This window comes from Patella vulgata, chromosome 4, assembly GCF_932274485.2.
Source record: "Patella vulgata chromosome 4, xgPatVulg1.2, whole genome shotgun sequence".
Lineage (NCBI taxonomy): Eukaryota > Metazoa > Mollusca > Gastropoda > Patellidae > Patella > Patella vulgata.
Window position 1 is genome coordinate 80395595 of NC_065882.2, and position 142365 is coordinate 80537959.

General features: G+C 37.0%; 3 protein-coding genes across 5 annotated transcripts; 2 read left to right on the forward strand and 1 right to left on the reverse strand.

Annotated features, from left to right (window-relative positions):
- Positions 1-11045: 11045 nt before the first annotated feature.
- Positions 11046-65917, forward strand: LOC126818114 (anoctamin-8). Of its 3 annotated transcripts, none has more exons than XM_056100142.1 (15): positions 11046-11218; positions 43598-43844; positions 45212-45447; positions 47014-47130; positions 48699-48823; positions 51023-51151; positions 52875-53036; positions 54538-54826; positions 55307-55362; positions 55757-55831; positions 56803-57123; positions 57786-57983; positions 58774-58905; positions 59332-59442; positions 60586-65917. In XM_056100142.1, exons 1-15 carry the CDS (start codon positions 11161-11163, stop codon positions 61651-61653), a joined length of 3324 nt encoding a protein of 1107 aa, XP_055956117.1. In that variant the 5' UTR covers positions 11046-11160; the 3' UTR covers positions 61654-65917. The 3 variants fall into 3 exon arrangements, with proteins under 3 accessions (XP_055956117.1, XP_055956116.1, XP_055956118.1); XM_056100141.1 differs by lacking the exon at positions 11046-11218 and adding an exon at positions 34044-34240; XM_056100143.1 differs by lacking the exons at positions 11046-11218; positions 51023-51151 and adding an exon at positions 34044-34240.
- Positions 65918-67458: 1541 nt separating this feature from the next.
- On the reverse strand, positions 67459-73207 carry LOC126817121 (DNA-directed RNA polymerase III subunit RPC7-like). The gene is made up of 5 exons (XM_050543941.2): positions 72998-73207; positions 71735-71930; positions 70617-70744; positions 69790-69933; positions 67459-68359 (listed from the first exon to the last, which is right to left on the reverse strand). Exons 1-5 carry the CDS (start codon positions 73112-73114, stop codon positions 68273-68275), a joined length of 672 nt encoding a protein of 223 aa, XP_050399898.1. The 5' UTR covers positions 73115-73207; the 3' UTR covers positions 67459-68272.
- Positions 73208-73384: 177 nt separating this feature from the next.
- On the forward strand, positions 73385-92423 carry LOC126817101 (ATP-dependent Clp protease ATP-binding subunit clpX-like, mitochondrial). Its single transcript, XM_050543914.2, has 12 exons — positions 73385-73482; positions 75698-75793; positions 79294-79545; positions 80002-80129; positions 81487-81679; positions 82313-82486; positions 84056-84220; positions 85634-85722; positions 86275-86439; positions 87022-87321; positions 88206-88298; positions 89134-92423. Exons 2-12 carry the CDS (start codon positions 75736-75738, stop codon positions 89290-89292), a joined length of 1776 nt encoding a protein of 591 aa, XP_050399871.1. The 5' UTR covers positions 73385-73482; positions 75698-75735; the 3' UTR covers positions 89293-92423.
- The last annotated feature ends 49942 nt before the right edge of the window (positions 92424-142365 follow it).

Genomic DNA, 142365 nt, shown 5'->3' on the forward strand with positions numbered 1-142365 from the left:
GGCCGTCTGGTATATTCGGGCTTTCATTTGGTATTGTCTTAAGTTTTTTTTTCTTTGGTGTATTCTTGTTTTGTTTTTTGATTGGATTTGGGGAATTCAAACTTCCTGGTTGTTTTAATATTACTTCCTTGTTTTATGGCCGAAACGGTCTTCCATAGAAGAAATAATTTTGGCGGGAATTGTGTATATGACGTTATAGCGCCGATGCAAGCCTACGAGAAAGGTTGTAACACTTTGTTTCTTAGACTTAGTAGCAGCAATTATTTTGTAGACATTTGTAAGTATTTTAAATAACTGTATTCACAAAGTTGTAATATGTATTATATTAAATTTGATGTTATTGCTTATTTTTAAATTATCTAGATCTACAGAATTACTCGGAATAAAATGTAGATTTCAGATTCTTTGAATCGATCGTGTGGAGAGTGTCCATCAACTGAACTCTTTGACCTATGATGAATAACACTATAGTTTGGTACTACTAGTGTCAATATCGGTTACTTAGACCCAAGACTTGATTTTGCATTAATTTAACCATTTAATTTGAAACAGAAATTGTACAATCCTGATTAAAGTAGCTAAGTCGTTGATATTGAAAACAAATTATTTGTCAATTTAAATCAGCATTGATGCTATGAACTTACACCAACTTACTGGAAAAGATGGGCTCCTGCTATCCGATATTTAACTAAAGACAAAATAAACATTTTACCATTGGTACAAGAATTTTGTACCATAATGCATCTCAGTTCCATTTGTAACATGGGACTCGAAGAACGAGGCTAGTCATATTCGACAACTTGGACAAGTCATGTCAAACGGTGACGCCATATTCGTATTTGGAGAGCATGTGCAATAAATACTATCGGTGTAGATTGGAATAACTAGACACTAGAGATTCCTATTCCATTGAGACTTCTGGTTTTCTGCCCTATTTCGCCAAACATAATGATTTGAAATTACAGTAAAAACGGAAACGATTGAATGTAAATCAGTTTATATACATTCTTATTACATTATTATATGCGCTGCGACCCATTTGTGTCAATTTCTAGGTCTTATATATTAGCAATTTATCTTATTTAAAGCATGGGCAATATCGAGTTTATTATTATTTATTTATTTGAAACTTATATAATAACCAGTGCTGTAGGCCTACTAATATTTTGGAGAAATAGGCCTACTGATATTTTGGAGAAATAGGCCTATGTTGCTAAGATATTAAGCAATTTCACATGTTGTCATTGTAAAACTAAATTTTTCTTTTTTTATATTTGTTTCCCTTTGAAAATATTACTTGAGCTCCTCGGAGTCGAAGTTCCATAGTCTGTTACCCCCCCCCCCCACCCAAGGCTTACAAATGTACAAAGCTTCTGATCTAATAACAAAAATCAGCTAGGCCTATATGTCTTGTTCTACAGAGAGAGTTGATCAGATATCAATGGCATCTAGGGTTACCATACGTCCCGGTTTTACCGGCACAGTCCCGGTTTTTGGGGTCCTTTTTGTCGTCCCGTACCGAGGCCTCTCACGTGCCTAAATGTCCCGGTTTTCAAATCGGGTGTTTTTCAATTGAAAATAATAACACATGAACTAGTGATTATTAATGTATAAAAACAGCGTTTGCTACAAACACTCTTACTTCAGCACGACAGCACACCACCTGATCTAAATATAGTTCAGTACACAATACATTCGGCATTCCTCGGTTTTCGTAGGAATAACCGAGGTGTGGCGAATGTGCATAATACAGGCCTAAAACTGGAATTACAATGCGATTGTTTTTATTATTTCAAATTGTACGATTGTCAAATTGTTGACGTCTATATCAAAGAAAACTTACCATAGGAGCACTGTCCACCTGCCAATCAGTGTTAATTTGAATACTGGTTACAAATTCAAGAACACATTGCTTGTGAAATATGTGTAGTTTTCAATGAGATCTTCAAAAAAATGTACATTCCAAGAAAACAACAAAAAACATACAAAAACAGGTATGGATATCATGGCAAAATTACGGACGGGCTCCTACAAATATTACTAACATGTGACAATCAAAATAATGCCCATCAATAATTAACCCATTCAACAACATATATTTTTAGTGTAACCACCGTCACAAAACGGTTGAAAACGCATCTCCCGGCTTCTAGAAATGAAAACATTTCTGGGGGGGGCATGCCCCCAAACCCCCCAAGGAACCTTGCGCCTCCGGCGCTCAGTGTATCGCACTGAGGGCGCTCATTTTGTCGCGCCCTGTGGGCGCTCGGTGCCAAATTTAGCTTTAGTCTGCTCAGAATAATATATGTCCCCGTTTCTTCAATGATTAATCTGGTAACCCTAATGGCATCCTATTGGGATATATCTTAAATAGGTCATTGAGTGCACTGCGTCTTTGTTTCCAAGGGATTGGACCTAGGTCCAACAGTTTCAAGACAATAAATAGTTAGTTTTTATTCAGTAGGTGATGGAGTGCAATGCTTGTGAGGTGCACTGATCTGTGGGTAACCCACTAGAAACATCTCCGCTGATTGGTTAATCAAATGTCTGACTTCATAGGGTCAAAAGACGCTTGTATGACCTCTAACGCAACCTTCCACTACAACCGGTCAGATCTTCATGTAGTAGAGGCCATCGAAAGTATCAAAAACGAAACAAAATATAGATCTGTACTTTAATCAGATTGTGAAAGTCTGAAATAAAAACGGTTAACATGACCGTTCGGGGGTACAATGGGTAAGACGCTGGCTCACTAGCCTGGAGGTCAGGTGTTCGATCCCTGAATTGGCTGAGAAAGTTCATCCAGATTTTCCGACGTGGTTTTCCCTTGTCGGTGATGCAGGACGGAAGGCTTGACAAGCAAAGCTGTCTAGTCGTGTTCGATCCCTGAATTGGCGGAGAAAGTTCATCCAGATTTTTCGACGTGGTTTCCCCTTGTCAGTGATGCAGGACGGAGGGCCTGACAAGGACAGCTGTCTAGTCGTTCAGATGGAACAAAAAACTGAGGGCCCAAGTACACATTGGCGTGCACGTGCACGTAAAAGATCCCTTGGCAGTTGGAATTCGATATGAGAGTAGGCTCTAGCGCCGCTTCCCGAGCAAAATTTCTCTCATGAATAGCACACTGTAGGGCGTATGCCGGTCTTCATTAGCCCAGGTTAGGAGCAGAACAGTAGGACGTTAAACCCCCTTTCATTTTATAACACCTGGTAATCTAGATTCATGGTGTGGGCTACGGGGTAAACTTCGTTTATCTGTATTTTCATACCTTTTATATTTATCTGGGGTTTTGGGGTTTTTTTGCAGTTCAAGATGGCGGATAAACTACGTAAACCTCACTGTAGTAAATGTAGAAATCACGGTGTTCTCAGTCCCTTAAAGGGTCATAAACGGAGATGTACCGTCCAGAAGTGTACATGCGCGAAGTGTGAACTGGTTGACATTAGACGAGATATATCTAAACGACAAATTGCCCTCAGAAGACTTCAGACGGAAGATGAACAGTATGGTGCTCCAGAGACGACAATAATAAATTCAGAAGATCATTCAAATGGTAAATAACATTAAATCTGGTTTAACATCCTACTTTACTGCTCTTACTGGGCTAATAAAGTAGAGGATACACCATGCAGTGTGCTATGTGGGGAAATTTGGGCTTGACAGCGGCTCTTAAGTCTAGAGCCTACTCTTTTACTCTTCTTCAATTTCCAATTGTCAGAGCAAAAGAGCAATGGAGTGTAACGTCCACTCGACGTAAAACTAGGTCATTTCGGGACTAACATGGTTCAATTTCATTTCAAAAATTCTCTTGCAGGTAGGGATCTTTAGCAGTGGGATGAAACCGGAGGACCTGGAGAAACCCACGAGGGTGGACAGGCAATCCCTACTTCTTGTCACATAAAACCTTATGATACAACGCGCATGCACTAACCACTTGAACACCCACCCCCCCTGTGCGATCTTTAACAGGGTACTACCCAAGTTTTTTATTCCATTCGAACAACTAGACACATTTCCTTGCCATGCCCTCTTTCCTGATACCTCCTTTTTAGTGTGCCAGAGTCTTAATCACTGATCGACTGTGACTATCACAATGTTTCAGAGGTAGAAACTGGGACTCGGGCTTAATACTAAAGTCAGGGACTTGGGACTCGACTTGGGTTTGAAGTGCGATGACATGGGACTCAACTCTTACTTGAGACCCTGTTCACACCTCTGCAATGTATTAGATGACACCATACATAATATTGTGTTGTTTATAAAGAGAGAGAAATGGAGTTTAACGTCAACTCGACACAAACTAGGTCATTTCGGGACTAACATATGGTTTAATTTAATTTCAATAATTCGCTTGCGCGTAGGGGTCTTTAGCTGTGGCAGGAAATCAGAGGAACTGGAGAAAACGCACAAGGTTGGACATGCGACCCTACTCCTTGTCACGTACAACCGGGGAATCGAAACCATGCCAGTTAACTCAATGACAGACCTTATGAGACGATGCACATGTGCTAAAGCAGTGGACACGTTAACCGAATCATTCAGCCGAATCAATCAGCGCCGAATTTTATTTGGTCGAATGGGTGGACACACTAGCCGTAAGCTTCGCCCGATTCACCAGTCGATTGCATCGGCTTTCATATCACATGATTAAACATGCCGGTGTCTATGTCTTCAAACAATCATGTTGGGTGGTAATTGGGTAATGAATACTACATTCTGTCGAATGCTTCGGTGAAGTGGACACACTAGGCGAATATATCAAACATGTTTGATTCGGGCGAATCATTCGACAGAATGACAATGGACACTAGGCAAATTTCGACGCCGATTGATTCGGCTATTGTGTCCACCACTTAACCATTCGACCTTCCAAAACCCCTGTGTTGTTTATAATTTCAGGTACAAGTAAACCTGTCTACCGACCAGCAGACGTGGCTTGTGTCCGATCAGCTACCAGTGCTCCGCCCGTTAATCACTACAACTACAACTACCAGGGGGCACCTGCTCCATATTATAACTACAGACCATGGTATGAAGCCCAGGTACAGACAGCATATTGTCAACCGAACTTCGCAAACAATAACGCAAATCACCAATACATGAATAACACACCACACCCCAATTTTTTGAATAGAAATGGAATGGTGGAAATTAAACCCCAATTTGTTAACAACAATATAAGTTGTTAATCTAATTTTGAAATTTATTATCTTTATTTGATTGTGTATGTGAAATTAGTTAATACATTGAACCTTAGATAATAAAATTCGTGAATTATTCTACTTTGTTTATCAAATTTATTACTTAAATTTTATTGTCTTTATTATTGTGTCAAAAAGTGATTAATTTAATTTTTATTGATTATCATGATTTTTTTTTGTTATTCGCTTAAGAGCCTTCTTTTTTTTTTTAATGTGTTTTTCTACTGCATTTTTCCAAATTATTAAATTATTAGAATGATAATATATTTTGTTTTATCAAGTGTAGAAATTTATTATTTAAAGTTTGTGAGTTAATTATTTTAATTCAATTTTGTAAAGGTATATTGTCTTTCAGATCTATGAGCATAATGGGGTCATTCCGTAATAATAATAATAATGATACAGTCTATAATTCTCTTACTTAAAGGGGAAGACCAACGATTTACAACAAGGTTTCAATAAAACTTAAAATATATATTCTTATATAATCCTCTCTGTCAAACAAGCAAAAATGTTTTTATAAGCGAGAAATTAATTTTTATTAAAACCGGGAGTGCCGTAGTTGGTTCAACATGCATTACGATGTCACGTAATTTTGTAGGAATATTATTGACATAAATTTGAATACTGTACGTGAATTACACGTGAAAAATAACGAGGTGCACCTATTTTTTATTACATATGAATTTTAATATTTTGTTGATGCATGATTCTTAATTGTGGTTTGAAAACGCCTGCTTAAATAGCGACAAGAGTTATGCGCCTTTATTTTCTGGAAAAAATGTCCAACAAGAAAAACTTTGAAATCCCATAACTGGTCTTCCCCTTTAAGTTTTCACAACTCTTCAGTCTCCACTATAATACCTATTGGGGCCATTGCAGGATTAAACCAGCATATTTTCCACTTAAAGATGCATTATGTAAGATTCAAATCAAGAGCAGACAACTCTTCTAGCTATAATATTTCAAAAATAGATAATGAAGATGAATATATTGAATATTTCATTCTAATTACTTTATTCTGAGCAAAGTTATTTGAAGTTTTGTCAAGAAAACCAGTCTCAATTCTCAGTGCTGCAGTAGTAAACAAATTCTCAGTTTACCATTTTATCTTTAACCGAATAAATAGTGCATATGTTCTAATCCAATTAATATCACAGCCATCCGATGTTCTAGAGAGTTGATTATGGGCTTGTCATGTGAATAATTGTCCATATAATAATTGATATAACATTTGAATAAAGATCTGCTTTTACATAATGCATCTTTAAAATAATGTATACCGACTAGTAACTATATTACAGTAAACTTCACATAAGTCTGATCTAAGTGGACTGACCAATTTATCCGAGTTAAGCAAAGATCCGAGTTAGGCGAAGACTGAAATTCAATCTTAGCTCGATTAGAAATAAACTGCAAGAGACGAATAATAATTGATTTAAAGGCACATTTCAAGCTTTTGTTCGTATGTGCGAGTAGATAACTAAGTTCCTTTTTGGTGTGAGTAGATAAGTTCCGTTTTGTCGCCATCTTTGAAAAATGTCCTAAATCGTCCTGGAAAGTGTTTCGTAAAGCAGACTGAAAGTTTCGAATTTTCCGGGAAAATTCTATTATTGCGTCGCGTCAAATAGGCTAATTTGAGTGAAAATGATAGAGGGAAGTATTTCGGGGCTTTTTGCATGGAATATCTAACCACGTTTTAGACCATCAGGATGAAATGACAGTGAAATTCTGAACATACTGGCAATTCGACTTAGGCGAAGGAAAAAAGCCGGAATTAGATTAAATAGACCAAACATTTTGATCCGAGTTGAGCAAAGATCTGACTTAGGAAATCCGACTTGCACTCAGAAATTTAATAAGAAAAATTTGCAAGATCAAAGGGTCCAAAGCGAAGATCCGACTTATACAAATCTGACTTACGCAAGATTTACTGTAATTATTATGCATCAATAAATGCAATAGATTTAACTCTTACATAATGCATCATTAAAATAATGTACACCAACAAGTCCATAATATATAATGATATAGTTACTTGTTGGTGTACATTATTTTAATGATGCATTATGTAAGAGTTAAATCTATAGCATTTATTGATGCATAATTATAAGTTATATGCATAATATATAGAGGATATTTGTCGTTTTAGAGTGAATAACATATTTTATTTCATCGAGAAGCAAGAAAACTTATATTTTCACGAATGCGTAGCATGAGTGAAAATATAAACGTTTTCTTGCTTAGAGATGAAATAAAATATGTTATTCACGACAAAACGACAAATGTTCTATTTATTTTATGATTTTACAATCATTTTAGGTAAAAACAACATGGACTACTTTGTCCGCTTGAGGCCAGTGGAATAACACTTTTATTTCACTGATAAAACGCGGTATTCCACTACTGATCATAAAATAAATAATGATATAGTTACTTGTTGGTGTACATTATTTTAATGGACTTGTTGGTGTACATTATTTTAATGGACTTGTTGGTGTACATTATTTTAATGATGCATTATGTAAGAGTTAAATCTATTGCATTTATTGATGCATAATTATAAGTTATCCGTTTATTTTTTTATAATAGGCGTTTCAATAAATTAGCCTTTTAAGGTCTTTTATGGTGTCCTGTTTTACAGTTTCTCTTTCAGTCTTTCTCCTGTTGTTTGAAAGCTGGTCTGTTGAAAAAAAAAATTCAAGACACATCTTAAGGGGAGCTTATGTCGACCTTGCAACTGAAAGCAACAGGTGTTTTGGCAACTGAAAGCGACTGAATGCAACTGAAAAAAGTCGACCTGAGTGCCTCTTACAACTCAAAGCAATTAGTTGCAGTCAGTTGTGCATGTTCAACTTTCTGCAACTAGCGGCACGTGTTCAGTGTGATCGCTATCAGTTCCGAGCTGACATAAGCGCTCCTAATTCAGTTGCTCCCAGTTGTCCTCAGTTGCTGATATGATCGACATAAGCACACTTGCAACTGACTACAACTAGTTGCTTTGGGTTGCAAAGTCAATATAAGCCCCGCTTTATTTTAAAGCTTTGGTCTTTTCTTTTTTTTTAGTTTCCAGTAGATTTAGTTTTATATTTTTCAAGTTAAGTGATTTTAAGGTTGTTTTTAATCTTGTGCCCAGATATGAATTTTTAGATAAAGGAGGAGCCACAGTGGCTAAGTTGGTAACACGGTAGCTTGTTTTTTCGTCCCATTCGAACGGTGAGACAGTTATACTTTCTCAGGAGAATATACTATTACCTGTAGATATGAGTAATACTCATCAATGCCTGTGTATACGGAATATACTTATTAATCAATACTAATTCTCATTTTAAGATAGCTTTTATATTTTTGTATGTACATAATTCCTGTTACCTGAGATTTTATTATTGACCAGTTGTTTAATTATTTAGTCTTTTTCGAGTCATTAACGTTTTAATGCATTGTTTTCTAGTCTTTGTCATTGAACGTATTTAAAACATTGTTTTCTAGTCATTACCATTGAAAGTTTCAAACAGATTGTTTTTTAGTCATTACCATTGAACGTTTTAAAACATTGTTTTCTAGTCATTGCCATTAAACCTTTTTTCTAGTCATTACCATTGAAGGTATTAAAAAATTGTTTTGTAGTCTCTACTCATAGCCATTGAACATTTTGAAACATTGTTTTCTGGTCATTGCCATTGAACGTTTTAAAACATTGTTTTCTGGTCATTGAACATTTTAAAACATTGTTTTCTGTCCTTTGCCTTTGAACTTTTTAAAACATTGTTTTCTAGTCATTGTCGTTGAACGTTTTAAGACTTTGTTTTCTATTCATTGCCATTGAACATTTTTTAAACACTAATTTCTAGTCATTGTCATTGAATGTTTTAAAACATTGTTTTCTAGTCATTGCCATTAAACATTTAAACAGATTGTTAAAAGTTTGGACCAGACAATAAAAGATGGGTAATAAGTTAATCCTCTGAACATCTGTATAAAAATCATGGTTTTGATTATCAGTATTTTGGTAATTAAATTGTAAAAAATATATTTTTCTGTAAACTGCAATTATGTTTGATGATTTGACAATAAAATTATATTTTGTGAAGTAGAAGTTTTTCTGTTGTATTAAACAAAACAAAGAACATAGGGGGCCATGGTGGCTCAGAAGAGCTGCTTCTCTAAACAGGTCCCAGGTTCGATCCTGGTTATAGATTATAGTGGTCACTGCTTCATGTACAGGTGCAAGTTCTGTTGCTGAAAAGGGTTTTATTTGGTGTGACAGTAGACGAAAAGGGTTTTATTTAGTGTGACAGTAGAGGAAAGGGTTTTATTGGGTGTGACAGTACAGGAAAAGGGTTTTATTGGGTGTAACAGTACAGGAAAAGGGTTTTATTGGGTGTGACAGTACAGGAAAAGGGTTTTATTGGGTGTGACAGTACAGGAAAAGAGTTTTATTGGGTGTGACAGTACAGGAAAAGAGTTTTATTGGGTGTGATAGTACCTAAGAAAAGGGTTTTATTGGGTGAAACAAGTGGTTGAGAGACATTTTTTTTGTGACAGGTAGTGGAAAGAGGTTTTACTGGGTGAGACAAGTGATTGAAAGGGGGTTTTATTGTGACAAGTGGTCGGAAAGTTTTTTTACTTAAGAGAAATGGTGGAAATTTAGGGCTTTTATTGGGTGGGACAAGTTGTGAAAGGGGTTTTACTGGGTGAGACAAGTGATGAAAGGGGTTTTACTGGGTGAGACAAGGTTTTACTGGGTGAGACAAGTGATGAAAGGGGTTTTACTGGGTGAGACAAGTGATAAAAGGGGTTTTACTGGGTGATGAAAGGAGTTTTACTAGGCGAGACAAGTGGTTGAAAGAGGTTTCATTGGGTGAGACAAATAATGGAATGAGTTATTGGGTTTGACAAATTGAAATTAAGTAGATGAAACCCTGGACCTTATGTAATACATGAACTGGTAACGGCTTAATGTCCTTACCAGCGATAATTGTCATGTGGGTCTTGAGACATGTCACTCACGCCTAAATGATAGTAAATGGAAGTTATTAACCAGTTATGTCACTTAGCAGCGTCTGTGGTTGCCATTTGCCAAACAAAAGATTTTTTGGGGACCAGTTTTGGGCTAATTCATGCAGGAGACACAATGGAACCAATGAAAAATAAAGTGATTTTAGGTAGTTAACGAAACTGCATAATATCGCAAAGTCTGCCAACTCGACCACTGCTATTAATCTGTAGCGTTCTGGGCTCAGACTAGTAATTATTTCCCCTTATTTCATGATGGTAGTGCTAGTATAAATAGACAGTTTTCCCTTAATTTTTTTCTCCCCTCTTCCTGCATTTTTGGGGTGACTTTTTGGTCTAGAATTGGAGAAAAGGTATCAAATTTGCACTTTCATAGCAGTTTTGGGTAAGACTGATGATATTACAGCGGAGGGGTGTAAAGTGTCTTTCTGCAGAGCAATCATTGTGTCGGAAGTGAGATTTTCACCCCAGTCAACATTAAATCCCTGTAGTAAAAAATCTAAACCGTCAACCCCCTACAAAATTATGATGACGAGATTGCCAAATGTGGTCCCCATTGTGCCTATAATGATTGGAACCAGCGGAATGTTGAGCAAAAAGCTACAGCCTGTGATGTTACAGCCATTTAACATTAAGTCAATGAGTAAATAATTGCTAGTCTGAATCCTTCTACTCTCGTGGATTAATTGTAGTTACCTCCCCTGTACAGGAAAAACAGCAACCTCGGGAGATCGAGGTATTTATAGCTCTGTCATTGCCCGAGAGCTGGAAATGTTTATATTTTGAGATCACGTGACATCGATCCATGTGTTAAAATGGCGGCATAAACAACCGCAAAACATAAACGATGTTCAGAAATTTTGTTAATGTGAGCAAATTGGACTGAAATATACCTGTCAATTAATTGCCGGAAAGAAAGAACCTATCAGGCTTTTGTTCGAAAATGAAAAGTGAAGACAATATCCAAAACCAGCCAAGTAGAGGCTTCAGAAGTAGGATTCGTAAGTGCCTTTGTTTTGTTTATATTTTATTTATTGTGGTGATGACATATGGTTTTAGACTGTCAGTTGTCGAGTCTGTGTCACTGGCATCACTGACCTTTCAATTTCACATAGAAGATTTTATGTTCAACTGACTAAACAAATATAGATTGTGTATCGCTTAATAAAAATCCAAAACAAATTTTAGACCTGATGACAAGAGGGGTAGCACAGCAGCACAATTATTGTCAATTGACTGTCCATAGGCATAAATGTCCCACAGGCCAATTTTCTTTTGGGGATGCTGTATCATGTTTACCCCAAAATATGGCACCAGCACCCAAAAAAATGAACCTAGACTTAGGCCTATATATCTTTGGCAGAAAGTGCTGGATCAACAATCAGTGATATTCACTAAGAACTAAAATGCTAAATCATCTTACATTCTCTTACCTAATTAATAATTATCGTATACACACCATTCTACTGAAAATAAAGAAGTAATACCACACCAATCTGAATCAAAATCGGTCTGTGTACAAAATAATAAGCTGGCTGTGACAGAGGAATTTTGGTTGATGGGGCATACATCATCGGATCAGATTAGAAGAGCAAAAAATGAATAACGTACAGTTCATAATAAAATTCCAAAATGGTCAAAACAATAAAATAACTGTAGTACGTAAAATCTAAAAGAAATAACGGCAAGGGGAGCTGAACAGAAAGAATTTTCTGGAACTGCAGTTTGAGTTTGAAAACTAGACACCCTGAATCAAAATCAGAATTGTGTTATTTTCTGAACTCTGACCTCTGGTTTGTAATTGCATTACTCCAATCAATAGTCAGTAAAAGTATCAGATTCTGGACACTTCATTTTTCTGGTTGGAATAAATTCCATATTTTTCCTGTTATATCCAATAAAATTTATTTTTTCATCAAAAGTTTAAGTAATGGTTGAATTGGGTGTCTTTGGATAGATTTTGGACTGGATTTGGGTAAATCGTGCTACTGTGACATATTAGTTAATTAGTTATGTTGTTTCCCTTAAATTGCCCGAGAAAGTTCACCCAGATTTTCCGGCGTTTTTCCCCCTTGTCAGTGATGCAGGACGGAGGGCCTGACAAGGAAAGCTGTCTAGTCCTTCGGATGAGACGAAAAACTGAGATCCTGTGTACACTTTGGTGTGCACGTAAAAGATCCCTTGACAATTGGAATTCGATATAAGAGTAGGGCGTAGTGCCGCTGTCCGGGCAAAAGTTCCCTCATAGCACACTGTATGGCGTATGCCCGTCTTCATTAGCCCAGTTCGGAGCAAAACAGTAGGACCTTAAACCCCATTTCATTTCATTAAGTTATAGGGATTTATCTCCACTGACATTATTAAAACTGCTGATACATGTAAGTTCCAACAAGTTTTCATTTCTTGTAACTCTCTACATAAACTCTCGGACGATTAACTTTTGCAGGTTATATTTTCCAAATAACTGGGTTAAATACTTGTACGTACCAAGACAGTTGTTCTTTGTTTTTACTGGTATGGTATGGTAGTCATCTTTCAGTATATTTGGAAACGTCCTTCTTCGTACAACATGTTGACAGCAAATGTATATTGGCTTACAATATTCACAAATATTACCATACAAAATAAATTCATCTGTTAAATCTATACACATACTATCTACGCTCACTAATTGTGCCATGGTATAATTTGAGATTTTATTAACAATAACTTCAAATGTTTGGTTAAAATTTGACATAAGTGTGACAGTACTATTTACATATATTACCTCATAGTTACACCATAGATTTATTGGCCCACGTATCGGTGAGACCTTTGGGTAGTTACATCACGTTGATTACAAGTAATGGCACAATGATGATCAAGTCAGTTTATACGACTGTTCAAGTTCAAGATAAAGTTATCATTCGATTGACTTTAGATTGATATGCAGGGTTTAAAGTCTTAAGATTGATTTTCAATGAATTTTGATAACTTGAACAGCTAAATCCACGATACTAAATGTTTTGTATACTAAACATTAGCATAGGTCAGAACTTTATAAAACCAAACAAATTCTAATGATTTTCTGATAATTACTTAATGAGTTGTTAATCTTAATCAGATTTTAGTGTATTAAAAATGTTTCATTACCGAAAAAAGTAAAAATATGCGACAGCTCTTGTTGACTGCCCGGACGATTTAGCTGCTGTGGGTGTATGTTTCGTTGCCTGGCAACCTATCTTTAATTTGTACTGTGAGTACTAATCAACACTAATCACAGATAGATTAATATTGATAGTTGACTGGGCGTGTCTAATGGATTAGACATGAAGGGGGGTTGGGTGGCCGAATGGTTAGCATGTGCGTGCTGTATCATAAGGCCTGTCATTGAGTCAACTGGTGTGGTTTCGATTCCCCGGTTGTACATGTACGTGATAAGGATTAGGGTCGTCTGTCCAACCTCGTGGGTTTTCTCCAGTTCCTCCGGTTTACTCCCACTGCTAAAGACCCCTACACATAAGCAAATTATTTAAATAAAATTAAACCATATGTTAGTCCCGAAATGACCTAGTTTGTGTCGAGTGAAGTTAAACCCCATTTCTCTCTCTCATTAGACATGAAAAATAAAAAAATGAAATGAAATGGAGTTTAACGTCCTACTGTTTTGCTCCGAACTGGGCTAATGAAGACGGGCATACGCCATACAGTGTGCTATGAGGGAAATATTGCCCGGACAGCGGCACTACGGCCTACTCTTATATCGAATTCCAACTGTCAAGGGATCTTTTACGTGCACGCCAATGAGTACACGGGACCTCGGTTTTTCGTCCCATCCGAACGACTAGACAGCTGTCCTTGTCAGCCCCTCCGTCCTGCATCACTGACAAGGGAGAACCACGCCGGAAAATCGGGATGAACTTTCTCGGCCAATGCAGGGATCGAACGACATGAAAAATAAACAAAGCTTTGAAAACTTTACTGTTTTAAACATAAAGAGAGAGAGAGAAATGGGGTTTAACGTCCACTCGACACAAACTAGGTCATTTCGGGACTAACATATGGTTTAATTTTATTTACATAATTCGCTTGTGCGTAGGGGTCTTTAGCAGTGGGAGGAAACCGGAGGACCCGGAGAAAACCCCCGAGGTTGGACAGGCGACCCTACTCCTTGTCGCGTACAACGAAGGAATCGAAACCCCGCCAGTTGACTCAATGACAGACTTTATGATACAGTGCCGTGTGAACTTAAACATACACTATGCAAGAGCCAAATCCTCCTATTGCAGGTCTTATGTTAGGCCTGAAATGTTATATAAACTATTAATTGGACATTTATTAACAAAACAAGACCATAATCGACGCTCGATGGCATCGGATACTCGAGATTTTAACTAGATTAAAACAGTTCTCCATTTAAATATTTAACTTAAAAATTGGAAAGCGAGGCTAAGTCCCGATTATACCAGTGCCCTGGTTACCACTGTGCACACATCTTGTCAAAACTACAAACAATGATAACTTGGCTGAGAATGAAGTAATTTGAATGAAATTTTTAATATTTTCTTTTTTTATCATCTATTTTTGAATTATTATAGCAAGAATGATCAACTCTTTATTAAACTTTTAACTAATGTATCTTTAAATGTCCTCTCAGCGACAATAATCGGTCTATCTTCTCATGATGTCATATTACCTGTATATTATTGTCTTATATTTTTTTTTCTTTTATCCCCGACCATATCACTGAGATCTGACCCCAGGTTCTCAAAGCATTCTCAGACTTAAGTTGAGAATTTACACATCTTTCAATCACTGTTTATAAGAAATATCTTTGATCCAGAAACACAAAACATTGCACATAGTTTCTTATTAGGGTATTTGATACATTAAAACAACAACAGTTTTATAATGGGCTATATTTTGGTTACAATAAGGTGAGCAATTTTGAGTAAATTCTTGACTTCAACATACATTATGCAATCGCTAAATCTGCCTATTGCAGGTCTTTCTTTAGGCCTGAAATGTTTTCTAAATTATTAATTAGACATTAATTAACTGATCCAGGCCTTAATCAACTCTCGATGGCATCAGATTTCTCCGATATTAAATAGATTGGAATGGTTCAGCGATACTTTGATTTAATCAAATATGGAGGACCGAGACTTAGCTTCGATCAACCAGTACGGTGGTTGAAATTATTGCACACGTCTGTCAAACAATCAAAGGCTAATATCTTCGCTTGCAATAGAGTAATTTGAATGAAATTTTCAAATTATTCATTTTACATCATCTACTTTCGAACTATTAGAGCAAGAATAGCTAGTTCTTTATCTAAATCTTACATAATGTATCTTTAAGTCCGAGAATGCTTTGTGAACTCGGGGCCTGATTTTGCGAGCACTATATAGGGATTCCTCCACCCTTTTACTATGAAGAGATAAAACATCAGTCGTGGATTTTTCTGTCAACAGAGAAACGTTGAGCTATTTGATAATGCATTTTAATGTAAACTTCAAATGGATATTACCTATGTAAAATGTACTAAAAGTGGGAATAATTGATATATCTTCCCATCATGTTAGAGAGACATTAAACTTTTTAATGGTATTATGAAATTCAACAATGTAAACTTCAAATGTATTTCACCATAAATTTAAATGGACTCCCAAGGGAGAATAATTGATCTATCTTCCCTGAATGTCAGACAGACTTAAAGCTATTTTAATATCGTGCAGCGAATGTCTGCGTATTGTAAAGATGAAAACCAGGTAATTTTGTCTGATTGATGATATCATGTGATCTGCTCGATCCGGAATAATAAGCAGACGCAATCCACAGGCGACCATTACATCAATCACTACGGCTAAATACAACCATTTCATATCTTTTAAACGCATCCTCTACTCAATCAAATCATGATGGGAAAAAAAATAAAGAGTAATTTCCGTGAAGCTGTTCGTGGAATATAGTGTTTTATATCTGATTATGAGATGTCTGGTGTGGATAGCTCATGTTACATGTGATAGATACTGGATAAAAAAACCGTCAGAATTTCTCTACGATACAATTGATTACATGGCTACTTATGTTGCCATTGATTTTCATTTATTGTTCATGTAGATTCTGTATTACATTATGATAGATTGCAGAGAGTGTGCTAGTTGTAGGACTCAGCTCCTCCTTATGCCCTAACAGAGTGTGCTAGCTACATGACTCAAGTGCCCTAACAGAGTGTGCTAGAAACATGACTCAACTCCCTCTTTATGCCCTAACAGAATTTGCCACAAATTATGCCTTAACAGGGTGTGCTAGCTACAGGACGCAAGTGCCTCCTTATGCCTTAACAGAGTGTGCTAGCTACATGACTCAAGTGCCCCAACAAAGTGTGCTAGATACGGAACCCTAATTACCCTGAAATGAAGGGAAATTTGATGTCTTGCTATTCTGCTGCATTAACCTGGAATCTTTAACGTGTTGCCAATCATATTGACAGGACCTTTGTTTTACGTATCACCTGACTGAATGACTACATGTACATACCTTGTCAGCTTTTCAGATCCTCTTTTCAGCATCACTGGCAAGGTAAAACAAGGCTGAAACAGCCAAAGTTACTTTTAAGGCCAACACTGGGGTCAAACTAGTAATCACCTGCAGGTTATAGTGTAAGCCAGCATCTTATTTACTGTACTCACTAGATGCTGAGCCATTGCGGATGTAAAAGAAACTGAAATGAAATGTAATGTTGTTTAATGTCCTACTGCACTGCTCAGACTGGGCTAATGAAATGAAATGGGGTTTAACGTCGTACTGTTTTGCTCCTAAACTGGGCTAATGAAGACGGGCATACGCCATACAGTGTGCTGTAAGGGAAATTTTGCCCGTGCAGCGGCGCTACGGCCTACTCTTATATCGAATTCCAACTGCCAAGGGATCTTTTACGTGCACGCCAATTTGTGCATGGGACCTCAGTTTTTCGTCCCATCCAAATGACTAGACAGCTGTCCTTGTCAGGCCCTCTGTCCTGCATCACTGACAAGGGGAAACCACGCCGGAAATTTTAGATGAACTTTCTTGGCCAATGCAGGGATCGAACACCCGACCTCCAGGCTAGCGAGCCACCGTCTTACCCACTTAGCCACATGATCCCCAGGCGGGACTAATGAGAGAGAGAGAGAGAGAAATGGGGTTTAACGTCCACTCAACACAAACTAGGTCATTTCGGGACTAACATATGGTTTAATTTTATTTCAATAATTCGCTTGCGCGTAGGGGTCTTTAGCAGTGGGAGGAAACTGGAGGACCCGGAGAAAACCAACGAGGTTGGACAGGCGACACTACTCCTTATCATGTACAACCGGGGATTCGAAACCACGCCAGTCGACCCAATGACAGACTTTATGATACAGCGCGCGCACGCTAACCATTCAGCCATCCCCCCGGGACTAATGAAGACAGAGAGAAAGAAGAGAGAGAGTTTTAACGTTCGCTTGACACAAACCAGGTCATTTCGGGACTAACATATGGTTCAGTTTTATTTCAATAATTCCCTTGCGAGGAGGGTTCTTTAGCAGTGGGAGGAAACTGGAGGACCCGGAGAAAACCAATGAGGTTGGACAGGCGACACTACTCCTTATCACGTACAACCGGGGAATGGAAACCACGCCAGTTGACTCAACGACAGACCTTTAGATACAACGCACGCGCGCTTACCATTCGGCCATCCAACCCTCCTATGCTATGAGGGAAATATTGCTCGGATAGTTGCGCTACGACCTACAAGTATAATCAAATTCCAACTGCCAAGGAGTCATTTACGTGCACGCCAATGTGTACACAAGACTAAAAGAAAATGATAAGATCAGATGAAATCCGTATAATAATACTACTACAATATATTTGGCTGTATCTCAACTTAAAACTGTTAGGTACATAAACTCTAAGATTTCATAGATAAAAGAAATTAGTATGATGAGGTTTATCAATGTTGCTGGCATGTTTGAACATTTTTATCTCTAGTTGGCATCATCTACTCTTTAAAAAAAAACTTGTGAAAATTATTCAGAGACATTTATCTTAACTTGATTAATTTTACCTTGATATATACAAAATGAAATGAAATGAGGTTTAAAGTCCTACTCTTCTGCTCTGACTAGGCTAATGAAGACATACAGTCTGCTATGAGGGAAATTTTGCCCGGACAGCGGCACTACGGCCTACTCTTACATGTATATCGAATTCCAACTGTCAAGGGATCTATTACGTGCACACCAATGTGTACATGGGACCTTGGTTTTTCGTCTCATCCGAATGACTAGACAGCTGTCCTTGTCAGCCCCTCCATCCTGCACTACTGACAAGGGGGAAGCACGTCGGAAAATCTGGATGAACTTTCTCGGCCAATGTAGGGATCGAACACTGACCTTGAGGCTAGCGAGCCAGCATCTTACCCACTTAGCCACCGTGACCCCTTGATATAGAGGTCCTGTGTATACATTAGAATGCACGTAAAAGATCCCTTGGCAGTTGGAATTCGATATAAGAGTAGGCGATAGTGCCGCTGGCCCGGCAAAATTTCCCTCATAGCACACTGTATTGCATATGCCCGTCTTCATTAGCCCAGCATAGGAGCAGAACAGTAGGACTTTAAACCCCATTTCATTTCATTTCATTTAGCCTTGATATATACATTACAAGTTGTAATAACACTAATCAGTATTTCACATTTCAGGTGAGTGATCGCTCTTGCTCTTCTTGGTTCGTGCAAACTTCAAATAAATATTTATCTTTTAAGTATTATATGGCTTCATATATGCTCAAAGTAAGAAATACATGAACAGCTCTTCTAAATAATGGATTGCTCCTCTATTTTGAGTTCAGAAGAGCCTGTTGTAAATTTAGAAGAGCTTTTTATGCCTCCTCTATGATTCTCAAACATTAAGCACTGAATATTACTGGTTAGATCTGTATATTGCATGTGTTGCTTGCAATCATACCAGGTGATACATAGTATTTTATACAGCTATATACCACGACACTGAAACCGTACATAGTATCCTGTACAGCTATATACTACAACACTGAGCTTTGTTCAGGGAAATGGCTGATCAAAAACTATAACAACAACATTATTAACTAATTCAGACAAGGTTCTACAAGTTTCCTCCTACTGTTGAGGAAATAAAATTGAACCATGTGTTAATCCTGAAACGACCTAGTTTATGTCGAGTGGACATTAAACCTCATCTAACTCTCTCTCAACATTAAATGGCATAAGTATCCTTTAAATTGGATGGTCTAGAGAGTTGTATATAGCCTGTCATGTTAATAAATGTCTAAATGATAATTTTTATAATATTTGAAGCCAGAACAAAGAACTGCAATAAAGAGAGAGAGAGAGAGAGAGAAATGGGGTTTAACGTCCACTCGACACAAACTAGGTCATTTCGGGACTAACATTTGGTTTAATTTTATTTACATAATTCGCTTGTGCGTAGGGGTCTTTAGCAGTGGGAGGAAACCGGAGGACCCGGAGAAAACCCACGAGGTTGGACAGGCGAGCCTACTCCTTGCCACGTACAACCGGGGATTCGAAACCACGCCAGTCGACTCAATGACGGACTTTATGATACAGCGCGCGCACGCTAACCATTCAGCCATCCAACCCCCCGAACTGCAATAAGAAGATTTACCTTTTACATATATGTAATGCATTTTTTTTTATTTATTCTGTTTCTGGGGGATAATGTGGCTAAGTGAGTAAGACGCTGGCTTGCTAGCCAGGATGTCGGGTGTTCAATCCCTGCATTGGCCGAGAAAGTTCATCCAGATTTTTCAGCGGCGTTTCCCCTTGTCAGTGATGCAGGACGGAGGGCCTGACAAGGAAGGTTGTCTAGTCGTTCGGATGGTACGAAAAACCGAGATCCTGTGAACACATTGGCGTGCACGTAAAAGATCCCTTGACAGTTGGAATTCGATATAAGAGTAGTCCGTAGCCCGGTTTAGGAGCAGAACAGTAGGACATTAAACCCCATTTCATTTCATTTCATTTCATTTATTCAGTTTCCAAATAAACATTCAACTTTAAGATAATTTATTGGTTCAGAATTATTCCATGGTAATTTGTAGAGACGTTTGCCTCCATTCTTCAGCAGAATGATTCTCTAACTAATGGTCTCTAGGGTGAATTTACGATCTGTGCCATGTCATGATAGAGGAGAAAATAGAAAATTGGAATAATGATTTTATAGATGATGAAATACCAACTTCACTGCCAACTGATTGTCAGTGTTTGAATTCAATGACCGAGGGAGGACAATTGCCGAGCATCAGTCAGTCTCTCCCGGTGTCGACTTCGACTTGGCTGGAAGTAAACATGAAACCGTTTATACGGGTCACAATTCTATGGAATACAATTACTGAGCGACGTTTCTACTAGAGTTCTCTAGTTATTATCAATCATTGAAGAAACCGTTTGTTAGTTTTTATATGTGTGTTATCTACAGATTAAAGGATTGATTACTAGTTTTACTGCCAATATTTCTACCAGGAATTCAAATTAGAATGTGTTACCATGTCTATTGGATTAAAATTTTAAAAAAACACCCTCACGGTGGAATGAAGTTCAAATAACTGATTTGTTTTTATCTATAGATTTCAAAGCCTGAAATTTAATATTTGTGGTTGTAATGTATTCTATTGGATAAGGAACATTGTCTTTCAGTGCAATATTAATGGTTGTTACTTGTTCTGTTGGATTAGGAATACTGTCTTTTAATACAATATTTATGGTTATAATATGTTCTGGTGGATAAGGAACGTTGTCTTCGATCTGTTGGATTAGGAACCCTGTCTATGAATACAATATTTGTGGTTGTATGTTCTGTTGGATTAGGAACGTTGTCTTTCAGTACAATATTTCTATAGGTTCACTAATGGGTTGATTGGTCATTATATATTGTGTCATTGCATTAACAAATTATTATTGTATATTATAAGGGTAATGTATTACTTTAAGTACTTTAAGCATACATTATATTATACATTTATCAAAGGTCAGCTGTTCTCATTAATTAAATGTTTTGATATATATCTTTCTTTCTGACTATATCATATTGTGTTTGAAAACTAAAAGAGAATCATTTGTGGAAACGCAGCTCCGATTAAAAATACAGAAATTGTTTTACATAGAACTTGTGTTTAATTTCATATGTTCAATTACTAAATGCTGTTGAAACAGTATAATATTTGTGGTTGTTATTCGCTCTGGTGGATTACTAACGCTGTCTTTTATTACAATATTTGTGGTTGTAATATGTTCTGCTGGATTAGTAAGGCTGTCTTTTAATATTTGTGGTTGTAATTCGCTCTGATGGATTAGAAACACTGTCTTTTATTACAATTTGTGGTTGTTTATTGTTCTGTGGGATTGGGATCACTGTCTTTATGGTTGATTGTTCTATCGGATTAGGAACCTGTCTTTCAATACAATGTTTATGGATGTTGTTCATTCTGTTGGATTGGAAAACTTTCTTTCAGTATGTGTATTAAAGGGCATATCCCGATTTGAACAGAGTCTCGAAAATAAAAGTCTGAGTACGTATGAAATTTAAGCACCCAAATATAGAGATATGGTGTATTTACCTTGTCTCAAAATTTCAGCTCAAAATATTGAATCGTTTGGACGTGAAAGTCAAAAATGCTTATCAGGACACGTAACCCTTTTAAGATTTCGGGCCAATTTTTTCGTAGGGCGACCTGATAATCGTTCCCGTTTCTTTAGAGGTCTATACAGTAAATGACCCGTGTGCTGTACTTCATAACGAAGGGTAAATTTCACCTACACATTATTTTTATAAAATAAAAGTCTGGTTTTATCCAGACACGTATAATACAGTTTGGACACTGGTCTCCATTTCCGGATGAAGACTGGCGGGTTAAAGTTGTTTGAAAACGTTTGACAAATATTGAGTTAGTTGCTCGGCTCTTAGGTAGAGGATTTTAAGGGATTTTAACACAAATTTAAGCAGTTTTATTCTCCAAAATATTATCGGGATTGGCCCTTTAAATTGTTTAAGCAGAATTTAGTTACTGAATAGAACATTGGTCTATTTCTGGCAACGTTAAGTGAGGTTCTTGATAAAGTCTTTGAAACGTGGCCAGAAATAAACTGTAATTCATATAATTGTGGTTTGTGTTACAATATGTATTAATTTGATTCTGTGTGTTTTATAGAGAGAAATGGGATTTAACATCCACTCGACACAAACTATGTCATTTTGGGACTAACATATGGTTTAATTTTATTTCAATAATTCGCTTGTGCGTAGGGGTCTTTAGCAGTGGGAGGAAACTGGAGGACCCGGAGAAAACCCATGATGTTGGACAGGCAACCCTACTCCTTGTCACAAATAACTCAATGACAGGCCTTATGATACAGCGAGCACATGCTAACCATTTGGCCATCCAATCCCCCTGTGTGTTTTATAAGATATATTAGAAGTGTTAACAGGTGTTCTTGTAAAAATGTAGTGAGATGACGATGAGGGTATACCCAAATTTAAAGGAGGCAAGTCGCTAACTAAATATCATCCCCAGTCTTCGACATTGCAAACACCACTTATTGGTCAATTAAAATCAACATTGATGTTGTTATCTTACGTCAAAAGATGGGTTTCTGATATCAAATATTTAAAACAAAATGAAAATTTTAAAATTTGCACACAGAATTTTTTCAAGCCCCAATTGTAATGAAGTAACTTAATGAAGGAGGCTAAACATAATCCATAGGAAAATACTACCGGTGTAGACTGGAATAAACAGAAACGACTGAATGTAAATCAGTTTATATCCATTCATATTACATTATTATATGTGTTGTGACCAAATGGTGTCCATTTCTACATGTAGTTGCCAAAGAATAGAGATTTAGCCCCTTTAAGGCTTGCAGATAAGGGAACCTCACTTTGGCATCAGAAATTGAATAATTGTGATGTATTTTGATCTGTATATTCTCTACCTACCTTTGAGAGAGAGAGAAAGAGAGACTTTGAGAGAGAGAGAGATTTCAATAACTAATGAGCGTTGATGTTTCTAGTAGGATATCCACAGTTCCATGCATCGCACGCCAAGAACTCTTTGCAACGAACTGTTTCATTGACTAATCCCTCACATCACCCAGAACATGGCTTATATACATGTAACAACTCTTCCAGATCCTAGTGTAGTAAAGACAAGTAAAATGAAATTTTGAACTATAAAAAAAAAGAAACGAAATAGGATCTGTGTTTTAATCAGATTATTAATGTCGCGGAAACAATTTCATAAGAGTAATTTTAAAACTGTGAAATCAAGTTGTGAGAGATTGGATTTGTATCTTCTGTGGTCCCCCTGATCTTAAGTGAAGAACAAAGTGATCTTGTGTCTCTTTGTTTCATAGGGGATCACGATGGCTAAGTGGGTAAGATGCTGGCTCGCTAGCCTGGAGGTCGGGTGTTCGATCCCTACATTGATCAAGAAAGTTCATCCAGATTTTCCGGCGTGGTTCCCCCTTGTCGGTGATGCAAAATGGAGGACCTTTCAAGAACAGCTGTCTAGTCATTCGGATGGTCCGAAAAATCATTTGCATGCACGTAAAAGATCCCTTGACAGTTGGAATTCTATATAAGAGTAGGTCGTAGTGCCACTGTGCAGGAAAAATTTCCCTCATAGCACACTGTATGGCTTATGCCCGTCTTCATTAGCCCAGTTTGGTGCAGAACAGTAGGACGTTAAACTCCTATTTCATTTCTTTGCTTCATAACACAGGTATGAATAGATAAAAAGCAACCTGCTGTGATTTGATCTGTATTTATAGAAGATATCTAATTGTACCTGTAAGAGCTGCTGACTTTACTTCACCTGACTAACAGTCACACACTAACGAACCTGATATTTAATAATAATAATAATAATAATATTTGTATGGCGCAACTATTCAATCCACTAGGGAACAGACTAACTTTATGTCGAACGTGTTTTAAAAATATGAATAAAAGCACTGCAGTACTGACTGACACAACATGGATTGTGTCTGTCAAAGTCTGAAATTGTACTGGACAAAGAGGGTAGACAATATTTGAGTTAAAGAGGTAAACTATAGTTTGAATTAGTGCTTATTTTACTTTAAAAACATATTGAAGGTGAAGATTAAATGCATCCAATTGACTGGGAGGAAACACATTTAGTAGACAAATTCAGAGATGAATTTGAGAGGTAGGCTAAACTGTGGTCGGAATTTGACTAGAGTAGAATTTTTAGTTCAAAAGTTTGGAGTTGAGGTTGAATGGTTGGCTTAACTGCTATTAAAATCATTTTCACTAAATTGACTGGGTAGAAAAGTTTTAATTCCGAAACTCTTGAGTTGAGTTTGAGAGGTCGGTGTATAACTATTGTTAGAAATAATAAGTAAAGATGTGTATGGTTTAAATAAATATCTAGACTTTAATTCAAATCATGTCTACTCAGCTGACTGATAATCTCTTGTTATTGTAAATTAGTTTGTAGTTTGAGAGGAGACATTCCTGTGGTGTGATGTGATTTGATAAGGATATCCTATAAAAAATGAAATGAGACATATATTATTGTGGCAGCAGTCAGTTGGATGATATTGTGTTTGTGACTGCTAACAACATTAGTATGGTATATAGGTTTATAGTGTGATATATCCATGTATCTACAGCTTAGTGGACGCTTACGACTGATCCCCGGATCAATTCACTAGATTTGATATTTTATATTTGTTTCTTGCAATCTCCGTGTAGTTGGACTAATTTGTTTTGTTCTGTGGGTAGTGTAGTCCCCCTGCACTTTCTAGTATAGGTCTATGCTGTGTATTATCTGGTATTATCGGTTTTATGTATAGTGCAGTACTCATGCACTTTCTGGTATAGGTCTATGCTGTGTATTATTGGTTTTGTGTTTGTGTATAGTGCAGTCCTTCTGCACTTTCTAGTAGAGGTCTATAGTGTGTATTCTGTTTTGTGTGTAGTGCAGTCCTCCTGCACTTTCTGGTATAGGTCTATGCTGTGTATTATCAGTTTTGTTTTGTGTATAGTGCAGTCCTTCTGCACTTTCTAGTAGAGGTCTATAGTGTGTATTATCTGGTATTATCGGGTTTGTTCTGTTTGTAGTAATATATCATGATAGAGTTGCTGTTCAGATGTTAAAGGAAAAGATTTAGTTACATTGAAAGCAGGATATTTTAAACATCGTCAATTTCAATTGTGTCGATAATATATCTTTAAAGTGTCTGATCGTCATTTGAGGAATTTTGTAATCCCTTGAAAATAACAATATTGCGAAGGTTGAATCTCTAATGCCCCCGCCAGACCGGGTTGGTGTGTTTACTGCCCTACTGCGATCGTACGGCGACTAGAAAATGCACAAGGTCGCCGGCAAATGTGAACACAACGCAAGAAACTGTCCCAAAAATTACAAACTTGAAAAAAGTCGCGTTCTCACAGCTGTTCTGATCAGATTGCAGAACCTTCGTGTTTGATTTGAACATGCTCAAAACAAACGGTGTGACTCGTCGATCATTGGTGACCGTGGAGACCACATCACGATATTTGGTGTTTCCACCACGCTTTTACCAAGCTTATGGCAATCTTGACGCGCTCTCTGAGACCATTTTCCGTCGCCATAGCAGCACAATAAGGACGCCACACAGGTCTGATGGGGGTATAGAAGGATTATCAGTTCCACATGATCCACATTCTCAACAGACAATGTACATAAACAAGCCAGAACCACCTGTCAGGTGAAATCTTTTGATAGGCCTCTTTTTCTGTCAAATTGAATCCAAGCCTTAAATTAAAGATACATTATGTAAGATTTAGATAAAGAGCTAGCTATTCATGCTATTATAGTTCCAAAATAGATAATGTAAAATGAAGAATTTCATTCAATTTACTATATTGCGGGTGAAGATATTAGCCTTTGATATTGTGTGCAATAATTTCAACCACTGTACTGGTTGTTCCAAGCTAAGTCTTGCTCCTCCATTTTTAGCTTAAATCAAAATATGGCTGAACTGTTCTAATCTATTTAATATCGGCGCTATCGAGAGTTGATTCTGGCATGGATAAGTTAATTAATGTCTAATTAATAATTTAGTAAACACTTCAGGCCTAAAGAAAGACCTGCAATAGGCAGATTTAGATCTTGCATAATGTATGTTTAAATGTTAGATAATCTATTAAAGATAACTTACTGCGTACAAACTGGAGTATTTGATGATATGGTTGAACTAAAAACACATTCAATCAAACTAATTAATATATCAAAATTTTGCTTCAAATCCTTCTCAGAACATTATACATGTAATCTATAAAAAAGTCATGTTTGTGTCACCTGACTTGACTGTTGTGGTACCTAGCAACGTGTGCAAAGCCGGAGGAACATTCATTGCGTATAAAAGACAATGTTGTCTTTAATCGCTGTCCATCTATCATAAATACCAAAGATATTTCAGTAGGACGTTAAACCCCATTTCATTTCATTTCCAAAGCCTAATTAAATTTCTTGGATTATCCACTGCCCACGTCTTTTTCTGTTGGTTTTATCTCAGAAACTGTTGTATGTTTAAGTCTCTCACTTTTTCCTAGTCTGCCCACTATCAAGTTTATCAACATATACATCAAGATCAGGCAATCTTCGCGTGCAACCTTTGACGTCACTTGACTTCTCTTAATCGTCAGGCTGCCAAATAGTGACTCTCATTTTCGTCCTGTATGCGCTCCATGGGTTTTTTTTTTTCAAGGAATCCAGTATTTTTCTAGAAAGATTGGGTGACTCCACTTTCCATATTCTAAAATTGCCACACATGTACTTTTTATTGGAAATAGAGCCAATAAATAATTTTGTGGGAAAGTATCTTTAAGAGTACATTTAGCATGGATTCAAGTAACAATGTGTCATATGCATTTTTCGCTAAAATATCAAATTTCTCACGACTTAATCCATGCTATACTTACATGTAGATTGATTATTTAACATTTAAACATACATTATGCAAGATCTAAATCTGCCTATTGCAGGTCTTTCTTTAGGCCTAAAATGTTATCTAAATTATTAGTTAGACATTAATTAACTTGTTTCAATGGCATTTAGTAATTGAACTAGAGTATACAGGTCACAATTCTATGGAATACAATTACTGCTTTTTACTGAGCGACGTTTCGACTAGGCTTCTCTAGTCATTATCATAGCTTGATAATGACTAGAGAAGCCTAGTCGAAACGTCGCTCAGTAAAAAGCAGTAATTGTATTCCATAGAATTGTGACCTGTATATTAATTAACTTATCCAGACCATATTCAACTCTCGATGGCATCGCTAACCTACGATATTTACTGGATTATTTATGATCCCATTTGCTGCTCGACGTCCATTCATAATTTAATCATAAAATGGATAATCGAGACTTATGTTTTTTATCGTTCAGACTTTAATAATGATGATCGAGGCTAGGCCGAAATTTCAATCGCTTAATTCTCGGTTCATAGTGGATCAAATTGACTGAAATTTTCAGCAAATTGCCTTTACATTATCTAGTTTTTAACTGTTATAGTGAGAACTGCCAACTCTTTATCTTATCTCCCATAATGTATCTTTAACATTTAATTAAGAAAACAAAATCAAAATACCAGTGTTAGATAATGTTCCGACTTGGATTCAATCGGATTTAAAATAGACCTATCATTGAATTACCATGGACAACAAAATGGCATCAGGCTTATTGCATCGTGAACAGCATACATCAATAAAATTTCAATTCCACATAACTTTGTAAAGACTGAACAGCATTGAACCATTTTTGGACAGATATTTCTATAAGAGATTCATCTTTCACAATATTGTAGTTTGCAAGGGATTCCGATTGCGCTAACATTACACAATGAGAATTTCATACTAAACTTACGCTGTCCGTCTGTCTACAATTAGCTCCGCTTGAGAACAGACACTAAGCTAGTTGACCGACATTTTAATTCCTGAATCGACGCTTTTAGTCGAAAACACTAGTAGATTTCGAGAATTTGAGAAGTATATACTCTGCTTTCATTTAATATAAGGCTGACCTTAAAAATATCTTTGTTTCACCAAACCCGACCCACAATCGAGGAGAAGGGTCGGTAGGTCGGCTTTTTTTCAGATTTTTTTTTTTAAGAGCTAATTTGACAGCTTGATAATTTTCCGGGTGCAAACATTCGTCTTATTTTATTGGCAAACAAATCAATGACATCGGGATTTTTCTTGATGCACGACTCGCACACAAATTGCGACAAACTCACGTTTGAAACTCCCTCAACGATCGTGCGGGTTGTGCCTTCATTTTTCTCGAAAACGGATATTGAAAATATCGTCGTCATGTTTAAAACTACGCCCCACAGACATAGAGGCAGAATCATTTCGTGGGAATGGACGTGCTTTCGTCTGCAACCATTTTGTTGAGAAGCGACACCTATGACGCTTTCGTCTTGATCAACCAGTTTCAATAATGAATCAAACCATAGCCATAGTAAAGGGAAATAACTCTCGTGATATATTTCAGGTTGACACACAAAATAAAATAAAAAGATCGCGGAAAAGTGCAATAAAATAATTTAAGTCGGGGGTGGTTTTAGTTAGTCTGTCGCGTTAGGCGAAACAAAGATATTTTTTAGGTCAGCCTAATTGAAAAGGTTTAATTAGTCTTTTCATGTATATTAGATGTTAACCGGAGTAGGACCACATTATAAAGCAATTGTTGGATATGGCAGCCATTTAGGGCAGAGATCTATTCTGGAAGTAAAGTAGACAGTTTTCTGTGTGAGACTTTAAGCCATGAAAAATTAGATATTGTCGAACAGATTCAGGATCAAGGACTTTAAAGTGCAACAATCATTCTGAATAAAAGGTGATATCAGGTGTTCCAAAACTAGAGTGGTAGAGGTGGTATCAGATCTTCTACGAAAAACAATTATTTATACAAGGATACTAATAAAAAGGAGAAACTATGTGAACTTATCAATTCCACGAAAAGTGGTAAACAGGTGATACAAAAATCACATGTGTTACTAGATGTTCTAGAAATATTTGTAAAAAAGAAATCATGCACATTTATATGAACTGCTCAATTGTATGAGAAGTAGAACCAGATTTCAAAGAAACCATAAGGCAAAAAACACAAGAAGTGTTACCTGATGCTCAAGATATTTATATGTGAACATTTCAAATACATCTATTACATATAGGTGTTATAGAAATCTATGTGATGTACCTCAAGTGTTACCAGTAGGTGTTCTGGAAACATGTATCCATGTAGCTATATGTACATTTATCATATGTGAACTCAAGGTGTTATTGTAACCAAATGAGAAAGGACACAAGGAGTAGTACTGAATGTTCTAGAAATATCTCCTGTAATCTGGAAAAACCTAGTAAGTCTGTTGAATGCTACTTTGAGAAAGCAAGGGAAAACTGTTTTGTTTCAGGATTAAGCTACTGAATATAAAATAAATTTTCTTTTTTTTTTTTTTTTTTATGAAGATAATTTCAGTGAAGGAGAAAAACCTATAGTATAGTCCAAATATGGGTCTATCACAATTTTTACCAAAATTTGTCTGAATAGGTTTTTCCCGATTACAGAAGACATGTATAAAAGAGAAAGTATTTTATACGTTTATAAATGTGATATGGTATATAAATAGAAAAAGCGCAACAAGATGACGAGATGTGTGTAAAAGGGATAATTACATAACGTCTAAATATGGATCTAACTCAATTTACGCTAAAATCTGATTTACTAGGTTTTTCGGGAATACAGGAAACATGTTAAAGAGATAGTATTTTATACGTTTATGTGATGTGATGCGCACTGAGATAGAGGTACATGTGTAAAAGGAATATTTACATAAACTGATAATATATAAACACTCCAAATACATCAAGATAAGTGATATCAGATGTTCTATAAGAAGATGGAGACCTAGAGAGGTGATTTACTTTAAACAATGGACTTTTTACAAGCTCAAGGTACAGCTGTTATATTTGTTGATTTTATATCTTTTATTTGTTCCGATATCTTATAACATATGGTGTCTCTTCTATCATTCATACAGCAATAATAATATATACATCTCTTTCTTCCTTTACATAATGGGGGGTTGGACGGCCGAATGGTTAGCATGTGTGTGCTGTATCATAAGGCCTGTCATTGAGTCAACTGGCATGGTTTCGAATCCCTGGTTGTACGTGACAAGGAGTAGGGTCACCTGTCCAACCTCGTGGGTTTTCTCAGGGTTCTCTGGTTTCCTCCCACTGCTAAAGACCCCTACGCGCAAGCAATTATGGAAATAAAATTAAACCATATGTTACTCCCGAAATGACCTAGTTTTTGTCAAGTGAACGTTAAACCCCATCTCTCTCTCTCTCTCTCTCTCTCTCTCTCTCTCTTTTTCTTCATTTACATAGGGGGCCCAATCCACATCAATATCGTCATATATAGCAGTTTTATTTCTTCCACATGGACAGGACCAAAAATATTGATTCTTCATTTATCCTGTTGATATGAATCGTGATACAAATCGCGTCGTAGCACCTGAATCGCAATACGTATCGTATCGTGACTACAGTGACAATACCCATCACTACTAAGAGATGAAGGGTCCTACTAGGTTCCCACTACCACGATTAGTGCTACGATGGAAATCGTGGAGTAATTGTGGTGATCCAATCAGGTCTTATCATTGTATCATTGTATCATCAGTCGTAGCTGTCATGTTGATCGTATCGAAACGTATCAGCACGTACCAGATTGTGGACAATCCTATCGTAACAAATCACACGACAGTGGGAACCTACACATAGCATCATTGACAATTACCCTTGACAGTTAGAACTCGAACAAGGGTTGGCGAAAATGTCGCTATCTGGGTAAAATTACCTCGTAACACTCTGCATGGTATATATGCATTGTCACTGACTCAGCGTGGTTTCGATTCCCCGGTTATACATCATAAGGAGTAGGGTCACCTGTCCAACCTCGTGGGTTTCCTTCGGGTCCTCCGGTTTCATCCCACTGCTAAAAACTCCTATGCGCAAGCGAATTATTGAAATAAAATTGAACCATTATGTTAGTTCCAAAATGACCTAGTTTGTGTTGAGTGGACGTTAAACCCCATTTCTTTTTCTCGTTTTATTCAATCAAAATTTACCTCATAGCATTTTACATGGTGTATGCTGAAAATTAGGACATTAAACTGATTTCATTTCATTTATGATATCAAACCTAGACAATTCTTGATATCAAACCTAGTCCATTCTTGATATCAAACCTAGACCATTCTTGATATCAAACCTAGACCATTTTTGATATCAAACCTAGACAAGTTTTGATATCAAACATAGACAATTTTATCCGATCAAAATTTATGTCATCAAACAATAGACCATTTTATCTGATCAAAATTTACGTCGTAGCCCACTGCATGGTGTATGCGGAAAGGTTGAATAAGTTAAACCCATGAAGCGGTATTACTCCATATAAAATGGTTTTCAGTCCATAAAAGGAAAATGATTATTGGCCTCCTGTCTGGCTCACTGTGGCTTTAAATGCTATTTTACTATCAAAATTGTGATAAATTAGAATTAATATAACGTCGGTGAAGTGTCAAAATGGTGTATCTGAGAATTTCTAAAGATTAAGAAATAGAACCTTTTGCATTTCAATATTTCCACAAATAAAGATACAACATTTGGACACATGATATTCAGAACAGTTTTAATTGGCGTAGAGATACACAGCTTAGACAGAAATGTGCTTTTTAATTGGGAGATTTTAAAAATGCAAATAAGGGTATTTGACTAATTTCCCGAGATACACCCTTTTGACGCTTCACCGCCGATAAGTGCTATATATATACATTTACTAAACATTGCTGCTAAATAATAGTCATTAAAATGGTGATAAATTAGAATTAATATAAGTGTTATGTATATACATCTACTAAACATTACTGTGAAATAATGGTTGTTATAATGCTAAACATTAACTGAAAGTATATTTTATGATATATAAGCTTACATGTGTATATATATTGTTACAATAAAATCAATATCTATTCTGACTGTAATATCTACCGTCCTTTTTCGAGTATAAATCTTTAATATACATGTAATTTAATACGATCATAATTCGGAAAGATAGATAATTATGAAGTTTGTTTCTCGTTAAAATATTTTTATGGTTATAGTGCAGGAAGACCACACATCACATTGTCATTAATGAGCAACCTAATAGACAAACATGTGAACATCTACATAAAAGCATTTACCAATCAAATTCATTTAGCCGTATGTATACTTTCTATGACCTACACTACATGAAGATCTGACCGGTTGTACTGGAAGGGTGCGTCAGGGGTCGTGTGAGCAGCTTTTGACTCTTTGATGTTAGACATTGATTAATCAATCAGCATTGATGTTTATAGTGGTTTACCCACATCGCACGCCAAGAACCCACCATAACAGACCGTTTCATTGGCTAATCCCTCCTTTCAACCAGAACGCTGGTAATATAACAAATCTTCCAAATCCTAGTGTAGTAAAGACAAGTAAAAAACAAATTAGGATCTGTGTTTTAATCCGATTGTCCCAGAAATGCAAATACTGTATAAACTTTCATTCAATATAGAGTAACAGGGTTTGACTAACTGAACGGTGAAATTGGGTGGTTTCGTTTCCCAGAACATTGGAATTCCCAGCTTGTATGTGACAAGGACTCTAACCCCGTGGGTTTTCTCAAGTTCCTCTAGTTTCCTCCTACTGATAAAGACCCATATGTGCATGTAAATTATTGGACCATATGTTAGTCTCGAAATGACCTACTGTTAGTTAACCTTAAACCACATTTCTCTCTTTCCATATCCAGATATACCTGACCAAATATCAGGCACTGATGGATAGTACATGTACCTGATATTTTCAACTCAGTGCCGTACATGTATTAATAATATCAATAAAAAACACAAACCAGTGCTGGACAAAATGACATGCACCAGAGGTTTAGTGCCTGACAAAACCCTGAATCTGTGCCAGACATTGTCTGTGACAGGTGTCTTATTTCCAGGCTTGATTATCTTTTTAAGAAGTATATTATTAGTCAAAAGAATTATTCAAATTGTTTAATCCTAGTATAGATTATGAACATCATTCCATATTTTCCTGTCCAGCTTCATCGGTTTTCTCCGGGTCCTCCGGGTTTCCTCCCACTGCTAAAGACCCCTACACTCTACTGAATTATTGAAATAAAATTGAACCATATGTTAGTCCCAAGTGGACATTAAACCTCTTTTCTCTCTCCAGTGCCAAGGAAAAGTGACTAGTTGTTTGGATGGTACGAAAAATGTGGCCTTGTGCATACATTGTACCAACCAATAGCTGCATGTTAAAGATCCCTGTACAAATGAAAATCAAAATAATAGTAGGCTGTAACATAGCAATGCTGATGAGCAAAATTTCCTTCATCATTCGTATGCCTGTCTTCATTGGCCTGGTCGGTGCAGAAAAGTAGGACACTAGACCTCATTTCATTTTGCAAAAAAAAAAACTAAATCGTCTCAGTTGATTGTTCACAACTATAGCTCAGTATAGATTGCCGGTTTTACTGGCTAAAATCAATGGGTTTTCACCCGGGCTTCTCTCTCACAGGTGAACAGATGTTTCAAATCTATGAAAAGTTTCTCCAGTGAAATCAATATATATATATAATATATATATATGTGTGTATAAAGGTATCGCCGACAAATAATTACTGTAAACTGACTGAGTAGAGCGTGGAGTAACAATCGACAGTATTCTCATAATTTCATACATCAATTTTCGTTTTTTTGGTTGCGTGCATACGTTTCAATATGGCTATGCCTATGCATACCGAGAATAATGGTAGTGCTAGCACCCCTGTACATGCTGAGAATAATGGTCAAGCCCCTGTGGATACGACGAGCATTAAGGATAACGATAATGGTTTGTTTTGAATTTTAATTTTCTCCTATGAGATTACAAAAAGTTGTTTGGTAAATTTATACTAATATTTGTGACTGTCGCCTGTCTGTCTGTTAGGGTAAGTGGCTACACTAGGTTGGTCCCCAGGTTGAAATTTGGTGTATAGGGGTAGCTCCAACCGGGCAGTAACATGAGCCAGTTGGCGTTAGACTACCACCTCCGTTTTCGGAGTTATAATACTTTCAACCCATGCAGCGGCGGGTCATCCGCTAGTTAGTGCATAAAAAGTAGGATGTTAAACCTCATTTCAGAGATTTTATAAGATAAAAGTTTTGAATGTTATAATATATCACTACAACTTGGGTATCATTTAGTTGTGTTGTTTAAACAGGAGTTTCTGTATTTCATGTTTAATTTCATATCATTGTTGCTTCGGTTTCCTCCCACTGCTAAAGACCCCTACGCGCAAGCAAATTATTGAAATAAAATTGAACCATATGTTAGTCAAGAAATTACCTAGTATATGTCGAGTGGACGTTAAACCACCATTTCTCTCTCTCTCTTCTGCAAGTTCTTTTTATTTACTTATAAGAATTAAAAGTGGGTAAGACGCTGGCTCGCTAGCCTGGAGATCGGGTGTTCGATCCCTGCATTGGCCGAGAAAGTTCATCCAGATTTTCCGGCGTGGTTTCTCCTTGTCAGTGATGCAGGACGAAGGGCCTGGCAGGGACGGCTCTCTAGTCGTTGGGATGGGACGTGTACATATTAGCGTGCACGTAAAAGATCCCTTGGCAGTTGGAATTCGATATTAGAGTAGGCCGCTGCCTTTGCAAAATTTCCCTCATAGCACACTGTAAGGTGTATGCCCGTCTTCATTAGCCCAGTTTAGGAGCATTTCATATAAGAATTAATCTAGCTTGTATATGTCTACTAATCCTTACAGTTTATAAAGAACTGTAAGTAAGGATTTGGGATTTGTACAATTTAATCATGAAATTTCTGTTAATTACTTTTAGAGTTATTGACCTTGCTAATTTTGAAAAAAAAACTTGTTAACACCCTAGCAACAAAAGGGAGGTGGGCAGAGTGGTGTAATGCTTTAGATCTTAAGGTCTGTCATTGATTCAAGCGGTAGTAAGTGACAAGGAGTAGGATTGCCATTCCAACCTATCCGTTTCCTCCCACTGCTACGGACAAGCAAATTAATGAATAAAATTGTGCCATAAATCCCCAAAATGACATAGTTTATGTGTGTGTGTGTCTCTCTCTCTCTCACATTGAAGGTGTATTACAGGTGGATATATTTGATTGGAAGTGATATATTTGAGAGTGAAGAAGTCTAGCCATCAATTATTGTTTTAACCTGACCAACTGTTATTATAAATATACAGTCATTCAGTGCATTATTGATTTATTATTTCACCAAATAGTCAAATTCTCATTATTTTTTTATCGACAAAAAACATGACAAACCTGCTGGTGACAGTGTCTACATGTTCTGTTACCTATTGACCAGGCAGGTCTGTTTTTAATGATTCATGAAGTTCTTCCGGTAATCACTGGATACATGTAGTTCTAATAAGCACATATCATACAATCAAATTATATTTAATTACTGTCAGAACCCATAAATGACATTTCACACCATTCATCTTCGTTTCTTTGTTTCAAGTTGTGTTTTTCGCGGTTGAAAATGGGCGTAATCTAAAAGGTGTTGTGACCTTGAACGTCAAGTCATGTATAGGTCCGCATGGGTGACAAAAATTACTTACCGTACTTCTGTTGCTTGTTTTTGTTATTCAAAAACAAAATGCGCACAAGGAAAACAAACAGATTAAAAAACAAAGAATTTTGCATCGGAAGTAATAACTGATCTGGAAATAAATCCACCTTTTACTTAAATTTACCCCTCTGCATACTATTTTATGTACATAATTACAATCAATGCGATATTTTTTGTATCCAAATAAACCCCTTTATTTATTTTTGCAATAAAGTTGCCATAGAAATTGATACTGTGATTTCATCAGTGAGGCTCTTGATTTCATACATCTCAGTGAGACTCAGTGATGGAAAATTTACTGCGGATCAGTTTGACAATTACTATTCTGCTCCGATTGGGCTAATGAAGCTAAGCATTTGCTACACATTGTGCTATGAGGGAAATTTTGCCCGGGCAGCATCACTAGGGCCTTCTCTTATATCGAATTCCAATTACCAAGGGATACACGGGACCTTGGTTTTTCGTCCATTCCAAACAACTAGACAGCTGATACAGTTATAAATATTTCTAGACATAATATACTTGACAGTAATTATAATATACATAACAGTAATTAGGGAGAGGGGTTTTACATAGGCTAAGCCTGTTCCATAATCCCATTCAGATATCCTTGTTTTGAAAAAAAGCCCCCCAAAAAACCCCAATAATAACAACATGTAGACCAATCAGGTTTTTTGTGTGATCCGAACAACTAGGTCATTAGCCCAGTTGGTGCAGAAAAGTAGGATATTAAAACCCCATTTAATGTCTGTTTATATCAACCTCGAGTTTAATACAGAGTTATAAAGAGATATTGTATTCTATAGAATTATGTTCTGTATATAATTTAACACTTGATAAAATTTCATAGAATTGCTGTAATTAAAGCTAAATAAAGTATTTAAATATGAAAATTTCTTATAAAAGAACTTCTGAAGCAGAATGATATTGACATATATATATCATAAACTTTCTGAATTTTCTGAACGGATGACGGATAAATATGGTTGGGGATCCATCATAACTATTATCTAATTATAATGATACCTAAAATATTCGGGGGGTTGGATGGCTGAATGGTTAGCGGGCGCGCGCTGTATCATAAAGTCTGTCATTGAGTCGACTGGCGTGGTTTCGAATCCCCGGTTGTACGTGGCAAGGAGTAGGGTCGCCTGTCCAACCTCGTGGGTTTTCTCCGGGTCCTCCGGTTTCCTCCCACTGCTAAAGACCCCTACGCGCAAGCGAATTATGTAAATAAAATTAAACCATACGTTAGTCCCAAAATGACCTAGTTTGTGTCGAGTGGACGTTAAACCCCATTTCTCTCTCTCTCTCCCCTAAAATATTCTGTATATTTTACCTATATGAGTGCAGGGTTTGGTGTCACAATGTTGTTTTCTATGGACGCTGGCTCGCTCTAGCCTGGAGGTCGAGTGTTCGATCCCTGTATTGGCCGAGAAAGTTCATCAGGATTTTCTGGGGTGGTTTCCCCTTGTCAGTGATGTAGATTGAAGGACCTGACAAGGACAGCTGTCTAGTCGTTCAGATGGGCACGCCATACAGTGTGTCAAGAAGGGAAATTTTACCTGCGAAGGGATCTTTTACGTGCACACAGGACCTTGGTTTCTCGTCCCATCTGAATGACTAGACAACTGTACTTGTCAGGCCATCCGTCCTGCACCACTTACAAGGGGAAACCACACCAGAATATCCCAGTGAACTTTCTCGGCCTACACTGGGAGCGAACCTGCAACCTCCAGACTAGTGAGTCAGCGTCTTAGCCACCATGGCTCCCTTTCAGCCAATATGGTACAATAAATGAGAGTGCACTGTTCCATGGGTAGTAGTTCGTAGTTGTCTGTAGCATTATAGCTGACAATGACCCCAGCAAAATACTCTGTTCTCATTTGGCACCCAATTGAAACACTATTGTAGCAGAGATAGAGAGAGAGAGAGAGAGAGAGAGAGAGATAGAGAGAGACTCAACACAAACTAGGTCATTTTGAGACTAACATATGGTTCAACTTTATTTCAATAATTCGATAGCCCGTAGGGGTCTTCAGCCGTGGGAGGACACCTGAAGACCCGGAGAAAACCCACGATTTTGGACAGGCAATCTTTCTTCTTGCCACGTACAACTAGGGATTTGAAACCACGCCAGTTGACTCAATGACAGACCTTATGATACAAAGCACACACGTTAAGTAACCATTCAGCCATCTAACCCCCCACCTATTGTAGGTGACATTACTTACATGTTTTCTTGGTATACAGAACCTAATTTCTATTTAGTCTAGATAATAAAAATCACTGATAATTTCATTAAAATAATCTCCATGGGGTATTCTAGCTGTAGACTACATTCCATGCGTAACTAACATCCAGGGAGAGGATTCTGCTATTTGTGTGTATAAGATATGTGTGTTATTGAAATAAAACAGCATGGAATGTGGTTTTATGTCCCCTGATGTGGAGAAACTGCACTAGAAAATCTTGAGGGATACTGGATACATCAATTGGTGCAGAATAGTAAGACACTACTAACCCACTGTCGGATTAACAATTAGAAAGGTACCCTTAGGGCCAGCCAAAATTCCAGACCACTAAACAATAAAGTAAAAAAATTTGTAATCTAGCTACTGTAATCTTAGAGTAATTATAGTACTTTAAAAAAAAATGGTTCTGAACGCTTTTGTAATAAATTTTCTGTTGTTAACTTTAACTTTCTTCCTTTTATCAGTGAACCCAAAATACCTGGGGGTTTTCAGGGACAATAGAGCCTTAATTCAGGACTGGCTAAACCCTATTTCATTTCTCTAGAAATAAGTGTATCACTGTTTTATGAATTTGTGGTAAAGGTTATTTGAAGCTGGACTTCAAAAAAAAATTGACAAAGAGTAGGGTCGCCTGTCCAACCTCAGACGTTTTCTCCGGGTCCTCTGGTTTCCTCCCACTGCTAAAGACCCCTACGTGCATGTGAATTATTGAAATAAAATTAAACCATATGTTAGTCCCGAAATGACCTAGTTTGTGTCGAGTGGGCATTACACCCCGTTTCTCTCTCAAATTTCATTTCTCTTGTACTCATAGCCCACTGCATAGCGTATGCTCATCTTTATTAATGTGATTAGTGCAAAACAGTAGGACATTAATTAAATCCCATTGCATTCATTTCTTTTTTTTTTATTCTTATTCCATACAAATGTACATTTATCATAATTATCTCTTTCTTTACAAGCTACAATATGCACATATCAAAATATTCTATTCTTTACATATTATCAAACAGAGCAATCATATTCCATTTTCTATTAAAGATATGCATATTTCCATTTTTCCTATATATGCATTCATTTCATTTCTGTTATTAAAGAACATTTTTAGTTCCAAGGTTTTATGTCGTCTGCCTGACAAGGATAGCTATCTAGTCCTTCGGATGGGATGAAAAACAGGTCCTGTGTACACAATGGCGTGCACATAAAAGATCAGTTGGAATTTAATATACATGTTAGAGTACGTTGTAGTGCCACTGTCCGGGCAAAATTTCCATCATAGGACATTGTATGGCGTATGCCTGTCTTCATTATCCCAGTCAGAGCAGAAAAATAGGACATAAAACCCAATTTCATTTCATTTACATGTGTGTCATCTGCCAACGATTGCAAAAAAACAAAAATGTCAGGGATATTGTTTAAAGATACATTAAGTAAGGTTTAGATAAAGAGCTGGCCATTCTTGCTATAATAGTTCCAAAATAGATAATTTAAAATGAATAATTTGACAATTTCATTCAAATTAATCTATTGCGAGAGAAGATATTAGCATTTGAAGGTTTGACACGATGTGTGCAAATTGCACAGTGCAATTATTTTAACCACCGTACTAGTTGTTCGAAGCTCTCCTTTTTAACTTAAATCAAAATATGGCTGAACTGTTCTAATTTATTTAATATCAGAGAAATCTGATGCCATCGAGAGTTGATTATGGCCTGGATAAGTTAATTAATGTCTAATTGATAATTTAGAAAACATTTCAGGCCTAAAGATAGACCTGCAATAGGCAGATTTAGCTCTTGCATAATGTATGTTTACGCATCCGTTAAACACCAACTAGTAAGCAATTGCATACTGATACTGTATATAAGTTTGTGTGTACAAATACACACAGTATCAGTATAATAGATAAAGTTGACTATTAATATAAAATAGGTTTAATATCGTTGTCGGCAACAGGTGATAATATTCAGTTACTATGGTAATCAATATTTTCACATTCTTTCTGGTAAAGTCAATGTTAGAGTTTTACTAGACTTGACAGCAGACGGACGGCGACATACTACGACTATTAGTCATCAATATTTACTGTTTTCACAAAATTTGCTGTTTCCGCTACTGAAAGAGAGAGAGAGAAATGGGGTTTAAAATCCACTTGACACAAACTAGGTCATTTCGGGACTAACACATGGTTCAATTCTATTTCTATGATTCGCTTGCGTGTAGGGGTCTTTAGCAGTGGGAGGAAACCGGAGGACCCGGAGAAAACCCACGAGTTTGGACAGTTCCACACCTGAAAGATGGAATTCACTTCCAATTCAACTAGGTTTTTTTACTTTATTGTCAATCTTCAAATCTTTGCAAAATTCATTACAAAAATTGTCAAATAACTTACAGTCAGTGAACTTTTGTATATAGTTTCTGTATGCGTTATGAGTACGTTTTGTGGATTTTGCGCTATATAATTTCACATATTAGTTTTATTAATTTATAGGTGAACTCAGTGTTTTCAGGAAGCCATGATGGTTCCATGAGTAAGCTTGTTCCTGAAGCAACATCCGCATGTTTTACAACATCTAGACGTTGCTAGACTGGTCTGCAATTCCCTAACTTATAGCTCTATTATCTCCCTTTTAACACAGACATGTAACAACAGCATCCAATCAGAGGTTGTGACACAAACACACTCAAATCAAACATGGCGACCTCCACACAAGCCTTGCAGTATGCTATGAGAGAACTTTTGCACGGACATGACATACACTTATTTGGAATGGTCTAAGGCTTGCCCTTTAGATCATAAGGTCTGTCATTGAGTCAAGTGGCATGGTTTACATTCTCTGCTTGTGTGATAAGGAGTAGCGTCAACTGTCGAACCTCATGGGTTTTCTCTGTGTCCTTATGTTTCCTCTCGCTGCTAAAGACCCATATGCACTAGCAAATTTAACCCTGTCAGTCCCAAAATGAACTAGTTTGTGTCGAGTGGATGTTATGGCCTGTTTCTCTCTTCCTCTGGCGGTCACGGTGGCTAAGTGGGTAAGACACTGGCTCGCTAGCCTGGAGGTCAGGTGTTCGATCCCTGCATTGGCCGAAAAAGTTCATCCAGATTTTCTGGCATGGTTCCCCCTTGTCAGTGATGCAGGATGGAGGGCCTGACAAGGACAGCTGTCTATTCATTCGGATGAGACGAAAAACCGAGGTCGCGTGTACACATTGACGTGAACGTAAAAGATCCCTTGACAGTTGGAATTTGATATAAGAGTACGCTGTAATGCCGCTGTCCAGACAAAATCTCCTCGTAGCACACTGTATGGCATATGCCTGTCTTCATTAGCCCAGTTCGGAGCAGAACAGTAGGACGTTAAACCCCATTTCATTTCATTTCATTTCTCTCTCCCTCTCTTGTTTTGTTTTCAGATGATTTATAACATTTGTTAGATAATTACACGTTGTCTAGAGGGAGCCACTTGTCCCAGTTCAATTTGCATAAAACTACAAATGAGCTAGAATATATGACACATCATAATAACATAGCCAGCGTTAATTTCCCTGATGGTTTGTCGATATTCTACAGGAAAGATAAAACTTCATAAAATCCTAACATTACTAGAGTTATATGTCACACAAACAATAAACCAGATGGATTTATATAAGCTTCATCTGATTCCAAATATCATATTGTATTAGTATGTTACATGATTTTAACAATATGAGAGGGAGAGGGGGGGAGAGAGGGAGGGAGAGAGAGACCATATGCTAGTCTCGAAATGACCTAGTTTGTGTCGAGTGGATGTTAAACCCCATTTTTCATATCTCTCTCTTTCTCTCTACCTCTCTCTCTCTCTCTCTCTCTCTCTCTTAAAGGGAGGTAGAGAGAGACATCCACTCGAGTCAACTAGGTCCATTTCTAGACTAACATATGGTTCAATTTTATTTCAATAATTCGCTTTAACTCCACTCAACACAAACTAGGTCATTTTTTGACTAACATATGGTTCAATTTTATCTCAATAATTCGCTTGTGAATAGTGGTCTTTAGCAGTGGGATCCAGAGAAAAACCATGAGGTTGAACAGGCGACCTTACTCCTTGTCACGTGGTTTGCCCACCTCCCCATATGATGACTTTTGTTGCTAGAGTGTTCACAAGTTTTTTTTCAAATTGAGCAAGGTCAATAACTCTAAAAGTAATTAACAGAAATTTCATGATTAATTTGTACAAATCCCAAATCCTTACTTACAGTTTTTTTATGAAATGTAAGGATAAGTAGACAAAAGCAATATACAAGCTAGATTAATCATTATAAGTAAATAAAAAGAACTTTCAGAAGAGTGAGAAAAATGGGGTTTAACGTCCACTGAACACAAACTAGGTCATTTTGGGACTAACATATGGTTTAATTTTATTTCAATAATTCACTTGCATGTAGGGGGCGTTAGCAGTGGGAGGAAACAGGAGGATCCAGAGAAAAACCACGAGGTTGGACAGGCGACCCTATTCCTTGTGAATCGAAACCACGCCAGTTGACTCAATGACAGACCTTATGATGCAGCATGCACACGCTAACGATTCGGCCATCCCTGCGCTGTCTCTAAAACAATTAACAATAAAGGAGATGGATTTATATCACCTTAAATCTTGATTCCAGATATAATATTGTATTACATGTAGTATCGTTACATGATATTAGCACTATAGGAATCCCCTGCAATAGTGAAGGATGAATCTCTAATAGTAATATCAGTCCAAAAATGGTTCAATTATCTTCAGCATTTACGCAGATAATATATGGAATTAAAATTTCAATTTCAAGCTACATGTTGTTTAGTTGACTGACATTTAAGCTAGTTGACCGACATTTTCAGTCCTGAATCAACGATTTTAATCGAAAACACAAAGTGATTTATTAGGAGTATTTATTCCACTTCCATTTAAAGATGCATTACGTAAGATTTAGATAATGAGCTGACAGTTCTCGCTATAATAGTTTAAAAATAGATAATGAAAAATGAATATATTGGAAAATATATCACTGTTACACCATAATGACAGTTGAGTTCGAAAATCGGATCAAACTGCCTGATTGGCTGCTCCTCTTTCGCAGATAGTGTAAAAGTATGTACATTGTAATACCAAGGTTGTTGACCCTCTAGAGGTCACAATTTTTATCCAATTTTAATGAAGCTTTCAATACTTATGAGTATGGCCCTGTATTGTATGAAAAATCTTTCTTTTTAATTTTTTAGCTTGTTTTCTGTCCATCGCTTGCAAAATGTTGGCGTATCTGGTTTTGTTCTTCAATGTATTAACACAAATTAAGTTTATTTATCCCTTTTTTTTTCAGCATATAAAATGTTTGGGAAACGGTTTGCTAATACAAGTCGATTAATGGTTTCCAGTAAAGTCTGGCAGAGGACCATCCCAACGCAGAACTGTGATATCCTTCTAACATTTCCCGCTAAAACCGATGACTCCACGTTGATGTGGCTTCTAGCAAGATTAAAATGGCGAACACCAGAGATTGTTGTGCACGTGAGACACCATAGTAATTCAGGAATCTATGGCTTTTATATGACTGCTACTTATGAAAAGTAAGTAATTTGAATTATCTGTTTTGCCGAGGGGTTGGTTGGTCGAATGGTTAGCACATGCTGTATCATAAGGTATGTCATTTAGTCAGCTGGCGTGGTTTCGATTCCCCAGTTGTATGTGACAAGGAGTAGGATCGCCTGTCCAACCTTGTGGGTTTTCATCCGGTTTCCTCCCACTGCTAAAGACCCCTATGCGCAAACAAATTATTAAAATAAAATTCAACCATGTGTAGTCCCAAAATGACCTAGTTTGTGTCAAGTGGATGTTAAACTCCATTTCTCTCTCTCTCTAGAAATGGAAATCAACTGTTTTATTACACCATTAAACACCAGATCTCTCTCATTCAAATAGTTTTAATTTTCCTCAAAGGAAATCAAAAGATATTTTATATTGTTTTGATATTTATGACCGTTGTTGAAGACTTCAATCTCCTTTTATTCTGTTGTCAGTCTTCATAAAGAAGCAATTTTACATCAGCATCAATTGAAATATATCACTGATTCCTTCCCACGTACAAACTGTGTGATTAAAGATTCCTACCCACGTACAAACTGTGCGATTAAAGATTCCTTCCCACGTACAAACTGTGTGCAGGGCATCACACATGGGGGTGTCCGGAGGGGGGGGGGGGGGGGGCCGACCCCCCCAATTGTTTTTTGGAGGGGGTCTGAATATACTTGGAACCCCCCCCCCCCCAAAAAAAAAAATTTACATAGTAGGCCAAAACTCCTATTTATTTACAACAATTATTAGGATTAGTTAAGATTCTATCTGTATAAAACCTGTACATATCCCAATATGGTTTATACTGCTAAAATAAAACACAGAGATAATCATCCTGGGAACATGTGTGAAGTGAAAAGTACCTGTGTTCCATAAAATTGTGTCTAGTTAGCCTGTCAGTAATATTTTGTTAATTTTTTTCTGCCACTTATCAGAGTGAATCGCATGTAGGTACCCAAAAACATAACTGCCTAAACCAAATATTTATCGCCCGCTCAGCCACCAACGTAACCATAATGCTTTTGCACGCGGTGTCTTGGTAGACAGCATGGCCACATGGTGTTTGTTTATATTTTTAGGGGTTTTAAAAAATGGGTTAGGGTTAGGGGTTAGGGTTGTGGACCCCCCCCAATATATATTTCACGGCTACGCCTCTGACTGTGTGATTAAAGATTCCTTTCCACATGCATAGTGTTTTTTAAGTAATTAATGTTGTTTTTTCGGTATTTACTGATTTTTCTGTATATAAGGTTTATCAAATTTATTTCAGTATTTTTCGGTTTCGGATTTCTTCAGGGTTTTTTTTTTCGATATATAGTAAATTGAATTTTGATTAAATAGATCATCTATTTTATTTGTCCAGTTTATTAAAAGGAGCCGAAGATCTTGCAATACAGAAGCCACTGAAATCAGAATATGGCGGAGGTTTGAAGGAATTTACGTTCGAAGATCAGGAATGTTTCGCAGGTATCCAGGATGAAAAAGCTTTTTTAACTAGTCAAGAACGTCAAGCGATATTATATCACATGTTGAATAATCTCCGGGCAGAAGAAGGGGAAGAATTAGAAAAGATAAAGTTTTTAGAAGGACAACCAATTGGTAAGTGTTCGAAGGTATCCTTTGGTATGTATGCTTGAAAATTAAATCATAATAAATGTTATGCCATACCATGTCAAAACAAAGTTTTAATAAAATATATTGTGTCCAATGCTAGGCCGAGAATTCTGCCGAATCATTTTTTTTCAAATTCGAGTTGTCGAGGGATCTTTTACATGCATGCCAATGTGTTTCCTGGTGGACCTGTTTTTTGTCCAATACGAACAATTCATCACACTTTTCTAGTAAAACAGTTAAAAACATCAATTTGAACAGGAGCCACAGTGGCTCAGTGAGTAATACATGGTCTCGCTAACCTGGAGGTCCCGTGTTAAATCCCAGTGTTGGCTGAGAAAGTTACTGAAATTTTCCTATGTGCAAGACAGAGGGCCTGGCAAGGAACAACTTATGGGACAAAAATCTTGGTCCTGTGTAGTTAGAATTCGATATAACAGTAGGCTGTAGCGCCACTGTCCAGGCAAGATTTTCCTCATAACAGACTGTGTCATATGGCATATACCCGTCTTCGTTAGCCCAGTTGGAACAGAACAGAACAGTAAGACGTTAAAACCAATTTTATCTCATTTCCATTTTCAATTTGAAGAATATGACTAATTTATTGGGAATTTAGCTAAATGTATCAACATTAATTACCAAAACAAAATGATTTTTGATCTAAATTTTATTCAACCTTGTTATTTGATCAACAATATGAATCATTATGATTCACAAATAAATGGCTTGATTTAATCCGAACAAAATACATATAGCCATTTAGTAACATATGCTACATGTACATGTAGTTTACTGAGTTGTAAAGTGTTTGCAACTTTTCATTTTTGAAATTTTTCCGTCTCATTCCATCAGATTGCAAAAACTGTATTATGATTAAAACAGAATGCAGAACATACTGTCACCTGACTATTGCATAATAATAGTGTCCAATTTACAGTTATTTGATTTCCTGACCACTGTTCAATTAATCATTATACATCAATAATCAATCAGTTGGGTTTTTTATTTTTGAACAGTGATCGGGAAATTAAACGCTTGAAAATTAAATGGTCAAATGATTTTGGGTGATCTTAGACGATTTTTACTAATTTTCAAATGAAGATTTGGTATTTAACGAATGAAATTAGGGTTAAAAATACACAAGATTAAATGCTATCCAGGCTGCAGTGACAATTGAAGGCCTGGATCTTGGTTATTTGTTTATTGGTTGTTTGTGATATCATCAAACTGTAGTCCAGGACCCTGTTTCTCAAAATCTTAACTAAAGATAGAATCCAAATTTTAATATATACATGTACTTCAATTTTGATTGGCTAAGCACTAAAATCAATCTGATATTATCCAATCAAATTACTAAAATTTGGATTTTATCTTAGTTAAAATTTCATGAAACAGGCCCTAGTTTTTGTAAAACTGCCTGCTTAAATAATGATAAGAGTTATGCCCTTTAATTTTCGGTAAAAAATGTCTGACAAGAAAAATTTTGAAATCCCAACACTGGTGTCACTGTCTGTACTTTCAATCTCTCTTAAAATGATTTCCTCTCTCTTTCAGTGCCATTATTAGAATCTAAGAAGATTATTTCGCGAGTCTTCCCACTTCACTGTAGTGAGGATCTGTCATATTTAAATAAAAGCTGGGTTCAGGCTTTCTTTAAACCACAGCCATTAGGTAAGTCTTTTTTTTATCAAATGGGAACATGATTTTTTAGTGAAGATTTCTTTTTCATGGGATTTACTCAGGGTTCTTAATTCATTTTGAAACGAACCAGCCAGAATTGGCTCAAATGAGGTCCCGGTTGGAACTGGGTTATAAAATTTTAAGCTTCCATTCCCTTTAATATAACCAGACATCAACAAAAATAATTCTTGGTAATTTCATCGTTAATTCACGTACCGGCTTGAAATTCATGTCAGTAATATTCCTGAATAAATTACTGTATTCGTTTATTTTACTGATGGATATAAGTTCATACGGCAGCGTGGTATTTCTTCAAAACACAAATTGTACTTTTCCTCGATGGTCAGAAGGGTGCCAACATGTGAAGTTGATTAGACTGATGGTTCCTGCAACTTGTTGACTATACATGTATCATAAATTCTTCATGCTTGCAGGAATTATTTTAATACCATCTGATGAAGATGTTATCTAATCCTCTTGTCTATATAATTACAATACGATATGGATATCGATGTTAATTAATCCTGTTGTCTATCTATATAATTACAATATGATATGGATATCGATGTTATCTAATCCTGTCGTTTACATAATTACAATATGATATGGATATCAAAATCTGAAATCATAAACTGTGGTAGTTAGATGGGGAGATGTCTATTTAGGGAGTGGGTCACATGGTACAGTCTGATAGTTACGTAAGAGAGAGAAAGATGGGTTTAATGTCCACTCGACACAGACTAGGTCATTTCGGACTAACATATGGTTCAATTTTGTTTCAATAATTCAGTTGTACGTAGGTGTCTTTAGCAAGGGAGGAAGCTGGGCGACCCAGAGAAAACCCAGGGGGGTGGACAGTTGACCCGACTCTTTGATACTGGTAGTTACACTCCTGTATGATAATATATATTTGCATTAGTTGCTATAACACCTGAAGTGTATCTGATTTACCTGTGGATAGAAGTTTCAAATTCGCTCTGATCCTTATATCATCTTGAACCAAACCATGTGACAAGGAGTGGGTTTTCTCTGGGTCCTCTGGTTTCCTCCCACTGCTAAAGACCCCTACGCGCTAGGGAATTATTGAATTAAAATTGAACCATGTGTTCGTCGTGAAATGACCTAGTTTGTGTTGAGTGGACGTAAAACCCCATTTCTCTCTCTCTCTCTCTCTCTGAACCAAACCATAACATGTATTCTCTGTCTGTCTTTATTAGCCCGGTAGAGAAAAGTGGGACTAAAATAAAACCTGTTTACGTAATTCCTGGATGTTGAATAGTCGAATGGTTAGCGTGGGCACGTTATATCATAAGGTCTGTCAATGAGTCAGCTGGTGTGGTTTTAATTCCCTGGTTGTACATAACAAGAAGTAGGGTCCCTTGTCCGTGTCCAACCTCGTGTGTTTTCTGTGGGTCTTCCGGTTTCCTCCCATTGCTAAAGACCCCTACGTGCAAGCAAATTATCAAAATAAAATTGAACCATATGTTTTTGTCGAGTGAGGAGGTTCAACCCCATCTCTCTCTCTCTCACATAATTTCTATTTGTTATTTATATTTCAGGGCCAATCTGTGAATATTTCGGTGTAAAAATAGCCATGTATTTCGCTTATCTAGGACATTATACCATATCACTAGTTGTGCCGACCATTTTAGGAATGTTGTTATGGATCATACAAGGCAATCAGGTATGTCGTCTTTCTGTTTAGTTCTAGACATTTTACTTATCAATATTTACTTTGGCATGATTATTCACAAAGTTGTTAATATTTATGTGTACTTCGGCACAGTTGCATTTTCGAAATGTGTGCTTCAGCCTATGTTTTCTCAAATTGTATTTATCAATGTGCACTGCTGCCCAAGTTTTCTCAATTTATGTATGTTTACTGTACCCAAAGTTTTCTCAAGTTGAATTTATCAATATACAATTTAGCATTCATCAAATTTATGTTGAAATACCATTTTATGTTAAAGTACTATTTCATGCTAAAGTACCATTTCATGTTAAAGTACTTTTCATGAGGGTCAAAAATTTACAGGAAAAGAAGATATTAAAATAGTTGACAGAATTCCTGTGTTTATTCTTATCTATTCATCCACTACTTTCCTTAACTATTCCCCCTTCCCCTCACCCCTCCCCTCTCCCTCTCCCTCACCCCCCCCCCCCCCCCCCATTCCCTGCTAGACATTTTATATGCATTGATAGCCCAGGGCCAGTTTCACTAAACAGAGCAATATAAAATCATACTTAAAAAAAATTTCCGACCATATCTAATTGTTCACAGTTTAATCCATATGGACTATTTAACATTTGATTGACAAAAAAACAAAATTATATAAAAACGGTAGATAATCTACCATCTTGGATTCCATTGGATACAAAAGAGGCCTATCAAAAATATTTACTCGGCACTAATAGGTGGCACTGGTTTGTTTGTATCATCTGCAGTGGATGCTGCATTTTGTGAAATTTTTAGTTGATCATAACTTTTAAATACTGAACAGTAGTACTTCACCGTTTTTAGACTCATATTAAAGCTCACCAGAAAAGCTTCATAAATTTTTTTAAATAATGCAAGTAATTATGTCAACATATCCTTTCCATAAGAAAACACAATCCTGAATGTCAATGTTACCTGTGACAGGTAAATTTCAACGTAAGCGATTTCTGCCCTTCTCTGTGAGTGATCGTAACTTTCCACCAATAAAACATCTGTGACATTATTTTAGTCTTTCTGCTTATATTCTAGTCTATATTTCGAATACTCACGGAGAACGACGGAAATCGCTATTGTTGAAATTTACCTGTTGCAGGTAACATTGACATTCAGGTTTGTGTTATACGATATGTTGACATAATTACTTGCATTATTTAAAAAAAATCATGAAGCTTTTCCGGTGACCTTTAATTTATAAGACATTCGGTTTTTACAATGTTGTAGTTTACATGTACACAGGACTTAAAATTGTTCAAACGACCATCAGCTGCTTTAATCACAAGCTTTTCGTCGAGAAATTTGTATGATTTTTATAGTAAATGTCATTTAGCGAAATGGGTCCCAGTGTCAAAATTATCACCTTTTATTCTTCTTTTCTTTTCTTTAAATTTATAAGTTTCTTCTGCTTTTTACTTTATTTTTATATTTTGCTACATGTATATTAGAATTGAAGGTAAATTTGTATATTTGGAAATTGTAATCCAACCGGCTTAAAACACTTCTAGACAATTTAAACAGTTTGTGTCACAATATCTCATGATGTTAAACGGAGGTCATTGGCCTTGAAATAAGGCTCCTGTCACATAAATTGTCAGGTACAAATTAAGGCATCATCAGGTATGATCATTATGACATCTTGCCTTTCATCTGTGTTTTTAATGATTTTTATAATGCTTCTGACACCAAGTTGAAAATTCCAGGTACTAGGTCATCAGGTAAAACTAAAATCCGTATTTTCAGGCCCAGTAAACAAATGGGGTGTTAGTATGTGATCTTCTTTCATGATGAAATCAAAGATTCAAGGATTAGGAACGTGACAAACATTGTTTGTATCTGAGGGATAGAGGTGGGGTGCTCATGACCATAGCATCCTCATATCTGAAGTGGGTACTCATGACCCTAGCATCCTCATATCTGAAGGGGTGCTCATGACCCTAGCATCCTTATATCTGAGGGGTACTCATGACCCTAGCAACCTTATGGATGGGTACTCATGACCCTAGCCTCCTCATATCTGAAGGGGTGCTCATGATCCTAGCATCCTTATTTCTGAGGGGGTGCTCATGACCCTAGCATCCTCAAATCTGAACCTAACATTCTCATTGTCCACACTGCTCTGGCCGCCAGTTCTGCTATCATTTAGACAATTTCTGTGACAATATCTTCTAGGCGCCAGTTCTGATTTATAAAGTGAAGAGTTTAATAATTCCATGTTCGGGACTATCAGGAATTTATTCAAGTCAAGCATGTAGCGTAAACCGGACATTTTCAGAAGCAGACCATATACACGGAACAAAGGTAATAGGCTATGGTTGCGAATTAACTTTCTGAGAATGCTAAGGGACCAATTTCTCAGCTGAAAAAAATTTGAAATAATCAATGATTAACATTTAGTCAATGAGTTAGCTTTCTCAGAATGCTAAGGGGCCAATGTCTCAGCTGAGAAATTTGGCATAATCAATTTAAGGATTATATACAGAATGATTAACTATTGGGTAACTTTCACGGAATGCTAAGGGAGTATTTTCTCCGCTGAGAAAATTTGGAATAACCAATTTTGGGATTATAAATGGAATGATTAACACTTTGCGTGTACTAACCAAATAAGGCTTGAATGAAATGAATTAACATGTAGAGGTTGGTTAACATAATCTTTGTAAACAACTAGTACCACTTCTAATCTTTTGACATAGCTTACTATTTCTGCAAAAAAATTTTGGGATGAGTCTATTTATTATAAACATGGTACTTAAAACTATTTTAACAGAGGGAATATTTTCACAGCACTTGTATGCATGTTTGAAACCAGTTACATTTTTAAATTTTAAATTTCATTATTTGTATTTACTTAAAAATATTGAAAGGAATATTTTTTTAATATTTATATGCATATTTGAAACTGGTTAAAGTTTTTTAAACTTTATGGAATGATTGTTGTTGATATATTTTCCTCTGTCTTTTTTTGTATTTCTTTTGCATATCTTTAAACTTTTTCTTAGAAACCGCTTGGTTGAGTATTTCTATGTACTTTATCCCTTCCATTCTCATTTCCAGGTAGGTTGAAAAGAGAGAATCATTTTATTTTTATAACAATACCTTATTTCATTTAAATTTTAATTCAAATTATTTCTCAGATCGTCTTTTCAATAAAAACATTTAATGATTCATGGCCCAATGACAAGTAAACAAGACAAGTAAACAACATGTACGTGAATATAGACCCATGCATCAGTGGGGCGTCCCATGGCAGGGTTCTTAATCCATTTTGAAACGAACTGTCCAGAGACTAGAATTAAGCTCCCATTCCCTTTAATATAGCCAGACTTCAGGAAAAATAGTTTTTGATATTTTTTGATGTAGCATATTGTATTCTGAATAAATTAATATTAATAATTACAAAAAAAATGGGTACGTTTTCCATATTTAATTCATTTATCGGCTTCAAGCTCATGTCAATATTCCTGAATAAATCACTGTCTTCGTTTCATCGACAGATACTGGAAAAGGTATGTTCTCCAGTTTACAACTATAGAATTAACAGACTGTTAGAATGTAGAAGGCGTGTCCACTTCTGATTGTCGTTATAGAATGATATACATAGTTGTCAACAGAGGTTTATATTGTTTACAACAAATGATGAATGTCAAATAATAGAACAATAAAATTTAATGCATATTTAGTCATTGAACCTTGACATTACATGTCGATAAGATTATACGAAGCTACTTGTCTTGATTTTGTGCCTGTCTGGCAAGCAAGGCTAGTCTGACATATGAGTGCTCAATTGACCAGAGTTTAGCGCTATGACAATTTTTTATCCATTCAGGTAGCATCCACTCATTTTATGGGTTAATTGGCTGTTCACAATAAACAGGTCTTAATTCGAACTTAATTCCCAGAAAGCAGTAACAGTTCTATTAAATGTGTAAAGGCCATTGTTTTGTCATTCATTTGTTTTTTTAAATTTGTTTTTATTTATATTTATTTATTTGTTTAATTAAATTTATTTCTATTTTTACAGAGTGTTGATGATGTTACTTTTGTTATTTTCGCTGTTGTTAATGTTATGTGGGCCACGTTGTTTCTGGAACATTGGAAGCGGACAAGTTCCGAGTTGGCGTATAAATGGGGAACATTGGACAGGCAAGATGATCTATTAGAAGATCCAAGACCACTCTTTAAGGTTTGTATCACAACATGGATTCGGTGACCAAAAGGTCTAATTCACAAACCATAAAAAAATCACCAGTGAAAGATCACTAGCCCGGGACTAGTGGATTTTTACAACACTGTGGTATAACATATGCGGTTTAAGATCTTTCATTGAGACAAGGAGTATCGTCGCTTACCTAACCTCATGGGTTTTCTCTGTGTCCTCCCATTGCTAAATACCCCTGTATATTGGAATAAAATTGTACCATATGTTAGTCCCAAAATGACCTAGTTTGTATTGAGTTATTGTTCCACCCCATTTCTCACTGACTTTGTATCAGGCCTCTTAATTCAGTCATATTTGCCACTCTTGGCTGATTGACAGACACTGATTTGACCGTCTGGAAAACGTTTTATGTCATAAAATTAGAAAGGTGCTAGCTCACTAACCAGGAGATCCATGGCAACAATACTATATACCAGAAAACACCGAAAACAACAGGAAAACTACCGGAAAACACCATGTTATACTGAATATAACACCGGAAAACACACTAAATACCGGAAAATACCCTAAATAGGTAACCCAGAGCCTGGTCCTCTGTGTGCCTGGGTTAGGGTTAGTTTCTGGTTTATAGTATAGCCCTTCTCCAGGTTACCTATTTAGGGTGTTTTCCGGTGTTTAGTGTGTTTTCCGGTATTTAGTGTTTTTCCAGTATTTAGTGTTTTTCCAGTGTTTTCCGGTTTTCAGTATAACATGGTGTTTTCCGGTAGTTTTCCCGTTGTTTTTCAGTGTTTTCCGGTGTTTTGGGTATATAGTATAGCCCATCCATGGATTGATCCCAGTTTTGGTGGAGAAAGTTCCCTGGAAGTATTCTAACCTGATTTCCACTTCTCACCGGTGCAGAATAAAGGGCCTGGAACGGAACAGTGTGTAGTTGTTCAGAGGTCCTGTGTACACATGGACATGCATGTAAAAGAACTCTTGGAATTCGAAGTGTAGGCCGTAGTGCCGCAATCTGATTAAAATACAGATCTAAATTTCGTTTCGTTTTTTAATATTGCCTCGACTACATGAAGATCTGACAGGTCATACGAGCGGCTTTTGACCCTATGATATCACACATTCAATTAACCAATCAGCATTGATGTTTCTAGTGGGTTAACCACAGTTCCGTGCACCTCATGCCAAAAACATGTCGTAACAGACCATTTCATTAGCTAATCCCTCACATCATCCAGAACGCGGGTTATATAACAACTCTTCCAGATCCTAGTGTAGTAAAGACAAGTAAAATGAAATTTTGAACTATAAAAAACAAAACGAAATAGGATCTGTGTTTTAATCAGATTATTAGCGCCACTGTCCAGGCAAAATTTCCATCATAGCACAATGCATGCCGTATGCCCATCTTCATTAGCCCAGTCGGTGCAAAAAATCATTTCCCTTTAGATTAGAAAATAAACTTCGACAATATTGTAGCTTACAAGGGATTAAAAATTACTAAATGTTATCATTGTTTCTATTAAAGGGTGATCTCGTCCGGAATCCTGTAACAGATCGACTGTGTTTTGAATTTCCGTCATGGAAACGTAACCTGTTCCGTTACCTAGTAACCGTTCCTGTCATATCAACATGCCTACTTGTTGTTTTCGTTGTTATGTTGTTGATTTTTGAATTACAAGAATGGATAAATAATCTCGTTCTTTCTGGTGACATTCCTAATTTTGTTCGTATATTTCCTAAAATAATGCTGGCGTTGTCGATAGGTGTTCTGGATGATATATATAAGAAGATTGCTCATTGGTTAAATGACCAAGGTAGGTTAAATCAATGTCAGTTTGAATATTATTAAAAATTAAATTCAACAGATAACATCATGGCTATTCAGAAACCTGTAAGTTTATATGTACATGTACGTTTTGGTAGTCCGGCGTAGTTTCCCCTTGTCACTGGTGCAGGATGGAGAGGACAGCTGGCAAGGACAAATGTCTAGTCATTCAGATGGTACAGAAAACCAAGGTCCCGTGTGCATGTAAAAGATCCCTTTTAAGTTGGAATTCGATATAAGATTAGGCCGTAGTGCCACTGTCTGAGCAAAGTTTACCGAGTTCCAGTGTACACATTAGTGTGCATGTAAAATATCGATATAAGAGTAGGTCGTCGTGCCATTGTATGAGAAAAGTTTACCTTGTAGCATATGCCCATCTTCATTAGCCCAGTCAGTGCAGAACAGTAGGACGTTACATGTATTAAAACCCATTTCATTTCATTTTTAAAAATATAATTTTTATTTGTAGAGAACTACAGATTAGAACACACGTATGAAACAGCTCTTATTATTAAACTAGTATTGGTAAGTATGGCATCCTATGTTTAGGGCACGGCTTGCCCCATGGTCCTGAAGCAACGACTGCGAGTTTTACAACAGCTGGACATTGCTAGATTACTTTGCAATTCCCAAACTTATAGCTACGTTTTCTCCCTTTACTGCAGATACATGAACAGTGGCGTCTAATCAGAAGTTGTGACACTAACACATATAGCGACCTCTACTGAAACCTTGACATTGAACAAATCTTGAACTTAGCAACTCGATTATGACAGGTAGACATTTTAGCTGGAAAGCATGAGCCCCAATAATTTATTCTAACTAACCATTCATTCATGCTACCATGCATCTACTACTGATAGAAAATATATTATAATTTATACATATATAATCAATTTACCTTGTTATCTTTTTCTAGTTTCAGTTTGTGAATTCCTTCCTCTCGTTGTTTTATATTGCGTTTTATTTACAAGATATGAACAGATTACGAGATGTAAGTGTTTTTTTTATAGAATCCTTACTCTCTCCTTACTTGATATCCTGTCTAGTATCCTTACTTGATACCCTAGCTACTATGCTTACTCTATATTCTAGCTTCGATCCTTACTCTATATCCCATCTAGTATCCTTACTCTATACACTGGCTAGTATCCTTACTCTATACCCTGTCTGGTATCCTTACTCTATACCCTGTCTGGTATCCTTACTCTCTATCCTTACTCTCTATCCTGTCTAGTATCCTTACTCTATACCCTGTCTAGTATCCTTACTCTATATCCTGTCTAGTATCCTTCCTCTATACCCTGTCTTGTATCCTTACTCTATGCCCTGTCTAGTATCCTTCCTCTATACCCTGTCTAGTATCCTTACTCTATATCCTGTCTTGTATCCTTACTCTATGCCCTGTCTAGTATCCTTCCTCTATATCCCATCTAGTATCCTTACTCTATATCCTTACTCTATACACTGGCTAGTATCCTTACTCTCTATCCTGTCTAGTATCCTTACTCTATACCCTGTCTAGTATCCTTACTCTATATCCTGTCTAGTATCCTTCCTCTATACCCTGTCTTGTATCCTTACTCTATGCCCTGTCTAGTATCCTTCCTCTATACCCTGTCTTGTATCCTTACTCTATACCCTGTCTGGTATCCTAACTCTATATCCTGTCTAGTATCCTTCCTCTATACCCTGTCTAGTATCCTTCCTCTATACCCTGTCTTGTATCCTTACTCCATGCCCTTACTCTACACTGGCTAGTATCCTTACTCTACACTGGCTAGTACCCTCACTCTATATCATGTTTAGTATTCTTCCTCTATATGGTGTCTAATATCCTTCCTTTGTATTCTTAATCTATATCCTTCTTCAATATCCTGTACAGCATCCTTGCTCTAGTATCTTTACTCTATATCCTTGTATGTTGTTGCCTTAGTTTTGAAATATTATTTTAACTTCTTTCAGCAATTGGCAGCCATTTTAATTACTCGTCAAGTTATTGGCAATATCAAAGAAGTTTTGCTACCTTACCTTATATGGAAGGGTCGTCTGCTAAAATTTGGATACAAGATGGCGGGTGAGATGTCACCTGGTAGTCTTGATCAGCAAGTAAAAGAAATGACGGAACAGAAACGGGAAAAAACTCCACCCCCTCCTAGCGAGGGTACAGGAATGACGATTGGAACGGACCAGGAAGGCAAAGAGCAGACAAAGCAAGACAAAGCAGAAACGAAAAATACTGGTCCAGTTTTAACTCAAGCAGAAGTTGAAAGTGCCATGAAACCAGTAAGATTTCCAATCTGATTAACACACAGATCCTATTTCGTTTCGTTTTTTATAGTTCAAAATTTTGTTTTATTTGTCATAAGCGTATTATTGAAATAAAATTGAACCATGTTTTAGTCCCGAAATGACCTAGTTTGTTGTCGAGTGGACATTAAACCCTATTTCTCTCTCTCTCTCAACGAAAATACTTTGTATCGGCTTTGCTTGATATCACCAATTCACGAACATTCTTAATATCGACTATGCTTGATATCAAGGTCTCTCGGTGATTTTTCGCAGTTGATTAGCAGCACAAAATATGTATCACAAATTGCGTTGCGATACTGGTTGTCGGCAGCCCTGTTGATATCGCCCATTCAACGAACATACTTGATATTGGCTATGCCTAATATTGCCCATTCAACTAACGTACTTGATATCGACTATCGCCCATTCAACGAACATACATAATATCGGCTGTGCTTGATATGGCCCATTTAATTAACCTACATGATATTGGCTGTGTTTAGTATTGCCGATTTAACGAACATACATGATATTGTCTGTGTTTAGTATCGCCCATTTAACGAACATACTTGATATCGGCTATGCTGTTGTATCGTTGGATTAATAGTTAATTATTAAGAAGTTTTTTGTATGTTTTTATTTTTGATATTTTATAGTATGAAGATACCTGGGAAGATTATATGGAAATGGTTATACAGTTTGGTTATGTGACACTCTTTTCCTCAGCTTTTCCTCTCGCAGCTTTATGTGCCTTCATAAATAACATAATAGAAATACGCAGCGATGCCTTTAAATTATGTACCAATCATCAAAGACCGTTCGGTAAACGAGTTTCAACCATTGGAATATGGCAGGTAAGTAATGGCTTCTTTAATGGTATTTTAGTAATTTCTTGGTAATAACACATTTATATGAATAACAATTACTGGTTTATATACAAATACATGTGGTGTTTATTCTTGCCTAATAAAGATGAGAGTACCATCATATATCAACTAGTAATTGATACCTGTATAAATCTGTTGTGTTATTAAACATACATTATGCAAGAGATAATTCTGCCTATTGCAGGTCTTTATTTAGGCCTTAAATGTTATATAAATTATTTGTATATTATAGGATGTAATGGAATTAATGGGTGTTGTAATTATTATTGTATATTAAGGGATGTAATGGAATTAATGGGTGTTTTAATTATTATTTGTTTATTATAGGATGTAATGGAATTAATTGGTGTTATAATTATTATTTGTTTATAATAGGATGTCATGGAATTAATGGGTGTTATGATTATTATTTGTTTATAATAGGATGTCATGGAATTAATGGGTGTTATGATTATTATTTGTTTAATATAGGATGTCATGGAATTAATGGGTGTTATAATTATTTTTTGTTTATAATAGGATGTCATGGAATTAATGGTAGTTGTAATTATTATTTGTTTATTAAAGGATGTCATGGAAATAATGGGTGTTATAACTATTATTTGTTTATTAAAGGATGTCATGGAAATAATGGGTGTTATAACTATTATTTGTTATTATAGGATGTCATGGAAATAATGGGTGTTATAACTATTATTTGTTTATTATAGGATGTCATGGAAATAATGGGTGTTATAACTATTATTTGTTATTATAGGATGTCATGGAAATAATGGGTGTTATAGCTGTAATAGTGAACTGTGCTCTAGTAGGAACATCAGGTTTATTACCCAGATTAATTCCCAGTCTCTCTGTAGCGTCTACAATATTGATCATTGTTGTTGTAGAGGTAAGCAATCCTTACAGGTTATTGTTGATATAGAGGTAGACAATCCTTACAGGTTATTGTTGATATAGAGGTAGACAATCCTTACAGGTTATTGTTGTTGTAGAGGTAGGCAATCCTTACAGGTTATTGTTGTTGTAGAGGTAAGTAATGTTTACAGGTTATTGTTGTTGAAATAAAATTGAACCATGTTTGTGTTGAGTGGGTGGTGTGAGTAGAATTATGATATAATTAAAGAGAACAAATATGTTTCAGCTGTCCTGCTTGATTGAGGTATGTTGTTATTTAGACAGTGCATGAGTTACAGTCCCAAATCCCTCTCTCCACTAGATTGTCACTATTTTCGGGCTTGAGAGAATTCCATTCCAGAACGTTCAATTGAGTATCTCCTTTAAAATTTATGGACTGTTATTTTGTTGTATTTTCCAGCATCTGTTATTAATATCAAAGTTTACCCTGGCAACCGCTATACCTGATGTACCAGAATGGGTAGCAGCAGAAAAAGCTAAATGGGAGTTTAAACGAAGACTTGCTTTAAAGGTGAGTTTTTAACGAAACGGGCTAAAATATCGACTTTGATGTGCGTGGCTAAGTGTACGCAGGACCTTGGGTTTTTCATCCCATCTGAACGATTAGACACTGTTCCTTGTCAGGTCCTCCATCTGCATCACTGATGAGGGGAAAACCCAGAGGAACTTTCTCGGCCAACACCGGGAGCAAACCCGAGACCTTCACCTGATACTTGCGTTAATTTAAGCCAGACACTATCTACTTTTCTCTATCACTGATCAACACTGGTCAGGTTTGGGACTTAAAAATGTCCAAGACCTTCCGGGTGGTGCATGTGAGGCTGACCTGTAAAATGTGCCTAGTTGTCCGTCAGGTACTAACAAAAAGCCAGAGGTCAGTTCGGTGCATATCAGTGTGCCCATAAAAGGCTAAACCCCCTATGCAAAATTCTCGTCCCCAGTTTGAAATAGAATTGGACATATCTCAAAAGTATTGTGTTGAAGAGACTATGGATGCTGTTTCCCCCAAATACGTTGAACATGTCCTACGCAATTTGGCAAACGTTCGACAGGGAATATACCCAATCGGATGTCACAATATGGTGAATATTCAGAAATATTGACTGTACTGATGGTATAATTATTATTAATCGCAATAGTCGTATTTAAGTGATCAACCCTTGAACATGCTAAACATCTAGCATAATTGATCCACTACTTAATCTGCCTTGATTGACTGTCTTAATCTATGTTCTAATCCTGGCTGGGCTAATGGAGATGGGCATACGTCATACAGTGTGCTATGAGAGGAATTTTGCCCGGACAGCGGCACTATGGCCTACTCTTATATCGAATTCCAACTGCCAAGGGATCTTTTATGTGCACACCATTGTGTACACGGTCCTAGGCTTTCGTGCCATCCGAAGGATTATACGTTGTCCCTTGCCAGGCCCTCTGTTCTGTACCACTGTCAAGGGGGAACTACACCAGAAAATCGGGATGAACTTTCTCGATCCAAAGAAGGGATCGAACACCCGACCTCCAGGTTAGAGAGCCAACGTCTTACCTGCCTAGCCAACGTGGCTCCCAACTTAATCCTGAAGAGAGACATTAAACTCCATTCCCTTCCATTTTTATTTACTTGATTTTGAAAAAAGGTATATTTTTAATACAGAGATTGGAATCACAAAATACTGGTGCCTCACCAGATGTAAAAGATCGACCACCATTCCGACAACCAGTCAGTCCAACTTCTCCTGACAGTTTTACACGATCCACCCAAAATAATCGTGAGTCGCATCGGGATAATCAAGGAGTAAATGAAGCTGACAGTTTTGAAAGACAGTTGTATAATCGCAATATGATCAACGCTAATCAGAGCACTACAGTATACTCAATGGTTGCAAGACCAACAGAACGACCATCTAGACGTCTTTCAGAGACAAGTAATTCGGGTGATGGTCAACGTCGTGTCTTGGGCAGGAGATACACAGAACCTCAACGCAGTAGCTATATAGTCGAGGCTCAGCGTGATACACAGCAGCGAGAAAGATCCAGAAATACTTCACCTCTGCATTCCTACAGTTATGATGACAGACATGATCATAATCGCTACGGCCATGGTTATAATAGTCATAGTTACAGCCACAGTCAAGAACATGATTCTAAAGATACCTCGCCTGCTCAATCGACACACGGCTCAGCCCGTAGTCCAATTAAAACACAGCTACTGGAGGAATACATTGCTTCATATAATTCAGCTTTGTCTCATGACCGTTCACAAGTACCAAGTAATAAGTTTTTGGACAGTCACCTGAGAAAAAGGAATTTATCACCAATAAAGGTATCTAGTAACCCCGGTACGTGGCGATCAAATCGCTCCCCAAGTCCCAGCAGCAGACGTTCAGGTCCAAATTCCAGACCAATGAGCCCCATTATAGCCGACCCACAATTGACCCCAAATTCATCATCTCCCTCCCCTACAAGTTATAAAGTAACAGCTCCTTTTGGCACAGAGATGACATCACCTATTCTCCATCGTCGTAGGAAAGATGTTCGAAGTGAGATTCCTGTGGCACAAACAAAAGAATTAAGCAAAGATTTTGCACACACTGAAAAGAAAATGCAGTTTAGTAGTAAAAATGTTGGCGATTGTTTAAAAATAGAAAGTAGAATTCCAGTTGCAGATCATCCAAGATCTCCAACACCAGTCTCTGCACCATTCGCTTTATCTACAGACTGAAATAGAAATATCTGAAACTACTTTATCTGTTAATATTATGATGAAACGGGTCTTTTGCTTGAAATACTGTACAAGGAGCAGGTTCATTACCAGTTATTGATAGGAGGAAAACAGGTCATTGTTGAAATTCTTCAGTTTCCAACGCAGTGAATCCACTATGTTCAAATTCTCAGCCTTGAAGAGAAGTGGTTTTGGTTACCCATTAGGATCGATTATAGTATTTTCTACAAAATCTGGGTTTTCATAGTGTTGTGATAAACAGTTATGTGATCATTATAAGGGAGTAATCACTAAATCAGATTCATTGGTGATCATTTCAGAAGACCAAATTTCAAAACTGTGCCTGAACATATTATGGGGAAAGTTTTGTAAAGGGACTTCATCTTAATACATTTATCTGTTGGATATTTTTCTGTTTCTGCTCAACTGCATCATAAAGATGTTTATACCCTGCCAGTTTAAAAGAAATCATCTTAAATACATCCTGCCTACTTGTATTTGTTCAAAATTGATATTTATACATTATTGTATTACACATGTCCGTAAATATGGATGGACAATTCATAATATGGATGGACGATGGACAATTCATAATATTGAACAGGGATCATAGGGATGACCAAATCGTGTGAAGCCAGGGATATTCATTCATAAAAGTCTATCTAATTTGTATATAATATTTCGTTTAACCTATTAATAGTATTACAAATTGGAGAAGGTCCATTTTATATTTGTGAATTTTCTGCTGGTTTTATTTTGTGGCAAAGGTATTTTTAATAGCTGAATTTTTACAATACACATCTTTACTAATTTGTGTTGTATTTTAGTATATGAATATATAATCTTTGCTGAAAAATTCTAAATTAGACATTCTTACAGATGTATGCTAAGGTGTTAGTTATTTCATAGACTAATAGCGTTACACCTGGACATTTCCAAATCGATAATGATGGAAACCTTGTGTCTTTTGTAGAAATCGTGATCTTTTTATAATAGATTAGGTCCATTGTGTAAACTTTGATATACTAAAATATTGGACATATATTTGTTATTTGCATGACAGGTATGTGTTTTGTTATTTTTAGAATCTATTGGTGCATTAAATTAGGAATCAGTATTTGCTCAAAAGATATCTAGTCATAAGTTTGTTTTGTTTTATTTAATATAATTTTCTTATTTAATTTTGTACATTGCTGAAGGTAAAATTGTACCATTGTAAACTCTCATATCATAAATTCATCATAATTGTTTTATTGTATCAGTACTTATGCTGAAAAAGATGTGAATATTTTAAATATATTTATATTAATTTGTATATTTTGTCTGAATTTCATTGAAATCCATTCATTAATCATTCTATCTACCAGTAGTGTTCACTGGTCATGACTTCATCTTCAAAACCATGTCATGTTCAAAACCACCACATTATCTTCAAAACCACTCAATTCACTGTGAATGACAAGGACATACATCAATTGTAGATCATTGCTTTATTTATTTTAAAGAAAAAAGCCCTGAGACAGAGAGAAAAGATTTCATGTTTTCTGGCTCACAAACATTATTTCATACGATAAAGGGTTGCATATGTTGTTTTGTCAAGTACAATGTTGTTAAAGTCGAATCTCTAAAAGGAATATCAGTTAGTTCAGTATTTACTAGGGGTACTCAATTGGACGTTCCGGAATTGAATCCTCTCAATCTCAAAAATAGTGACAACATAAGAAAGTATTTTAATCAATTATGAGATCGTAAATTTATTTGTTGTGTTTAATTGTGTCACGAGTCTACTCAGACCACATCTGTTGTCGGGAACGATAGAACTGTGACTGGACTAAATTCCGCGTGTCTATCAATTCGGGACGTTCTGGACTGACAATTTAGTATCTCCTCTGCAAATGATATGAACATGCTAGTGCCACCTATAAGTGTTGGGTAATCTTTTGGTGGGCATCTTTTTTTTATCCAATTGAATTCTATCTTGGATTTTATTTTCTTTATTAAATGTTAAATAATAAATTTGAGTTCATTTTTGATTGGATTATGCTGCAAGAGATTATATGTTGGTCGAAAAATGCAAATGACAATCAGTAGTTTTAATGAAATGCCACAAAGGGAGATAATGATTTGTTTAGTGTTTATTATAAGAAATGAATAAAGTAATGAGGTGGATTCAGCCCAGAGATGTGGATTTGTTTCATGTTTTGTTTTATTTGGACCATATTTGTAATTACCGGTATAGTTTGTTTACAGGGCTCTTGTTTCAGTAATATTTGCCATTCTTGACTGACAGTGAAAATCATAAGGTCTGTCATTTAGTCAAGTGACGTGGTTTTTTTTTCCCTGCTTGTACATTACAAGGAGTAGGGTCGCCTGTCAATTCTTTTGGGTTTTCTCCAGGTCCTCCAGTTTCATCCCACTGCTACATGCAAGCAAATTATTGAAATAAAATTGAACCATATGTTAGTTCCAAAATGTTCTAGTTTGTGTTGAGTGGACATAAAACTCAATTTCTCTCTGACAGTGAAATTTTAAAGAATTTATCCTTGATACACAATATTCTACTATTTAAAAGTTGGGATAATACTAAAAATTGGGATATTTTTGGGAAAAAATGTTTTGTTAATCCAAGGTACTGGTAAACAAAATATGCCATACATTGACAGACTGGCAATATTCTGAAGTGAAAGCCCTGCTTTGTTACTTTTATCTGAAAATGAACCAGGTTTGTGTAGTTATATTGAGATTTTATTATTTTATTTCTTGTTAGTGAAAGTTTACAATTATATATTTTTCTTGTTTTGACATTCAATAGTAACTTGATCTGTTATATTTATTTATTTGTTAGTTTAGTTTATTTGTGTAGATGTACGTCCGTGTGATTTACTAAACACTGTTCACTTTATTCTACTATTGTTACTTGGTGCAGAACAGTAGAACATTAAACCCCATTTCGTTTTATTTCTGCTATAGCTTGTGCACACCAGGGATCCCTCTTCCAAATTTGTGCGGCAGATAGTAATGGAAGTGGTGACATGGACAAATCTCTTCATCACTTCAAATATGTTTAGTGGTTGTTTATAAAATATAAAAAGTCAACAGTTGTCAACATCACGGAGGTTTGTCTTGCAGCAAGAAGCAATACTCATATCTGTCATAATCAATAGATTAGGCCAAACCAATTTGATTTTTGTTTTTCTGGATTTTAATGCCTAGCATTGTGATAGGCTGTAAATGCTATCTGCCAATATGTTTTTTGTTTTTTTTTTTGTTTCCTTAAACTTTCAAAATTTGGAGCCAAGCAAAGTTGTTTGCTTTTTTTCAAGAAATAGGAACCAGACTTTTCATAAATAGTTTAAGTAGCCTTTAGTACCCAAATAGAATAAAAATTACTTTTTACAAGAGTTTTCTTGTCTTTATCATGTATTTCGTAGACTTTTCATAATTGGTCCCGAAGAACTAACATTTAAATTGGTGTGGCCTTAATGATTTTAATTTATTTCTAGTAACTCAGATATTTTCCGTTGATATTATTGAAGCAGGTAACACAATCCAGGTACTGATAACTTTAAATTGAATATGAGAATGTTAGAAGTTAAAGTACTGATACAGATTGTGAAAGTTTGTGATAATTGTATCAGTAATGTTTAAATTAGATTTTGTAAATTTAAGTTTATAATCTTTAGCATCTGTTTCCTGCCTGAGTATGAATTCTTGATTTTGGGGTAAAAAGTGACATAATCATCTCCGGATCCATTTACCTTCAAACATTGTTTTAATTCCATCATCTCTAACATGTGATCACCATGGTGATTGTTTAAATTTTATCATCTCTAACATGTGATCACCATGGTGATTGTTTAAATTTTATCATCTCTAACATGATCACCATGGTGATTATTTTGATTTTATCATCCTCTAACATGTGATCACCATGGTGATTGTTTTGATTTTTTCATCCTCTAACATATGATCACCATGGTGATTGTTTTAATTTTATCATCTCTAACATGTTATCACCATGGTGATTGTTTTAATTATATCATTCTCTAACATGTGATCACCATGGTGACTGTTTTGATTTTATCATCTACATTAATTAAATTCAAACATTGTTTTAATTGTATCACCTTCATTAATTTCCATCAAACATTGTTTTAATTTTATCATCCTCTAACATGTGATTACCAAGGTGATGAGAATTTTCTTAAGAACTTTTTATGTGAAATATTGGGCCAGGCAGCTTAAAATAAAAAAATTAAAATATTGTAGTTGTTTGGTATATCTTTTATGAACAACTTTCATGATTTTTCATAAAATGGAGTTTTAACGTCCTACTTTCCTGCACCAAACCATCCTCTGTGTCCCCAATGGTCTCATTCCGTTCTACTCCACTATACCCTGGACCCTGGGTTCATCCATGGGGTATTCACGTATTCAAATTTTTTGCCCAGTCTTAGTCTATTTGCTTATGTTCACAAAAATATGGCTGCTTGTTTGCTGCAACAAGATAAGTTACTTCCCTTTGTCAATTTCCTTTGTATTTAACAAATTTTTTGGATCGGTCAATAAAAGTAGCACAGTCATCAAGGGCAGATAATTTGAATACGTGTCTCCCCATGGATGAACCCAGAGATTAGTGAAGTGGAATGGAAATGAAATGGGGTTAAACGCCCTACTTTTCTGCTACAACTGGGCTAATGAAGATGGGCATACGCCATACAGTGTGCTATGAGGGAAATTTGCCCGGACAGTGGCGCTACAGCGTACTCTTATATCAAATTCCAACTGTCAAGGAATCTTTTACATGAATTTTCTCGACCAAAACAGGGAGCGAACCCACGACCTCCTGACTATTGAACCGGCGTCTTACTCACTTAGCCACCGTGGCTCCAGGAGTGGAATGGAATGAGACCACTGGGGATATCGAGGATGGCACCAAACAGGCTAATGAAGACAACTAAGATCCAATTTACCTTTTACTCCTCTTAAAAGGGTTAGTGTTAGTATTCTCCAAAATACTCGTATATATAAAGCTGCCATTGTGGACTTTGGAAATTCCCGAACCTCCCCGACTGGCCTACAATTAGCATCTCCCATTTCTTATTTTAAAGGACACCATGTCAACTGATAGCTCAATGAGGTTGGAAAGAGAGTTAGCAGATTTGGACCACAGCACATAATTTCCATTGTTTTAGTCAAAAATCATGTTACACCAATTGAAAAATCAGCTTCAAAACAGTAGGCAAAGGGAGGTTACTACTTTTACTCCACAGAGACAAGCAGGTTACAGATTCTACTGACTATGAAGAGAAAATAGGGTTTAACTTAACTCAACCCAAACTATGTCATTTTGGGACTAACATATGGATCTTTAGCAGTGGGAGGAGACCAGAGAAAACCCACGCCAGTTGATTCAATGACAGACCTAATGATACAACGCGCATGTGTTAACCATTCGGCCATCCAACCCTCAGTACTGACTATGGATTATGGTCTTAGTCAAAATGAAATTGGGTTTAACCCGTTAAGTGCGTAGGTCGTTATATAGCGTCCAGGACAACTGCTACTCACTGTGTGTAGGGTGTAATATAACGCCTTGGAGGTATTTTCCCCAACCTATTCTTAGAATATAGTACACAATAGGGGGTAGTTAACGTTTTAAAAACACCACGCTTAACGGGTTAATGTCTTACTTTTCTGCACCAACTGGGTTAATGAAAATGGGCCTATGCCATACAGATTTGATCTACACCAGGTCTTAGTTGATAAGATGAAAGGTGAAGTAAATAAAGAATGATGACTCAATTATTTGTAAATATTTAATAAATAACAAATGTATAATATCAAAATCAACAACAATGGAGCTTGGAAACAAATATTGTTATTACCGGTAACCCTATTCAGATTGGTAACCTTTATCATAGCTCACAAGCGTAGCTCTTAATCATATTATAGCTCACAATAGTATTATCAGAGCTCACAATAGTAGTCATAGCTCACCATAGTATTACCATAGCTCACAATAGTATTATCAGAGCTCACAATAGTAGTCATAGCTCACCATAGTATTACCATAGCTCACAATAGTAGTCATATCTCACAATAGTATTACCATAGCTCTCAATCATATTATAGCTCACAATAGTATTATCAGAGCTCACAATAGTATGGTAGTCATAGCTCACAATAGTATTACCATAGCTGTCAATCATATTATAGCTCACAAGAGTATTTTCATCTCTCACAATAGTATTATCATAGCTCACAATAATATTATCAAAGCTCACAAGAGTATTTTCATCTCTCACAATAGTATTATCATAGCTCACGATCATAACCATCTGTCAAGTTCTGGCTGCGATAGGAATAAGAAACATGGTCTGTGAATTGTGAACAGTCAACTTGAAAAAGATAACCAGCCATTCAACATTTTTGATAATCAAGAATCTTAACACGCAAAGTACTTCACTCAACATGTAATCTGCAGTAACTCGGTGACGGAATCTCTCTTTTTTAAACTCAAGTAAAATCTCAGTCCTATCCGAGACAATTTACTGGATTCAGAGTACAGACTAATTACGTATTTTGTAATTATCTCCCCTGACACAGAACTGTATCTTCAGTAAACTGGACCCTCATCACCATCGTCGTCATCATCTCCGAAACCCTCACCATTATCAAAATAACTTTGACCATAATCTGTCTCCTGGACAATAAATATAAACAAGACAAATGTAGTAAACATTTTTGGGGAAGAGTTCAAAAGCCTCTGTTATCAAGTACACAAGTTCGATAAATGTTAGTGGGGGTTGGATGGCTGAATGGTTAGCGTGCGCGCGCTGTATCATAAAGTCTGTCATTGAGTCGACTGGCGTGGTTTCGAATCCCCGGTTGTACGTGGCAAGGAGTAGGGTCGCCTGTCCAACCTCGTGGGTTTTCTCCGGGGCCTCCGGTTTCCTCCCACTGCTAAAGACCCCTACGCGCAAGTGAATTATGTAAATAAAATTAAACCATATGTTAGTCCCGAAATGACCTAGTTTGTGTCGAGTGGACGTTAAACCCCATTTCTCTCTCTCTCTCTCTCTCTCTCGATAAATGTAATTGACAGCCATAAATGTAACTGGACAATCGTAAACCGATCTGATTAAAATACAGATCTATATTTCGTTCTGTTTTTTATAATTCCGATGGCCTACACTACATGAAGATCGGACCAGTTGTAGTGGGAGGTCGTGTCAGAGTCATACTAGCGGCTTTTGACCCTATGACGTTAGGCATTGATTAATCAACCTGCATTAACGTTTCTGGTGATTTATTCACAGCTCAGTGCATCCCACACCAAGAACTCACCATAACAGACCATTTCATTGTGAAGACAAGTAAAACGAAAATTTGAACTATAAAAAAATGAAATGTGTTTTAATCAGATCCGGGATGATTTTTATCTAGTACTGAGAATAAATGACTGAAATCATTGAAGATGACAGAAGCAGCTTTCCGACTAGAACTACAACATCCGTAGATCGTACAACAATAAGTTAACACTGTGCTAACGGCATTTAGTAATTGAACACATTAAAATAAATACAAATTTCTATGGAAAACAATTACTGTATATATAATTGGAGCTACGTTTCTACAGTGATTCTCTTGTCGTTTTCAAGCACAATACTCATACAGAAATATATACTATGTACAATCAAAGTAAGTTAATACTTGTAATTAAAATACAGATGTGACGTCATCCTTTGACGTTGGTGTACCAATATTTGAAATATTGTCACTTGGGCAATGTGACAAGCGTACATTATTTATACTGGACCTGCATTTCGTATTTCATTGAAATGCACATGCTGGATAGTTTCTGTATTTTAAGTTATTTAATGGTCTTGTGCCAGACATTGTGTAATATATCGATATAGCACTCAGGCTGATGCACTCGTGCAATATCAATATATTATTTAATGTTTCCCACTCGACCATTAAACTACACATAAACATAGCGTACTTATTTGACAAAATAAAAATTAAAAATAAAAAAAAACCTTCGTGCAACAGACTTTTTAAAGAACTGTCTGTGGACCAGAATGTTTTTTTAAGTATGGCCAAATTATAAATTAGCAATGCCCATTTTACCTCTTCTAATTGTTCATCATCAATTACTTCCTCCTCATCAACAACATCTTCACCATCCTCATCTTTCTTCTTCTTCTCCTCTCCATCTTTCTCATCTTCATCTTCATCTTTATCTTCAGTCTTACTGTCAGTTGTCTCTAAAATCTGAAATAAATGAAATGAAATGTGGTTAATTCCCCTTACATCAATATATGAATTGAAATAGGGTTTAGCATTCTACTGTTCTACACAGACTGGGCTAATGAAGACGGACATATGATAAAGTTTGTGTTATGAGGGAGACTGGGTTTAACGTCCTACTGTTCTGCATCAAATGGACTAATGAAGACGGGCATACGCCATAGAGTGTGCTATGAGGGAAATTTTTCCAGACAGCAGTGCTACAGCCTACTCTTACATCAAATTTCAAATGCCAGGGGATCTTCCATGTACATGCCAATGTGTACTTGGGTTGGGACCTTGGTTTTGCGTCCCATTCAAACGACTATACATTTTCCCTTATTGGGCCCTCTGTTCTGCACCACTGACAAGGGGGTACCATGTCGAAAAATCACGAACTTTCTCAGCCAACACGGGAGTCTATTTAACACTGTCCTATTTAATACTGTCTATTTAACACTGTTGCTCATCTATTTAACACTGTCATACATCTATTTAACACTGACGCACATCTATTTATCATTAGTAAATGGCCTAGGTCCATTAGTTAATAAGTCATGTTAACAGTGATAGAGACTATCTACCAATAAATTTGATATCCATGGCATCAGATCGAACCTCAATAAACAATGAACAAATGTTCCAGTTGAAGTCACATATTGCCTTACCTCTAATTTTTTAACAATGTCTTCCTTATCTCTTTCTGTAACTCTCGCTTTCTTTAGATTCGGTTTAATATTTGATTTAGTTTTTCTTCTGGTTGTTGGCTTCAGTTCAGCAGGAAACATTCTCCAATCTGGAAAAAATAAAAAACAATACATGATATAAGATCATTTGTTTTAATCTATCTACATTGTTTGAAAGTTTCAGCTCAAAATATTTAAATTTTAGTTGAAAGTTTCGGCTCAAAATATTTAAATTTTAGCCGTTTAATGACCCAAACAGTTATGAAACTCTTTTAATTATCCAGGTAAAAGACCACTATATGCCAGACACTCTGTTCCAACTCTATGAAGATCTGATGGGTTGTAGTGTTGGGTCACATCAGAGGTCATACGAACAGCTTTTGATCCTATGACCTCAGACACAGTTCCGTACACGGTACGCCAAGAACTCGCCGTAACAGACCGCAACATTGGCTAATCCCTCACATTAACCAGTACGTAGCTTACATGTATATAACAACTCTTCCGGATCCTACTGTAGTAAAGACAAGTAAAACGAAATTTTGAACTATACTGGTGCATGTAGGGATCTTAAGCAGTAGGAGGAAAACCCACAAGGTTGGACAGGCGACAATACTCCTTGTCACATACACGTGATAACCGAAACCACATCACTTGACTCAACAACAAATCTTATGATCTACAGTGCACGCATTAGATGATTCAGTCATCCAACCAACACCTGAAATGAAATGGGGTTTAATTTCCTACTGTTCTGCTCCGACTGGTATAATGAAGACGGGCATACGCCATACAGTGTGCTATGATGAAAATTTTGCCCGGGCTGCGGCACTATGGCCTACTCTTATATCGAATTTCAACTGCCAAGGCATCTTTTACGCGCATGTCAATGTATAAACGGGACCTTGGTTTTTCGTCTCATCGGAATGACTAGACACCACGTCGGAAAATCTCGATGAACTTACTCTGTGAGTGCAGGCATCGAACACACAATCTCCAGGCTAGCGAGCCAGCGTCTTACCCACTTCGCAACTGTAGCTCCGTCAACCAACGTCTGTCTTCAGAAACATTATATAAAATTTGATTTATAAGAAAAATACCTGGAATCCATTTTCGTTCATTTTCTTGTTGAGCTAATTGATATTTATCTGAATATCTTTCCACGTCTCTTTTCTTTTCTGAATAATTCAAATAAAATGGTGACTTCTTCGCTGCTCCACGAAATTCTTGTTTTAATGCCAACATATATTCGTAATCCTCTCCTTCTTTTAAAGCAACTGGTTTGTAGATCTGAGGCTATAAATAGAAATAAGGACATTCTGTTAATCAGAGCTGTAAATACTGTATGTAAAGCCACCTTATTAGTTAGTGCTACCTTTGAGTATACATACATGTAATCGTCCTTTAAATATGATCAATATATCTAATGTGTGTAAACTAGTTGGGGGGTTGGATGGCTGAATGGTTAGCACGTGTGCACTGTATCATAAAGTCTGTCATTGAGTCAACTGGCGTGGTTTCGATTTCCTGGTTGTACGTGACAAGGAGTAGGGTCGCCTGTTATTATCGGCAATTAACAATCAGTTGAAACCATTAATCCTAGACAATTGTTTAGTATTACTCATTACACGTTCGGGATTATCAGCAAGTTAATTGATTTATAGTATGCCGCTATGGTTAATCAAGGATAAATACGATTAGAATTTTAAGGATTTTTTTTCGCCAATTCTAAAAAAGAATCGTCAGTACCCCAAAACTTTATCGCCAAAAACAAAATTTAATAGCCACTTTCATAATTTTATCGCAAATTGCGAATTTGGCGACCGACAGTGTGAGCCCTGGTGGTATCGAACATAACTTAAAGTGCTGGAAAGAAACAGAGATTCTACTGTATAATCGCAACAGCGCCAATTTTAACAGACAACCTACATGTATTAATATTGAGCAAACCTCTAAAGCATTGCGCCAAATGCAGTGCTTGAGCAAAGCTCTTTTCCGGTACCGGTAATACAGAAGCATAACTGAAACTGTCAGACTGTTGGTTTAAAAAAAATTCAGATCGGAACATGATATACACTGGGCAAAACTGGCAATGCGCATGCCAACTTACCAAATCTCGCCAAAGCAAGATTATGCATCTCAATGAAATAATTCTATGACGCATCTAATCAATTCTCACTTTTTTGTTCTTTTTTTTTTCTAAAAATTTTGATCTAAATCTAAATTTAAATCAATTTGGAAAAACAAAATTATTTAACATTATTTGTATCACTTGAGAAACAACAATCACATCTTCGCTTTACTCAGGCAATGCCTGTTATACAACATCATTATTTTTGGTCGAATTACTAGTGCAATCGTACCGGATAAATTGGTCGCGGTTGTTGAACTGGAGCTGGTAACGTTTCGCCTCGACCAAATCCTAACATTTCAACATTAAAAGACATTGTCTTTCCTCGTCCACGTCCCCTGCCAGCCATTGTTACGTTTTACAGGATTAATCTACCGAAAAAATATGGATTATAGGAAATGTTATCGACTTTCATCAGACAGAGTAACAGGGCGCTGACATCTTGTGGGAGAAATCATTTATATGATTGTTGGTAATTGTTTAACGCCCCGTGTAGTTCAGCTCTTTAGTTAATAACGTTTCAAATATTAGCCGTAATGTCACATAGAATACTTCTTATGGTAGATAAATAACGTAAACTCTATATTTTTTTTCTAAAATGTAACTTTTACGGTATTAAATTTGACCTAATTATAACTGGTCCCTAATATACGACCTTCACTTTATGATTGTGACCTACGCAGTGACACGATAAAAATACAAACATGGCTGAATAAGGTAAGACTGACAAGCTAGCGTTATGAAAATGCATTACGTAAATTCGTTATATTGTTGAATTACCCAGTGTGACCTTTGTTTTGAAGACACACGACATCTAGGGAATACAACTGCCATAGAAAACCAACTTTGGTATGTTAACCAGGCGAATGGGAGAAGTAGAAAATATGGAAAATATCTTTCTATTTTAATATTATTAGGCTATTCAAGGCTGGCTTCCTTCTTAAATAAAAAAAATAAGCAAGAATCTGTCAAAAATACAGTTAGTTATGGGCGAGACTGAATACAAAAGTACCGTTTGTCATTGTGTCAGTATTTAAAATAGACGTTTATTGTCGGTGTCACTGTCTTCATGTACATGTAAGTGTTCTAGCTTGCATAAATACGTGTACCGGGTATGTACTTTTGTAGGACTTCAACCCGACTTGGAGTAGGACAGCTTTCTGGTAGTCTGAGTTGTTTTTAATAAGGGTTGGAGGTAGGCCTGGCGAAAAATATCGATAAAGCCGAATCATAGGCGACTACGGAAAAATTTTGATATCAATATTCAGTTCTTGATACTCGTATAAAAAATAAAGGAGGTTCAATAAAATGAGTTTAAGGCAATGTTTTGTGTCAAATAATCACCGCCATATCATTCAAAACACGCTAAAACTAAAAACACACAGACACTAGACCAAGGTACAACCACTGCGGCGGTAATTTTTGCCGTCGTTTACAACAATGACAATGAATAATAATTAATTGTTCAGGGGAAATAACTTGATTTTGATAGAAATTTACTGTACATTCAATCGTTTCTGTTATTTCTGTAATTTCTAATCAGTAACGTTCAGCGAAATACGCGAAAAGTGCAAATTGAATGGCAGTAACTTTTCACAGTAAGATAAAAACATCAATGTTGATTTGAATTGACCAATATTGAAGACTGTGGATGATATTGATTTAAAGACTTAGCTACTTTAAATAAATGAATAAATACTGATCTTCAAAATGAAACTTATTTTTGAAAAATCCATTAAACATGCATTATGCTAGAGGTATATCTGCCTATAGCAGGTCTTTTTTTAGGCCTGAAATGTTATTATAAACTATTAATTAGACATTAATTCACATGAAAAGACCATAATCAGCTCTCGATGACATCCAATCTGCTTTTCAACGCCCTTTGATGATTAACCACAAAATTGGATAATCAAGACTTTCTTTATTATTGTTACAGTGGTAACAATGACATTCGAGGCTACAGTGTTTTTAAAATGAGGTTTTCTTGGCTCCGAGTGTAGTAATTTGACTGAAATTTGCAATATATTCCCTTTACATTATCTATTTTTTTAACTATTATAGCGAGAACTGCCAACTCTTTATCTAATCTCCCATAATGTATCTTTAAATCTGGATTAATAGCCTATTAATAATAGCTTAGAAAAGTGTCAAGTACTGAATTAGGGATTAATAATTTCAGAGTTGATGAATTAGTAGGCACACTCGATCACCTTTATTGAAATTAGGTGTTTTGTTGAGATTACAAGTTTAATCCTTATAAGACATATAGAAATAGATTTCACTAAAAATAAACACACTTATTTTATTGTTTGTTTTTACCTGCTTTATGACTTCCAAAGTGTTCATCTATACATGTATATTGCACCACGTTTTTGTAAATTAATCATTATTTGCTTGATAACGATACCTGTATGTGTATTGAAACGTAGCATGTTAATAAAATTCAGAAGTAGTATATCTATACAAGTGTGTTTATTTTTAGGTTACAAGTAGATAGTCACCTGATCAAAGGTGATTCCTCTGTGAGTTTTGACATGGACCATGTGTCAGTTATTCAAATATTATAGCATAGTGTGATCTCAATGACTTACATATGTTTGATCAAAATGGCTCCAACTTTGTACAAAATACAGGATGTAATTTTAATGCTTATTTTCTAAAGGAAAATATACCTTTTACTTTGTTTAAAAAAACTATACCGGTACAAAGGTGGATTTGAATGAAAAAATGACCATGCAAAAATCATCATTTAGTTGTCTTTTATGCCTTTATTAAAAAAATATATTTTCAGTAAAATGTAGACTACCGGTACTATTAAACAGGTGATTGAACTTATGGAATTGGGTAGACTAATTGAATTCTGACCAATACAAATTTGAACAAGTTATCTTGAACTGTAAATGAATTGACTGAATTTCTTTCATTTCAGATTTGACATTTTTGCAGAAAGGAATACACTCAAGCAAAATGTCAGCAGCTAGGTGTGGTAGATTTGCTCTTGGTCATGTCCGAGCCAGACCTCAAGGTACTGAGATATATTTTCTCCATTATTTGTATTACTGTACATGTATGCTTTATCCCGATAGTCATCATTGACCAGCCCTATCATTAATCGTTGGGTTGAATGGGCGAATAGTTAGCACGTGCGTGCTGTGTTGTAAGGTCTGTCATTGAGTTAACTGGCGTGGTTTCGATTCCCCAGTTATTTGTAACAAGGAGTAGGGTCGTCTGTCCAACCTTGTGGGTTTTCTCCAGGTCCTCCGGTTTCCTCCCACTGCTATAAAGACCCCTACACGCAAGCATATTATTGAAAAAATATTGAACCATGTACATGTATTAGTCCCGAAATGACCTTGTTTGTGTCAAGTGGACTTAAACCCCATCTCTCTCTCTCTCTCTCTCTCTCTCTCTCTCTCTCTCTCTCTCTCTCTCTCTCTCCCCCTCTCTCTCTTTGTCCCTCTCTCTCTGTCCCTCTCTCTCTCTGTCCCCCTCTCTCTCTCTCTGTCCCTCTCTCTCTCTCTGTCCCCCCCTCTCTCTCTGTTCCCCTCTCTCTGTCCCCCTCTCTCTCTCTCTCTGTCCCTCTCTCTCTCTCTGTCCCCCCCTCTCTCTCTCTGTCCCTCTCTCTCTGTCCCCCTCTCTCTCTCTGTCCCCCTCTCTCTCTCTGTCCCCCTCTCTCTCTCTTTGTCCCTCTCTCTCTCTGTCCCTCTCTCTCTGTCCCCCCTCTCTCTCTGTCCCCCTCTCTCTCTCTGTCCCCCTCTCTCTCTCTTTGTCCCTCTCTCTCTCTGTCCCTCTCTCTCTGTCCCCCCCTCTCTCTCTGTCCCTCTCTCTTTGTCCCTCTCTCTGTGTCCCCCTCTCTCTCTCTGTTCCCCTCTCTCTCTCTGTCCCTCTCTCTCTGTCCCCCTCTCTCTCTCTGTTCCTCTCTCTCTGTCCCTCTCTCTCTGTCCCCCTCTCTCTCTGTCCCCCTCTCTCTGTCCCTCTCTCTCTGTCCCCCTCTCTCTCTCTTTGTCCCTCTCTCTCTCTGTCCCCCCTCTCTCTCTGTCCCTCTCTCTCTCTCTTTGTCCCTCTCTCTCTCTGTCCCTCTCTCTCTCTGTCCCCCTCTCTCTCTCTCTCTTTGTCCCCCTCTCTCTCTGTCCCCCTCTCTCTCTCTCTTTGTCCCTCTCTCTCTCTCTGTCCCCCTCTCTCTCTTTGTCCCTCTCTCTCTCTCTCTGTCCCCCTCTCTCTCTCTGTGTCTCTCTCTCTCTCTTTGTCCCTCTCTCTCTGTCCCCCTCTCTCTCTCTTTGTCCCTCTCTCTCTCTGTCCCCCCTCTCTCTCTTTGTCCCTCTCTCTCTCTGTCCCCCCCTCTCTCTCTTTGTCCCTCTCTCTCTCTGTCCCCCCTCTCTCTCTGTCCCTCTCTCTCTCTCTTTGTCCCTCTCTCTCTGTCCCTCTCTCTCTGTCCCCCTCTCTCCCTGTCCCTCTCTCTTTGTCCCTCTCTCTCTCTGTCCCCCTCTCTCTGTCCCCCTCTCTCTCTCTTTGTCCCTCTCTCTCTCTGTCCCCCTCTCTCTCTGTCCCTCTCTCTGTCCCTCTCTCTCTGTCCCCCTCTCTCTCTCTCTGTCCCCCCCTCTCTCTCTTTGTCCCTCTCTCTCTCTGTCCCTCTCTCTCTCTCTTTGTCCCTCTCTCTCTCTCTGTTCCTCTCTCTCTCTCTGTCCCTCTCTCTCTGTCCCCCTCTCTCTCTGTCCCCCTCTCTCTGTCCCTCTCTCTCTCTGTCCCTCTCTCTCTCTCTCTTTGTCCCTCTCTCTCTCTGTCCCTCTCTCTCTCTCTCTGTCCCTCTCTCTCTGTCCCTCTCTCTCTCTCTCTTTGTCCCTCTCTCTCTCTGTCCCCCCTCTCTCTCTTTGTCCCTCTCTCTCTCTCTCTGTCCCCCTCTCTCTCTTTGTCCCTCTCTCTCTCTGTCCCCCCCCTCTCTCTCTTTGTCCCTCTCTCTCTCTGTCCCCCCTCTCTCTCTGTCCCTCTCTCTCTCTCTTTGTCCCTCTCTCTCTGTCCCTCTCTCTCTGTCCCCCTCTCTCTCTGTCCCCCTCTCTCTCTTTGTCCCTCTCTCTCTCTGTCCCCCCTCTCTCTCTTTGTCCCTCTCTCTCTCTCTCTGTCCCCCTCTCTCTCTTTGTCCCTCTCTCTCTCTGTCCCCCCTCTCTCTCTTTGTCCCTCTCTCTCTCTCTCTCTGTCCCCCTCTCTCTCTTTGTCCCTCTCTCTCTCTGTCCCTCTCTCTCTCTTTGTCCCCCTCTCTCTCTGTCCCTCTCTCTCTCTCTTTGTCCCTCTCTCTCTCTCTGTCCCCCTCTCTCTCTTTGTCCCTCTCTCTCTCTGTCCCTCTCTCTCTCTGTCCCTCTCTCTCTCTCTGTCCCTCTCTCTCTGTCCCTCTCTCTCTCTCTCTTTGTCCCTCTCTCTCTCTGTCCCCCCTCTCTCTCTTTGTCCCTCTCTCTCTCTCTCTGTCCCCCTCTCTCTCTCTCTGTTCCTCTCTCTCTCTGTCCCTCTCTCTGTCCCCCTCTCTCTCTCTGTCCCTCTCTCTCTCTCTGTCCCTCTCTCTCTCTCTGTCCCCCCCTCTCTCTCTGTCCCCCCCTCTCTCTCTTTGTCCCTCTCTCTCTCTGTCCCTCTCTCTCTCTGTCCCTCTCTCTCTGTCCCCCTCTCTCTCTCTTTGTCCCTCTCTCTCTCTGTCCCCCCCTCTCTCTCTCTCATTATTGGTAATGATAAAGGATAGTGCCACAGGACACTATAAATAATTATAGTTTATAGGTTTATTAATTACATGTATTGATTTATATAAGAATTTATTTTACTATTAAAACCATATAGATGATCACAAGTCTAAATTAAATTACATTCCGGTGGCGATCTACAAACTAATCACCCTATAACTGATCAAGTCTATATACACCTTCTTTTTTCTATTACTGTTTAAAGTCACAGACAAGTTGTCTTATTTTATTAAGGGAGCCACGGTGGCTAAGTGAGTAAGATGCTGACTTGTTAGCCTGAAGGTTGCGAGTCGCTTCCAGGGTTGGCCGAGAAAATTCATCAAGATTGTGTCTAGTCATTAAGATGGGACAAAAAACTGAGGTCCCGTATACACATTGGTGTGCAAGTAAAAGATCCTTTATAAGAGTAGGCTGTTGGGCTGCTGTCTTCAAAATTTCTCTCATAGCACACTGTATGGCATATGCCCGTCTTCTCTTAATTAGCCCACTCGGAGCAGAACAGTAGAACGTTAAACCTCATTTCCCATTCATATAAAGCAGCACTTTCATGGAACACTTTCCCCCTTAATACCCAACAAATTTGACCTTCTTTCAAATCAGACTTGAAAACCTTTCTATTCTACTAGCACTACATTATTCAGTATGTTTATGTGTTTTGTCACTTTCTATTTCAATGATATTATTTATTATGGTTGTATGTTGTATCATTTGGTGTGTGACATGTGGCTTGCACTTAAAATGCATCCTTATCTGACATCAGCCAGAGCGTAATATATTCATATTATTTATCATTAATCTGCTTCAGTACGATCAAGTGTGAATCATGTAAGACTCTTATCTCCCGCTACCCAGGAGTATTATAAACCTCTTCCCCGTTACGCTATACAGAGACGTTATCTCAGCAGTACTACAGATGGTGGAGATGGAGGTGATTCAAAACCACCCAAAATAACGGGAGATAACTCTAAAGGTGGTAATGGAGGAAAGAAAGGTTCAGGCAATAATCTTCGATGTCCTACTTGTGGCGATCCCTGTGCTCATGTTGAAACATTTGTTTGTAAGTATTTTATCAGATAACTTTTAATCTGTTTACCTCCCGTGGCTAAATAGGCCTACCCCTAGGACCCTAAAATGACTTGGGAGCCTCGGTGAGCATGGCTTTGGTTTGTTACACCAGAGGTTCAGTATTCAGTCCCTGTGTTGGCCTAGAAAGTTCATCTCAATGTTCTGGCATGTTTCCCCTGGCATGTGACAACATATAGTGGCTCAGATCGGAAGGAAAACCGATTTCAGTTTTGAGTGTAGTACGGTACTCCTGCATTTACTATTTAAGTAATTTACTGCACAACATTTTATCCAATATATTCTTTTTTGTGACGATTTATATGCCTAAGGCCTCGATCTTTGATTTACATCAGATTTCTTCCCTCCCTTTTTTTACATTTTCTAGCCAGAGCCTTACTTTATAGTTTACTAATGATTTTGAGTTGTTGGTTTTTTTTGTTATTTTCAGCATCAACCCGGTTTGTAAGATGTGAGAAATGTCACCATTTTTTCAGTGTTTTATCCGAATCTGATTATAGAAAAACTTATAAAGATAAAAACAGTCAAGATAAACGTCTGCCTCCCCCTCCAAAAAAGGTAGGTTTATGTTATACTGGCAGGATACCCGGCTTCGCTCGGGGGTCATAACTCCGAAACCGGAAGTGGTAGACTAACGCCACCTGGCCTATGTTACTCCTCGGTCCGAGCTACCCCTATACCCCAAATTTCAGACTCGGGGCAGACCTAGTGTAGCCGCCAACCCCGAACAGACAGACAGACAGACAGACAGACAAACAGACGACAAACAGCAGTCACAATTATTAGTATAGATATCCCTATGAAACAAATACCATTCACTTATGAACCAATGGCGTGGTTTCGAATCCCCGGTTGTAGGTGACAAGGAGTAGGGTCGCCTGTCCAACCTCGTGGGTTTTCTCCGGGTCCTCTGGTTTCCTCCCACTGCTAAAAACCCCTATGCGCAAGCGAATTATTGAAATAAAATTAAACCATATGTTAGTCCAGAAATGACCTAGTTTGTGTCGAGTGGACGTTAAACCCCATTTCTCTCTCTCTCTCTTATGAACCAAGGGGGGGGGGGGATGGCCGAATTGTTAAGTGTGCGCGTTATATCATAAGGTCTGTCATTGAGTCAACTGGCATGGTTTTGATTCATTGGTTGTACGTGACAAGGAGTAGGGTCGCCTCTCCAACCTCGTGGGTTTTCTCCGGGTCCTCCATTTTCCTCCCACTGCTAAAGACACATGCAAGCAAATTATTGAGTTAAAATTGAACCATATGTTAGTCCCAAAATGACCTAGTTTGTGTTGAGTGGACTTTAAACTATCCACTCTTAGTTGTAAAAGCTTGATGAATCCTAATTACCATCACTGTTGAATACACACAGTCAACATACATGTACCGATGAATTGATATATAGTAATGGCACTATATATCGTTAAACCGAATGTAATGATTGTATATTGAATGGAATGATTGTATATTGAATGGAATGATTGTATACTGAATGTATATTGAATATAATGAATGTATATTGAATGTAATGAATGTATATTGAATGGAATGAATGTATGTTGAATGTAATGATTGTATATTAAATGTAATGATTGTATATTAAATGTAATGATTGTATATTAAATGTAATGATTGTATATTGGATCTAATGATGGTATATTGAATGCATTGATTGTATATTGAATGCATTGATTGTATATTAAATGTAATGAATGTATATTGAATGTAATGAATGTATATTGAATGTAATGCATGTATATTGAATGTAATGCATGTATATTGAATTGTATATTGAATGTAATGAATGTATATTTAATATAATGAATGTATATTGAATGTAATGCATGTATATTGAATGTAATGGTTGTGTATTGAATGTAATGGTTGTATACTGAATGTAATGATTGTATATTTTCAGATATATGATTATTTAAACAAGTATGTAGTAGGTCAGGAACATGCGAAGAAAGTTCTGTCTGTAGCGGTTTATAATCATTATAAACGTATATATCACAATCTACCCACTAGTTCTAATAATAGCCAAGCGAAAAATACTGAAATTACTCTACCTGATCCTAACAGACATTATCCAACTTATTTCTCTCCTAGAGGTAAGTTTAATCAATGTAAGAGATGAATCTGCCTCTTGCTATAAGGGAGCCACGGTGGCTAGGTGGTTAAGACGCTGGCTCGCTAGCCTGGAGGTCGGGTGGTCGATCCCTGCATTGGCCGAGAAAGTGCATCTGGATTTTCCGACGTGGTTTCCCCTTGTCAGTGGTGCAGAACAGAGGGCCTGACAAGGACAGCTGTCTAGTCCTTCAGATGATACGAAAAACCGAGGTCCCGTATATACATTGGAATGCACGTAAAAGATCCCCTGGCATTTGGAATTCAATATAAGAGTAGGCGATAGTGCCACTGCCCGGGAAAAATGTCCCTCATAGCACACTGTATGGCGTATGCCCGTCTTCATTAGCCCAGTATAGGAGCAGAACAGTAGGACGTTAAACCCCATTTCATTTCATTTCTCTTGCTATAATAGTTCAAAATTATAATAATAATAATAATATCATTATTTGTATAGCGCATAAACACTGCTTCCACAGTTTCTAATGCGCTTCGAGTTCACTATATTTGTTCTCGATGTCAATATCACAAAGGACTTTCAAATTCAAGTTATCAATGTTATTATGTATAATAATTGAAATGACCGGAGATCTCAACTTGCTTGTTATATTTTTCAGACACGTTACAGATAGCTGTAAGTGGTAGTCCTCTTGGTCCAAGTCTTCAGCAACAACAACAACAGCAACAACAGCAGGATGAAACCCCACGAAGATCAGATATACTCGAAGCTAAGACACATGATTTAAGATTAGAGAAAAGTAACATATTGATGTTAGGTCCTACTGGGTCAGGTTAGTAATAAATAGTACTTACCAAATATTTCCCCTTGATTAATGTTTTTAACAATAATAATGTGTATCTTTATGATGTGTCTTATCCACATCACTGAGGCTTGTGCTGAATGTGTGATGATAACAGTATCATGTGTTTTATCCACATCACTGAAGGTTGTGCACATCGCATGATGATAGCAGTAAGATGTGTTTCATCCACATCACTTAGGGTTGTGCTGAATGTGCGATGATAACAGTATGATGTGTTTTATCCATATCTCAATGTGCGATGATAACAGTATGATGTGTTTTATCCACATCACTGAAGGTTGTGCTCATCGCGTGATGATAGCAGTAAGATGTGTTTTATCCACATCACTGAGGGTTGTGCTCATCGCGTGATGATAACAGTATGATGTGTTTTATCCACATCACTGAAGGTTGTGTTCATCACGTGATGATAACAGTATGATGTGTTTTATCCATATCTCAATGTGCGATGATAACAGTATCATGTGTTTTATCCACATCACTGAAGGTTGTGCGCATCACGTGATGATAACAGTATCATGTGTTTTATCCATATCTCAATGTGCGCTGATAACAGTATCATGTGTTTTATCCACATCACTGAAGGTTGTGCTCATCATATGATGATAACAGTATCATGTGTTTTATCCACATCACTGAAGGTTGTGCTCATCATGTGATGATAACAGTATGATGTATTTTATCCACATCACTGAGGATTGTGCTCAATGTGCGATGATAAAAGTATGATGTGTTTTATCCACATCACTGAGGATTGTGCTCATTGTGCTATGATAACAGTGATAGTTAAATACTCTCCTATAGTTTGAAGGAATTGACAATCATATACCCGTACTTTCAGGGCATATAATGAAATATTGTTATAAATTACAATTAAAGGTGGGGGGGGGCAGAATTCCAAATGGTTAGCATGTGTGTGTTGTATCATAAGGTCTATCAGTGAGTCACCTGTCGTGGTTTTGATTCCCCGGTGTACGTAACAAAGCATAGGGTAGTCTGGCCAACCTCATGAGTTTTCTCCAGGTCCTCTGGTTTCCTCCGACTGTTAAGACCACTATGCGCAAGCGAATTATTGAAATAAAATTGAACCATATGTTAGTCCCGAAATGACCGAGTTTGTGTCGAGTGGAATAAAAACCCATTTCTCTCTCTCTCTGTCACAATTGAAAGTGGTTTCTAGATTCAATTGTATATTTTTTTTAACAATCTATTTTCACTAGATGAGATCAGGCCCCAAGTCCACAAAGCATTCTTGAAATTAAGTTAAGAATTTACTCAAAATTGTTCGCCTTTTTTTAACTAAAATATAGCCCCTTATAAGATTTTAGTTGTTTTAATGTATCAAATACATCAATAAGAAACTATGTGCAAAGTTTTGTGTTTCTGGATCAAAGATAATTCTCATAAACAGTGATTGAAAGTTGGGTAAATTCGTAAGTCTAAGACTAAGACTAAGAATGCTTTGTGAACTGAGGGCCAGGTTTAAAATAAACAGAAGTTTTTAATCCATTTTCTAATTTTTGATTTTTTTATTAGGTAAAACTCTATTAGCCCAGACATTAGCCAAGTGTTTAGATGTTCCATTAGCTATCTGTGATTGTACGACCTTGACCCAGGCTGGTTATGTTGGTGAAGATGTAGATTCCGTCGTTGCTAAACTTCTACAAGACAGTAATAATAATGTAGAGAAAGCCCAACAAGGTATAAAATATTAAATTTCTATATGTTATTCGGGGGGTTGTGTGCGAGCTGTATCATTAAGTCTGTCATTGATTCAACTGGCGTGGTTTCGATTCCCCGGTTGTACGTGACAAGGAGTAGGGTCGCCTGTCCAACCTCGTGGGTTTTCTCCAGGTCCTCCGGTTTCCTACCACTGCTAAAGACCCCTACCCGCAAGCGAAATATTGAAATAAAATTAAACCATATGTTAGTCCCGAAATGACCTAGTTTGTGTCGAGTAGACGTTAAACCCCATTTCTCTCTCTCTATATGTTATTCACATCGCCATCTCCATTGGTTGGAATTACTGTACTCGAGCAGCTGAGGGCACTGGGCTCAGTCTGATTAAAATATAGATCTATATTTTGGGTGGGGGAGGGGGTTATACTTTTGATGGCCTATACTATATGAAGATCTGACCAGTTGTTTTGGGAGGTCGGGTCAGAGGTCATACGAGCAGCTTTTGACCCTATGACATCAGACATTTGATTAACAAATCGACATTGATGTTTCTAGTGGATTACCCACAGTTCTTTGCACCTCACGCCCAAAACTCGCCGTAACAGACCATTCCATTGGCTAATCCGTCACCTCAACCAGAATGCAGCTCACATAACTACTCTTCCAGATTCCTAGTGTTATGAAGACAAGTAAAACAAAATTTTGAACTTTATAAAAAACGAAACGAAATAAGATCTGTGTTTTAATCAGATTGGCATTGGGTTACAATGGTGCAGGTTCAAATTCCAGTGTAAACTAAGGATTCAGGTTTTTTCAGGCCCAGGTTCCTCTTGTCTTGGGATGTTGCATTTAAGTCTTTAGATATTCGACTTCTACAGGATAGTAATAACTTTGATGTTCCCAAATAACAATTAACACAGATATAAAGTTTGGCAATATCCCTGGAAACAAATATTGCGATATTTCCTCTATATTGCAATATTTTTTGAAAATATCGCGATTAATTTCTCGGCAGTTGGGATATAAATATTTGATGCTCTTGTTTTCAGGTATTATATTTCTAGATGTTGTTTTCAGGTATTATATTTCTAGAGGTTCTTATTTTCAGGTATTACATTTCGAGATGTTGTTTTCAGGTATTATATTACTAGATGTTGTTTTCAGGTATTATATTTCGAGAAGTTGTTTTCAGGTATTATATTTCAAGATGTTGTTGTTTTCAGGTATTATAGTTCTAGATATTGTTGTTTTCAGGTATTATATTTCTGTATGTTGTTTTCAGGTATTATATTTCTGTATGTTGTTTTCAGGTATTATATTTCTAGATATTGTTGTTTTCAGGTATTGTGTTTCTAGATGTTGTTGTTTTCAGGTATTATATTTCTAGATGTTGTTGTTTTCAGGTATTATATTTCTAGATATTGTTGTTTTCAGGTATTATATTTCTAGATGAGATAGATAAAATAGGAAGTGTTCCAGGTGTTTATCATTTAAAAGACGTTGGTGGAGAAGGCGTTCAACAGGTCAGTAACATAACAAAGTCATTTGACATGTTCCTGACATCCTAGTGAATTTAAGTTAAATATTGAAAAGGGACTTATTCAAGTACTGTGAAATCTGTCACTTAAGACTTTTTACATGATTGTTAATATATTCTAGAATACACAGCATGGAAATAATGTTTACCTGATACTGGTGTCAGATTGTAAAAAACTAGTAAATGACATTTTGTCAGACTGTAACGAACTAGTAACTGACATTTTGTCAGGTTGAATTAAAACTAGTACCTGATATTTTGTCGGACTGTAACAAACGCGTAACTGACATTTCATGTTAGATAACGATTCTATTTGTACCCAACATTTTGAACCTGTATTAAATATATCAATAAAAACACAGAAATAAGACAAATCAATGGCAGGCATCCATGCCTGATCAGGCGTGATTTCGTGCCTGACCAAGCGTGAATTTGTGCCATATTTCCAGGTTTGATTATAAGGAATTTTTTAATATATCAGATGCTTTTTATCAATAATATCTCAATCTTGTACATTACAAATATTTTATTTCTACAGGGACTGTTAAAACTGTTGGAAGGAACAATCGCCAATGTTCCAGAAAAAAAATCCCGTAAGTTAGGAGGGGAGACGATTCAGGTTGATACAACCAATATCCTGTTTATAGTATCCGGAGCTTTTAATGGTCTGGATAAAATAGTCAGCAGACGGAAAAACAAAAAGGTATTTGAATTTCTGGTTTTTCAGCCAAGTTTTATCTTATTGGTTGTGCCGGACAGCTGACACTGTTTGGTTTTTCACATTGCACAAAAAACACAAGATCCTATATATATATATCATTGCCTGTACATTCAAGATCTCCTGGCATCAGCTGTAGAGATACTTCCCTCGTACTTCTTTCTATTGTGTTAGCCTGGATCTCCTAGCATCAGCTGCTGCTTCCCTCATAACATTAGCTGTAAAACAGCTTCCCTGACAGCTCTCTTATCGTGTTAGCCTGCATCTCCTGACATCGGCTGTTGAGCTGCTTCTCTCACAGCTCTCCCTATTGTGTAATCCTGGATCTCCTAACATCGGCTGTGGAGCTGCTTCCCTTATAACATCAGCTGTAGAGCAGCTTCCTGACAGCTCTCTTATCGTGTAAGCCTGCATCTCCTGACATCGGCTGTGGAGCTGCTTCCCTTACAGTTCTCTCTATTATGTAAGCCCGCCTTTATTAGACCGGGAAATAGGACATTAAACCAAATTTCATTGCTTTATGATTTTATGTACCGTACATTAAAGATATAATTTTTGTTATTATAGTATTTAGGTTTTGGTGCTGAATCAACAACTGAGAATAGGAGAGCCACATCTGCAGCTGACGTGAAGAAACAGGCTGCTGAGATCGATAGTGCTGCTGCTGAAAACGAAGAAAGAGACACCCTCTTACGTCAAGTGGAAGCCACGGATCTCATAGAGTTCGGAATGATACCCGAGTTCGTTGGAAGAATTCCTATCATCACACCCTTCCATAATCTGTCGGAGTCCATGTTAGTACAGATTTTAACAGAACCAAATAATGCATTGATACCACAATACCAGGCCTTGTTTAGTATGGATAAGGTACGTAAACAACATTATAAGGCCTTGTTTAGTATGAATAAGTTACAAAATTCAAGAGTTTTAAGGCCTTGTTTAGTATGAATGAGTTACAAAATTCAGGAGTCTTAAGGCCTTGTTTAGTATGAATAAGTAACAAAATTCAAGAATCTTAATTAAGGCCTTGTTTAGTACGAATAAGTTACACAATTCAAGAGTTTTAAGGCCTTGTTTAGTATGGATAAAGTATCACTGTAACCTGGGTATCATTTAATCTTGTGTATTTATCACTAATTTCTTTCACATATCAAATCTTTGTTTAAAAATTTGTAAAAATCATTTAAGATCACTGAAAATCAAACTAATGATACCCAGTTTACAGTGTATGTAACCAAAACTCTAAGGCATTGTTCAAAATGGTTGTAACATTAAAGTTAAAAGGCAGTAACGGTTGACAGTTCGACCACCTAGATGTCCAGTGTCTGCACCAATATAGTAAAGGTTCGTGCCTGGATAACCTGAGCTACTGATCGTTCTGTGAACTCTACAGCGTAGCTATATATGGTTTATTGCCCGTAATGTACCATGTGTTACTAGCTGTACAAACATTTGTTGTCTGGACGTCCATCTTCAGGAGAGCCACATTGGCTTAATGAGTAAGATGCTGGCTCGCTAGTCTGGAGGTCGTGGGTTTTGCTCCCGGTGTTGGCCGTGAAAGTTTATCAGGATTTTCCAGTCTGGTTTCCCCTTGTCAGTGGTGCAAGAGGGAGGGCCTAACAAAGACAACAGTCTAGTCCTTCAGTTGGGACACAAAAATTAAACAACCCGTGTACACATTCGCGTGCACATAAAGATCCCTTGGCGATTGGAAAAGTCACAACTTAGAATATTTTTTCTTTTATTTCCAGTCTCATTTAGAGGTTAAAACAGAGGCTTTACAGGCCATAGCTAGACTGGCTTTAGACAGAAAAACTGGTGCAAGAGGTCTTCGTGGTATACTGGTAAAATAACTTTTTTTTTTACTTATTAAAATATTAATAAACACAAAAACATAATATGGAACACAATTATTATTTTAATTAAAGAGAATCTTCATTGAGGGTTTTCTCAACGTTATCAAGCAAATGGTAATATCGCTTTAATTAAGATTCATGTTGTAGCTGTAATTGTGTTTCATATTCTGTTCTTGTTTTTATTATGTGTGTCAATTGCTAAATGCCCGCTAAAAGATGATTAAACTACTAGTTTTATAAAACTCTACCCTGCGGAAGAGGGAGGCGTGGCAAGTTTGTTTCTAGGTAACGCTGTAGAGACATTGTTACTAGTGAATAATAGACAACCTCACCCAGTCTTTGCATGGTGTTAAATCATACTATATTATGCTAATTAATAATAGACAACCACACCCAGTCTTTGCATGGAGTTGCTGTTTTATGGTTACCTACAGACTTAATGAATCTTATAAACATCCACGTTTCTCAAATAAAATGTTTGAAAAATCTAATTCTTTAATTAGGAGGTTTCCAAAATTACAATTGTGTACTGTAAGTGGTGTTATTGAGGGATAAACAATGTCGTTTATTCAAGAATATTTAAAGTTATGGAGCTTAAATTGTTTGGATTTTTAAATCAATATGCATCTATATATATATATAATATTTGTGACTATCGTTTGTACGTTCGTGGTTAGCGACTCGACTAGGGCTGCCCTGAGGCTGATATTTGGAGTATATGAGCAGCTTTATTTGGATGCCATGTTTGATGTTCTTTGTCTATTTTTACAGGAAAATATATTATTGGACGCTATGTTTGATCTTTTTTGTCTATATTTTACAGGAAAATATATTATTGGATGCTATGTTTGATGTACCTGGTTCTGATATAACATCAGTTGTCGTAGATGTGGATTGTGTCGAGGGTAAAAAACCACCAGAATATATCCGTTCAGTCGATGACGTTCCTTATTTCGAAGATGACGTTAAAATGCAGAATTAAATTAACAATAGTAGTGAACAATTAATCTCGGTTATAAACATTTATCTTTTAGTGATACAATGTTAAAAAGTTTCGTGGATACAATCACAGATATTTTCTTTGACATCTTGGAACTCCACCAGATCTAGGTTTCAAATTTTTTTCATTGATTGATTGATTAATGTGTGGATGGATTATCGACCTGTCTTATTTTCGTAATTAGCCACAGTCAAGTTAAAGTCAGGAATGGAGTTTTTACATGTCGTCAACACAACACTTAGGTCATTTTCAGACTGACAAGTTATTTTAGAATTGTCACAAGGAGAGAATTTGGCCCAGACAGCAGCAATTCGACCTATTTGTTTTCTTTTACATGTATTCGAGTAGGTTCATGAGTGATCCTTGGTTTTTTTGGTCTATCCAAACAACTAGGCACACTTTGCCTGTCAGCTCTGCAGGTGTCTGTTTAATGTTAGACTACAATTCCATTTGTTTTCTGTTTTTTGTTTCTTGACCTTGTTGACGTGGACGTTATAATACCATCTAACAACAGCTCTAAAGATGAATTATTTAAGATATTGATAAAGAGCGGGATGTTCTTGCTATAATAATGCATTATGTAAGATTTTGATAAAGAGCTGGACGTTTTTGCTATAATAATGCAAATTATTAAAATAAAATTGAACCATGTGTTAGTCCTGAAATGACATAGTTTGAGTCGAACGGACATTGAACTCCATTTCTCTCTCTCTCTATAACAAAAGACTTTAAGACTCAAATCACAAGATGTGATAGATTTATATTTTTTTTGTGCCTAATTCTTTATTTTTGTCAGAAGACTTCTGAATAAGATTGTTTAGGAAGTTTATCAGTCTATATCAATAGTTCATAGGTACAGGTGCGAATGAAAAATCTTTTGAGATTTACGAGTGTGATGAAGAAGTAAAGAGAGTGTTAGAGAAAGCTCAATCTGATTAAAACACAGTTCTTATTTCGTTTCGGTTTTTATAGTTCACAATTTCGTTTTACTTGTCTTTACTACACTAGGATCTGAAAGAGTTGTTATATAACCCGGGTTCTGGATGATGTGAGGGATTAGCCAATGAAACGGTCTGTTACGGTGAGTTTTTGGCGTGAGGTGGACAGACATCAAGAAAAATCAACACAGATTGGTTAATCAAATGTTTGACGTCATAGGATAAAAAGCTACTTGTATGACCTCTGACGCGACCTTCCACTGCAACCGGTCAGATCTTCATGTAGTAGAGGCCATCGAAAGTATAAAACAATGAAATATAGATCTGTATTTTAATGAGATAGGAGAAAGCTATTATAATAAGAGTATATTAAATTATATTGATGTATATTTCACCATCTATAGTAATCTTTTAAACTTAACTTTGTATATATTTATTTTTGTTTTAGTCTAAGAAATGTCATATCTTTGACATCAAAATCTGGGTGGTTGGATGGCCTTTTGTGGAATATTCTAAAAAGTCTTAATGTTGTATCTTTAAGATAAAAACTGACCAACAAGTACATATGTGTCAAATATTCTAAACAATTTAAAGATACATTATGGGAGATTAGATAAAGAGCTGGTAGTTCTCACTGTAATAGTTAAAAACTAGATAATGTAAAAGGAATTTGCTGAAAATTTCAGTCAAATTGATCCACTCTGAAATGACAATTTAACGAATGAATTTTGTTCCTAGCCTCGATCATCATTACTAAAGTCAGTACAATAAAAACACATAGTCTCGATTATAAAATTATAAATTCAACTATATAAAATAGAGTTACCTCCCTTTGAGCAAATGGGCAATGTTTTCAAAGTTATTTGACAAGAAACATTTAACCATGCATGAGTCAAATATTATGCCTAACGTCTAGCCGTCGCACATATTTAGATGAATATAGCAATATTATATTAAAGATATATTTTTTCTTATGGAATTTCAGTGTGAGGTTTATACTACTATTATTATTATTATGCACGTCATGTGTTATTTCATTGTGTTCCTAATCTATAAAAACAATTATATGATTTTCAAATTTTAATTCATCTACATTATGGTATACTTTAATGCCTAGATCCAAGGGCGTGGATTTGTCATAACTTTTTGGGGGGACGGACGAACCCTGGAACCTTTCATTACCAAACCAAAATAATAATTACGAACAGTTTACCAGTGTTATTTCGATGAAAGCTGTAACTAGGGGTAATATGATGACGATATGGTAAAATTGACTACCTACAATTAAGAAGGAAGATATCGTGAAGATGAATTACTGTGGCGAGACCCAAGGCAGTGGTTAGATACCCTTCAGAATGGGACATTCATGTGGATATAAACCTGAAAATCTGTCCTTGCGATCAAAATCATGGGGGGGGGCAGAGACCTATTCGTCCCCCCTTCCGATTCTAAGGGGGGTGGGGGGTGGACCCGCCCCCCCCCCCCTAAATCCACGCCCATGCCTAGATCTAGAAAATAATTGAATGATTTTCAAATTTTAATTCATCTACATTACGTTATACTTTAATACCTAGATTTGATTAAGTTTTCATTAAAGATATGATTATCTGTCCAACCTTATATATGTAAACCCTCTTAGTTCACAGAATGTAGTATACTGCCCATAAATTAACCAAAGTCAAGGGAACAAAATCTTTTAGGAAAATTTATAATATATATTTTGAGTGTTTGTTTAATATTCTTGAAAATATACAGAGAAACCACCACGATGATTGAGTCTCGATTTCCATTTTGGAAATGAGCAAAAACTCTCTATTGCACCCCAAATAGAATGCCCTCCCTCGCCCATATACCTTTATAGTTGGGTGCCCATATGTCTATATAGTTGATATGATTGATACACCTATTGACAGTGATTATAGTTGATATAACTGGCTGTCCATACACTTATATAGTTGATATGATAATTGGCTGCCCATATGTCTATATAATTGATACAACTGGATGCCCATACACCTATATAGTTGATATGATAATTGGCTGCCCATACACCTATATAGTTGATATAAGATAAATGTAATATAAAATGTAAATATATTATAGTATATGATAAAACAAACTGGTATTAAATGTTTATGAATGTAAACAGATGAAAATAAACATGTTCAAATGTTATTATGGTTCATTCATATCAGCACATGGAAACCCTCTCTAAGTTGGCCAAGTTGTTTTCTGTGAAAGTAAATTTCACAATAGGACTTGTGTACTGACAAAACTGGGAGGGGGAGGGGGTACGGCTAAATAAGAAACCTCATCTCTCGACCCTGGGTGTCTTGAGATAAGAGATGGTACGATATAGTTCCTTCTGGAAGATGCCATTGTGAATCGTGTATATTGTTGTCGACCCAGTCTGGACGTTCCTTTGTCCGTTCACATTTTGTTTGGGGACTCTTTACAGGACTGAGGGCCTGACAAGGACAGCTGTGCTAGTCGTTCGGATGGGATGAAAAAAAGAGGTCCCGTGTACACATATTCACAAACGATAGTGTTTTTACTAAATGTTTTATGTCACAACAGTTACACAGTAGTCTGCATTACAATATTTAAAATTACCATGTATTTCTCTCCATCCCCAGTCCTGTATAAATTTAACAAGCGTGGCTAGACTCAGGAAACCACTACATCGTGAAATGATCGTCTATAGAACCCAATGCGTGTCGGACTATTCTAGCCCTCACCCCCCCCCCCTTACTTATAGGTGCCTATTCTTTTGTCTGTGGTGTTAACGTAAAAGACTGATAACAGCTAAATTCCAAATATGGAATGGACATGCACCCCAACCTCGATATCGGCAGGGATTGTTACCTAATTTGGTCAACAAATATGATATATGTTTTATAACAAAGAAACATATTCATTAATCTATAGCTCAGTTAACGTATCAAAATAACCAGCATATACTTTCTATATTTTTGGTTATGAAGTTAGAATCAATAATTTGAAAGATAACAATATTGTTTCAGCCATCATATTTCTCCATTCTTTGTCTTTAGACCCCATGTTCTGATATTGTCACAATATTTCATAAACAATTTAATTTGCGTTTGAAAACAAACTTATACCATAGCTAATATTTTGACAATGAAGAATAATTAATCAAGAGCATAATATTATTCTACATATGTGTTCTTTAGCACAAATCCCTGCCATCCATATTACTACATCGTTCGTATATCAAGATACAGCTTTTTATGTGTACATACAACACATACTACAAAGATGACTTGTCTCCGTCATTCGCCCAGGACTCTGTTTCTCGAAATCTTAACAAAAGATAAAATCCAAATTTTAGTAGATACTTTAGTTTTGATTGGCTAATATTATCCAATCAAATTACTAAAATTTGGATTTTATCTTAGTTAAAATTTCGTGAAACAGGCCCCTGGTCGTCTGCGGGTGTGACTACCGTGGGTGGCAGTCCGATACTGATTTCATGGCAAAATCTCCGTCCTTATAAAGGGAACAGAAACATTCCAATGTAATCAATCTTCATTGATTTAATTAATAGGGCCATATCTAACTCGGGCATCTATAGAGACATTTTAATGTATAATTCTGTTTATATCTTAATTACTGTGATTAGGTTAATAAGGTCATATCTAACTCAGTTAATAGTTTTGTTATAGTATACAGAGAGAGAGAGATGGGGTTTAACGTCCACTCGACAAAAACTAGGTCATTTCGGGACTAACACATGGTTCAATTTTATTTCAATAATTCGCTTGCGCATAGGAGTCTTTAGCAGTGGGAGGAAACCGGAGGACCCGGAGAAAACCCACGAGGTTGGACAGGCGACCCTACTTCTTGTCACGTACAACCGGGGATTCGAAACCACGCCAGTTGACTCAATGACAGGCCTTATGATACAGCACGCACGTGCTAACCATTCGCCCCCCCCCCCCCGTTATAGTATACAGATATTGCGTTCAGGTGTTTAGGCATACGATACAAAAAAATTCCTGTTGATCTGCGTCTATGCAAATTTTGCGATTTAAACTCAATCGAAAACGAGCATCATTTTTAGCTAAACTGTAACAAGTATGAAGAAATACGCCAAGCCCATTTATACCCAGCCTTCTCGGCAAATCCTAAGATTTCCTACAATTGTATTAATCTCTTTAACCCACCAAAATTGATTGCCAAGGCAGTGGCTTTATATGTGTTTTTGGCTTTTGTTAAGAGAGCTAAATCAAATTTGGTGGCAACTACATCTAACTGAAACCCCTTTGATATACATGCAGTATACTGTTTGTATGAAAGTATTGAGTTGTCTATGTAATATGTGAATGGAATGGGGTTTAACGTCCTACTATTTTGCTCCAAACTGGGCTAATGAAAACGGGCATACGCCATACAGTGTGCTATGAGGGAAATTTTGCCCGGACAGCGGCACTACGGCCTACTCTTATATCGAATTCCAACTGTCAAGGGATCTTTACGTGCACTCCAATGTATACACGGGACATCGGTTTTTCGTCCCATCCGAACGACTAGACAGCTGTCCTTGTCACTGACAAGGGAGAACCACGCCGGAAAATCTGGGTGAACTTACTCGGCCAATGCAGGGATCGAACACCCGACCGCCAGGCTAGCGAGCCAACGTCTTACCCACTTAGTCACCGTGATCCCCCTATGTAGTATGTATTTTTAAATGTTTATGACCATGTCTAAGTGTATGTATGCATGCTGTCCATAATGGACGTTTTGATGCAATAAACATCCTGTCTTATCCTTATCAAAGGGGTTGGATGGCTGAATGGTTAGCGTGCGCGCGCTGTATCATAAAGTCTGTCATTGAGTCGACTGGCGTGGTTTCGAATCCCCGTTTGTACGTGGCAAGGAGTAGGGTCGCCTGTCCAACCTAGTGGGTTTTCTCCGGGTCCTCCGGTTTCCTCCCACTGCTAAAGACCCCTACGCGCAAGCGAATTATGTAAATAAAATTAAACCATATGTTAGTCCTGAAATGACCCAGTTTGTGTCGAGTGGACGTTAAACCCCATTTCTCTCTCTCTCTCTTATCCTTATCTTACATGTCTTATCACATCTGCTCGAAAAGCCTTTTTCCTGCTCAGTTCATTTACATTATAATATTTAATGGTTTTCAAGATCTCTTATTCAACTTTTATATAGTTAATTGCGGTTTCCTGCAATTACAGGTTCAGACCAGGATAAGGGTTAGCGCCGTTAATGTATGGGAGCGAGTCCTGTCTTTCTTTACTCGCACTCACACTGTACACGAAATAAACGTCAGTTGTTCTTAAAAGTTTTCTCTTCCTCTAGGTAAGGCTAAATTACATTATGTCTATTTTAATATTTAAATTATAAAATTGTAATATATTAATTGTCTTATATTTTATGTATGTTACTTTATATTTGAGGGGCAAATAGAATAGTCTCTATTATTGAGAGGGAGACGTGGGGGGATGGCCGAATGGTTTCGATTCCCCGGTTGCACGTGACAAGGAGTAGTGTCGCCTGTCCAACCTCGTAGGTTTTCGCCGGTTCCTCCGGTTTCCTCCCACTGCTAAAGAACCCTACGCGCAAACGAATTATTGAAATAAAATTGAACCATGTGTTAGTCCCGAAATGACCTAGTTTGTGTCGAGTGGACGTTAAACCCGATCTCTCTCTCTCACTCTCTCTCTCTCTCTCTCTCTCTCTCTCTCTCTCTAATATTTAGCTTACAATGTTGGTACATTTTAAAAACCACATAATTAGTATGTATTAATAATGAAATCTTTGTTTCATTAATAATATCCACGAGCGTATTGGGTGACATATAAACGATGTAGAACTCGACATCTCACCCAGCTCTAATGGATTATATATATTACATCTAGAATTATAATGTAAATATTCTGCAAATATTACACGCACGCATGCATGCTCCGTGTAAAGGACATTGCATGCACATCAAGTCCGTTAGCTTTATTACATGAAGCATATTATATTTTATATCAGTCGACATTTTATATTTCTTATATTCACATTCATAATATGTATTTTGCATTTTCTATATTCATTACTATTAGGCATTGAATATTTTTATATGTACTCACTCAGTTGTTCTTTTAAGTATTCTTTTCCTCTAGTTTTTAGACGCTCCAGTACCACGCCCCCACCCCCACGACAACGTATCGTCATATATTTAGTATCACTGTGGGACAAGGGTTTCCAGTTGCGCATTATAGGCTATATAATCTTCCCGAGGCGCATTATTTCCAACGGATTATCAAGGTATCCTCGTGTAAGGACGATAGATATTTGGAAATAAAGGCTCCGTTCCCAGTTGTTATGGCGGGACAAATTACCATTTTTGGGTTAGTGTTTCGTATAAGCACCCTTTAACGTCAACATTATTCTATTTAATTGAACTAATCCGTGCACGAGATGGCTGGACCATACGTACTTCATTTTAAGATATTGGTCAGGTTTTACACAGATCAATGACACGTGAGATGAATTAATTAATTCTGTAATTTCAACACAGCGAATGCATTCTGCATAGAGTTAAACAGATAATATCATATACTACCGCATTATTAAAAAAAACAGATCAAATGTAGCTTGTCAATGATACATGGGGTTAATTAATTCTCTAATTTCAACACAGAGAACACATTCTTCATAGAATTGAACAGATAATATCATATATTATTAAAACCAGCTGGAGGTCAATAAGTTCAACACCTCTAACCAATTGTTCGTATTTTATACACATGTAGTAAGTTGGAAGAAAGTTATTGATCACTTTGTCAGATTTGCCCCTTAGTTTATGTAGTGAAGTAACATATGTTTTTCTCCAAGAATCGGGATATATTGATGTGAAAAGTATTTCATTAAATAACTTAGTTATAATGGGGGTTATAACATTTTCCCCGTTTTTTTAGCATTTTACCACATTTTAGTTTATTTAGTTCCGTCTTAACCTCGCTACGACTAGCCGACAAGTGAGGGCCGCTTAAAGGGCCCACTATACAATCCTTCTAAAAACCCTGGACATTCAAGTAAGGATTCTGGCACAAACGCTTGTATGATGTTGATCTGGATTGGAACTACGTACATTGATTGGTCTTACTGCATTAATACTGGAAGCCACCACGGAGTCTAAGTGGGTGGGACGCTGACTCACTAGCCCGGAGAGAGAGAGAGAGAGAGAGAGAGAGAGAGAGAGAGGGTTTAACGTCCACTCGACACAAACTAGGCCATTTCGGGACTAACATATGGTTCAATTTTATTTCCATAATTCTCATGCTCGTAGGGGTTTTAGCAGTGGGAGGAAACCGGAGGGCCCGGAGAAAACCCACGAGGTTGGACAGGCGACCCCACTCCTTGTCACGTACAACCAGGGAATCGGAACCACGCCAGTTGACTCAATGACAGACTTTATGATACATCGTGCACGTGCTAACCATTCAGCCTCACCACCCCCACTAGCGTAGAGGTCACGTGTTCGATACGTGCATCAGCGCAGAAAGTTCATCAGGAGGGTCTGACAAGAAAAGTTATCTAGTCGTTCGAATGGGACGAAAAACCGAGGTCCCGTGTATACATGGGCGTGAACGTAAAAGATCCACTGGCAGCTGAAATTCGATATAGCACAGTCGGAGCAGAACAGTAGGACGTTAAACTCCATTTTATTTCATTTCATTTCATTTCCATTAAGTGTATTTTATTAAGTGGATGTCAGGAAAGTGACAAATCCTTACATATATAAATATAGATAGGATTATACTAATTATATAATAATAGTGATAAGACATGTAAAGTGTCCATAGGAAACCGTAGCTGAAAACGTTGAGATATACTATATAGCACCATCTCTTATCTCGAAACACGGAGGGTTGAGAGACGATGTTTGTTATCTACGGAAACCGGTGTGTATATGATTATATCAAGAGCGCGTGTTTACTTTAATTATGTAATACATGTCGTTATATTTAACAGTTAGGAGATTTTAAAGATAAGTCAGATATTAATTCGAACTTGAGTTCATTATTATCTTAACAGTATTATCTTAATATTAACAAAAATTGAATAATACTCAAAATGTCTATAAAGATAAGTCAGATATCGGGAAATTACTATTTGATTATTAAACTGCCCACAAAGTCAGGCTATAATAACATAGTACCAGTGGCTTGTTAGTTCTGGTTTGTTGAAGCGGGGGGTTGGGTGACCGAATGGTTAGCACGTGCGCGCTGTATTATAAGGTCTGTCATTGAATCAACTGGCGTGGGGTTTCGATTCCCCGGTTGTAAGTGACAAGGAATAGGGTCGCCTGTAAAACTCCTAGGTTTTCTTCGCCCCCCCCCCACACACACACACTGCTAAAGACCTCTACGCGCAAGCGAAATAATTGAAATATATACTATTCAAAAAAAGTAGGGGATATTTGATTTTGGGGGCATAATACTAAAATATGCAAATGACTACGAAAAAAGTCACTATAGAACCTAACAGAAGAAACATTTCCAGTTACATGTGACGCCCAAACGCACCAATAGCTACCGCATGGAATGCAGGTGATGCTTGGGATCATCATGGGGGTCCAACCCAAGATTTGCACGACTCTGACTTTGAATGTTACAGTCATTGTGGCATTGAATTCCAGGGTGGAAACATCAGTTTAATTGTTTTAGTGACCAGAAAACAAATTTTGATATGCGTCGGCTTACCCAAAATGAAAGGTTACGTGCCCTTGGCATGCTACAGATCGGCACAACACAGGCGGTTGTGGCGCGGACGATGAATGTTTCTCAGTCTGTCATAAGCAGGCTATGGTCCAGATACCGTGATACACAATCTGTACAGGACAGACCACGCTCAGGTCGACCAAGGGCGACAACTCAAGCCCAGGATCGATTTATCCGTACCTTGGCCTTGAGAAATCGTGTCATCACAGCAAATCAGATCAGCGCTCGTCTTCAAACAGACACTGGTGTGAGAGTGAGTGGCCAGACGATTCGGAATCGACTGCATAGGGGTCACCTTCGCGCCCGACGTCCTCGCGTGATCCCTTGTTTGAGAGATCATCACATTCAGGCAAGACGTCGTTGGTGTAGGGATCGTCAACACTGGGATAATCGACGCTGGAGCAATGTGATGTTTTCAGATGAGTCAAGGTTCACTGTTGATTTTTTGGACAGACGTAGGAGGGGGTGGCGTCGTCGAAACGAGCGCTTCCAAGACGTTAACGTCATCAGACATGATCGATTTGGGGGTGGTTCTGTTATGGTGTGGGGAGGCATCACTGTTGCTGGAAGAACGGCTTTACATGTTGTTGCAGGGCGTGTTACAGGCCAGTACTACCGGGACAACATCTTGGCAGTCCATGTTGTGCCGTTCGCACGACGTCATGGCCGCCGTTTCATCTTCCAGGATGACAACGCAAGATGTCACAGGGCCAGGATCGTTACAGGTTACCTCCAACAACAGAACATCACCACATTACCTTGGCCAGCACTGAGTCCCGACCTCTCCCCCATCGAGCATGTCTGGGACATGCTTGGACAGAGGTTACGTCAACGTCAACAACGTCCTGCCAATGTCCAAGAACTTGCTGCTGCGTTGCAACAGGAATGGGACAATCTGGACCAAAATGACCTTAGACGTCTCATTAGGAGTATGCCACGTCGGATCAATGCTTGTTTGGCAAACAGAGGAGGATTTACCCGTTACTGACTTGGTTGTGATGCTGTGGTAACTTTGCTGTTTGACCCCGGGTATCATTTTACCCTTATAATGGTCAGTCTGTGCCTTACTTAGTCTAACGATCATTTGGAATAAATCGATGAATGTGAACTTCATTTCATTTTGTCATTTGTTTCTTCGTCAGTTTCATTAGGTGACTTTAATAACACTTAAAAATCAAATATCCCCTACTTTTTTTGAATAGTATAGTTGAAACATGTGTTAATCCCGAAATGACCTAGTTTTTATGTCGAGTGGATGTTACCCCATCTCTCTAGCACGTATGGAAGGGGCGATACTCTGCGGTTTCAAGAACCTTTTTTTTTTCAAAAACGCATTTTTAGCCCCATAAAACGTTTTATGCCCAAAAATCAATTTTTTGTAACCGCAGTGTATCGCCTCTTCCATACGTGCTAGATATTAGTATTCTACGCATCCTGGCAAAAATTTAATTTTTTAGAACACGGGAACAGTGCCCGCTAATCTAGCCTAGTTGGGGGCGTGGCATTTTGGGGTGTGTCTATTAGGGGTAAACCATCGCACAAACTGTCTGGCAGTGGTCATTCATGATTCTTGTGGTGGTACTGAACAACTCCAAAGCTGTTTTAGGTGGTACATATTTCAGCTAATCTAGCCTAGCTGTGGACTGGAAATTAGATAACTCTTGTCAGGGATACTCTACCACTACAAATGTCTGACAATTACATAGCTCTGTCAGGGGTAACCCACCACAAGAAAATGTCTGTTAGAGTGTTTTTGTAACACCTGAAGATGTACGATACACTGCTGTACGATTTTCATGTGATACATGTAGCCTAGTTGGGGCGCATGACATTTTGGGCGTGGAATACCACACCCACCACCGGAAACCCGGCAGACTTACATTCTGATGATACCAGATATACATGCATTGATAACATATAGGAAAAAATGGTACACTTTTCAGCTAGGTTGGCCCCCTGGGCTCCCGATCTACTCCTTGTCACGTACAACCGGGAAATCGAAACCACGCCAGTTGACTCAATGGCAGACTTTTCGATACAGCGCGCACGTGCTAATTCAACAATCCAACCCCCCAAACAAACAACAGATTCTACGATTAAACAACGAACAAAGAGCATAATCTTAGAATTTACTTAGACTTCTATATTTATTGAAAAATGGACAGTGATTAACGACAAATACAAGATGAACATGTAGCCTCTCACGGCTTCGATAGTTGCCGCGACACAATCTCCGAAACAGAGTTGTCTTCCCTTGCAGTCCAAACTATCTCTGCTCACGGCTCATTTGACTACGCCGCCAAGATTTCTGGTGCTGATGGACCAGGGGCGTGCTGACAGGGAGTTTAGGAGGACGGTGTCCTCCCAGGCCCCCATTAAACAATAAGTCCACCCGTATAAGCGGGCCCCCCTGAGAGCTCTAATTTTCACGCGGAATCCCCTCATAAAATTGAGAGTGCGCACGCGAAAAATCATACATACACAACGATTAGTAAAATATATTATGCTGACGTGCAAATGTCTGTCACCTTAAGGTGAAATGGTCTTTGATACATGTATTCATGCCTCGATATGTATAAGATGCAATTTATTATTTGGATAGAAATACATTGTATTAGCATTATATTAAGCAGACCTGTCATGAGTGTCTTGTGTAGTACAGTAGTATGTCTTATAGTCAAAATAGCAGCATAAATTTGGAAAATATGATACCTAGATTTCTCCCAGAAGTGCTTGCAAAAAGCGTTTCCCGTTGTCAAATTTCAAAAATTTTGTGGGGGGGAGAACCCCCCCCCCCCCAGACCCCCCTACCTGCGGCGTGGCTTCGGCGCGCGGGTCGTCTTCGGGGCCTGTCCTCCCGGGCCCCTTTGGGGCCAGCACGCCCCTGTGATGGACAATGATAAACAATATGATTTAAAACGAATAAATGATAATATATAGCGAGACTTGTGTGGAGAGTGGCCGCGACAGTAAAGTCACGTGACAAACACATTTGCTCAAAATAAATGTTTAAGGTTTTGATGTAGCTACTTGCGATTAAAAATTTGAGGAGGATTAGAAACAAACGTTTGATAGATAACTTTATAAATTCTCATTCACACCATAAACAGTTTATTTAGCTATGCAATTAATCAGGAATTTAAATATTTTTGATAGCTTCTCGGGACTCTAATCTAGGGACTCAATATAGGGACTCTAATCTCGGGACTCCAATCTAGGCAATATGTCGTCTTAAACTTTATTATAAATTATTAATCATGCCTTAAGGTGTCACAAACAATTTTAACTGCCTTACATGTTATCCATATCATAAATAATCAGGAATTTACATATTTTTGATAGCTTCTGGAGACAATAATCTAGGGAATATATCTTCTAAAACTTTATTAATCATTAATCATGCCTTAAGGTATCGCAAACAATAAACAGCCTTACATGCTATCCATATCATAAATAACATTGATCACAGGTTCAGATAAGTTTATAATACAATCCCCGTCTTCATTAGCTAGGTTGGCGCAGGGAAGTAGGACGTTAAACCCCATTTTATTTCATTTCATTTCACGTACTCCACGAAAACTAAAGTATCCACGCTGGCATTTAGAATAATCAATCAAAAATCTTTGACAAAGGATAGAACCCTTCATCCCATGAACATATAACTGTATATAAATTCCAAACCCATCGGATGACAATTTTAGCCTGGAAGTGGGGAAATAACTCCGGAACGTACATTTATAGGGGTATTTATACTTTTTTTGTTATCTATGTCTATTTAAACATGCATTATGCAAGAGGTAAATCTGCTTATTGCAGGTCTTCTTTAGGCCTGAAATGTTATCTAAATTATTAATTAGACATTAATTAACATGACAAGACCATAATCAACTCTCGATGCTATTATGATGGATAATTTAACGTATAACTGGATAATCGGGGCTTTGTTTATCATCGTACCAACGTTAGTAATGGCGATCGAGGCTAGCCTAAAATAAAATCGCTAATATCTCGGTTCAGGCTCAGAGGGAAGCAATTTTACTGAAATACTGAGCATCTGTATTCATTAACTTTTTTTGAACTATTATAGCGAGAACTGTCCGCTCTTTATCTAAATCTTCCATAATGTATCTTTAATTTACAATGCGCATGCTATTTATATCTGTATATGTTTTGGGTCGAAGCAAACATTTTTCTTCGTCTGTAATAAAGTTCAACAATATTGTTATTTTAGTCAGTGTAGTTTAAATGACGTGTCTGTTTCTGTTCGGGGGGGTTGGGTGGCCGAATGGTTAGCATGCTCGCGCTGTATCATAAGGCCTGTCATTGAGTCAACTGGCGTGGTTTCGAATCCCCGGTTGTACGTGACAAGGAGTAGGGTTGCCTGTCCAACCTCGTGGGTTTTCTCCGGGTCCTCCGGTTTCCTCCCACTGCTAAAGACCCCTACGCGCAAGCGAATTATTGAAATAAAATTAAACCATATGTTAGTCCCGAAATGACCTAGTTTGTGTCGAGTGGACGTTAAACCCATTTCTCTCTCTCTCTCTCTCTCTCTGTTTCTGTTCAAGCTTCATTCTTATCTGGTTAATTAATCATTAGAAGTGATTAAACAGTATATCGTAACACGTACCCGACCCTAGATAGGGAGCCACGGTGGCTCAGTGGGTAGGAGGACGTTGGCTCGCTAACCTTAAGGTCCGACGTTCGTTCCCGGCGTTGGTGTGACAAAGTGATGTATACCTGAAGATGACGTTTAAACTCTCTATAACTTCTGTTAAGGCACGATCTTATTAAACACTTAGTTTATTCAATATGTTCTTTACAAGCTACACATGATCCGCGTGTAACACTAGACAGAACTTCAAAGAAAATGTATTAGTGGTCAGTGCCTTGACCTGACAATGACTTCCAAAGAAATATGCAGTGTAATTACAAACACCATAATTTGATAATAAACAATACCATATATGATTATCACTCCTGTCCATCTTCCCTAATTGTTAGACGCTACATAAGACCATATCTGTAAGATAGTGTTACATTGGCTGAGATAGTTCACCGGGGCTTTCCTGCGTGGCCCCGCTTTGTCAGTGATGTAGAACGGAGGATCTCGCAAGGGACAGCGTATAGTCATTCGGATGGGAGGAAAAACCGATGTCCCGTGTACACATTGGCGTGCACGTAAAAGAACCCTTGACAGTTGAAGTTGGAATTCGTAATAAGAGTACGCCATGGCCCCACCCACTGTCCATGGCGCATACCCGTCTTCATCAGCCCAGTAGGAGTAGGACGTTAAAACCAACAATATATCATAACATGTAGTGATTAAAAAATATATCATAACAGTATATGATAACAATATATGATAACAATATATCATAACATGTAGTCATTAAACAGTATATCATAACAATATACCATAACAATATATCATAACAGTATATCATAATATGTAGTGATTAAACAATATATCATAACAATACCATAACACGTAGTGATAAACAGTATATCATAACAATACCATAACAATATACCATAACAATATATCATAACAATATACCATAACAATATATCATAACAATATACCATAACAATATATCATAACAATATACCATAACAATATATCATAACAATATATCATAACATGTAGTGATTAAATAATATATCATAACATATCGTTAAATTATGTAATATTCCTATATTGTTATTAAACAGTAAATAACAGATCACTATTATCTAATACAGCTTTAACGTCCTACTTTTCTGCACCAAACGGGCTACTGAAGACAGACATACATCATTGCAGTGTGCTTGGGGGGGGGGGGGATTTCGCACGGACAGTGGCGTTCCCGCCTGCTCTTTGTCGTATTCCAACTACCAACTGTAAAAGAAGCCCTACAAACTGGAAATAGTTTTATATAAGCATGTTTCCTTGTTGCTGCATCAAATTCACTTTTATTTTCAATAACCAATTGTAAATAGGCTACTAATCTTTTTTTGAATAAAATATTGTTTAAACCAATCAAACGAGGTTTTACTGAATCCAGGCATATAAAGAAATATCAGGTGTTAATAGAAACTTTATTGCATAAAAAAACCTTACAAGGTTATGTGCATATAGGCCTACAAATAAAAATAATAGAAATATACATGAAGCAAACAAAGGATACACACATGGACATAATTATACAAAGATAATATCTAACTTTCATTCATAATCACCTGAACAACCATTTAACCCCACGCCCACAAGGAATTTCAACTTTGTGACCCGTGAAAGAATGTCTGGTTTGGATAATGATCTATGAATGTGTGTAAAATAGTCATACGTTTGCACTATACTATTAAGATTAACTCGATGTAAGGTCAAGACCATTGACCACTTCTCCTATAATATATTCTTTTGTATATAAGTAATACGAATATCTACTAATGTACTGTAAGGTAAATTAAGCCATTGATCAAACAATCGAGACCATTAGGCTAAGTGTTGGCGATTCCCTTGACCGGTATATTTCTTTGTTGAACACAAGATGATATCTTGTTTATTTACACAATTAATGTATAAGTCCATGGCCGAATTCTACTGACCAGTACGGACGTGACGATACCTTGATAAACACTGAATAATATTGATTCAAGGAATCGGTCTAAAGTATTGTTGATCGGCTATCACCTTTTTGCCTCACGCTCGTCCATTATTCTATCCCTTATATGTTTAATAACCACTTGATAATGTTTATCATGAGGAATTTGCAAGATTACCAGAGTCCTTTATAAGGCGAAGGAACGGTTAGCCAAGTAAGTACTGAGCTGCATACCATAGGTACTTGTTACTCTACGGCAGACAACCAGGCGATATTTAGAGGGCTGACAGACAGAGGGACGAATTGATCATAGAACCAATACGTGAGGCTGAGATCATAAAACCACAACGTGAAGCTGACTTAACACAACGTGTACTTATTATATTACTGTAATTTAAACTTTGTATCCTGAGAATATTAAAACGTATATTCTATATCTAAGAAGAACCTAGTTGTTATTACACTCTACTGTACTACATGTGTTGACAATAGGAGAGATCTTTTTGAAACTGAATTGAGTGATTTATTTCCACTATTGACGTTGTATTAATATTCTAGCTAGACAATATAGTGTAAGATTAAACTTCTGATAGCCAGAATTAATAGCAGTTCTTCTTCTTGGAATGAAATGAAATGGTTTTAACGCTCTATTTTTCGGCACCAACCGGGATACTGAAGACGGTCATACGGCATGTTATTAGGGAAATTGTGCGCGTAAACTTTCAAATTTGCGTGCACGCCAACGTGTGCTCCAATTTTCGTCTCTTCCGAAGGACTAGACACGAACCAACCCCTCCCTCCGTCCTGCACCACTTTCAATGGGAAAACAAGCTGAAAATCTCAGACGAACGTTCCCGCCCAAAACTGGTAAATAGTGAGTCAGCCTCCCCGTGGTTCTGGAACTTGTCAGTCAGTGCATTGTTACAAAATATCGTCGTGTTGTTGATGATAAAATAGCCTGCACATCAGGACAATATCACATCAAATTAGATAAGACAGCACCACCCATAATTATTCCAGCATTGATAAGAAATTAGGTTAATGAGGTGTCAGATGTCCAGAGACAGTGGACGAATACGACATTCAGCTAGCCACCCCATGTTAGTGGCACGCTTAGGCATATCGAGAATGGCTTTACAAATGTTGATGGTACTTCTATTTTCTTCAAATTTATCTCATCTGTCGATATTAATTATGTTTTTGTTTTTGATAACGTATGAACACCAAATCTTTGCCCCATAATGGGCTATCTACTTTACAACAGAATGATAAAATTTATCATTACTGTAGCGGGCAGAGATTCAGGACAGCACAGTTTCTGTCTTATTTGGTCACAAAATGCTGTTTTAAAGCTAGAATCATTAGTAATCCTTAATCCAAGATAATTGTACGTTTCGGTATTTTGGAGTACAAATTCTTCAAAATAAAATTTATATACACACTTTTGCTTTTAACTTGTTTTAGAATTCACTGTTAAAATTATTATGTGTTTTTACCCTTTTTTAACTGGCAGAAATATTGCGATCGTAATAACTGTATTTTAACATTGCATGTTATTTCACAGTCTGTAATGTAAATTTACCTCTAGTTATTATACATCCAAGGTAAAATTACATATCTGTAAATGGAATACATGTAAAATTACCATGGTGTTAATTTACATAAATTGCTACAATAACATTAACAAAAACGTGTTGTGTATTTTAACAGAGTTTATGTAATAATACTTCATAACTATTGTAGAATTACATATTATGTAATTTGCCAAGGTAAAATTACTAAAAGGAATGTGTTTGTTCCCGCTCGGCTAATTAGTCCTAGGTTCGATTCTAGCGAACAAAGAAAGTTTTGCGGACCTTTCAGTCGGGCATATGAAACAACATTCGATAATGTAAATAAATTAAATGAAATTGGGTTTAATGTGCTACTGTTCTGTTCCTTACAATGGAAAAAGTAGGTGGCATGACACAGTCCAGCAAAATGTTGCACACAACCCAATGTTTGGCACATGCCTGTCTTTATTAGCCAGTTCAATGCATTTAGATTTTGAATTCTCTAAAATGGATCGACTAAACTGACTGACAGAACACTAAATATTTACAATTTTCTGTAAAAATAATATTTCAAATGGAATTTCGGTTAATATACAGCTCACATAATATTGTATTACTACATTCATTTTGAAGTAATCTTACATAAGCCCTGTATTCATATGCACTTACACCCGTGTGATTTAACATATCCGACACTGTATTTTTACTATATTTATAACTGTAAATATACATATAATTTTAACAGTGTAAGGAACGTCATTATTTTTGTTTTATTCAGATTAAGTTTCAGTTGCCAATCGGAACAGAATGAATGAATGAAATGTTGTTTAATGGCACGTCAGCTCCAACCGGGCTATATTGCGCCAAACATATGGTGAATCTAACGAGACAAATTAAAACAATATCACATAAATGAATTTAATATGTAAATAAAAACAAATATCACAGAAAATATATTAATTAAAATTAAATATAACAAATCTTTTACATATATAAATATTTAAAACGATATACATGATTAAATATATACAATTAAAATTGAGAACTAGAACTGCGACGCAGTAATGACGGGTTTCACCGGTGCCCCGTTACCCTTGAACATATGTCACTTCCGGTGCCGATGAAACCATGAAACAGTTTTCCATATAAACATTCCACACATCAAATAAATTGTACGCAGAATCAACCAAATCCAGCAATATCAATTCATTGTATACATTTGTTACATGTAAGTGATCATGACAAAATTACATTACTTCCGGTGATAATGAAAATGTTAAATTAGTTTTATGAAATCAGAAATAGCATAAGGCATCACATGGTGAAAATTTTATGTAAATCGAATAATAATTGCCACTTTTATAGACCAAAAACCTTGAAAAGTGACTTGTAGAAAATCGTCTATTTCTCTGCAACCGTACAAGTTAGAAACCATTTTTTGGTATCTGTATGATTGGTTCAATCTATTTGTTGATTGGAATTAAATATCATAATTTTAAAAACATTACAATTCAGACTCATTTTAATAAAATATCTGTTTTGAAGGCTAAAAATATAGTTTTTCCAAAAATGACGTTACTTCCGGTGTCAGTAAAAGTGTTAAATTACTTGTATGAAATCGTAAATGGCATTAGGTATCACACACTGGAAATTTTATGAAAATCGAATAATAATTGACACTTTTATAGACCAAAAACCTTGAAAAGTTACCTGTTGAAAATCGTCTATTTCTCCGCAACTGAACAAGTTAGAGACTATTTTGTGATATCTATATGATCGTATGGGTTCATTCTATCAGTTGGCCGAGAAAGTTCATCCAGATTTTCCGGCGTGGTTCTCCCTTGTCATCGATGCAGGACGGAGGGGCTGACAAGGAAAGCTGTCTAGTCGTTCGGATGGGACGAAAAACCGAGGTCCCGTGTACACATTGGCGTGCACGTAAAAGATCCCTTGGCAGTTGGAATTCGATATTAGCCCAGGTTAGGAGCAGAACAGTAAGACGTTAAACCCCATTTCATTTCATTTGAATCAATTATTTGTTTCGAAGGCTATAAATACAGGTTTTGCCCAAATTACGTCATTTCCGTTGACATTGAAAATGTTAAATTGGTTTGATCTAGTTAAAATTTGCATTACGCATCAAATGGTGTCATTTTTATGAAAATCCAATAATAATTGATTCTTTTGAAGGCAAAATAGCGTAAATAGTGACTCATGCAAAATTGCCCATTTCTCGGCAACTGCTCAAATTACAAACTAATTTTCACATACATTCTCTTCGTATGGATTATTGCTACAAGTTAATGAAAGTTGCGAAGAAATATTTTAAAATATGAAAAGCCTGAATGGGTTATGGATAGCTCATTTTTTCGCCTTTTTTCGCCTTTAAATCGAAATGATCCGTTGCCGAAAGGAAAATGTACCGGTAACAAAAAAAAAATGACATTGCCATTTTTGCTCAAATCAGATGACTCTTTAACCCTGGGTAAAATACCACATAAAAATATTCATTAATAAAAAAGTTTTTCGTAAAAAAATTTTAAATTTTCAAATTTTAGCGCCTAATATCTCCGAAGATTCGTCGAAAATAAACAAAAACTAAAGAACTGTAGCTATGTGCCTTGTTTCCGGCTATGTCAAAATGTATCAAATAATACAATCCGACCATTATTGATAACATTACGGCAAAATTTCGAAAAACGACAACTTCGGTGATTTCGGACATTTCGCATTGTCGCAGAACGTTAGAAATAGCTTTAAAATTTAAGTCAAACCCACTTTCCCAGTAAAACCGAAGACATCCAATCGATCCGACACGTAGTTTCTGAGATATGCTCAAATGGAAAAATAATAATAATAAGAAGAAGAAAGAGAGAGAGAGAGAGAAATGGGGTTTAACGTCCACTCGACACAAACTAGGTCATTTCGGGACTAACATATGGTTTAATTTTATTTACATAATTCGCTTGCGCGTAAGGGTCTTTAGCAGTGGGAGGAAACCGGAGGACCCGGAGAAAACCCACGAGGTTGGACAGGCGACCCTACTCCTTGCCACGTACAACCGGGGATTCGAAGCCACGCCAGTCGACTCAATGACAGACTTTATGATACAGTGCGCGCACGCTAACCATTCAGCCATCCAACCCCCCCTAATAAGAAGAAGAACTAGAACTGCGACGCAGTAATGACGGGTTTCACCAATGCCACGTTACCTTTGAACTTGTGTCACTCCCGATTCCAAGTTACCCTTGAACATATGTCACTTCCGGTAACAATGAAACCGTTAAACATGTTTTCACATAAACATTGCACACATGAAATAAAATGGACGCAGAATCAATCAAATCCAGCAATAAATTTATTTTATGAATTTGTTACATGTAAGTGATCCTGACAAAATTAGATTACTTCCGCTGATGATGAAAATGTTAAATTAGTTTTATGAAATCAGAAATGGTATCATCACATGGTGAAAAATTTTATGTAAATCGACTCATGCAAAATTGCATATTTCTCTATTACTGCTGATATTAGAAACTAATTGTGACATACATTCTCTTTGTATAGGTTACTGCTAAGAGTTTATGAAAGTTACAAAGAAATATTTTAAAATATGAGGACGCTGGATGGGTTGTAAATAGCTTATTTTTACACCCTTTTTCACCTTATATTCGAAATGGCCCGAAAATGAAATCGAAATTTAAAAAACTGAAAACCGAGTCCGAGATTTTGAACACCTTTACACGGCGCATCTTTTGGATAATATCAGATTTGAAAAAAATATATTTGCTTTCAAAAAGTGGTACCGAACTGTCAATATTGTATTCTGTAAGTGACATTTAAGAAAGTAAATACTTTGCATATGGCGTGTCTAGTATTATTGGCCGAATGGTTAGCACAGGGCCCTGATTTTTTGTATTCAGTTTTAGTTTTTCTCTGATTTATATAAATAATATGTCCTAACTTTGTAATTAATACACACGCTTATGTTTTGATTCCTAACTTTTGATTATTACACAGGCCATTTAGATTTTACTTGGTTTTTTTTTTACTACAATTCACGTAAATGGTAACTCGTATAGGTATTAGTTTTTCCTATTTATATTTCATGTAGCTCATAGCCGATTATTACTCACAATATTATTATACAACGTTTGGAAAATATTCCTTATTATATGTCTGTTTTTCATTTTGAGTAAGGGGGTTGGATGGTCGAATGGTTAGCGCGTGCGCGCTGTATCAGTTTAATTGGGTCAACTGTCGTGGTATTGATTCCCCGGTTGTACCGTAACAAGGAGTAGCGTCGCCTGTCCTCCGGTTTCCTCCCGCTGCTAAAGACTCCTACGCGCAAGCGAATTATTAAAATAAAATTGAACCATGTTAGTCCCGACTGGACCTAGGTTTGTGTCGAGTGGACGTTATTCCCCCCTCTCTCTCTCTCTCATTTTTAGTAAAGAATTGGACTGACTGTGTATAACGTTTTTGTTCTTTGTACGTGTATATCCTTTAGTATAGATCATTATACTGTATATTATTATAATACATATTGCTTGTTTAACCTGAGACTGTATGTATAATACGTCCAATAGCGTGTTTTACCCGTGACTGTGTGATTTGTATTGTTGTTGGTAGCTCCAAGGACCCTTTCTTTTATCTGGAATTGGTGAATATTTGGTGAAAATTGGAATTCTTAGAAAATTGTTTAAAATACGACACATCAAAAATATTCAAACTTTTATCTTGGTAGAAACATTTGACGTGAATTCATTTAATAATTAATTTTACATGGCTTGCAATTGATTTTGTTTATTTGAACATATTTCTAGAGAATCAAACAATACATAACATGTTTTAAAAACATGTCAAACATGCAAACTACAACTTTTCTTTCGCCATCCAGGGAGTTATTGCATGACAGATGTCTAGAAAACAATACATGTCTAACCAATATTAAAGCAGTTGTTTTGTACACGTAGCATTAATTCAGCCATTATGGAAAATTTCCTATTGATTGAATATAAATAACAGCATAGTAGTAGGGGGGGGGCAATTTAAGTTGGGCGTAATTAGTTGGGGGGGGGGGGGGTAATTACTAAAAAAATCTTTGTCACCTAAATTTTCAGAATGCATCAATCATTAAATAATATGGCATAATGGTCTCACACTTTGAGTAGCGCCCAAGCCCCCCCCCCCCCCACCCAACCACGATTCCAACGCCTATGAATTACTGAAATAGTTAATCGATGATAATGTCGAATCAGTGAATATTTTATTAAACCTCGAAATAAACTTACCAAAAAGATAGAGAATAGATTGTGAAAAAAGGTTTCCAAATCTTTGATTTATCATGTGCTCAGCTGTATTGATTTTCTCGTGTGTTTTTATGTTTTATTGTTTACATAAATAAATATATATGGAGTTTAATCGGGGTAATGTATCCAATCACCCCGTAGAATCGAGAACTGGTTAATATATCAAAGTAGAAGCAGTTTGATGAACTATCGGCAATATACCACGTCTAATGATCGCAATATTTGATGATAAGCCCACTTACTTACTTGTACTTACGTGTTAAACATCTTATACTTAGGACGAAATCTGCATATTATATAAACTTGGTCAAAGTCATCTAAGCCTATTGGACCGTCGTAATTAAAACAATATGTATTGTTTTTAGAAATGATTTGAAGTCGGTAATACATTACAAGTTTCACATACACCGTACAATAGGAGTGGCATTTAGCAATACGTTTTCTTTAAAGAGAAGACTTCCCACGTTATTTGTCCTAACATTTAATGATAAAAATAATCAATTTGTATAGGAGTGTTCCAGCTAATAAGACAAAGTGAAGTAAAGGGTTAGGGTTATGTCACTTCCGGCAACAATGAAACCGTTAAACATGTTTCCACATAAGCATTGCATACGTGTTACAAAATAGACATAGAGAATTATCCAAATACAAGGACATCAATTCCATTTATACATTTGTTATTATGTGTTATATAATATGTTCAAAAGTGATCCCGGTCAAAATTGTAAATTTTCGCAAAATTACGCCACTTCCGGTGGCAACAAAAAAACATTATCGGTAACAAAAATGTTACCGATTTGCACCATGAAACATATGAACTTTGTATTATACATCTCGGGAAATAAATAGTTAACCTAGAACCAATAAACTGAAATTAATAAGGCAAAAAATCTTTAAAAAAAGATCCTGACAAAAGTGGTTATTTCTCGACAATCTATATGTCCATTGGAATAAAAATATCATAATGTTAAACGAATGCTAAATATAATTCACTTAAAAAAATATTTGTTTTGAAAGCCGAAAATACAGGTTTTTTTTGCCAAAATGACATTACTTCCGGTGAGAATGAAAATGTAAAAATTAGATTTATGAAATCAGAAACTTAATATGGCATCACATGGTGAAAATTTTATAAAAATCGAATAATACTTGACACTTTTATAGACCAAAAACCTTGAAAAGTGACTAGTAGAAAATCGCCTTTTTCTCTGCAACCGTACAAGTTAGAACTCATTTTGTGGTATCTGCATGATCATATGGGTTCATTCTATCTCTTCATTGGAATCAAACATCATAATTTTAAAAACATATATAAAAAGACTTATTTTAATAAAATATTTGTTTTTAAAGCTAAAAATAAGTTTTTGCCCAAATGACGTCATTTCCGGTGACAGTGAAAGTGTTAAATTGGTTTGACCTAGTCAAATTTTGCATTATTCATCAAATAGTAAAACAAAATTGAAAATCGAATGATAATTGACTATTTTACAGGCAAAATAATGTGAAAAATGACGCATGCAAAATGGCCTGTTTCTCGGCAACTGCTTATATTACAGACTAATTTTTACTTACTTTCTCTTTGTATGGATTATTGCTACGAGTTTATAAAAGTTACGAAGAAATATTTGAAAATATGAAGACGCTGGATGGGTTGTAAATAGCTTAATTTTACACCTTTTTTCACCTTTTAATCGAAAAAGCCCGAAAACGAAATCGAAATTAAAAAAAAACTGAGCCCGACATTTTGTGCGCCTTTAAAGGGCGCACCCTTTCAGTTATACCAGATTTGAAAAAAATAATATTTGCTTTCAAAAAGTGGTACCGAACTGTCAAAATTGTAGTTTTTGGTAAAATTATGTCACTTCCGGTGCCGACAGGAAACTTTAATGGTAACAAAAAAAATGACATTTCGGAAAACGGAGCATATGAACTTTGTTTTATACAAATCGAACAATCAATAATTAATCTAGGACCGAAAAACTGAATTAACCAATGGCGGCTAACACAAATTACTGAGACAAAAATTGTTCACATTTTTGCTCAAGTCAGATGACCCTTTAATCCTGTGTAAAATATCATTAAAAATATTCATAAATAAAAAAGTTTTTTGTAAAAATTTAAATTTTCAAAATTTCGTGCCTAATATAAGCGATGATTCATCGAAAATCAAAAATCTGAAGTACCGTAGCCATTTGCCCTGTCTCCGGCTATGTCAGTATGTACCATTTGTTAAAATCCGTCGATTATTGTAAATATTACGGCAATATTTAAAAAACCGACAACTTCGGTGATTTCGGACATTCCGCATTGTCGCCGAATGTTCGAAATAGATTTAATCTCTTAGTCATGCCGACGTTACCGTAAAACCAAAGATATGGGATCGATTCGACAAGTAGTTTCTGAGATATGCCCAAGTGGAAAAAGATAGGTTGCCAGGCAACGAAACATACGCCCACAGCAGCTATATCGTCCAAGCAGTCAACAAGAGTTGTCGCATATTTTTACTTTTTTCTGTAATGAAACATTTATAATACATTAAAATCTGATTAAGAGTAACAACTCATTAAGTAATTATCAGAAAACCATTAGAATTTTTTCGGTTTTTATAAAGATCTGCCCCATGCTAACGTTTAGTATACGAAACTTTTAACATCATGGATTTTAGCTGTTCAAGTCATAAAGATTCATTGAAAATCAATATACTTGTTCGTCTCAAGACCTTAAACACTGTGTATAAATTTAAAATCAATCGGATATTAACTTTAGCCTCTAGAGTGTCCTCAAGATTTTTGGCAATGGTAAACCATTATCCCATCTTATGTTTGCGGATGATTTAGTTTTATTGTCCTCTAATGAGGATGATCTACAGAAACAATTAACTAATTTATCTGAGTTCTGTTCCGATTGTCACTGTCATGTTCCTTTGACAGTGAAACACATCTTGATTGAGTGCAAACATCTCAAGTATATTAGATCTAAATACTACCGTTGCCAGTCAGTACGTCAGCTATTTGCTCAACCGGAGCTATATGATAAAGTGCTAACATTTTTAAAAGAGACAAACTTTTATTAGGGTTTCACACTGCGTAGCTTGTGTGAAACACTATTGTTTTTGTTAAGATTATTCTTCTTATTATTTTTTTTTTCCACTTGAGCATATCTCAGAAACTACTTGTCGGATCAATTCGATGTCTTCGGTTTTACTGGGAAAGTGGGTGTGACTTAGAGATTAAAGCTATTTCGAACGTTCTGCGACAATGCGAAATGTCCGAAACGCCAAAGTTGTCGTTTTTTGAAATGTTGCAGTAATATTAACAATAATCGTCGGATTTTAACATTGGATACATTTTGACATAGCCTGAGAGAGGGCACATAGCTACGGTACTTTAGATTTATGATTTTCGACGAGTCTTCGGAGATATTGGGCGCCAAATTTTGACAAAAAACTTTTATATTAATGAATAGTTTTTTATGACTTTTACCCAGGGTTAAAGGGTCGTCTGATTTGAGCAAAAATGTGAACATTTTTTGGCTCGATAATTTTTCTTGGCCGCTATTCGCTAATTCAGTTTATCGGTTCTAGGTTAATTATTTATTTCCCGATTTTAATAAAACAAAGTTCATACGCTCCATGGTGCAAATTCTCATTTTTTTTTATTACCGGTAAAGTTTTCTATCGGCACCGGATGTGACGCAATTTTGCAAAAAACTCCAATTTTGTCGAGTCGGAACGTCTTTTCCCTAGCAAATATTAATTTTTGCAAATCTGATAGATCAAGAAAATGCCCCTACAAAAGGCGCAAAAAATCTCGGACTGGCTTTTTTTAATTTTGGATTTGTATTTGCGCCATTTCTATTTAAAGGTGAAATAAGGTGTAAAAATGAGCTATTTAAAACTCATTCAGGCTTTTCATATTTTAAAATATTTCTTCACAACTTTCATAAACTTGTTTGCATTCAATCAAGATGTGTTTCACTGTCAAAGGAACATGACAGTGACAATCGGAACAGAACTCAGATAAATTAGTTAATGGTTTCTGTAGATCATCTTCATTAGAGGACAATAAAACTAAATCATCCGCAAACATAAGATGGGATAATGGTTTACCATTAAGCAGCGGGGTGCTAGCTGATTTTGAAGGTAGTTTTGTAGATCGTTAACATATATATTGAACAGGGTTGGACTCATGTTACAACCTTGCTTGACACCAACCATCGAAGAAATTACCTCGGATAATTTATCATTAAATTTTATCTTATAAGCTGTTTTATGATACATCGAATGTATAATATTATATACATTACCGTTTATATTATGTTTAACTAATCTGTAGAGAAGTCCAGCTTACCATACTGAATCAAATGCATTTTTGAAATCGACAAAACATAGGTACAAATTCTTCTTTTCGTGTAATAGTCTTTCATTATTAATGTTTCCCTTCTTATAGACAGGTATTAAATATGTCCATTTGTCCGGAAAATGTCCAGACGAGAGAATGAGATTAAAGAACTTGAGGTAGTGGTCAATTAGAATACTAGAGGAATGTTTAATCATTTCATTAATTATCAAGTCTGGTCCGCTGGATTTGTTGTTCTTTAGATTTCTTACGATTGTTTTAAATTCAAACGCGGGGATGGGTTTATTTATGTCATGGTTTATACTTTCAGTTTCTAAAAGAGTTTCAGTTCTTATTCTGATCTCCCTGTGGAGTGGTAAACTAGGGTCTTCATCCGTCGCTAATATTTGAGAAAAATGCTGTTCCCATTCACTACAGGAAATATTTGGATCTTCATTAGACTTTTTATTTTCAAGTATTTTATTCACAAGCTTCCAATATTCCCTTGGGCTGTTTGTTTCTAATGCATTAATTTTATCTAAAATTTTATTTTTTACTTCTCGAGATTTAAATTCGGTTATCTTTTTATAAGCCCCACGTCTGTCCGAATATATTCTCAATAAACTTTTATCATTTGGATATTTTTAACCATTCGTTCTTTTTTTAATTTCTTTTCTTTTTATGTTTCATCACTAAACATTTCAGAGGCATTATCATTTATCTCGTTTAATGAGCTGTCGAAGTTTGAAGGAGGGAAAGCGTTGGAGCGTTTCACAGAGTCTAATTGTTTTAGACAGAATTTAAACGCCTTATCAGAGCCCGGTGCCCAAACAAAGTTAGCAGAATGCATATTGTTGTCTTTATTAATTGGCGTTACAGATATGTTATCGCCTGTTGACCTTCAGGGTTTATCTCTTTGAGTGTAGTGACTGGTTTGACTAGATGAGACAATGATCAGAAAATTTGTTGATCGGAATTATATTAAATGAAGTAATTTCTTTAAATATGAAATGAAATGAAATGGGGTTTAACGTCCTACTGTTCTGCTCCGAACTGGGCTAATGAAAACGGGCATACGCCATAGAGTATGCACTGAGGGAAATTTTGCCCGGACAGCGGCACTACGCCCTACTCTTATATCGAATTCCAACTGTCAAGGGATATTTTACGTGCACGCCAATGTGTACACGGGACCTCGGTTTTTCGTACCATCCGAACGACTAGACAGCTGTCCTTGTCAGGCCCTCCCCCGTCCTGCCATCACTGACAAGGGGGAACCACGCCGGTCTTTAAATATGAAATGTTGAACTAAAATATAATCGACGATACTACAACCATTATAGTGATAGCATGTCGGAGATCCCACATGTTCCTTAAAGGGACAATAACACTCTTGCTGGCTTGACAGCTCCAGAAAATAAAAAAATAGCCTTATTCTAAGTACTAGATGTGTTAGTGTCCTACCTGTTGTGTAAATTATCCATTAAATCCTATTTTACTTGTCCAGAGGGTTCAAAAATATTTTTAAATCCAAGTCACATTTGAAAAGCTTTACGTCAGGCTTTTGAAATCATTTAGTTGAATTTTTCCAATTTTTTAAATTAGGTGTGTTAAGATGAAATTTGTATCATCAATTAATTGGAATATTGTAAAATAGTGCAATTTGTTGACCAGAATAAAGATTGGGACATAATATACAGTTACAACAAGAGTGGTATTGAGCCTTTAAGCAACGACTGCGAGTTTTACAACATATGGATAAGATGTACGTAGTTAAAGCAAGATCAAGCCTTATTTTGAAGATGGAGAACCTAAAGTCCGGCCATTTAAAATAAACATGTCCGTATTAGTACACATATTAATTAGATCTTTTCCGAAAGTATAGGAGCATTTACGCGTGACATACTTCCGGTGTAAATGCTAAGGAAAACGGGTTTTTTAGTCTTTTTCTTTTAATAGAAAACGCATTCTTGAATGCCACTCTCCTCGTAAGATGCGTGTAGCATTGTTGTTTTGTTTGATTGGTATATTATCAATAAATGAAATATGTGAAGTAAAATAAAGGAATTGTTTGTCTCGATCTAACGGTTATTCGGTTGAGTTGTCAAATGAGGGATTCATTTAACATTTTCCTGTCAATAATATAGTAATAAAGAATATTACAGAGAGTACAGGTTGTCTGTTCTGCTTGTCACAACATTATAAAATTATAGTTGACTAGTGCCATCAATCTAAAAGACCTGACGATTACTTTGGCTATCCTTGAACCTAAAAAAATAATTTGTTACTTCTTTAGAGAACAAAAAATCAGTTATCATCACAGAAGTAAACAAATAACATCATAAGCTCGTGAGGTTAATGAGCTTATGATGATATTCGTTTACTTCTGTGAGTTCGAAGATTCTCGCTATATTCTGTGATTTGCGTCAACAGAACTGTCAAATACGTTTACTGTATGTATATTTTTTTATAATTTGCATTATTTTCATCACGGAGAATAAAAGGTTTTTGTTTTTGACACTGAAAAGAATTCTCAAATTCATCTAATGATAGTGCTCTTAGGTCATTCTGTTATCTAATTGTATCTGGACATCAAAAATTTGCTTTCTTCTGCTTTGGTCTGAAATGCTTGAAAATGGGTTTGCGATTGTCAATTTTCAAAATTTTCCTGGAGGGGGGGGGGGACCCCCTAGATCCCCTTCGGCGCGTTCGTGACGCCCCTTCAGCGCGTACTTGTCTGGGCCTTGGTCAATGACCTGACAGGTGGGCCTGCCTATGGATAAAAAGCTAAATTACAAGTATTCACTATATTTAGGCAGGCGGTGTAACATAATCTATAGGACCTTAAATTGCATATTTTTTTAAGTTTAACGGAAGTCTTTGTTTAGCCTCTTGCTGCTTTAGATGGCCACAGATCACTAAAGATTTGTCCATTGACTTTAATGTTAATTCTCGTCTCTTAGACCGACTCTAACTTTTTCCAAAAATTTTGTTGGGTAGAACGCTTTTTACCACAGATGGAGCAACATGTGGCAACCTCTTGCCTAAAAGCATGTATGAGGTTCACCATGGAAAACTTGAGATACACAAGCTGGGAGTAGAGACAAGTAAGCATGCAATTTTGGACCCTACATTTCAACCTAACCAACCTCTCAACTCTTGTATCCTTCCGCCTCAAAATATCATGAATATTCACCAAAACCTGGCAAAAAATGTATTTTCAAACCCCTTTCTTCGATTCTACACCCAAAAATCAACAAAAATCGCCATGCAATAGGGGGACAAAGGGAAAGGGAGAGAAATACTAAAAATAACTTTCGCCCTACATGGATGACGGCGTAGAAATATTTGGTGAGCTGTGTCCAGATGTATAAAATAAAGTTGAAACATTTCACGTAATGCTGAGTTAAATGACATGACAAGATTAAGTAACACCATATTAAAGGACAATATTGGTGCCAGTCATTATCACATATGTGATAGAACTGGTTAAACACGTTCCAAATATTATTTTATCACAGAGATCTTTGCTACGATAGGTGCGTAATCAATCTTTCAACAATCGGAAGTGACGAACGCAAGAGGAAACACGAGTTATCCCTCTCTATAAGGACACAGATCACCAAATATTCCTACGCCGTCACCCACGAAACAAGGGCCAAAGCTATTTTTAGTCTTCCTCTCCCTTTTCCTTTTTCCCCCTTTTGCATGGCGATTTTTGTTGACTTTTTGGTGTAGAATTGAGGAAAAGGGTTTGAAAATACATTTTCTGCCAGGTTTTGGTGAATATTCATAATTTTGATGCGGAAGGATACAAGAGTTGAGAGGTTGGTTACGTTGAAATGTAGGGCCTGAAATTGCATGTTTACTTGTCTCTACTTCCAGCTTGTGTATCTCAAGTTTTTCATGAAGAACCTCATACGTGCTTTTGGGCAAGTGGTTGCCACATGTTGCTCCATCTGTGGTAGAAAGCGTTCTACCCAACGAAAATTTGGGAAAAAGTTAGAGCCGGTCTAAGATACGAGAATTAACATTGGAGTCAATGGGAAATCTTTAGTGATCTGTGTCCTGTCTCTGACTGAAGTGACGAGTGATCACAGATACATGGGCGAATTTCTGCTCACTAATAATTCCTTCGAGAAACTAATCAAATTAAATGTAGAAAAAACAAATTGAATATAATATAAAAAAAACACATTTGATTCAAATATTGAATAAAGTTATACTAAGCTTATAATATATTTAATTGGATATAATAGAAGAGACTTTATTACATAAAAAAACTTACAAGGTTATGTGCATATACAAATAAAAATAATAGAAATATACACGAAACAGAGAGAGAGAGAAATGGGGTCCACTCGACACAGACTAGGTCATTTCGGGACTAACATATGGTTTAATTTTATTTCAATAATTCGCTTGCGCGTGGGAGGAAACTAGAGGACCCGGAGAAAACCCACGAGGTTGGACAAGCGACCCTACTCCTTGTCACGTACAACCGGGGATTCGAAACCACGCCAGTTGACTCAATGACAGACCTTATGATACAGCACGCACGTGCTAACCATTCGGCCATCCACCCACACCATACATGAAACAAAGGATACATACATGGACACAATTATAAAAAGATACACAACTTTACAAAGACATGAACGAATTGTATACAAAAGCTCCTAAACATTTTAAAATTTCTATATTTTTATTCATCGCCAGTATCTTAAATTGTTGGGAGTCACGGTGGCTAAGTGGGTAAGACGCTGGCTCGCTTGCCTGGAGGTCGCGTGTTCGATTCTTGCATTGGCAGATAAAGTTCATCCAGATTTTCCGGCGTGGTTTTACCTTGTCAGTGGTGCAGGACGGAGGGCCTGATAAGGACAGCAGTCGTTAGGATGAGACGAAAACCCGAGGTCCTGTGTATACATTGGTGTGCACGTAAAATACCCCTTGGCAGTAGGAATTTGATATATAGAATGAAATGAAATGGGGTTTAACGTCCTACTGTTCTGCTCCTATACTGGGCTAATGAAGACGGGCATACGCCATACAGTGTGCTATGAGGGAAATTTTGCTCGGGCAGCGGCACTATCGCCTACTCTAATATCGAATTCCAACTGCCAAGGGATCTTTTACGTGCATTTCAATGTATACACCGGACCTCGGTTTTTCGTCTCATCCGAAGAACTAGACATCTGTTCTTGTCAGGCCCTCCATTCTGCACCACTGAAAAGGGAAAACCACGTCGGAAAATCGGGATGAGCTTTCTCTGCCAATGCAGGGATCGAACACGCGACCTCCAGGCAAGCGAGCCAGCGTCTTACCTACTTAGCCACCGTGGCTTCCAACAATTTAAGATACTGGCGATGAATAAAAATTTCCCTCATAGCACACAGTAAACTTATAAGGTCTTATCATTTGTCTTTATCTTTATCATAATGAAAGGGGCGTGATCTAACGCGTAACCTTTAGATCGTAAGGTCTGTCATTGAGTCAACTGCTGTGGTTTAGATGCCCAGCTTGTACGTGATAAGCAGTAGGGTCACCGGTCCAACCTCTCGGGTTTTCTCTGGGTCCTCCGGTTTCCTCTCACTGCCAAAACCAATTATTGAAATAAGTCATGAAGTGGCCGTGTTTGTGACCAATGGGCGATAACCCTCATTTATCCCCTCTCTCTCTCTCTCTCTCTCTCTCTCGCTCTCTCTCTCTCTGTCATAAAGACCAAGAACAAGTTACAATTTCAAGCTGTAAGTTCAAGTACAGTAGTCGGTGTCTGTCTCTATTCGAAGTGTTAATGTGTTGATCTCTATCAGAAAATGTCTGATCTGAAAGACAAATAGAAAGAGGCTAGTGTCACTGTAAACAATCTGAGTCACATGATACTTTTAATATAAAACATTATTTTATAACGGCTGGTTTTCCCACAAAAACTCAGATGACGAAATAGTGTTAATGAGACGTAGAGGTTGTATAGTGTGTTCTGTTGTTACAAGCCGTGAGAAATTAAACTGTTGAATGGTTTGTACTTTCACGGTGAATCATTATCAGCTAACCTTTTATTCACCTGTTACGTTGTGATTGTGTTATCCAATTAAAGGTAAGCGAATTATTTAACGTTATTTAAGTATGCAGTGTAGGTAGGAAATGATATGAAATGTGGTTTAATGTCCTACTGTTCTGCTCCGACTGGACTAATGAAGACGGGCATACGACATCCAGTGTGCAATGAGGGTTTTTTTTGCCCGGGCAGCGGCATTATGGCCTACTCTTATATCGTTATATTTAGCAATGAGTGTGTAGGTAGGAAATGTGATTTAACGTTCTACTGTTCTGCTCTGAACTGGGATAATGAAGACGGGCATACGCCACACAGTGTGCAATGAGTGTTATTTTGCCCGGGCAGCGGCACTTTGGCCTATTCTTATATCGAGTTCCAACTGTACAGGACCTCGGTTCTTTTGTCCTATCCTAACGACTAGACAGCTGTCCTTGTCAGATCCTCGTACAAGGGGAAATCACGTCGGAAAATCCCGCTGAACTTTCTCTGCCAATGCATGGATCGAACACGCGACCTCTAGGCTAGCGAGCCAGCGTTTTACCGACTTAGCCACCGTGGCTCCTGTGCAGGTACATTTATCATTTAGGTTTTAAGAGTATTAAAAAATTGTTTTTGAGAAACGTGAAGGTCTTTAAGATGTAGTAAATTTGTATGATCAATTAATTTCCCCATAGTAATTATTATGATTCCCCATAGTAATTTATGATTAAATAATTCCCCCTAATAATGTCAGATCTATTAATTTCTCCCTTATAATCTCACATTAAGAGAGAGAGAGAGAGAGAGAGAGGGGGGTGTTACGTCCACTCGACACAAACTTGGTCATACAGAGAGAGAGAGAGGGAGAGAGGGAGAGAGGGGGGGTACGTCCACTCGACACAAACTTGGTCATACAGAGAGAGAGAGAGAGAGAGAGAGAGAGAGAGAGAGAGGGGTGTTACGTCCACTCGACACAAACTTGGTCGTACAGAGAGAGAAAGAGAGAGAGAGGGAGAGAGGGAGAGATGGGGGGTTACGTCCACTCGACACAAACTTGGTCATATAGAGAGAGAGAGAGAGAAGAGAGAGAGAGAGAGAGAGAGAGAGAGGTAACTTCCTACTTTTCTGCACCGACTGTACGCTATACGTGTATTTTAAGATCTAAAGTTCCAGTCATTTATCTGTGAAATGTATCTAGGAAATAAACCTAGTTTCAATTTAAGCAGGTTTTTATGGGTTATCCTCAAGAGGCTGATCATTCATGACATCATTACTGTTTCTCTCATCAAAACTTTCTCATCTTATTATCATGTAACTTTATATTATCACCTCTATTGTCATTTTTGATATGTCTCTTGGAAAAATAAATAAATAATTAAATTCGGACATTGGATTAATATATATTTAGAGTATTATTTGTAGACAATCATTGTGGTTATATTCTGTTCTGCTTCATGTCATTATCACCTTCTTGACACTCGGGATTATATATTATCATGCTGTTAGGCCATAGAGTGCCACTTTATCTCTTAAAATTTCAAGTACAAATGGTGTCTCATTTAGTGGGTGGAATTCTATCATTTTCATAGACATTTAAAAAAAATTTATTTCTTTCTGTTATTTATAAGTTTCACTAAATAAACAAATTTAAAAATGTTATTTCAACCAGACATTCTATTTGAATTCATAATGTACGATTTTTTTAGGCAACAGTTTCATAAGATATATGTGTGGACACTTTTAATAGAACATGTTTTAAATTTTATTTGAATTACACCACCTTAGAGTTAATAGAGCTTGTTGGTAAGGCTATGATCAGGGCAGTCGGAGCAGTGTTGTATAACATAGTTTGAGTTAATAGAAATAAAACATGATCTGGATGCAACATTTTATTCTAGCATACTAGATATACTATAAAGTCGTACCTGGTCAGCCGCCAAAGCTGGTCTGATTTACATGAAAAACCAAAGCCAATTTATACTAAATTCACTTTGATAACACGGGTAATTAATAATATGGAACAAAAGGACTTATGTAAAGACTACATAATTAAATCATTTGTCATTGATAGATTATCTCACTATAAGCATATGGCAGGCTTCAGAACAATTGATGTGTGACAGCTAACGCTAGTAAACGTCATTAGTGATCAGCGGATTATCTAACCTGACCATTATACATATGGCAGCATCTGGTTCTTTATTAAATGAACAATAGTGTGGTCAATTAGAGAACAGTGGAGAGTTTATTACACATGCGGTCCTAGGATAATTATAATCTTTTACCTATCACTGTCTCTCACACTATGTAACAGTTGTCTTGAGTGGGGTTGGATGGCCGAATGATTAGCGCGTGCGCGCTGATCATTATGTCCGTCATTGAGTCAACTGACGTGGTTTTGATTCCCCGGTTGTACGTGACAAGGAGTAGGGTCGCGTGTCCAACCTCATAGGCCATAGGGTTTCTCCAGGTCCCCTGGTTTCCTCCCACTTCTAAAGACCCCTACGCTCAAGCGAATTATTGAAATACAAATTGAACCACGTGTTAGTCCCGAAATGATCTAGTTTGTGTCGAGTGGACGTTAAACCCATCTCTCTCTCTCTCCCTCTCTCCCCCCCCCCTCTCTCTCTCCAGAAAAGTCTAGCGTGGCTCGACGCCTGGGAACAACTACTACATCAATGGTCCTCCCAGAATTCAAATGGCATCTGATTTCCTAAGCCAGGAATGAAAGGAAAGATCTTCCCATATATTGGTATTTGCAATTATAAATAAATCATGCCCCATAAATCATTCCTGGCAGAAACAATAACATAAAATTCCACAACCGCGGAATACACGACAATACCATAAACAAAACCTTTGTTATGAGTGGTTTGGCCAGTCGGTCTCTTGTTCGTCAAACCGAACAAGATAGTGCACTAACAGGAGTGACTACAAAAGACCATTGGGGTCAATCAAATGAAGGAAAACAAGTCTGATAGTTATATTAAATGGTTAATTTTTTTTATTTTCATTTGATTGACCCTAATGGTCTTCCGTAGTCACTCCTGTACGTCCAACTGAACAAGATAATCTACTCATTACAATGTCCAACAAAACATCTCAGGTATGTACTTTAACTGGAAGGAGTACGGTCGCCTGTCCAACCTCGTGGGTTTTCTCCGGGTCCTCCGGTTTCCTCCCACTGCTAAAGACCTCTATGCGCAAGCGAATTATTGAAATAAAACTAAACCATATGTTAGTCCCGAAATGACCTAGTTTGTATCGAGTGGACGTTAAACCCCATTTCTCTCTCTCTCTCTCTCTCTCTCACTTTAACTGGTAACCGACATTCTGTACATATACTGTAAGTCAATAAATAAAATATGCATAAATATATATAAACTTAAAGTAGCTAAGTCTCCGACTCAATATCATCCAAAATCTTTGACATTGAAAACACCAATTATTTGCCAATTTAAATCAACATTGATGTCGTGATCTTACCGGGAAAAGATGGGCTTCTGACATCCAATATTTAATACAAAATAAACATTTTACCATTGGTACACGAATCGTGTACCATAATGCGTTTCAGTGCCATTTGTAACTAGGGACTCGAAGAACGGTGCTAGACATATTTAAGAAGTCATGTCAAACGGTGACGTTATATTCTTTTCTGGAGAGCATGCCCAATAAATACTATCGGTGGAGACTGGAATAATCAGACGCTAGAGATTGCCAATCGATTGAGACTCCCGGCGTATTTCGCTGAAAATAACTGATTACAGTAAAAACAGAAACGATTGAATGTAAATCAGTTGTAACAAAGGGTGAAGTCTCTGCTGTCCTTTTTGGCATAACCGCTGTTTCCAACATCAATATGATTATTGTTAAGATAAGCTACTGACATATTGAAATGGTCATGTCGGAGAATCCGCCGACCTTTAATTTATTTATTTATTAGTATTCAGCTGTCATCATAATTCTTTTTATTCAATATTATAATATGTATTGGTTGTTATACATGTAGTGTAGTTTAATGTTTGTTACCGTCTTGCTGAATTAAAGAAGTCCAATCCACAGTTATTAGATGATCTGATTATGTTACACAGTTTATACACATTCATGTCTGCGATGAGACCCATTTGTGACAATTTCTAGGTCCAAAATATTAGCGATTTAGCTGCTTTAAATAAGAATATAAATCGATAAAATTACATCATAATATATACATTTGTGACACTATGATGTGTCTGGGTAGGACTTTACGCTGTGCATACGCGCTGTATCATAAGGCCTGTCTGTAGTACAGTAGAGTGTAATAACAACTAGGTTCTTCTTAGATATAGAATATACGTTTTAATATTCTCAGGATACAAAGTTTAAATTACAGTAATATAATAAGTACACGTTGTGTTAAGTCAGCTTCACGTTGTGGTTTTATGATCTCAGCCTCACGTATTGGTTCTATGATCGATTCGTCCCTCTGTCTGTCAGCCCTCTAAATATCGCCTGGTTGTCTGCCGTGGAGTAACAAGTACCTATGGTATGCAGCTCAGTACTTACTTGGCTAACCGTTCCTTCGCCTTATAAAGGACTCTGGTAATCTTGCAAATTCCTCATGATAAACATTATCAAGTGGTTATTAAACATATACTATTCAAAAAAAGTAGGGGATATTTGATTTTTAAGTGTTATTAAAGTCACCTAATGAAACTGACGAAGAAACAAATGACAAAATGAAATGAAGTTCACATTCATCGATTTATTCCAAATGATCGTTAGACTAAGTAAGGCACAGACTGACCATTATAAGGGTAAAATGATACTCGGGGTCAAACAGCAAAGTTACCACAGCATCACAACCAAGTCAGTAACGGGTAAATCCTCCTCTGTTTGCCAAACAAGCATTGATCCGACGTGGCATACTCCTAATGAGACGTCTAAGGTCATTTTGGTCCAGATTGTCCCATTCCTGTTGCAACGCAGCAGCAAGTTCTTGGACATTGGCAGGACGTTGTTGACGTTGACGTAACCTCTGTCCAAGCATGTCCCAGACATGCTCGATGGGGCAGAGGTCGGGACTCAGTGCTGGCCAAGGTAATGTGGTGATGTTCTGTTGTTGGAGGTAACCTGTAACGATCCTGGCCCTGTGACATCTTGCGTTGTCATCCTGGAAGATGAAACGGCGGCCATGACGTCGTGCGAACGGCACAACATGGACTGCCAAGATGTTGTCCCGGTAGTACTGGCCTGTAACACGCCCTGCAACAACATGTAAAGCCGTTCTTCCAGCAACAGTGATGCCTCCCCACACCATAACAGAACCACCCCCAAATCGATCATGTCTGATGACGTTAACGTCTTGGAAGCGCTCGTTTCGACGACGCCACACCCTCTTACGTCTGTCCAAAAAATCAACAGTGAACCTTGACTCATCTGAAAACATCATATTGCTCCAGCGTCGATTATCCCAGTGTTGACGATCCCTACACCAACGACGTCTTGCCTGAATGTGATGATCTCTCAAACAAGGGATCACGCGAGGACGTCGGGCGCGAAGGTGACCCCTATGCAGTCGATTCCGAATCGTCTGGCCACTCACTCTCACACCAGTGTCTGTTTGAAGACGAGCGCTGATCTGATTTTCTGTGATGACACGATTTCTCAAGGCCAAGGTACGGATAAATCAATCCTGGGCTTGAGTTGTCGCCCTTGGTCGACCTGAGCGTGGTCTGTCCTGTACAGATTGTGTATCACGGTATCTGGACCATAGCCTGCTTATGACAGACTGAGAAACATTCATCGTCCGCGCCACAACCGCCTGTGTTGTGCCGATCTGTAGCATGCCAAGGGCACGTAACCTTTCATTTTGGGTAAGCCGACGCATATCAAAATTTGTTTTCTGGTCACTAAAACAATTAAACTGATGTTTCCACCCTGGAATTCAATGCCACAATGACTGTAACATTCAAAGTCAGAGTCGTGCAAATCTTGGGTTGGACCCCCATGATGATCCCAAGCGTCGAATGCATTCCATGCGGTAGCTATTGGTGCGTTTGGGCGTCACATGTAACTGGAAATGTTTCTTCTGTTAGGTTCTATAGTGACCTTTTTCGTAGTCATTTGCATATTTTAGTATTATGCCCCCAAAATCAAATATCCCCTACTTTTTTTGAATAGTATATAAGGGATAGAATAATAGACGAGCGTGAGGCAAAAAGGTGATAGCCGATCAACAATACTTTAGACCGATTCCTTGAATCAATATTATTCAGTGTTTATCAAGGTATCGTCACGTCCGTACTGGTCAGTAGAATTCGGCCATGGACTTATACATTAATTGTGTAAATAAACAAGATATCATCTTGTGTTCAACAAAGAAATATACCGGTCAAGGGAATCGCCAACACTTAGCCTAATGGTCTCGATTGTTTGATCAATGGCTTAATTTACCTTACAGTACATTAGTAGATATTCGTATTACTTATATACAAAAGAATATATTATAGGAGAAGTGGTCAATGGTCTTGACCTTACATCGAGTTAATCTTAATAGTCTAGTGCAAACGTATGACTATTTTACATATGTGCATATACAAATAAAAATAATAGAAATATACAGCAAACAAAGGCTACACACATGGACATAATTATACAAAGATACACAACTTTACAAAGACATGAACGAATTGTATACAAAATCTCCTAATGTAATACAATATCATTTGAGACCTAAAATTTAATATTGTATTTGAATCTATGTCAGTATTTTATATTTTTTTCATTCTTTCCTTATTTTTGACATTCTAATAGACAGATTAATTACAAGTTTAATCTTATGTAACAGCTGATAGGTGGTACTCACTTGTATGCTCGGAGTACCTATATGAGATAAGATTTAAGCACAACAGATATTGACACCTATTGTTTAAAGTTAGAATGGGTGACCATTAATAATTAGTTTCATTGTTAATTACCTGCGTTGTATAAACTTCTAAATTCCGCACGCCTTTTATCTGTATCAGTCGTAGACTTAAGACATAATATTATGTAAGACGTGATAGCTTGTACAAACGTGTATAAGTCAGAATCCATGACAGGTGTTAACATTGTTGCTTTAGAGCTTAGAGGTGCGAATTCTAGTAATTAGTTTATGTTGGATTATCTTACTGTCAATCAAACTCAACGTGACTACGAGTTAGCCAATCAGTTTAATTGTTTATGTAACCTGTAAACCAATCAGGATTCAGGCGGCAGAGATGACACGACGTTATTTAAGATTGGTTTTGAGAGACAAAGGGCAGTTGGGTTTTCTGTGACCTAGGGAGAACATCTTTAGTTAGATATCTCCTGATCCAACCACCATATGTATATATATTATGCAGTAATAAAACATCTGTTTAATAAAAAGAGTATGTGTTATGTTACACTAAGCATTTTAAAATTTCTATATTTTTATTCATCATCAGTATTTTAAATTGTTGTAAATCATCCAATTTATATAAAAAATAGAATTAATCTGAACAGTTCTTTTCTTTTTTCGTAAACATTTAGAGAAATTGTGACAAAGTGATGTATACCTGAAGATGACGTTTAAACTCTCTATAACTTCTGTTAAGGCACGATCTTATTAAACATCTAGTTTATTCAATATGTTCTTTAGAAGCTACACGTGATCCATGCCTAACACTAGACAGAACTTCAAGGATAATGTATTAGTGGTCAGTGCCTTGACCTGACAATGACTTCCAAAGAAATATGCAGTGTAATTACAAACACCATAATTTGATAATAAACAATACCATATATGATTATCACTCCTGTCCACCTCAGCTAATTGTTAGAGGCTTTATAAGCAGGCGTTTACTGACAGCAAGTCAGACTTGGAATATAGCTCCTCCCGATTTTTGTCTATTTCATGTTCTCAATAAATGTCTTATAATTATGCTGATCTTCTGTTGTCTGTAAGATAGTGTTACAGATATCAGTAATGGATGCCGTGACTGTGAATCGCGGGAAGTCATTCACAATGATCATGAGCCACTGATTACAGATAGCAGTCATGGTACCGCTGACGTCCGGATGCGACCCTGGAGGAAATCTTTGGCAGTCGGGTTTAACGTCCTACTGTTCTGCTCCGACTGGGTTAATGAAGACGGACAGCGGCGCTACGGTCTACTCTTATATCGAATTCCAACTGCCAAGGGATCTTTTACGTGCACGCCAATGTGTTCACGGGACCTCGGTGTTTTGTCCCATTCGAACGACTAGACAGCTGTCCTTGTCATGCCCTCCGTCCTGCATCAGTGACAAGGGGGAACCACGCCGGAAAATCTGGATGAATTTTCTCGGCCAATGCAGAGATCGAACACCCGACCTCCAGGCTAGCGAGCAAAGTTTCCCTCATAACACACCCGTCTTCTTTAGCCCAGTTCGGAGCAGAACAGTAGGACGTTAATCCACATTTCATTTTATTTCGCTAACCACACTACCTTTCTACTACCTCCTATACTGATTTATAGGGGATCACGGTGGCTAAGTGGGTAAGACGCTGGCTCGCTAGCCTGGAGGTCGGGTGTTCGATCCCTGCATATATTCCTGGGGAAATGAATTTATCGAAGCTCTGACTTGTTTTCAGATCCTACAATTATATACTGTACTTTTATAATCTGTAAATATTTAATGCATAAAAAGTGTCAGAAAAATATATGTTTATAACAAACCATAGACGATAAAATACCAGTATATAGGTCATTTTAACCTAATCAAGATGTCCCCTATTTCGTGACCCTTTCCGTCGAACTAAATATGATAATCTACTCACAACAGGGTAGCAATAAAACCTCTAAGCTATGTACTCTAACTGGTAACCGACCTTCTACACATATATTGTAAATTCCTAAATATAGTATCTCTAAATATATATAAACTTAAACCTACATTATGCAAGAGCTAAATCTGTCTATTGCCGGCCTTTCTTTATATTAGTCCTGAAATGTTTTCTAAATTATTAATTAGACATTAACTGAACCAGGTCATAATCAACTCTCGATGGCATCGGATTTCTCCGAAATTAAATAGATTAGAACGGTTCAATCATATTTTGATTTAATTTAAAAATGGAGGAGCGAGACTTAGCTTCAAACAAACAGTACGGTGGTTGCAAATAATGCACACGTCTTGTCAAACCTTCAAAGGCTTAATATCTTCGCTCGCAATAGAGTAATTGGAATCAAATTTTCAATATTTTCATTTTACATTATCTATTTTCGAACTATTATAGCAAGAATGACTAGATCTTTATCGAAATCTTACATAATGTATCTTTAAATAAGAACATAAATCGATATAAATATAAAATTACGCCAGAATATTATAGCTACATCTTTCCTACAAAGTGCGCAATATCTGTTTGAAAAATAAACAAATACGATATGTTTATTTAAAAAACCAAAGAAGATAAAATACCAGTATATGGGGCATTTTAAGATATCAATATGTCCCCTATTTCCGTTGGATTCTGTGACCTCTAACTTTGTTTATGAATAGCTCGAGGCCATAATATAGTCACACATGGTTGTTAGAATTTGATTCTGAAAGAACCTGAGTTACGCTTGATTTTATATATTGTTCGTATGAATTGTGATCGCTAAGAATTCTGTTCAAAGATTAAATCTACATTTCTTCAATCAATTAAACTGATACTAATCAATAACGTTGTTCGGGACCTGGGTATTTTTTCAGATGGTCCCCACTCTTAACACCTTTAATCCCCCCAATAATCCCCCAGTAATCAAAACCGCTGTTCGGCCTTACGTTACGACACCGAGCCTTGAGTTCACAAAGCATTTCCATGTGAAATGAATACAAAACTTTGCACACAGTTTCGTATTGATGTATTTGATACATTAAAACAACAAAAGTTTTATAAAGGGCTATATTTAAAATAAGCCGAACAAATTTGAGTAAATTCTTACCTTAAATCTGAGAATGTTTTGTGAACTCGGGGCCGGTATTTACCTTTAATCCCCCATCAAAGGAATATCTTCTATAAAAATATCCTCCCAAAACTTAGACACCCTCATCTTAAAGACCTTACAACAACAATATTCATGGTTGATCGAACGCGGGACCTACGGGTTAGTGGGGCAACCCCTTACACCCCTTGAGCTACCGTGGGTCCTATTTTGATGGCCGAAACCTTCGTGTCGGTGTAGACTGGCCACGCAGGGCCGGTTGTAAAAAATACGGGGCCCAATTTGGGAGGCCTGAAGTTACAGGATATGAATAACTTTAGCATGGCCTATATTAATTCATATTTAACTTCTTCCCAATTTGATTAATACATTTAAAGTATTAATAGAAGTTTTACTGCTACCAGATTGTGTAGAAAATGTTTAAGCTGGTGAGCTGCAGGGCCCCTGTCTAGTCGTTCGGATGGGACGAACAATCGAAGTCCCACGTACACATTTGCGTGCACGTAAAAGATCCCTTGACAGTTGGAATTCGATTTAAGAGTAGGCCGCAGTGCCGCTGCCCGGGAACAATTTACCTCATAGCACACTGTATGGCGTATGCCCGTCTTCATTAGCCCAGGTTAGGAGCAGAACAGTAGGACGTTAAACTCCATTTCATTTCATTCCCCCCCCCCCCCACATGATAATATAAAATAGTGAAATATCATTGGGGATTGTTGCCATTTAGAAGTATAATATTATATTAATATGACATTACAGTCTGCCCTAACAAAAGCTCTCGATGAGGCCGTGGTTAATTTACTTGCGGTTTTATTGCCCTTCATATATAATGCAATATTCATTGGGGTTGATGCCATATTGAAATATAATATAATAACATAACAATAGTCTGACCTTAAAAGCTCTTTGTTTTTCAGATATTTATTTCACTCGTAATTAAATTGTTTTCAAATTACGATTAAAATAGGATGTTTTGTAGACGTATATGTCACCAGGTTATGGTCAATATTATGTTTCGTGGCTTATTAATCTAGATTCCATTCACGATTATAGGCAGATAGAATATACTGCGGTTGTAGACAGGTGGAATATACTATGGTTTACGGTTTTAGACGTTATAGACAGATAGAAGATACTACGTTATACGGTTATAGACGTTATAGACAGAATATACCATGGTTATAGTCAGATAGAATATACTACGGTTTTAGACAGATAGAATATACTACAGTTATAGACAGGTAGAATATACTACGGTTATAAACAGATAGAATATACTACAGTATACGGTTATAGACAGATAGAATATACTACGGTTATAGACAGAATATACTACATGTATACAGTTATAGACAGAATATACTACAAGACAGGATATACTACAGTTATAGACAGAATATACTACAGTTATAGATAGAATATACTACAGTTATAGATAGAATATACTAAGTTATACCCATTTTGCAGAGTCCTGATTACAGTTTCTGTGCTGCATTTAAGGTAGTCTTAATCCATGTAAACAGTTTTAACGAGGTAATCTCCTTCCTTAAACATTGTGTCATGCAGGTTGTTGTCCTTCTTTGTGTTTAACGTCCACTTCCACCGAATAATTACCAGATAAGCTATTCGCACTAGAGAGAGAGAGAGAGGGGAGGGGACGGGGGGAGAGATGGTGTTTAACGACCACTCGACACAAACCAGGTCATTTCGGGGCTAACATATGATTCAATTTTATTTCAATCATTCGCTTGCGCGTAGGGGTCTTTAGCAATGGGGGGAAACCGGAGGACCGAGGAATCGAAACCACGTAAGTTGACTCAATGACAGACCTTATAATACAACGCGCACGCGCTAACCATTCGGCCACCCAACGCCACCCACCCCGCTATTCACCCTAGACAAGATATGTCTAAATCTTCAACCAAGGGTGTATATTCATCCGTAACTTTTAAACACCTTAAATCGTAATATAATCTAACGCCATTATAATAGTAACCAATCACGCCCTACTATAAAATTGCGATTGATATCTGACACCCATAAAAATGTATATTTCATCATAATCTTGCCTATTGTAAAAGGTAATTCGACATAGCCATGAATAGTGGGCTTCTCACCATTTACCAAATGTAAATAAACCTTATCTTTTATTAATTTATTATTCTTTTATTATTTCTAGTCTCTATCATCCAGAAAAATATTCTACGTTGTAGACTAGGAGGTTCTGGGTGACCGAGACTAGATTATTTCAGGCCCAACAAATAATATTTGGATTTCGCCGGAAAGGTTATAACATAGTTTGAGTTAATAGAAATAAAACATGATCTGGATGCAACATTTTATTCTAGCATACTAGATATACTATAAAGTCGTACCTGGTCAGCCGCCAAAGCTGGTCTGATTTACATGATTGTTGTTGTTCTTAGCGTTTAACGTCCGCTTCCACCGAAGGTGATATCGCAGACAAGTTCATTTTAATGATCTTAGCGCACGCGCAGGGGTCTTTGCTGTGGGAGGAAACCGGAGTACCCGGAGTAAACCCACGAGGTTGAGAAGGCGCCCCTATCTCCAAGCCACATACGCTCACACCTGGGATCGAAACCACAGCCGCAAGCCAGAGGTGACCGGCCAACTAGAGGTCGAAGCGTGACACTCTAGACCACTAGGCCATCCCAACCCCCCTCTGATTTACATGAAAAACCAAAGCCAATTTATATTAAATTCACTTTGATAACACGGGTAATTAATAATATGGAACAAAAGGACTTATGTAAAGACTACATAATTAAATCATTTGTCATTGATAGATTATCTCACTATAAGCATATGGCAGGCTTCAGAACAATTGATGTGTGACAGCTAACGCTAGTAAACGTCATTAGTGATCAGCGGATTATCTAACCTGACCATTATACATATGGCAGCATCTGGTTCTTTATTAAATGAACAATAGTGTGGTCAATTAGAGAACAGTGGAGAGTTTATTACACATGCGGTCATAGGATAATTATAATCTTTTACCTATCACTGTCTCTCACACTATGTAACAAGGTAGCCTATGTGTAAAAATGGACCTATTTAGATAAAAAGAAAAGGTGGTTTATTTATAAAATTTGAGCTATTTGAATAAAAAGGTGGTTTAGTGTCCCGAACACAATTTATAGCAGTTGGTAAATTCTGTAGTGAGGCCGCGATTAATTAATTGTTTGTTTCTCACGACCTGTGTTTATGAAATATGCCTGCTACATGAGGTAATTATTAATTACTAGAAGAATGCCCGGCTTCGCTCGGGGGTCATAACTCCGAAAGCGGAAGTGGTAGACTAACGCCACCGGGCCTGTGTTACTCCCCGGTCCGAGCTACCCCTATACCCCAAATTTCAGACTCGGGGCAGAACTAGTGTAGCCGCCAACCCCGAACAGACAGACAGACAGACAAACAAACGACAGTCACAAATATTAGTATAGAATAGATTGAGATGGAATTTAAAATTGTTTAGTTTATCGCTCTTTCTATTTCAGCAATAACTAATGTCGGTTACTTGGTTATTGAAAACCCAACGGTAACCGGCGTCCACGATTTCTTCAAATTTAATAAATTTTTGTAAATTAAAATATCTGGTGCAAGAATTGATCACAAAGATAGGTCTAAATTATTAGTGGTGTGCTTCCAAGTTAACCGTTCGTTAATTCATTCATTCTTGGCATTTCATTTCTTCATGATCTTTCCCTACTTTGACAGGTTACGAAATGACCCGTTCCAATCAGGATGGTGATTTGTTCTGACATAAATATTTAAAAGCATAGACCCCACCTTTGGATTTTAGATACAACAGAACTTAGATTATTAACATGTCAGTCCAAAGAATTTATTACACACGTGTTCGTTTCTCTAAAATTGAAGAAGACAGTGCCAATAACCCGTATGTTAATTGTCTTCAACTTTGACCCCATCGGCACATCGCATCGAGATAATATAAATATTTTTATAATTTTGTCTATCTTCATCAAAGTATTCACATTTATTAGTATCTTTGTATCCTTCTTGAGACTGTGTTTATAGAGTGTCGTGGTTAATAAAATACCGTGAAGTACTGTCAATCAATCGGTGCCTCATGATCGTGGCTATCTCATGGCAGCAGTATTGGAACCGAACGTTCTTCACAGGGTGCTAGTCACGTAAATAAAATATTTTAGCAGGAATTTAAAGAGATTTATATCTTTCCGCGAATTTGATTACCTATTGACAAGTGCCTTATGAAATATGTATGTCGTCTTTGGTGAAAGAAAATGCTGCAGCAACCATTCCTTGGTTTGAATGACAGATATGATACGGCTTTTTTAACTCCCTGTTTCACGTAGGGACTTAAGTATTTTTTTCACGTTCTAGCCTACTAGATTTTACTTATCACCTACAGTGTCATTTTGATCGATAAACAGTCGATCGATAAACATTACACCTAGGTGGATTAAATTGTTTCAATGGCATTTAATAATTGAACTCGAATATACAGGTAAGAATTCAATGGAATACAATTACTGCTTATTACTGAGCGAGATTTCGACTAGGCTTCTCTAATCATTATCAAGTAATAAGCAGTAATTGTATTCCATGGAATTGTCACGTGTCCTGTATACTAGGTGGATTAGTAGGGCGATGAACATACAGAAGATTCCGTCACACTGATCAGCAGTGAATATTCGCTAGGCCGCTACATTCACTGATAAGGATGACATCAATGCGACTTAATGAGTCTCAAATATTGACTTTTTTCCACCGACAAATTAAATTCTAAAACATTTTTTTGATGTATTAGAAAAATAAATAAAGACGTTTGACGTATTTGTAGGTAAAAGTTATTTCCTATTGAGTGTAAATGGGTATTAAAATGACTAAAAGGCAGCATTCTGCCCGAAGCAGTAACGTCTTATGTAAACAATGCACGCGCCATTCAGTCAATGATTGACGCCGCGTGCTATGACGGCACGTGTTAAAGGCAGGCATCTTTTACAGAGAAATTAGAAGACTCGTAATTCTCTGTAAAATTGAGAATCCGTATGAGCAGCCACTCCTATTCAGCGACATCTATTATTATGTGCGCAATTTCTACGTATATGGCCCTGATTATATCCAGTCTTTATCATCCAGAAAAATATTCTACGTTGAAGACTAGAAGGTTCTGGGTGACCGAGACTAGATTATTTCAGGCCCAACAAATAATATTTGGATTTCGCCGGAAAGGTGTGTAGCACCATGGGCCTTCTGTCTGACGTGGAGAGCGGACACGTACTAAAACCGGTCGCCACATCCTACGTACGACCCATGCATCTTTTCTTACTAAATATTTCTGTAGCCTTGTGATCGTCTAGAATTTGTCTTCCGCTTCAGGTTGTGTATTTACTTCTTACTGTTTTCTTAAGACGTTTGTCTTACCAAGAATAACAATGCAACAGTTCGCTTCCACATTATGTGTAAAATTGGACCTATTTAGATAAAAAGAAAAGGTGGTTTATTTATAAAATTAGACCTATTTGAATAAAAAGGTGGTTTAGTTTCCCGAACACTATTTATAGCAGTTGGTAAATTCTGTAGTGAGGCCGCGATTAATTAATTGTTTGTTTCTCACGACCTGTGTTTATGAAATATGCATGCTAAATGAGGTAATTATTAATTATTGAGATGGAATTTAAAATTGTTTAGTTTATCGCTGTTTCTATTTCAGCAATAACTAAAGTCGGTTACTTGGTTATTGACAACGGTAACCGTCGTCCACGATTTCTTCAAATTTAATAAATTTTTGTAGATTAAAATATCTGGTGCACAATAGCCAGGCATCGGAAGACTTGATCATAACGATAGGTCTAAATTATTAGTGATGTGCTTCCATGTTAACCGTTCGTTAATTCATTCATTCTTGGCATTTCATTTCTTCATGATCTTTCCCTACTTTGACAGGTTACGAAATGACCTGTTCCAATCAGGATGATGATTTGTTCTGACATAAATATTGAAAAGCATAGACCCCCACCTTTGGATTTTTAGATACAACAGAACTTAGATTATTAACATGTCAGTTCAAAGGATTTATTACACACGTGTTCGTTTCTCTAAAATTGAAGAAGACAGTGCCAATAACCCGTATGTTAATTGTCTTCAACTTTGACCCCATCGGCACATGGCATCGAGATAATATAATTACTTTTATAATTTTGTCTATCTTCATCAAAGTATTCACATTTATTAGTATCTTTGTATCCTTCTTGAGACTGTGTTTATAGAGTGTCGTGGTTAATACAATACCGTGAAGTACTGTCAATCAGTCGGTGCCTCATGATCGTGGCTATCTCATGGTAGCAGTATTGGAACCGAACGTTCGTTCCAGAGTGCTAGTCACGTAAATAAAATATTTTAGCAGGAATTTAAAGAGATTTATATCTTTCCGCGAATTTGATTACCTATTGACAAGTGCCTTATGAAATATGTATGTCGTCTTTGGTGAAAGAAAATGCTGCAGCAACCATTCCTTGGTTTGAATGACAGATATGATACGGCTTTTTTAAATCCCTGTTTCACGTATGGACTTGTGTATTTTTGTCATGTTCTAGCCTAATATACTTTACTTATCACCTACAATGTCATTTTTATCGATAAACAGTCGATTTTAATGCGCCAATTCTTTGTTCATATTTGATGGCAAACAAATATAGTTTTACAAATTTTACAGGACGAATTTGTGACCTCACTAAATTTGACCAAATAATAATGGAAGTGCGCAATTATTACGGATGAAAACAGACAATAAATTAACCGCGGCCTGACCTACACTTATTAGTTCGATTTCTGTAATAATAACATTTCTGGTATTTTTTCATAAGATGATCAATTTCCATTGGCTCATGATTATGTGTAAAACTTGGCGTAGAATGTTGAGTTAACCGGAACACAAATCGGGCATGCAAATTTTATTCTGACATGGCCGAAACTGTCGCTTCTTGTAAAGTTTTCGGATTGTCTCGAATTAATTTCATTTTGAAACGGTCATCTAACAATCCCGTAGAGAAATATCCTACTAATTGCCGCTGAACTGGTTTTAAAAGGATTTCGGTAGAATTATGAGAGAGAGAGAGAGAGAGAGAGAAATGGGGTTTAACGTCCACTCGACACAAACTAGGTCATTTAGGGACTAACAAATGGTTCATTTTTATTTCAATAACTCGCTTGCGCGTAGGGGTCTTTAGCAGTGGGGGGAAACCGGGGGACCCGGAAAAAACCCACGAGGTTGGATAGGCGACCCTACTCCTTGTCACGTACAACCGGGGATTCGAAACCCCGCCAGTTGACTCAATGTCAGACCGTATGATACATCACGCGCGTGCTAACCATTCGGCCATCCAACCCCCCTTTAGCCAAAGAAAGTAAACGTTCAGCATATACTTGAACATTTTTAGAAACAAATTGTTTAGCTTGTAATATTATTATAGTGTATCTCTGTATATATTTTATCATATAAGTTTAGTTACAGTAGTAATTTTAGGAGTAATTGACCAATATCTGAACTGATATCTCATCAATCTTTCAAGTCTTTTAACTGTTTGGGTTTATACTTAATGTAACAATATATATTACGTAATTATATATAGTTAACACACGCTCTTGCTATGTTCATATCTTCTTCTATATTTAAACATCTGTTTCCTATGTACAATTTAACATTTCTGGTCAAATATTATTATATAATTATTTTAATCTACTGTAACTTTAGTCTTGTGACCGGCTCGCCTTAGCGATGTCTATCTCGTTATTGTGACCGTTAGCTAGTTTTGGACACTGGGTTATTAAAAGTACAATTTTAACTATTTATCTGAGTTTTCGGCGTTAGTGTTGAAATAAGCTACTACCCCCTGAAAACAGCACTTCTGCAATATGACTAAAGCATGTTGTGGGTCAGCAATAGTATCATATCTCTTTGCCAATTCCCTTTTCAAATTCCCAGGTACAATTAGGATTTTCTGTTAAAAGTCTATTCAAAAGTCACCCACAGTACCTTTACTGAATTGATAAGTCACATATTCTACATAATAAAGACTTTTGGCAAGCGTAAATTTCTGGTCCGTATCGCGTATCCGTATGGATTTTGCCTGTGACGTCATCAATGTGTGTGTATTTCTCATACGTGATACGACACACGGATACGGCAGCACGTATCGAACAGCTTTCATACGGAAAAGGTCCGTATAACATTTTCGTGTCTTTTTACCGTCTTTCTTGCTACTTTTAGACGCTTAAATGTTGTATCATAGCGTTTTTATGAATCTTTGTGTATTCTAGAACACGAAGGTGTATATTTGATGTGATTTTAACCATGATGATTGATCTACCTGCTAAATTTAGGGAGGCGGAACCTTGCATATCTGAAAATGATTTTATTCTGTGGTAAAGGAGTATAAACTTTATGAAATGATACATTAGTGAAACCAAAAATTACAGTCGAGTCGAAGTCGAAGATTTTTAATAACATTCCCTCCATGAAATTGTAGACTTTAATAGGCACGTGGCTAGTACTGATGGCGATCTTGGTAGATATCTGCCATCATGCTGTAATAGAACTAAGTTGAATTCAGCTACTCATACGTACGCGACGCAAAAATCTGCCAAAACTCTAAAACAACATTGACGCAACGTATCACGTATACGATACGGATACGTGATACGGATGGGAAAATTCTGCTTGCCAAAAGTCTCTAATCGTTAAGTATTCTCTTATCGTTATCAAGCACAATGATAACGATAAGAGGATACTTGTCGAAACGTCGTGCTTTTAGAATAAACCAGTGATTGTTTCACATAAAAACTATGTTCTGTTAACACATATTTTACCTTATGTCTAGCAACTTCGGCAAAAGGAATATATTTCAATACTCGTTATCCAGGCTTTAAAAGTTTTAGGTTCCCACAAAAAAGATTCAACTAAATTAGATCTACCATGACGTTTATAGTTGTAGACAGCCAACTTAAATACCTGGTTAATTTCTGAACTAAAGATGTAACTTCAGGATTTTCAGCCATGATCGAAAATTAGCAAAGACAAAAGCTAAAATGTATACCCTTTCAACGTCTATTAAATAGTTTAACTGGAGAATTCTGGCGTCCAACAAGATTTCCTTCTGCTACATAGGACAGGTCACACGTTGTGTCTGGTTCACTGGTTCAGGAGCGCCATAACTGATAACTGTAACACTACAGATAACAGAAGATTAGCATAATGATAAACCCTTAATTAGGAATATGGAATAGACAGAAGTCGGGAGGCGCTCTATTCCAAGTCTGTCTTACTGTCAGTAAACTCCTGGTTATATAACGTCCAACAATAGGGAAAAATGGACACGAACAGGATAGGAACTCCTAATAGGGAAATTGAGTCTGACAACACAAAATCATCATCATATATGGAGTTGTTTATTTACCACGTCATTATATGTATAGATGACCAGGATATACACAGATCATAGCTTGTCAATGACACGTGGGATTAATTAAGTCTGTAATTCCAACACAGCGAACACATTCTTCATAGAG

What these genes read in the sequence shown, in the direction of transcription:
- LOC126817121 (XM_050543941.2), bottom strand. Translation starts at nt 73,114, where the DNA reads ATGGCTGGCAGGGGACGTGGACGAGGAAAGACAATGTCTTTTAATGTT. An exon ending in TGAACGAAAATGGATTCCAG is followed by an intron (nt 70,745 to 71,734) that starts GTATTTTTCTTA and finishes TATTTTTTCCAG; the next exon opens with ATTGGAGAATGTTTCCTGCT. An exon ending in ACATTGTTAAAAAATTAGAG is followed by an intron (nt 69,934 to 70,616) that starts GTAAGGCAATAT and finishes CATTTATTTCAG; the next exon opens with ATTTTAGAGACAACTGACAG.
- LOC126818114 (XM_056100141.1), top strand. Translation starts at nt 34,129, where the DNA reads ATGGCTATGCCTATGCATACCGAGAATAATGGTAGTGCTAGCACCCCT. An exon ending in GGATCATACAAGGCAATCAG is followed by an intron (nt 48,824 to 51,022) that starts GTATGTCGTCTT and finishes AATATCTTCTAG; the next exon opens with GCGCCAGTTCTGATTTATAA. An exon ending in TTGAAAGTGCCATGAAACCA is followed by an intron (nt 57,124 to 57,785) that starts GTAAGATTTCCA and finishes GATATTTTATAG; the next exon opens with TATGAAGATACCTGGGAAGA.
- LOC126817101 (XM_050543914.2), top strand. Translation starts at nt 75,736, where the DNA reads ATGTCAGCAGCTAGGTGTGGTAGATTTGCTCTTGGTCATGTCCGAGCC. An exon ending in GTGGAGAAGGCGTTCAACAG is followed by an intron (nt 85,723 to 86,274) that starts GTCAGTAACATA and finishes TTATTTCTACAG; the next exon opens with GGACTGTTAAAACTGTTGGA. An exon ending in GAGGTCTTCGTGGTATACTG is followed by an intron (nt 88,299 to 89,133) that starts GTAAAATAACTT and finishes TATATTTTACAG; the next exon opens with GAAAATATATTATTGGATGC.